At 36.5% G+C, this 133517-nt stretch overlaps 4 protein-coding genes, 1 long non-coding RNA gene and 1 pseudogene across 11 annotated transcripts in view; 4 read left to right on the top strand and 2 right to left on the bottom strand.

Annotated features, from left to right (window-relative positions):
• Positions 1-15196: 15196 nt before the first annotated feature.
• lmo2 (LIM domain only 2 (rhombotin-like 1)) lies at positions 15197-19664 on the bottom strand. The gene is made up of 4 exons (XM_083552750.1): positions 19532-19664; positions 18698-19348; positions 17469-17684; positions 15197-16479 (listed from the first exon to the last, which is right to left on the bottom strand). Exons 2-4 carry the CDS (start codon positions 18736-18738, stop codon positions 16257-16259), a joined length of 480 nt encoding a protein of 159 aa, XP_083408876.1. The 5' UTR covers positions 18739-19348; positions 19532-19664; the 3' UTR covers positions 15197-16256.
• A 323-nt stretch (positions 19665-19987) lies between these two features.
• LOC310732350 lies at positions 19988-22752 on the top strand. The gene is made up of 3 exons (XR_014535449.1): positions 19988-20268; positions 20334-21073; positions 22438-22752. It is a non-coding gene; the product is annotated as an uncharacterized lncRNA (long non-coding RNA).
• Positions 22753-29165: 6413 nt separating this feature from the next.
• pik3c2a (phosphatidylinositol-4-phosphate 3-kinase, catalytic subunit type 2 alpha) lies at positions 29166-67918 on the top strand. Of its 5 annotated transcripts, none has more exons than XM_083552590.1 (33): positions 29166-29284; positions 34470-35559; positions 39547-39647; positions 39866-40026; positions 42680-42800; positions 43467-43578; positions 45334-45413; positions 45529-45592; positions 45673-45819; positions 45917-45947; positions 46153-46372; positions 47051-47173; positions 47280-47447; positions 50333-50441; positions 50564-50706; positions 51902-52090; positions 53982-54075; positions 54232-54326; positions 54411-54591; positions 55133-55237; positions 57152-57244; positions 57959-58088; positions 58484-58620; positions 59062-59231; positions 59341-59497; positions 59695-59804; positions 59895-60102; positions 60389-60513; positions 60620-60737; positions 60980-61061; positions 62000-62109; positions 63855-63980; positions 66749-67918. In XM_083552590.1, exons 2-33 carry the CDS (start codon positions 34543-34545, stop codon positions 66926-66928), a joined length of 5007 nt encoding a protein of 1668 aa, XP_083408716.1. In that variant the 5' UTR covers positions 29166-29284; positions 34470-34542; the 3' UTR covers positions 66929-67918. The 5 variants fall into 5 exon arrangements, with proteins under 5 accessions (XP_083408716.1, XP_083408714.1, XP_083408713.1 ...); XM_083552588.1 differs by lacking the exon at positions 29166-29284 and adding an exon at positions 31338-31592; XM_083552587.1 differs by lacking the exon at positions 29166-29284 and adding an exon at positions 31371-31651.
• A 7781-nt stretch (positions 67919-75699) lies between these two features.
• Positions 75700-79910, bottom strand: LOC310732725 (ATP-sensitive inward rectifier potassium channel 1 pseudogene; annotated as a pseudogene). The gene is made up of 2 exons (XR_014538158.1): positions 79715-79910; positions 75700-77510 (listed from the first exon to the last, which is right to left on the bottom strand). The product of XR_014538158.1 is annotated as an ATP-sensitive inward rectifier potassium channel 1 pseudogene (transcript).
• A 15291-nt stretch (positions 79911-95201) lies between these two features.
• rasef2 (RAS and EF-hand domain containing 2) lies at positions 95202-110952 on the top strand. Its single transcript, XM_083552671.1, has 17 exons — positions 95202-95792; positions 100332-100484; positions 101463-101553; positions 103181-103276; positions 105711-105782; positions 106166-106281; positions 106827-106895; positions 106999-107080; positions 108532-108602; positions 108695-108896; positions 108976-109077; positions 109438-109582; positions 109698-109779; positions 110180-110294; positions 110387-110500; positions 110592-110668; positions 110830-110952. Exons 1-17 carry the CDS (start codon positions 95482-95484, stop codon positions 110930-110932), a joined length of 2001 nt encoding a protein of 666 aa, XP_083408797.1. The 5' UTR covers positions 95202-95481; the 3' UTR covers positions 110933-110952.
• A 7378-nt stretch (positions 110953-118330) lies between these two features.
• The window catches only part of LOC310732281 (structural maintenance of chromosomes protein 6), a 51277-nt gene continuing 36090 nt past the window's right edge, over positions 118331-133517 (top strand). The window contains exons 1-9 of one of the 2 annotated variants that reach the window (XM_083552642.1): positions 118331-118434; positions 120439-120550; positions 121537-121671; positions 124987-125104; positions 125432-125537; positions 125643-125779; positions 126284-126345; positions 126475-126555; positions 129452-129553. In XM_083552642.1, the coding sequence (XP_083408768.1) occupies positions 121537-121671; positions 124987-125104; positions 125432-125537; positions 125643-125779; positions 126284-126345; positions 126475-126555; positions 129452-129553 (741 nt within the window). In that variant the 5' untranslated portion in view covers positions 118331-118434; positions 120439-120550. The remainder of the gene's footprint in view (positions 118435-120438; positions 120551-121536; positions 121672-124986; positions 125105-125431; positions 125538-125642; positions 125780-126283; positions 126346-126474; positions 126556-129451; positions 129554-133517) is intronic. The other variant, XM_083552643.1, reaches the window with a different exon arrangement.

The raw sequence follows: 133517 nt of genomic DNA, 5'->3' as shown, positions 1-133517 counted from the left end.
TTAACAACCAATTCATTAATTAATTTAATGGAAGTGTCTTCTTTATTGTTGTTATCACCTATTTATATTTTTGCTGGGAACAACCAGCTTCAAATGAATTCAATGAAATTTTATTTGTATAGCACTTTTAACAATGGGCATTGTCCTAAAGCATCTTTACAAAAGGTAATCGATTACAGAGATACTTTCAAAATAACTTAAAATGTATAAATTTGTCTATACACGTTTATCCTTTTGGAATTGACCTATGACTCATTTACATTTAATCCAATATTAAATCAAATTTTATTTGTCACATACATACAGAGTATGACATGCAGTCATATGCTTTGTGCGACTGTCCAGCATTTAAGCATAAAAAGGAATAGAATTAAGGATAATAAAAAAAGGTAGATTTTAAAAAAAGGATAAAACCATATAAAATATATGAAAATATATGTATATACATTGTTGCGTTTGGCAGATATTGACAGTACAAATTAGTGATTTAGTGATTGTCCTAAAAGTGTCCATGTGCAGTATGGTGTGATATAAAGTGGCACTGTGCTGTCCAGAGTTAAAGTGTCATAGTGCAAAAAACGTTGTGCAGAAATTAGTGACCATGGAGAGGGAGGTCCGGTACTAGATCCTGGGTGTTTCCTGGTTTAAGCTCCGAATGGCCTGCGGGAAGAAGTCCCTCCTCATTCTCTATGTGTTTGCTTTCAAGGAGCGGAAGCGCCTTCCCTGAATGCAACAAAGAAAATAGTCCATTGTTGGGATGGCTGAGGTCCTTTACAATCTTCCTGGCCTTGGTTCGGCACTGCGTGCTGTAGATGTTCTGCAGGTCAGGAAGCTCGGTGTGGATGGTATGTTCAGCTGAACGCACCACCCTCTGGAGGGCTTGCCTGTCCTGCATGGTGCTGTTCCCGAACCAGGAAGTAATGCTACCCGTCAGGACGCTCTCAATGGTGCAAGTGTAAAAGGTCTAAACGACCTGAGAGTGTAGTTTAAAGTTAAGCATCTCAGATGGTACACACGCTGCCGGGGCTTCTTCACCAGGGTGTTCATGTGGCAGGACCAATACAGGTCTTGTGTGATGTGAACACCTAGGTACCCGAAATTGTCCACTCTCTCCACTGGGGAGAGTGTTTTTTGTCCACTCTCTCCAGTTGATGTTTAGTGGTTGGTATGACCGCTCCTGCTTCATGCTGAAGTCCACTATCGAATCCTTAGTCTTGCTGATGTTCAGGAGAAGATTGTTCTGGCACTATCTCTCCAGTTTTTTAAACTTGTGTAGGTAGGCCGCCTCGTCATTTTTAAAGATCCAGCCAACCACAACAGTGTCGTCAGCAAACTTGGTGGTGGAGTTGTAAGTGGCCACACAGTCATATGTGTACAGTGAGTACAGCAGGAGGCTCAGAACACAACCCTGGGGAGCTCCAGTGCTGAGGGTGGATGAGGTGTGTTTGCCCACCTGTCAGGAAGTTGGAGATCCATTGACACAGCGTCCTAGGACCTCCAACTTAGGGGTGAGCATGGAGGGAATTATGGTGTTGAATGCTGAACTGTAGTCCACAAACAGCATTTATATTTTTGTATAATTCCCTTTTCTGTAGTCCAGGTGGCTCATCGTTGTGTAAAGAAGATAAACAATAGCGTCCTCAGTAGAGCGGTTCTGGGGGTACGCGAACTGTAGAGGATCCAGTGTGTCTGGTAGTGATGCAGTGATGAAGTCTCTGACCAGTCTCTCAAAGCACTTTATCACTACTGAGGTCAGGGCTACAGGGCGGTAGTTGTTGAGGCAGGCAGGCTGGGGTTTCTTTGGGACAGGAACAATGGTGGACTGTTTGATGCATGAGGACAGAAGACACTGTTACATTGAGAGGTTGAATATCTCAGCGAACACTGGTGCTAGTTGGTCAGCGCAGGCTTTCAGAACCCGACCTGTGGTGCCATCTGGTCCTGCTGCCTTCCTGGTCCAATATCTGGACAAAGTGTAAATTATTTTCCTCGTATTTCTTGGCAACTGCTGAATACATCTAGACCTCACCCACTTATTATCATGATAGACTTTTTCTCATTTGCATAAAATGCAAAACCTTCATTTGCTAACTACCACTGGGTTTTTTGACTGAGCGTCACAAACCAAATTATTAACAAAAACCTGTTGACATGCTGCTGTTCATGTTTTTGCTTTCAAAAGCAAGTATACATTTTTGGAAATAAAAGGCACAGTGAAAATTTTCCTTAGAGTTTATTTAATTATGATTATGATGGCCAACCCAATATCTATTGAGGTGATATGCATGTCTGCATTAAACTTAAAATTCATGTAGGGCAAAGTATTTTAAGGTTATATGCAAAGTTTGACGCAAAACCTTTGAAACCAGGTAAAGATAAGTTGACATTGGTTAGGCTCCGATTTCTAAGAAATCAAAAGTTTGTGTGCTAATCTGTAGCTTTATAATTAATACTGAATTCCTTTTTGAAAAAAGTTTGAAAGCGGCTTTCCCACTTTATATATTTAAAAGGGGAATCCTGATTGGAAGGATATTGGAAGGTAATGCAATCAGATGAGTGTGTTATACACAGTGAGCTTCAAGACCTGCAGTCTGTCTATAGCCAGCAGTGTTGGACTAAGGTCAGCAAGATGTTTACAGACCTTAGCCTTCCAAACAATGAAATCTTCTCTCTGTTGCAGTCACAAAAGCACATTACAGTATATTACATTACAGGAATTTACATTTTCTAAGACATTTCTAAGATAATCTTAGCTTGGACTTATTAAGTCTTCACTTATGACTTTAGTTATTATTTTTTGCCACAAAACATATAATGCAGATGAACCTGTAAGTCATAGACACAAGACAACACAAGACAAGACAACTCCCTCCTGGTTCTCAAAAATCTTAAAATCTCACAATTTGTGAGTCCTACAAGCATGATTTATTTTTTTTACTGATTCAATAGAATCTTCTAAGCAACAACAAAAAAAGCCCCAAGGACAATTTAGCTCTACACACAATTTACTTAATATGCAAAACTTATGTTTGCAAAGTATCCAAGGATTTTGGGCTATCTTCACAAAGGTGATGTCAATCTACTTCGGAGAGTGTCAACTGCATTAATGTTAACTGCAAATCTTGTTGACATTTCCAAAAAATTTGGCAATCAAACATCAGCAAGTTCTAAAGAGGTGGAGTTGGTTTACTCAAATAACTGAAATATGGTTTTGAAATAAACTAAATTCTTTGAAGCTTTTGATAATGTGTACAAAGGTTTGGTGTGATCATGTACAGTATAGGGGTGGGGTTTAGGGTCAAAGAACTGTTCCATGAAACATCAATGTAGATTCACAGGGGGACATACTAAAAGCTGATTCAGTCTCTGTCATATTCATATAATTGGTGTGTTAATTGAATTAAGTTCAAATTGCTGTTTTACAGAAATTTTTTTTTTGCATGGATCTGCTAATCTGTAACCACATTTATTTTAAATCACTGTTCAATTACATGTCAATCAGTTTTAAGTAGGCAAAAATGTATACAAAGTAGTCTATGCTAAAACATTATAGGCAACAAAGTCCTTAATTTTATTCCTCTACAGCTGCAAAGTAAGCCACAGAGACAAAATTATTGATTGTATAGAGTCCTTGGCTAAACAAAAAGGCCTCAATATCCACTAAGCACCACCAACTTTATTTTGGTGTCAATATTCATAATTGTGTTAATTTGCACAAACCTACATTGAGAGCTTGTCTTTTACATGTCATTGACAGCTGGCGGTGTTTATAGATCAAACTAATGATCACTAATGATTAAACTAAAAAATACCATTGTTATTCCCAACCAATTCCATATTTTAAGAGTTGATCTTACAGTGACATTCTGAGAATACAGAGTATTTGTTATTTTTAGAGCAGTGTACCTCAGTGCTGTTAAAGATTCTGGTCTGGAGTAAAATTATTCTGACGTTTCCATCATCAGCATTTTAGGATTTATTTATGGCAAAACAGAATACATTTTTATGCATCTAAGCTCACACATTACACAGAGTTTATGACAATTTGCTGTGCAACCACAGACTGATCAGATGCCCTGGCTGACCACTTGTCCACCACCAAAAGCCTTGTACAATAGTTATGTGAGCACAAGAACTGGACCATGGAGCAATGGAATCATTTACCTGTGGTAGAGACTGCAACATGATGCATTGTGGGAAGAAGTCAAGCCTGCAAAAGCAGTATTATGTTCAGAAATGGTTTAAGGCAGGTGACTAAAAGTTTAAGGTGTTGATATGGCCTCCAAATTTCCCAGGCCTCAATCTAATCAAGCATCTGTGGAACAAACCAAACAAGCTAAACTCATGAAGCCCCCAAAACATAAAGGATCTGCTGCTTACATATTGGTGCCAGATACCACACCACACCTTTAGAGGTCTTGTTGAGTCCACTGCTCAGTGGGTCAGAGCTGGTCTACTTACATTATATAATTCATGTGGATTTACTATTGTGGCTGAACAGTGTATGCAGCTGCCTGTTGCATTTCTAATCATGTGTAGTTGATGGAGATGCATTAATACACTCTGGTCTTGTTATTCTATGTGAAGTTTAGCAAGTGATCATGTGAGCAGTGTACATTATATACATTTGAACTCTACAGTAAAAGCTAAATCCCAAAAAGTCCCATAGCCGCTGGAAATGCTTGTACATTGCATGTTAAAAGACTGTTGCAGTACTTATGGAAATTAATAACAGAGGACATCATGAAAAAATGTTAATATTTTTCCAAAGCAAACAGCAAGCAGAACATCACTAAAGCAGGTTTAGATTCTTTTATCAGACCTTTAAAATATTTGGGGTTTACGATATTTTGTATGTTCAAATTAGTTTAAATAAGGCTCTATAAGTAGTGCAGATTGAGACTGTTTCTTATTGTCTCCGTCTTTCGGCTGCTCCCATTAAGGGTCTCCACAGCGGATCATCCGTCTCCATACCCCCCTGTCCTCTACATCTGCCTCTTTCAAACCAACTACCTGCATGTCTTCCTTCACCACATCCATAAACCTCCTCCTTGGTATTCCTCTTTTCCTACTTCCTGGTGGCTCCATCCACAGCATTTCTCCTACTGATGTACCCCATGTCCCTCGACCCAACCGGTATTACTGTTTTCGTGATCCGCATTTTTAATTTGGCACGTTTTACGCTGGATGCCCTTCCTAATGCAACCCTCCCAATTTATCTGGGCCTGGGACCAGCACTAAGAGTGCACTGGTTTGTGCAACCCTTATGGCTGGGACAAACCTCTGCTTTTGAAACAGTGCAAGTACATTAGATGCATAATTATTCTGTTTATGATTGATGTGAACCTCATATTTCTATGATTTACACCTTGACAATATTGTATCGCGATGTATCAGATCGGATTAGATAAGATTCTATTAGAAAAAATTAGATTAGATTAGATTTATTGTCGTTGTGCAAAGTACATATACAGAGCCAGTGAAATGCAGTTAGCACCTAACCAGAAGTATATAAGTGACATATTTACAATAAATAGTAATATGTTAAATGAAGGTATGGTTCAATATGTACAGTGGTGAAAGTAATTAATATACAGAAGGTAAAGTAGGCTAATATCAATAAAAAGTTGATTTACTTTAGTAATGCAATACAAAAACTGAAACTCGTATATTATATAAATTTATCACACACAGACTGATATATTTCAAGTGTTTATTTCTTTTAATTTTGATGATTTTGGCTCACATTTAACAAAACATCTAAAAAAAAATGTGAATACTTCATAAGATTAATCAAAAACATTTTTAGTGAATTGTTGGCCTTCTGGAAACTATGTTCATTTACTGTGTATGTACTCAATACTTGGTAGAGGTTCATTTTGCTTTAATTACTGCCTCAATTCACCGTGGCATGGAGGTGATCAGTCTGTGGCACTGCTGAGGTGGTATGAAAGCCCAGGTTTCTTTGACAGTGGCCTTCAGCTCATCTGCATTTTTTGGACTCTTGTTTCTCATTTTCCTCTTGACAAAGATTCTCAATGGGGTTCAGGTCTGGTGAGGTTGCTGGCCAATCAAGCACACCAACACCATGGTCATCATACAACTTTTGGTGCTTTTGGCTGTGTGGGCAGGTGCCAAATCCTTCTGGAAAATGAAATAAGCATCTCCATAAAGCTGGTCAGCAGAGGGAAGCATGAAGTGCTGTAAAACTTCCTGCTAGACAGCTGTGCTGATCCTGGATTTGATAAAACACAGTGGACCAACACCAGCAGATGTCATGACTCCCCAAACCACCACTGACTGTGCAAACTTTACACTTGACCTCAAGCAACTTGGATTTAGTGCCTTTCCTCTTTTGTTCCAGTCTCTGGGACCTTGATTTACAAATTTAATGCAAAATATTCCTTCCTTTCATCTGAAAAGATGACTTTGGCCCACTGAGCAACAGTCCAACAGTTTTGTCCTTTGTCCAGGTAAGACACCTCTGACGTTGTCTCTGGTTCAGGAGCAGCTTGACACAAGGAATGCTCAATTTTGCATTTTTATTAACTTTAAGCCATATCGTTAAAATTAAAAGAAATGAACACTTTAAATATATCAGTGTTTGTGATGAATCTATATAATATAATCTATAAAATATAAGAACTTTTTTTATTGAGTTATTAAACTAAATAAACTTTTTAATGATATTCTAATTTATTTATATGCACATATATATAAATATAAATAAATATATATATATATTGGTGCATATAAATAAATTAGAATATCATTAAAAAGTTGATTTAGTTTAATCCCCAGGATTTAGCTCAGTTTCATTGTTGAGCAGCTCCTTCAGTGACAGACTGTTACATCCTGAGTGTCTGAAGGAGTGATACAGATGGTCTTTTCTCCCTGCTGCTATTAGACTTTAAAACCAGAGCTGCTCCCAGTGAACCAGTCACCAAAGTATACACTGTTATTACTGTTTAACTGTGCAATAATAACTTTAAGAAATAATGTGCAATAACAATAATTTAAAACCGTGCAATATTACCTGTGTGCAATATGTCTGTTAGTGTAACTACTTACTCGTGGTCTCTTTTTTCTTCTTTTTGTATGTATACATTGTGTTGTGTATATACTGTATACTGTATTATGTCTCTATTCTTTTATATATTTGCACATTTCTTTTTCTTTGCTGCTGTAACAGAGAAATTTCCCCACTGTGGGATGAAAAAAGGTATATCTTACCTTATCTGATCTGATCTGATCTGATAGATAGATAGATAGATAGATAGATAGATAGATAGATAGATAGATAGATAGATAGATAGATAGATAGATAGATAGATAGATAGAGTAATACACAGAATAACTGTGCAAAGATTGTGCAAAGGCATGTCAAGAAGATAACATGCTCAAATAACGCATATATAGATATATGAAAGTTTGTATGATACAGTATTTACAGAATAAATATGGGTGGAATATACAGTAGTGCAATGATGAGCATAAGTTATGGATGGTGCAAAGATACAGTGCAATATAGACAGAAAGTGACAGTGCAGAACTGTATTTGTTGACATTATATGATCAGCTGTCCAGTGCATTAACAGCCACAGGCGAAACAGGTATTTTTCAGTCTGTTTGTGTGGGCTCTGAGGCACCTGTAGTGTCTGACCAACGGTAGAAGGGTAAATATTCCATGATTGTGGTCGGAGGTATCTTTGACAATGTCCCTCACTTTTGCAGACAGTGATGTATTGTGTCATTGTAATAGAATTCTGACATAGCTCTTCTCCATAATGTACAATGTCACATTTTTGCATCATGCCATGATGTATTGTTACACCCTATACATTTATTATACTAATAAATGTACTTTAAATATACTAATAAGTCTACTTTGTACAAACAAAGATCACTTAAAAACAACTCTGGAGAATTGTTAATTGTTTAATTGTTTTAATTCAGTGTATCAGAATATCAGTGGTTCAAAAGTTTACATACACCCAGCTGACTATCTTTTTTAAAAATATGATTTCTTTGAATTAATGTCATGACTAGTATAAACCTTTTTACAACTGCCATAATTAATGGGTAAGGAGGCCTACCAACCAGACTGAGTTACATCAGTTCTGACTGGAGGTATGAGAAAAATCTCGTATATTGAGAAGCCAGTAAAAAGTAAATGACTGCCAATTTCAAGCAATTAAGCGTGTGTAAAACCTTTGACCAACTAAAAACCTTCTATAGTAGATAAAAGTTGAGTCAAATGCTCTCTTGGTTATTATTTTGAAATAATCTCATATGAAAATAAATTTGGAACCCTATTTAACTTATTATCAGAAATACACTCAACCTTCACTTTATTAAAACCACATGTACACTTGTACTTTCATGCAGTTATCTAATCAAACAAGCATGTGTTAGCAGCACAGTGCAAAACAATCGTGCAAACGGAGGCCAAGTGCTTTAGGAAATGTTCACATCAAACATAATGAAAACAGAGTTTGATTTTTGTCAATTTCAATATGACATGGATTTTGGGCTACATAAGCTGGTCTGAGTATTTCACAAACTGCTGATCTGGGTTTTTCACACACGGTAGCATCTACAGTACAAGTGGCAAACAGCGCAAACATAGAACTGAAAGAGCTTCAGTTCTCTGGCTGGAAACACCTTGTTGATAAGGGGGGGGGGTCAGAGGAAAATTACCAGTTTGGTTCTAGCTGGCAAAAAGGATATAGTGACTTAAATGATTCTTTATAACTGGTACAAGAATGTGAGGCTATCATAGGCACAAGATCACCAAAATTAGACAGCTGAAGACTGGAAAATTGTGACCAGTCTGGGCATTGCGGTACCTCTGAAGAAATCTCTAGTTCCTGAAATGCTCAAACCAGCCAATCTGGTAGCAACAACCTTGGAATAGTCACAAATCACATTTTTCCCTGATGTTTGATGGTAACATTAACTAAAGCTCTTGGATTATATTCACTATATCTTGGACTATATCTTGAATTTTAATGCATTGTGTTGTTGTCACATGATTGGACAAATGCATGAATAAGCATGTGTGCAGGTGTTCCAGGCAAATAAGCAAATAAGCAAACTATGCAAATAAGCAAAAAATCATAGGAAAGAAATTAGGCCTATCTAAATGTATAAATACAGTAGAAGAAGAAAAACATCAATAAGTAGTTACACTTTTAAACAATAGGTAATATTGCACGGTTTTAAATGAATGTTATTGCACATTATTGCATAAAAAACGTTGTTGTTGTTATTATTGCACAGTTACCATCATCACTTGGAGGATTACAAGGTAAATGTAGAGGCTTCAAATACACATAACCTGCTTCCAGACAGCAAACTGTGAAGACACTGAGTTAGAATTGCCAGGGTGCACTTTATAAGACAGAGGGCGCTGCTGAGATGACACTTTAACTCCACAGTAGGATTGGGAAAGGAGGAGAGAATTACTGGAAAGCAGGGCCGATTCTAGGCACTTATAATAGGGTGGGCCGGTACATATAATAGGTGGGCAATCAGTGATTGTGGCCCCAACACCTAATCCAGTTCTCCCAATAAGAATAACTTCTTCTTCTTCTTCTTCTTCTTCTGCTTCTTCTTCTTCTTCTGCTTCTTCTTCTGCTTCTGCTTCTTCTGCTTCTTTCGACTTCTCCCAGTAGGGGTCGCCACAGCGGATCATCCGTGTCCATTCCCCCTGTCCTTTACATCTGCCTCTTTGAAAACCAACTACCTGCATGTCCTCCCTCACCACATCCATAAACCAGTTCTCCCAATAACTGATGTTTACAAACTTACAAACTTTTAAATATAACTGGACAGTGATAATGAAAACAACTTCAATAACTTAAAACCTTAACTGTATTTTAAAGTTAAACTCCATAAATCTTGTTTTTATTGAATCAGATTAGGTCTCAATTAAAATTATATCCTAAATCAAGCCTATTTTCAAACTTCAGAAAAAAATCAGAACATTGTATAATGTCATTGTCTTTTTATAACATTGTCTTTTTTCTTTTATAGAATTTAGTTTTTCTCTATTCATTACTTAACCCAAGACAGTATCAGAACACTATATAACCACTTTTATTTTTGCCAAAAAAACCCTAAATTAATCTTTTACAATTTTTTTCCTCACTTTATTACTTTTTAACCTAAGGTCATCTGAAACTTTATTTGTATTATTTATCTTTTTTTTTTTTTTTTTTTTTTTTCTTCAGTCTAGCTATTGTCCTGTCCATCTATCCATTTACAGCATTAGTCTCCTGTTTCCTTTGGCAAAAATCCTTACAAAAAAAACCAAAAAGTATTTGTCATGCATTTTTCATAGGCCAAGATCTCTAAATTCCTCTTTCTTTAATGCAGCATGGTGCAATGATAGAGGGTTAGGATTCTTGACAGTGTGGAGAAGGAACTCTCACGTGATGCTGAAGACACCAATTCCAAGGTGTTCCATGGTTATGAGTAGGGATGCACCGAAATGAAAATTCTTGGCCGAAACCGAAAACCGAAAAAGAGGAAAGCAAGGCTGAAAACCGAAACACCGAAAGAAATTATGCCAATTATTATTACCATTGCATTTATGGCTATGACTGTGTACTAACCTTACTAAAATCAAGGTATTTCATTTTTTGTTTCAAAGAATAAATCAATTACAAATTATGGAAATATTTATTTATAGCACATTGCAACAATGCACAGGATAAAATAAATTAAAATTCAAACCTAAATGTTTACCTTAAATGCACTCGTGTACATTAGATAATAATGTACAGGCCCTCTGGCCTGCTGAAAGGTTGTAAAATTAAATATGTTCTTTCATAAAAACAAAGTGCATTCAGAACAAGTGCAACTGCTTAAAGATACAACAATACAACAATATCACTGGGAAACTTCCTTGCCTTTTTAAAAACGTCCACCACAGACGGAGTGCGCGTGCTCAGAGGGGTTTTGCTTTTCTGTGGTGCCTTCCTCTCATATTCAGCATAGCGATCGGATGTTTGGATTTCAGGTGATAAATTAAACCCGACGTGGAGAAAGTCTTTGCAGACGCACCCCCTCTTGAAATTTCGGCATTACATGTTTTGCAAATCGCTATCCGTGGGTCTTTCTCAGATATACTGAAATACGTCCACACCGCAGACATGCACGTGCAGGCAGCGGTTTCTGTTTGCGTCATCACAACAAACTGTTTTGTTTGCCGTGTTTTTTCGGTGATCAAAGTCTTTCGGCTGAAAACCGAAAATGCACTTTTGGGCCATTTTCGGCCCAAAATGTTCGGTGGCCGAATATTCGGTGCATCCCTAGTTATGAGCGCTACAAGAACGGATAAAATGAGCGGTATACATTACTGATAGAACGCTTTGGGTAATTAGCTAATATTGGGGTGTGCTTTGGGATACTTTGTTGAGGACTGAGGAGGAGCAGTGCTTGTGGAGGTTAAACTGAAATTAGCAGCAGCATCGACACATACACATGCAGCACTAGTCTTGCTTATAGGCTTAAAAAAACATACATTAGACACGTCAAGTTGTATCGGAGGTTGGATACATTATAATATAATTAAATGTCTGGTAAACAAGCATTGGCTAGCTGGTGCACAACAATCACAAACTGTGAAAAGTAGACAAACTTAAAAAAAAAAAAAAAAAAAAAAAAAAAAACCCAGTATGGAGCTAAGGCTTTTAAGCAAGCTTTGGGTTTAGCAAGCTTTGGGTTTGGCTGTAGGCTGCCTCCCAAATCAGAAGTAAGTAATTGTGCTGGTATTTTCTGGGTAATTATGTAATGTATACATTGGTTTAAATAATAAAATCAATCTCAGGTGGGCAAGATGCAAAATTGGGTATGCTAAGCCCACCCCTGCCCACTCCTGCTGCTAGTATGCAGCCAGGGATGCTCTATCATGGATAAGCAGATAAGAGAATCATCAACTACATACAGCCATAAGGAATATAAGACGCAGAAAAAAAAAGAACTTGTGCTTGATAGTCCCTTAGAATGTAAACCTAATGCTAAAAAGATTTAAATTACTATGAAACCTCTAAGTTTGCAGATGATAAACAGGATAGTGTCTCTGCCTGTCATAAGATCTATTCACAATGAACCTCCAGTTAGTTCTTACCAGAAAGCAAACATGCCCCAAATAGTTCAAGTTCTTGAAGCAACCTCAACTTTTGCCATGACTCATACACACACAGGAGACAGCCCAAAAGGCTACTACACTTATACCCCACACCAGCCACAGCTGCCTCGTTGTTCCCCAGGTTCGGAGAACTACCAGATACAAGGTTGCGTTACCAACACTGGTACTCAAATGCAGATATCTAAAACCACATGTAAGGTTACTAGATATGGGAAGTAATGAAGTAGAAAAACTTTGTTACTTTACTTAAGTAGGTTTTTCTGGTATCAGTACTTTTTTACTATTAGTACTACAGTACTATTTTTTTAGACAACTTTTTACTTTTGCTCATTTCATTTATTACACAAATATCTGTAGTTTCTACCGCTTACATTTTCCAAACAGGCTCATTACTATAGTTTTAATCTACTTGGTGACATCATAAATATTTTTCTTCTCATTGCGCACTGTTTTCAGTCCATTAACTTTTTCTTATCATTACACAGTTTTTTCAACCTGCCACTGGTGTATCATTCTCTGGCTATCACACCCCACAGACATAGGCTAGCCTACAAAGCTACAAAGCCTACAAACATTGTGCAAGGCAGAAGGCAACAAGAGGTATGGGACTGATGTGGAGGAGACCGAGGGAGTCAGGGATGTAAACATGACTGAGAACAGACATTCCTAATCATCTCCTTTGTTTTGCTTGTGTTCTATATGGTGGATGTTCAGCCTGGATACATTCATTAGGTTACAATTTTTTTATTTCTTTGTATTAATATATTATGACATAAGGTCCAGTTACCAGCATGAGACTAAATCATAAAGAACATATTTACTTTTAATCACCACATTATCTGTGTAAAGCTGCTTTAAGACAATGTTCATTGTTAAAAGCGCTATACAAATAAAAAAACAATTGAATTAAATGAGGTAGTAGTAATGACTTTTTACTAAACTTTTTACTTAAGTACATTTCAGAGCCCATATTTCTTTACTTTAACTTGACTGAAAAAGTATAGTCAGTACTTTAACTTTTACAAGAGTCTTTTAAAAACATTAGTATCTGTTCTTCTACTTTAGTGAAAGATGTGTGTACTTTTGCAATCTCTAATGGTTGCAAGCCAAAGCATAGTCCTGTATGGCAATAGCAGGATCGACCATTAATACTTGATTGACCAGTAGGTGGCAGTCACTTCCTTTGAAAAATCAACAAAAACACATCCTTAAGACATATTTTGGATAATTGTTCTGAAAGTACGATGGTACTTCTTTGTGGTGGTATCTAAACGTTCATGGGCAGCAAGTTATAAAGAACAAACATGAAATTCTGCATGAAACTGGGCAAATCTGCCACAGAGACGTTTGACACGAAATATGTTTGGCATACAGCGATGCTGCAATGAGTCATTCGAGGTGTTTTGAGTGGCACGCATGCTTCAAGGGCGGAAGAACATTACTGAAAGACAACGAGAGATCAGGAAGACCTTCAACGAGCTCAACCCCCCGTAAATGTCGAAACCATTCGCCAACTAGTGCATGATGATCGTCGGAGAACAATCCGCATATCACTTCCGCACCCACCCTACTCACCAGATTTTGTTCACCCTCTTGCCGAAGATGAAGATCCATCTTCAGGGGAAATGAAGGAATAAAGAGCAAAAAGAATTTCACAATCGGAGTTATTCGACATAAGTTATTCAGGATATGAGGCAAAATGTAAACTGCTTTGCTATAGCACCAGCATTAGGCTAATCAGTGTTTTTTCTCTTGACTAAATAGCAGGGGAGGAAGATGAAGATGAAACCTATCAAAAACAATAGAGTTGCAAAACACTTCACAAAAACAAAGAAATCATAAATGAAAACGTATGTCTATCAACAGATCAATGAGTAAATATCAGCTCATTTGGACTTTTGGTTTCTGAGAAACAGCTATTTAAACTTAAATCTGCACCTACAGTATTGTATTAAACAACGGTTGTTGACATCTGGTGTACATCCATATGACCGATCATGAATTACCACACAAAATTAGCTCTGCCTTTTTATAACTGTTGCTGTGTTGTAGCCTAATATAGAAATCTCACTGGTTGAGTTTCTCTCTCTTTAGAGTAGTTGGACATCACTATTGTGATAAATGCGATATGCGTTTATAAATGCACCCCGCAGCGGCTAATTTGAGTGACACGGCTACTAGTCGTTCCCTAGATCAAATTAGCTCAATGTTAATCCCGTCAAATGCCCACTTTAACCCAACTGCCCATTCATTAGCAAAAAAACTCAACAGGTTATTACTTAATGCTGTTTACAAATTTCAGCTTGACCTAACATATGGTTTGTACATTTTTTAAATATTTAACTCTAGGATTCCCATGAACAAATTTTGCAAGCTCCGCACAACTTGGATTTATTCGCCTGTTCTGACCAAGTTACTTTCAACATCATTTAGAAGCAAATGTTTCAATAAAAAGGGGGAGTGGTGGCTCCAGCGGTTAAGGCGCTGGGTTGCCGATCGGAAGGTCTGGGGTTCGAGCCCCGGTATCGCCAGGCTGCCACTCTTGGGCCCTTGAGCAAGGCCCTTAACCCTCTATGCTCCGGGGGTCCCTTACGAGGAAAATATCAAGGTCCGTGACGTGGGGCCGCCTTCCCGTGGGCTCACCACCTGCAGGAGGGACTGTAAGGGACAGTGCTGTGAGGATTGGGCAGCAGTCGAAGGCGGGGTATGCCTGCTTAGACTGCTGCCCCCGCGACCCGAATTACGGATAAGCGGGAGAGAATGAATGTTTCAATAAAAATGTGTCCAAACACTCAGCATCATTATGTAAGAATAATGAATTTTAATCAATAAAGAATGAAAGGTTTTGATAAAGCTGAAGAATTTTGTTAATTATAATAATAATCAATAATCAAAATTTCCTGTTACAATTGAACAAGAAATGCATTAGGACACCTTCTTATGCAAGTTTATCACAAGCACATTATAGCAGTTAACTTAAATTATGCATGTTTTTTTTCTGTTCCTTGTACAAATCTAAAAATTGACCCCAAAACTGAGTTTGGTTATGCCAGCAAATGTTCTTTTATTTAATATACACAATACACTTGTAAACACAATAACACAGAACATTTTGTGTGTTAAATCAGGTACAACTATTCATTTCAATTGCTTTACCTAGTAGTTTTAAAAATAGCACACTGACTACACACATGTTTACCATCTTTTGTAAAATAAGCAATAAAATATTTTTCTGCAATTTGTTCACTGCATTAAAGGGAAGTAAAAATATTTAGACAGAACAGTTCTTTGTAACCGGTATACAGAAATAAGATTTAATGAAAAAACAAAAGCACACAGAGCTAGAGCATGCACAAAAGAAATGTTTTTTATGGCTTAATGATGACCTGGTTCTAAATTCTAATGATCCATGTAAAAAAAAAGGACCTGAGAATAAAACAATATAAATAAAAATAAAAAAAAGTATTACTAAAACACATTCTGCTAGAGAAATGATATCCTAGTATATTCCATAGAAAATTCAACTCAGTCACACACAACTTAATGCAACAATTCCTGTGTTAAACTCCATATCTACTTTACATCAATGCAAATGAAATTTTACAGCAGATATAAACATTATAATGTGGGCAAACACATATGATGCTTATTAGGATGCATACTGTAGAGCAGCAAGAGTCAGCTGTTCAGAAGATATGATTGGCCTATGCTGGTGACTATGAAAGGTTCATAGAAAAGAGTGCATTTGAAACCATTGCAGAATGTGCATTAGAACTGTCCAAAAGGCACCTAAAGGGTCTGTTAGAGGCCACTGACCACCTGTTTAGTGCCATATGACCTACCAATGTTGAAAACAAAGCCTTTTTAAAATATTGCTCTGTATCCATATACAAATGTGGCCATTTAGCAATCTGAAGAAAAAAAAACATTTCTCAAGGAAAATGTAATCTTAGCTATGTGCTGGTGAGCTGAAAATATAAAAAATATATATATTTTTTTTTATTCATTGCTACCTAACTGTCTAACTGTTATGTAGCTCTTGTGTAAATTATAAATTGGAGATTTTGGCAACACCAGCTTTTCAGTCTCTAAAGTAAATTTACCGCAAGTTGCTGTTGAGTTTAGTCCACTCGAAAATGTCTTGCTCACATACAATGTCCGTGTTGATCAGCAGGTAACGATCACCAACACAGAAGTGCTTCTGGCAGGCTGCGCATTTGAAACACTCAAGGTGGTACACTTTGTCACGGACCCGCATTGTCATTTCAAACGCCCGGATCCTTTTCTCACAGGAAGCGCAGAGCCCATCCTGACCAAACAGTCTGTAAAGGAGAGAAGGGACCTCTGACTGAGTTAATACTGCCCACACGTATAAATGTTTTTTGTACATTTGTAGAATTTTACACATTGGGTTTGGATTTCAAAATCATAAAGGCTGATGTTTTTTCATACTCGAGAACATACACAGTGCGAATTCCTCACGTAGTCATGTGGTGACACAAACAAATCTCCCAAAAAGTTTGATTGCACAGGTTAAAAGCTGACAGGCAGAAAAGTTAATTTGACTCGCATTTTTACCAATAAAAATGAGTAAAGAAGCATTTTTAAATCTTATGGCTGTATACAGAGAGATTAGCACATTATCAATTTATAAAATTTTATGTAAACATATTTTCATATGTTTTAATTAATGGCAATAATATAGCCCGACTGCGTTTCAGAAATGTGCTAGTGTACTAGCATGAGAATGTGTTTTTGTTTGAGATTTCAAAGCTTTTCTCCATGTCTGTCTGGATAAAGGCAACGGCTAAACACTGTAAACATCATAAAAAATCTAAAACAAAAAAGCTCTTAAAAGTCACCCTGAAGGTAGGGTAAAAAAGCAGCAGTAAAAAAAGTCACCCAAAAGCCACCCTGCTTGATGTTTGGGGCTCTGTGTATAAACAGAAATGCGCAAATTCACAATGGGGGAGTGGTGGCTCCAGTGGTTAAGGCGCTGGATTACTGATCGGAAGGTCGGGGGTTCAAGCCCCGGTATTGCCAAGCTGCCACTCTTGGGCCCTTGAGCAAGGCCCTTTACCCTCTGTGTGCTCCAGGGGCGCCGTATCATGGCCGACCCTGCGCTCTGACCCCAGCTTCCAAGCAAGCTGGGATATGCGAAGAACAACATTTCACTGTGCTGTAATGTATATGTGACAAATAAAGGCTATTCTATTCTGGCTATTCCATTATAATAAAAGAAGTACCAAGTATTCGAACATAAAGTAAATTTACAATCATGGTCCCCAGAAATAACAAGCTTAACACTCACCTTAGGTAGTCTCTACGACACAGCTTCCTACCGAGCTTGTAGTACAACCTTCGGCCAACCTCACCCAGCCGACAACCGCAAAGGTCACAGCTCAGGCAGTCCTCATGCCAGTACTGTTCTATGGCCTTCAGGAAAAAACGGTCTCCAATGGTTTGCTGACAACCACCACACATTAGCATTGACGGAGGCACCTGGAGGACCTCATCCACTAGCTCTCTGTGGAGAAGGGCAAAACAAATAATTAGCCTATGGCATTTATCACCCAAATTGCTGGGTCATTGCTTAACTAGATTTTGATTGTTAAGATTCTTGATGAGGTAATATATGTGTGTGTAATATAACAATTTCTTCTAATGCACACAGATGGTAGAGTCAAAATGGTGGAGGTGGTGTAATGGTCTGAGGAGTGTTTTGGGGCCCATTTATACCAATCAATTAAAGTATCTGACCATCCATCGTCAATATTTGCCATGTTGACAATATTTGTAAGGAGCACCAATAGGTTGGATTCAGATAATCTGCTCTAGCAAACATGCAATAGACAGAACTTTGAACTGGATTACTATTCGAGAATTGTCAGGCCGATTTATTGATTTTAGGAATATAATTTATGATTATTCAAATATTATTTGTAGGCATTTACATTTTTTCAATGGAATTTGTTTCAGTTTCATTTGTCTAGAGCATTTAACAATAGTCATTGTGGCAAAGCAGCGTTACAGAGATAAAAAAAGGTTATTGATGTACACGTTTATCGCCTACAAGTTCGTTCCTTATAAGTTTATCCCCAAATGAGCAAACCAGTAGCGACTGTGGCAAGAGATGGGATGAGGAAGAAACCTTGAAATGAACTAAAAGGAACCAGGTCTTCATCTAAGTGGCACCGAATGTCCATTTATTACAGGTCAGTTATATTATTACAGAATAATTCATGCTATCAGCAGTCCTGTCCAAATCCATCCTCATTGTTCTTGAGCATGTTATTGTTGTATTGTCAATAATATTATATACACAACACCCATGGAGGATACATTTGCTTTATTTCTCCCACTTTTAGATGGAAAGCCTCCTTCCAAACTCCTACAACTGCACAAAAGTATGCGCTTTCGTAAATCTTCAATTCGACACTGACAGTTTCCTATGTGACTGTTATATCTGCAATTTATCATACAAATACATTACTTAGCGTTAAAGAGAAGAAGGATCTGTACAACCAAAAAGCAACTTACTCATTGACCTCCAGGCTCTTCCTCTCAACTGTAGATGCCATGTTAGAGTATTAATCCGAATCACAGCTGTGGCTTTATGGTGACGGTTCAGAGAGGAAATGCTTTTACTTGTCCGCTGTACTTTTTACACGTCAAACTCTCACGCACTAAGCACGGAAACTGTGCAATATAAACATATATAAATAAAGAAAAATAATACTGCGCCCCAGTATCATTCAGCCTACAGACAGCGTGGTGTAAAATGCGTCCATTTTCCATGCGACACTTTTCAACGTCCTTAAGATGATGATGATGATTACAATAGAGTCACTCCACTGACTGTAGACGTCCTGTATATCATATCAGATATCTCACGCTATCCGGAAAATAAAAACCTAGTGATTATTGCGGTGAAATTGCAACCTTATTAACGGCGACAGGGTGAAGGACAATTCTCACGTCGCGCTCGCCAACTCCAAGCGGAACTCGCGCCCTCCGCGTTTTGTACTGCAGGTATTTTTGAGAAGCCACGCCCACCCGGGCTGTTCCGCTTTCGTTTCCCACTTCCTTCTCACGACGTCTCGGACCAGGAGTAAACACAATCGTGATTTCGCGAGGAAGTCATGAGCGAGTCGTGACACGGTTGGTCAGGGCGGTTGCACGAGCTCCAGCCTATAAAAAAAGGGTCACGTGTAAGATTAGATGATTAAAATGTACCAGATTGCAATGCATTCTAGAGCTGCTTCTGTTAAACGTGGTGTTGTTTGGGTAATGGAGGTGCAGTCATACATTGCAGTATGCTACTGATAATATTTCCAGGCCACACAGATCACGCATTACTTTATGACCACCTACCTACTATTTTGCTGGTCCACACTTTTGCTGCCAAAACAGCCCTGATCCATCGAGCATTAACTGCAGAAATCTGAGCCACAGTAGCTCATCTGTTGTGGCCTTCGCTCCCCATGTGCATCATCGCTGGTTCACCACTGTTCCTTCCTTGGACCTGTTTTGATAGATTCTGAGTACTGCAGACTATGAACACCCCACAAGAGCTGCAGTTTTGGAGATGCTCTCAACCAGTCGTCTCGTCATTACAGTTTCCCCCTTGTCAGACTCACTCAAATACTTACGCTTGCTTATTTTCCTGCTTTTAACACATCAACTTTGAGGAAAAATGTTCACTTACTCACTGCAAAATATATCCCACTGCTAATAGATGCCATGATGAAGAGATAATAAGTGTTATTCGTAATTAGTGCTTGGTTGGTGCATTATAAATATCCTTATAAAAATGACTATGGATCAATCAGCTTCCAAGCACATATAGTGAACACGTGTCGTGCAGATTGATTTGCATTAATTTATTCATTCATTCATTTTCTTAATACTAACAACTGCTGGTAACATTAATGCCCCATAAAACCAAAATAACATTTAGTTAAAATGCTTATTGTGGAAAAGTAGTAAGTCAGTGTTTAATGCCATAAATGTAAATGCTTTAGGCACTTTGCTACTTGGGTTGGGTTGGGTTGGGTTTTCAAGCCCCGTTGGGCCCTTGAGCAAGGCCCCTAAACCCCTCTGCTCCAGAGGTGGTGTATAATCTCTGACCCCAGTGTCCTAACAAGCTGGGACATGCAAAGAAAGAATTTTACAGCTTCTTCCTATATTTATTTATTAATGTAATGTTTGTGTTTTTTCTTATTCTATCATCAAAACGTTAATTTACTTAAAGACTACTTTTGTGGACTGTTTGTCTTAACATGCATTTCTGTGTGATATTGTTGAGGAGAACTGTTATCTGCTGCCAGAGCCAGGTTCACTGAAGGAGAAAGGCAACTGGACCTTGAGATAAAACAGCGAATTCAGTGTGCTGTGACCACTCCCATTTCCCCAGGAGGCATTACTTGGCCTGTAGTGGCACATAGATAACAGAAATTCCATATTGATTTTGTATAAAATGAAGCAAGCCAGCTAAATTGGAACTGCACTGAAAAAAAAACATATTGGTATGAAATTTTCCACGACAAAATAGTTTGGTAACAATTTCCATGCAAAAAAACATACATTTAAAAAAAAAAAGGTTTACATTGTTTTATAATGATTATTCTTTAAGTATGTTATGTTAACTAAAGTTTTTTTCATTATTTTCCCCTAGTTTGAGTTAAATTACCTATATAAACCTTCACACAATCTAAACATTATCATTACGATTTAATGGTCCTAACATCTTTAACACTACCAACCAGATAAAGTGAGTAAATGCTCTTCAGCTTTCATTAAGACTAAACACAAGTTTTCCTAGTTTTGTGAGGAAAACAATGCTCAGTATTACCCAGTGAAGTAATTTAACTCTATTTATTATATAATATTAACATTTTTATGTGACTTAAATTTGTACAGAATTTTTTTGTTTGTAAAACAGATCACAGATTTGTTTTTCTCATATTTATTAACCACTGAATAACTATTTTCAGTATGGTACTAAGTAGTTTATGGTCAATACATTCTTTGAAGGCAGGCAGAAGCCAGCCACTTGGGTGTAGCTAAATCGAGCTAATTTTATATAATAAATAAACAAACAAACAAAAAAAAAAAAAAAATATATATATATATATATATATATATATATATATATATATATATATATATATATATATATATATACAGTAAGGAAAATAAGTATTTAAACACCCTGCTATTTTGCAAGTTCTCCCACTTAGAAATCATGGAGGGGTCTGAAATTGTCATCGTAGGTGCATGTCCACTGTGAGAGACATAATCTAAAAAAAAAATCCAGAAATCACAATGTATGATTTTTTAACTATTTATTTGTATGATACAGCTGCAAATAAGTATTTGAACACCTGAGAAAGTCAATGTTAATATTTGGTACAGTAGCCTTTGTTTGCAATTACAGAGGTCAAACGTTTCCTGTAGTTTTTCACCAGGTTTGCACACACTGCAGGAAGGATTTTGGCCCACTCCTCCACACAGATCTTCTCTAGATCAGTCAGGTTTCTGGCCTTAAGCTGAGAAACACGGAGTTTGAGCTCCCTCCAAAGATTCTCTATTGGGTTTAGGTCTGGAGACTGGCTAGGCCATGCCAGAACCTTGATATGCTTCTTACAGAGCCACTCCTTGGTTATCCTGGCTGTGTGCTTCGGGTCATTGTCATGTTGGAAGACCCAGCCTCGACCCATCTTCAATGCTCTAAATGAGGGAAGGAGGTTGTTCCCCAAAATCTCGCAATACATGGCCCCGGTCATCCTCTAATTAATACAGTGCAGTCGCCCTGTCCCATGTGCAGAAAAACACCCCCAAAGCATAATGCTACCACCCCCATGCTTCAAAGTAGGGATGGTGTTCTTGGGATTGTTCTCATCATTCTTCTTCCTCCAAACACGTTTAGGGGAATTATGACCCAAAAGTTCTATTTTGGTCTCATCTGACCACATGACTTTCTCCCATGACTCCTCTGGATCATCCAAATGGTCATTGGCAAACTTAAGACGTGCCTGGACATGTGCTGGTTTAAGCAGGGGAACCTTCCGTGCCATGCATGATTTCGAACCATGACGTCTTAGTGTATTACCAACAGTAACCTTGGAAACGGTGGTCCCAGCTCTTTTCAGGTCATTGACCAGCTCCTTCCGTGTAGTTCTGGGCTGATTTCTCACCTTCCTTAGGATCATTGAGACCCCACGAGGTGAGATCTTGCATGGAGCCCCAGTCCGAGGAAGATTGACAGTCATGTTTAGCTTCTTCTATTTTCTAATGATTGCTCCAACAGTGGACCTTTTTTCACCAAGCTGCTTGGCAATTTCCCCGTAGCCCTTTCCAGCCTTGTGGAGGTGTACAATTTTGTCTCTAGTGTCTTTGGACAGCTCTTTGGTCTTGGCCATGTTAGTAGTTGGATTCTTACTGATTGTATGGAGTGGACAGGTGTCTTTATGCAGCTAACGACCTCAAACAGGTGCATCTAATTTAGGATAATAAATGTATTGGACATGGACATTTTAAAGGCAGACTAACAGGTCTTTGAGGGTCAGAATTCTAGCTGATAGACAGGTGTTCAAATACTTATTTGCATCTGTATCATACAAATAAATAGTTTAAAAATCATATATTGTGATTTCTGGATTAAATTTTTTTAGATTATGTCTCTCACAGTGGATATGCACTTCGATGACAATTTCAGACCCCTCCATGATTTCTAAGTGGGAGAACTTGCAAAATAGCAGGGTGTTCAAATACTTATTTTCCTCACTGTATATACAAATATATAAAAACAAATATATCTCTGAAACATTAAAGTGTGACAAACATGCAAATAAATAAGAAATCAGAACCTTTTTTTACACCACTGTATATATATATATATATATATATATATATATATATATATATATATATATATATATATATATATATATATATATATATATATATATATTTACACAAATATATAAACACTGCATCTAACTCAGAGCCAAGAGATTTCAAACTTGACCTTTTCTTTACAAACTTATTTGCAAAAACACCTGCTTAGTGTTGTATGAGGGAAAAAAGATAATCTACAATACTCTATTATTCAATATTGTTAGGTAAATGACTATTCAGTTAAATTTATTATTAGTTATTTCTAAATTGGAGCAGACAAACATGTATCTTCCTCATATCTCCACTTGTGATACAAATGTCTTATAGAATTTATGTCCAGTCTTAGTGTATGATCCATTAGGCATAATATAGTTTTTTTTAAGACCTTGTAAGACACAGTGATCTTTCCAGTACTTGCTAATGGCTGGAAAGAATGTGGTAGATTGCAAAACTCTGTAGCCAGGATTTCCTTATTATTAATAATTTTAGTGCTTTTTTCCCTAACCATTTATGTTAGAACATAATGCTATCAAGAATGCCCACCATTTCCTGTGGCTTGGAGACAGCAAACACAGGGGATGTACAGGAAATAAGCTCAGAGCAACTTTCTGCTTCCCTTGTTTTGCTTTTCTGCTGTATCATCATTAGCTGGATTTTGCCAGATGGCTCTGTTTGATAATACAGTGGCTTTTGATAAACTGCATGGCATTTAAAAACATACAGTATCTGTAGTAGCGTAGGGTGTGATTATTGCCAACCTGAGGGCACAGAGCAGTATCTCACTGTCAGTGAGTGTGGACATTAAAGATAGCAGAAGATTCAATAAATTGTGCATCAGAAATATTGTTTGCTTTTATACACTCCTGCATGTGAAAATATTTGAATTTGGCAAGCTCTGAAGCAATCTCACTTTCTTTCCACTGACTCACCAGGGTCACCACATTGGAAGTACATTGAAGGGCGGAATTCCCAAAACTCTTATATAATTATTTACAGGCCCTTCACTTCAACTCGCACAACTCGCATTTGCAACATTGTTCACCTACAAATCTAATCAAAGGTGGCCTGTCATTAGTTGTTTAAAACACCAAGTTGTAGATTTCAGTATATGAAAACCTGAATTCAGCTCTATTGTTTCATATTTAATATATATCAAATCCAAATGTCAGTGTATCACAAAACAAAAAAATTTGCCTTGCATTTCTAGCAGCCAAAACTTATTAGGACACAAATCTTAGAACACTATTTAGCATACTATAACATGAATTACTATAAACTCCTAAGTGATGCAAAACTAATTACAGTTAAATGATCCTATAAAATGTACATTAAACATGTAAAATTAATAACAAAGAAAAAAATTAACTTGTAATGAAGTCAAAACAATCTAAATATTTTGGCTTTATTACCAAAAATTTACAAAAAAAGGAACAAATGTAAATACAAATGACATTTAAGATACAAAACTGCAGCAGTGTATTGCACTAGAGCAACGTATTCAGCAGGATGGATGACTTTTTTCACTTGACTTCCATGTAACTGGTGTTTTATTCCCCTAATTCTCTCAATTCCTGATCATCGTCAGCATACACGCAATGCGGAATTAGCTTGTTAAAGGATTGTACTCTAGCATGTCTGAGGCAGTAAGTGCACCAGCCTTTTCAATGAAGGGGCTGATTTCTATGGCTTTAGCAGGAATGCTATTATTAGCTATATGCTAATATTATTGGCAGCAGCATCGAACCATGCAAAAAAAGTGGTTGTTTTTTAACCAGGATATGGTCTGTAATCACGATGGCATGGGATCTGCCTCTGTAGTGATAGCGCGTAATCCATAGTAAGACAAATGCTGTAATCTGACCTGTAAACTACAGGGCACTCTTCTAAATGATAGTGGTACGCAGGAATGTATGGCCCAAAACCTCTTAATTCTACAGAATTGTAAATTACTTCTAATGTCTTGTTGTGTACCATTTTGTAATTGGCATATACTGAACCAGTGTTTCCATTGTGAGTAATCTGCCTGCAAACATTTTTACAGGTTGGTAAGAAATTTCTCTTTTTTATTACCTTGCTGATATAAAAAAAAAAGTGTTTCTGACTCCAATGAAGGCAGTAAGGTAAACATCTTAAAACTAGGTGTTCCTGTTTAGGAGAGCAGATAGTTTCTGTTCAGGAGAGCAGTTTTCTCTTTAGCATCACATGAGTTGTTGATGGTCATACAACACACTCTTCTCTTCTGTCCATATGGAAAATGTTCAAAGTACAAAAGTCTATTTTAGAAACCACAAGTGAAACGATATATAATTTTTTTTCATAATGTAAATGTAATGTTTAAAAAACAAACAAAAAAACCCCCCACAAATTAAATATTCAATCCACCAACTCAATGTAATGTGTTCATGGTCACATTAAGAAGAACAATATTAAATGATCATCAGGAAAATCTCTATTCTGATTTATATCCATGCAGAAATCTGTGTCCGGCTAAGAAAACAAACATGAAACAAATATGTCCACTAAGTCTACAACAGCCGAACACTTACGTTCACACTTACCCAATTACTGAGCCCACACACCAGGAGACACCCACTATTACCATCACACTCACAGTATATAGACTGTCTTGTCACATATGCTGTACAAAGTATACACTCTGTGTTATTGTGCCAGTCAATACCAAGCATTGCATAACTGTTTGCTTATCTGGGTCGACCCAGTTCCTTTTATTGATGTTTTGTCTGTCCCTGTCCTAGTTTATTTTGTTTGCACATAACTCGATCCCTGCCTGTTTGTTGACCATGTTTATAGATCATATTTTTTCCTGTTTGCCATGGTTATCAAAGCCACTGAAATACAGTATCATTAAACCATTTGTAATGACAGGGATGATCTGAATGACTTTTTGTGTTTTTGTTTGTTTTTTAATCAACAGAATATAAAATGAACTGAAATTATATTTTAAACCATATGGTAAATATAGTCAACAAAAAAAAAGAAAACAGTACCCTAAACTAGCAAGTGTTTTACACAGTTTGTGCAGCTGACAGGAAGTAGGGTTAACGACATCAGCAGGAAGTAGGGTCAACAGGGTCACAACCACCATCAAGTCAACAGATATTCAGGAAAAGAATAGAGGAGGCTAAATAAGAAGCCATTAATGCAAAATAAGGCATTGCCAATATGTTTTATTTTGAATATTTAAATAAATTAATTAAATCCACAAGCAGGTCCCCTGGTGGTCTAGTGGTTAAGATGCAGCGCTCCCACCGCTGCGACCCGGGTTCGATTCCCGGTCAAGCAGCCACTCTTAGTGCCGGTCCCAAGCCCGGATAAATTGGGGAGGGTTGCGTTAGGAAGGGCATCCAGCGTAAAACATGTGCCAAATCAAACGTGCGGAGGATCCGCTGTGGCGACCCCTAACGGGAGAAGCCGAAAAGAAAGTAATTAAATCCACAAGCAAAATATTGTATATACCGTATATATAAATATGTAGAGTATTCTGATTCATTATTCTTGTTTCTGCAATCTCTCTTGTTTTTAAATTATGGTATATCTTTTGCTAGGGGGGTTTATAGAAAGCATTCATCCTAAATCTACATTAGCTAGTAGTATATAACATGTATTAGAGCACATTTATGGCGCCATCTACAGGAACAAGCCCATAACACCTGGACATTTTATAGTGGAAATTAAAATTCTGTATAAAACACCGGGTTTTCTGAAACTTAGCTAACAAAACCTGTTTAAACTTCTACTTGTTTGTATTAAATCAAGAAAAAGGTTAGAAAGCATTTAGAAACAATTATTTCCATATTGTTATTGTTCAACTTTCCACTGCAACTACAATAAGGGTTCTGCTGCTGAGCACTTGGTTTAATGCTGCAGTTAATATGACAGGCTTTGGGAACATATAGAGCACCTGCCATGTATTCTATTATAGACAACATCCAACATTTAAAAACTAAATCTACTGAAACAATTGATGAGAAAACAGTAACAAATTAACCTTGTTAAATGTAAACATATATCATTATATATACTGTATATACTCATCTTTCACCTGACCAGCATTGGAAGGCTTTGGATCAGCTCACAGGTGAGAACCGTTAACTTTTGACTGTTGCTACTGAGTCCCATGAGCTCTAGAACAACTCATTGTATAATGGTTCTGTTTGCAGTGTGCACCAAGGTCCAAATGTTGGTCCAAATGCTGTTCATTGCATTTATACAGAATTACACAGAGCAGAATTAACATAAAAACAAACAGTTCTTTCAAAGTTATTACAAATGTATTTAATACTAGAAAATCAAGTGGCAATTAAGCAGAGCTCATCAGTTTTGTCGTTTAATGACAAGCACAAAGAGCCTGAATAATTTCAATCCCCTGCATTTACATTTATGCATTTGGCGGATCTACATTCAAAAGCAGAGATGCTTAAGATATGCACAAGACTGACCTTTCAAACTACTCTCTAGGAGTGTATACATTTTTAATTGAATATTAAATATAAATTAAATAGTCCCATGAGCCAATTCTACATTAACATCGAGGTGACACTAGTTTCACATAATAACTAATTCCATAACTCAACATAAGGTATCTCATATATTACTTTAATGTATCATGAATTGTGTTAAAGAATATATGAAAGTATATGTATCCCACATATGTAGAGAAACATTAGATATTAGATATAAAAATTGAGTAAATTGAGTATGCATTATGAGTCTGCATCTCTGGTGAGTATGATGTGTTTTATTTTAATCTTTAAGGTTATTGTCATGTTATTGAACAGATATTGATTCTGAACTGCTCCAGATGATGTACGTGGCACAGCTGCGGTTGTAGTGTAGAGGTTTGGAGTCTTAACTGGGTTTCTTGCTTTATATATATATATATATATATATATATATATATATATATATATATATATATATATATACATATATATATATATATATATATATATATATATATATATATATATATATACACATATATATATATATATATATATATATATAAATAGAAATAGATAGATAGATAGATAGATAGATAGATAGATAGATAGATAGATAGATAGATAGATAGATAGATAGATAGATAGATAGATAGATAGATGTGTGTGTGTGTGTGTGTTCATATCTGGCCATTTCATATTTCTGTATAGGAATTCTAGCATCTGCAGTATTTAGGTGACAGTATATATTATCTTGGCCATAAACCTATAAATCATGCTCCCCTACATCATTTATAACCTAAATACAGATTTACCCGGTCATGTATGTGCAATGAGCACTAATAACCTCTCCGGTTGCCATAGCACCGAACCAAACAGACGACGTTTTTGACAGTGTTTGACTTGCTCCAGTCCTCACTAAACAGAAGATAAACAAATGTATGACCAAATGTGTTCAACTTCTCCGCTAAGGAAGTAATTGTAGGCATCTGGAGTACGGTAAGTTTTTACTGCTTCTCTCGTGTAGACGCACTCAGTCTCAACCAGACAATACACGTCTGGATATAATACTTCAGTTTTGCGTTTAATGTTCTGAGTAAAAAGTTGTCGCCTCACTGTCTGATTTAAGGAGTCCGGTAAATCCACGTTATCATCTATTTGTAGCTTTTATAAATATCTTAACTGTCCTGTTTTAGCTAGACTTAAAAAGTACGTGTTATTAAGTTATAACAGGTGGTGTTTAAAAATGGCGCCACCAGAAACGCTTTAGGGCCAGACATGCGCAATATCATCACAATCATGGTGACAACGAACTTTCCAAAATACTGCCACATCATTTGTATAGAGCTTTTTAGGAAAGTAAACAATAACAAACTCGTTGTGACGACATTGCGCATGCCCACAAACTGGTCATATATATAATTTATTCTTCTCTTCCAGATATATATATACATACATACACACACACACACGCGTTTATCCATATGCGAATGTTTATTTAAAAAGGAGTGCAGGTCTTTTTGATTCATCAAATGATGTCAGAATGTCCTGACTGTGTGTTGAGGTTCAGTAAATGGTTCTTGTTAGGCATGTCAGGCATTAGCTGCACTTCAATTTAATCTGTTCTGTCTACTGCAAGAAAACATGAGGAATATTATATGACATTCGAAATTTTTTGGAATAAATGTAATTTTTAATTCCCTGGTGTTATCAGTCCACAATCGTTGAATATGGCGCACGAGTCTGCTGTGTTTTGTGGCTGGTAAGTAACCATCATTGAGGCCTGTATCAGAGGACAGGGGCAGAAAACTTTTGCAATACATTGCAAGACAGATATAAGTGATATTCATTCATGACCAGGACTATTATAAGGACAATCCCATATTCTACCACAATAATATGCCAGTAGATCGAATGTAAATACGCGTTAGATAGTGTTACATGTTAAATGCACCCAGCCGGAAGGTGCGGGTCCAAGAATGTAGTCTCTGAACTGCACCGGAAATCAGTCTCTAACTGTTTACATAAAGCGATAAACGGCCGGTAGCTGGTGCATCATATCTGGACCTTGCTCGGTCGTGCTTCCGTTATTCCGTGGGGGACAAAGTTAGATGAGATTTTCAGGAAACCTTCTCCAAATGTATGTTTTCGAACTTTCCCCGGAAGTTTATAACTGTCCTAAGAATAGAGTCCTATAGCGAATTGTATTAAAAGCCCAAAATAAACACATTTAACTAGATTTATATCACATTTTTTGTTTAAAAACCCTAACACTGAAATTTCGTAACATTTGACTTTTTTTTTTTTTAAACACCGACCCGTAAAATGCATTCTATTGGCCAATTCTTGTGCTTCCGTAGTTCACATCGGGTGGAAACAACACCCGGGAACGATTGTTCCACCCTTTACTCAAAGCTCAGACGGTATAAAATCTGGTTCCCTTATCATAAATGTATGGATTAAAACACTAACATTTGAAAACTGTTCTAGACTGAGCAAAACATTTTGGATCACTGGATAACTAACAGAATGGTCTATAGTAATACAAATAAGTAGGTTAAAAACTTTTACTTCAACATTGAAAAGCAATAGTTTTGATTTTGGCACTGAATATAATTTTTTTTTTTTTGCTTAGCCAACCTACCCCATATTTCAGAAACTCCTAGGGATGTCAAAAATATATTATATGTATGTAAAATTATAAAATAAGCAAAGCATTGCATTGTATCATGCAAATTATGCAGATATTTCAGGTGCACTTTCATTCTGCAAATTTCCAATTCTACTATGTGCCAGGGGTGCACTAGTCTACTGAATTCAGCCAATGATTTTGTCTGAATTTGTCTTTCTGTCAGCTCAATCCAGTCTGGCTATTCTCTGATGACCTCTCTGAAGGCATTTCTGTCTGCTAACTGGATGGTTTTTCTTTAATTCAGAGAAAATTCTTAAGACCTTTGTGCGTTAAAATCCCTGTAGATTAGCAGGTATAGAAATACTCCATCAAGGCCTTTTGACACCAATAACCATGTCATGAGCAAAACCGCTGAAATCCTATAATATAAATCTGCTGGCCTGTATCTGCATCATTTTATGCATTGCACTGCTGGCACTTGATTGGCTGATTTACATATAAGCATGAACAATGATAGCTGTAAAGGTGTTTCTAATAAAGCGCTTGGTGAGTACATATGGGTAAGGATGTACTTAACATTTCATCACTTGTACTCCGTGCCAAAACCTCTGCAGGCAGTATGTGCAAGTGCATAATGAATGTGTGATTAGAACCAGCACACTTGAAGCAGTAATAAGCACAACATATCTTGTTTTTGACTTCTAAAGAGAAGCTTTGTCATGAGTAAGAAATGTGTCCATTGAACAGATTTGTTCTTTGTTTTGAAGTGGTGCCTGGGACAGAGATCATGAAGTGGCCATATGTGAATCACATGTGATGTGTACCTCACAAAAAGTGATGAATGGGCTCCGCCACCGTTATTTTGATTAGAAAGAACCTGGGCATTCAAAGATAATTGTGGTAGATATAGGAATTATTGGAAAGGAGAAAAAAAACAAAAAACATGGACATTACACAGATGGCAGATGAAGGTTTTTAAAGATTGTGTATAGACACAATGCACAGTGTTTTTTGGGGTGCTTTTATGGAACTGCCTGGCAGTATTACTGCTGAATAAAGACTTTTTGACCCCACAAACCTGGATCCTGGATTTTGGTTCTTTCACTTGGCAATTTAACTTTGGTATTGATGTGGCCACAGCAGCAGAAAACTAAAGCATCAGTGGTGTAGAGCAGAGCAGAGCAGAGCAGCTCTACTGAGTACCAGGTGTAGCTGACAGCTCCAGTAGCAGGCGCAGGCTGATCTTTCTGATTTGTAATGTCTAAACCTAAAAGTAAAAGTGAAAACTCTTTTGCACATGTCGGATGTGCAATTCTTCTCTATAACTAACTCCTAGGGTTTGTCGTTTATACTCCCAGCAGTCATGCTCTATTAAACGAGTCGCTGTTGCGCCATTTTAGGCAGCTTGTTGAACAGGAACTGACGTGTCTCAGACTAGGTGAGTACATTTTCCGGCCTTAAGGAAATATCCAGCTTGAAATATCGGAAAGTTGGAAGGTAGGAGCCTTTATTTCGTAATAATATTTTAGTAAACTAAAGACGGCTTGGCACCGCTTTTCGCTTTGGCTTCGTGGGAAGGGGGATACAAAAAAAAAAAAAACAATGTGAAAACATTGCACAAACCGAATGGAAAGTATGTCTGCAAGTTTTGTTTTGTTTGCTTTTTAGGTCCGAATGTTTTCAAACTCGGATTAGATCCCCGTGTTCAGATGAAAATTGAAACTACTTTGTTGTATTGTGTTACGCTTAGATAAGCGTTTAGATGTTCGTTGGCCGGCGGAGGCGCATTCACAAGAACTTTCTCACTATTACAATTGTTTTTTTCTTCTTCAATTGTTAGTTCGTTTAATGATATTTATAATGTGTGTTTGTCTGTCTGTGTGTGTGTATAATATATATACCCGATCATAGAAGTGTCAAATATTTCTCTCATAAATGGAGGAAAATAAAATAATTGGACTTTGAGTCACAGGTGGGGAAACAACCGGTGTATTAGGAACTAACAGTAGAGTTTAGTTATAGCGCAACTTTATTTGCCTGTTGCACTGTTACAGTAAACTGTTGTCATGACAGGAGGCCTTCCGCTTAATAATGCCAAGGATCAGAGCTCAAAAGAACAAAGACACATTCCTTCTTATGGTTGTGTGTGTGTGTGTGTGTGTGTGTGTGTGTGTGTGTGTGTGTGTGTGTGTGTGTGTGTGTTGGGGGGTATGACAAAGTTTTGCATTCTAAACTTCTCTGTACAGTCTGTATATCGAGAATTAACTCTATAGAAGGTATTAAGTGCTGATGCTGCAAGTGTGATCAGTTCTTTAAAAATATACTCCTGGAGAATCAGGATCCTTTAATCCAAATGTATAAGTATTACAGTTATCACAACAAGCATCAACATCATATATTACAATTCAATTTGCCATGGTTCCTCTCATTTATGTTCAATCTTGAAAAGCAAATCTATATAAATAGAAAACATAAATGAAATCTGCTTAAATAATGCTGTTTTATTTTCAACTTCGAGTACAATGAGAAACAATCTAATTTATTTTACATTAGAACTCATTCAGCTAATCAGTAACTGATGCTGGTCCTTATTTTTCCAAGATTTCTCCCCAAACAAATTTGGTGGGCCAAATAAAAGGTCACCACTTTGGGCTTCTAGGCTCTGTCGTTCAGGTAACACTGACATAAAATAATAATAAAATATTTGTTTGTTCTTTTAAATGAATGTCAAGACAAACAACCATGCCATTTTTAGACATGCATCTCATCATGTACAACAAACTACAGGCTATGCCTGAAACTGTGCTAAATATGTCAGTATATTGAGGGTCATAACATGTAAAGACCTTTATGTAAAGCTTTAGTTAGCAATAACACGATTACACAAATCCCATATTTGATTAGAGGAACTAACTTGTACTGCAGAAGTTCCATGACATTTAATGTAGCAATCAATAGATAATCTAAATTGCCCTCATAGTTTTGTGTGGGTACACAGTACATGGTGCCCTGTAATAGACTGTTATACCATCCAGGGTGAATTTCCACCTTGAGCCCAGTCTTATGGAGGTGCTTTGATGTGGGAACAAAGCACCTTATATTTGTTAGTGTCTACTTCCTTCTTTTGTTTGCTACAGTGATTTAAATTGTAGCAGTTGCCTTGTGTTACTCAGAAGGTTTTATTAAACAATTGACAGACTAAATCCTATTACAGACTAAATCCTCTTTTTACAATTGATGTCCAGTTTCCTCTCCCCACTCACATGTTTAGATACTGATGTGCCTAAGATGGTTATTACTGTGTTAGAAGAAAGAGCTGCTGACTTTTTCAATCACTGCTGGGTAAATCATTGGGTAAATAATGAAACCTGTTTAACCATTTCATAGCATTGTTTTAATGTAATCAAGCACTCATGCTGCCAAATGGTCCAGGTGTTTTTCTTTGCAAGCTGTTGCCCCTATCTATAAAGTTTTTAATTGTACTAATTCCTGTTTTTTTGCTACTCTTGGTGCATTTTCGGCAAGCTCTGACTCGCTTTCTGTAAGTCTGTTGATCTGTACTGTGGAAATCTTGAGTGGCAAAACCTGCTTGCTTTTCTTATCTTCTGGTCTGCTTTGCTCCTGGTTGGTTAGTGAGTGATAAGGAGGGGGATGCCCATTCTGTTGTACTTTCTTAAATAATACAGCACATGCCCTCACAATCTGGCAGACCTTTTCCACTTTGATAGGCTATAGCAGTCTTTGAAATGAAGCAGTCTCCCACCTGTTGGATCTAGACAGCACCATCACTCATTAAGCCGGCGATGATTCAAAGCGATGGTTTAAATGAAATTATGACCTGGTGCCTTTTTAGTAACAGATGCCTTAATTTACTCTGATTACATTTGGGAAACCAGATCTTGCTGCATTTTGTCGTTCACCTTTTTACTCACTGTGTAAGGAACACTGATATACAGGCTTGTTAATTATACCTTCCAATATAGCAGACATTATGGTGGTTAATAATGACTAGGGTATCTCCGATCATCTAAGAGTTGTTCAAACCTGTCGACAGGCGCTGCATATTGGTATCTTTAAATCTCAAAAATAACTTTTATTGGCTTTTTAACCAGTTGCCATGGTAATTAAATAATTGTGGTTTGTAAAAATGTTTTTGCATTTTTCTGTATTTTCTTGTTGTGTTCTACAAAGAGACTGCGAAATAATAATTATGTATGTCATATCATTGCTAAAACAACATATCTATTAATCCTTCCACAGACTTTTCACATGGTCCACTAATATATCACTTGTTTCTGTGTTTATCTTCTTGTAGGCATTATCTCCAGTAGGAATCTGCTTTTTTTTTTAAAATTGACTATCCTTGTTCATGGCAAGGCGAAGTTACAATGGACCAGATGTCCAGTGGCAATGGCTATGAGCTGGACAATTTGGCCACTTTTACAGTGGCTCGCCCAAAGGGACCAGTGGGGAAGGACGAGGCTTTGCGCATGGAGGTAGACGCGTTGGATAAAATGCAACATGGACGGAGAAACAAAATCCAAGCCAATGCATTACATATGAAAGCCCGTCCTAATGCACAAGTATCTGTAACATCGCTCAACCAGCGGGAGAAAGACCTCATTGTCTTCGCAGACTCTGAACCCAAGAAGGAGACAGAGAAAGACTCATTTTCAGACATTAATTTAGAAACATTGACTGATAAGGAGCTGGAGAAGCTGCTTTTGGATGATAACTTTGGCAAGCCCTCATCTCTGTTGCGACGCAACTTTAGTGCATCGAACATGGGTGGCCAAGCTTTAAATCAAAATCCTTTACACTGGACATCCACTTCAAAATCCACTATGCCCACCCTGACTCACCTGCAGGGCTCAGTTTTTCCTTTTCAGTCTCTTCACCTCTCTGCCCAACAGAGCCCTTTTCTTCCTTTTGGGTCAGTCCAGCCAGTCACCCCTCAGGTTTTTCATCAGCCAGTCATCAGCCCAGAAATGGCTAAGCTCTTTGACAAGATTGCTAGCACTTCGGAGTACGTGAAGAATGGCCGGTCTTCCATTGTGGCTGAAAGTTCTGTTAGCGTCAAGTCTCTGGAACCCGTACTCCACTCTACCGATTCTCCTAACATTAGCCGCTTCGACTGGCTCGATCTGGACCCTCTCAACAAGCGCAGAGTGGAGGTAGAGGAGATTCCTGGGGCACTATGTGGACCTTTGATAGTGGAGTCTGTGCCTGCTAGTGACCCCTGGGATGCAGTGTTGCAAGAGGAGACAGAGGTCACAAAGAGCAACAGTTCTGATTCACAGAAACAAGACAAGTGCACTGTAACTTCTCCAACCAGAAGGGCCTCTACAGGAATGGCAATTACCAAGAACCACTTGCCTGCATCCTTCCTACGCAGCCAGAGTAAAGTATGAGAACCAGTCTAACTAATAAGTTCTATGTAGCATCAATATATAAATGATAAGGATAAACATTGGACATATGGTTTTAAAAGTGCTACAGATATAATTGTCAAATTCAGATAAATATATTACTATAACTCCTGAGAAGGAGTGAGCGTTCCAAAAGAAAGCTTGTAGAACAAAGCATACGAATGCTAAGCTTTTGCATGGCACATCTGGTATAAATTGTGATTACATTTATAGTCATTCTATGTCAGTTTAGATTAGACTGCAGCTGCAATTCAATTTGAATTGAACTGCAGTTTAACCATATTTTTGGCATTTATTTGTTGATTAAGACAAAGAAAAGATGCTACTTGACCCTACTCATTTAATACACACAAGTTTTTGTTTTAATTATTGTATTTAATTGGCCGTGTAAATGTCTGCAGTGTGAACAACTGATAGAATTCAAGACAAAATTCAAGAGAATTTACACTATTTGCACTAAAGTTTGACACATTAACATTGGCTCACTATTAGAATCAAGAAATATATTACAAGTTTTCAACGCCAATAAATTGTCATATTTAATCTGCCCTTTTTAAGGACTCATCCAAGGATTCATAAAAGGTTCATCAAGCATAGTTTACATCTCTTTTGAAATTCTCTCCTCATTCTGCTTTTTGTCTATAGTCATGACTGAACGACCTTCTACATATTAAATATTTTGCACTTATAGCAAGAGAAGAATAGCACTTGCATTTTAGCTAACACTTTTAACTTACTGGTGAGTGATTTATTATAAAAGCATAAGATAAGACCTAAAAGAGAAGCCCTTGGCCAGTTAACATCTGTTAATGGGCCACGTTTGTCCCTGGAGCCAGACATTTAGCTGTGCATCATTAGAATAGCAGAGGAAGCTAAGTCAACAGTTAGGAATAGAGAGCATATGTAGTATACTGAAGCTAAAAACATTTAAACTCAATTATCTAAAAATACATGAATACATGCACATTGCTAGTATTCGTTGGTTTTATAGCTGCAACTAATGATTATTTTGATAATCGATTAATTAAAAATAAATTAATTTAGCCGTTTTGCCTATAATAGCTGTATAGAACCCTAATTCAGGGTATTTATGTATAAAAGTGTACTTAAAAAATGCAAATGCAAAAATTCATTTTGACATTTCAAAGCTTATAGTGGCTGCTGGTGGAGGAGTTTATGGGAAATTTCTCCTTCGAACAAATGCAATCATGCTGGGTTGTTTCTTTGTTTAAACATAATAATAAATACGCATTTAAGTCAGCAAGATGTAAATTGTGTAAATCGAAATTGTACTGTTTTTAATTATAATTGCAGGTGGCAAAATACACAGACATTTTGCTCATTTGTGATATAAGCATCTACAATATAATTTAATTACATTTTGTATAATATTTAAATTGATCTATGAATAAATTAAATATACAAACATGCATTTGAACATGGTAAAGCCACAGCCAACTAGTTTAAAAACAGAGAAGTTAACTGTTCTAGTAGACAAATGCTATAAATGTAGAATGGAACGGAGAAACGCAGCAAGCTAACAGGCTTTGAAAAAAAGGAAAAAAATGTTAATTGGTGTACAAATCATTCGCTGAAAAACACAGCAGTAAATAAAAAGATAATCGTTTACTGCTACTGTTATTTTTCAGGTCCCGAACAGTGGGACTGTCCCGAAGTTACAAACAGTTTACACAATAGCACTTCATTGAACTCTACAATTTTTACAGGATGAGGATTATACAGTTTTTTGCTTACCGTGCTGATGTTTTGCCTTCATCCTGTTTTTTTTCCCCCTGCCAGTGCTTGACCCTGTACTCTCCCCCGTTTTTAAGCGGCTGTGTTATCTTGCCGTCACACTAACCCATAACTCGAGCAGCCCAACTAAATTATAAAGGCATTCATTTACAACTAAATTCATTATCGATTTTAGCGATTAGTTGTTGCATCCCTAGATGATCTTGCCTTTCTTTCCCCATTTTTTCTTTTTAAATTTGGCTGGCGAAATCCCACCCATCATACGACAGCTACCAACTGAGATGTGGAACAATGATGCTTGCTTCCTCTGAGAATGTAGAACTTTTAACTACTACTGAAAAAACGTTTGCTCATGCTGTGTCATAGAGCAGTTCAACACACAGAGAAGAGTGTGTAAATTCACAATCACAAGATCAGAAAGCACTTTACTTTTACTTTTAAAGAGAACTCGTCGAATTCAGTCAGATTTGTGGGTGCCCTTGCTCAGATATAGTTTTAGTTCAGTCCACATTTTTAAGGGGTTCAGGCCAGGACTGTGTGATTGCAACAAAACCTTACAATTGTTTTCTTAAAGCCATATTGTTAACTTTAGAGATATGATTACTGCCCTAGACTTTTCAATGTTCAGGCTCCTGTCTTCAATAGGACATGCTCAGGTCAGTCATAATGTCCTTTAATATCATGACTCAAGATATTATAGAAGATGGCTTTTGGGTATCACATTGGATTTTCCACTAAAACTTGCAAAAAGTGATGCCCTTGCACACTTCATTCCAATGGCTCGAGGAGGTCAATAGTTTATCAACATTTCTTTTATTAATGAAGGACAACGCGGTCAGGTTGTTTTAAGAATTAGTTGATTGTTGAGGCAAGAATTGCCACCTCTACTTTATTCTTGACCCTGAAATATAATAATGATTGTAAACAGTGAATACTGATGAACATACCAGTGTGCACACTTCACCTTTACTGACCATGTTTCCCCTGTGGCCCACTATGATGGATGGCTACTTGGTGCCACCCTCAAGTCCACCAAGGCTTGATGTGACATGGTATGTTTATGCTGAGTCGAGTGTTTTATGAGTGAACACTGTTTTTGAAAATGCATGAAAGTTTACACTTGTGTAGAGACAGAAGATGCTATGGCAAAATCAGAGAAGAAGAAGAAGGAATATATTGAATATATTTGTAAGTCCCAGCTTGTTAGGAAGTTTGGGTCAAAACGCAGGGGTCTTGTTTAAGGACCCAACAGTGGCAACTTGTTGGTATTGGGGCTGTTACCCCCAGCCTACAGGAAGATGGCTTCCGGGGCATTTGTATTGGATGTTTAGGGGAAATGAGACTGGGCAGGGGGTATGGGGGGGGAGAGAGAGGGGGACTGACATCTTGACTTGGGATTGCTGTCAAATGATTCTAGGGACACAGGGATAAAGGCAGCTGACACTGAACTCAGTCAATCATTACTGTCCTGATTTTCTGCCACTACTTTTTTAGAATGTGAGCTCTACAGCTACTGTGCATACATGATGGTGCCGCCAGCCTCACAGAGTTCCAGGGGGGGCACTTGAAAAAACACAAACAGATAGTCAGTGGAGATCATCTTGGTGAGCATTAACTGTAGGGTTGTGCTAGAGGACACTTGTTCCACAGCTGGACAGCTTCTTGAGTGGCCAGCTTTAGGCCTACATTTGTGTCAGGGCTTTAAACCACTGCTTCTCTTTAACGTTTGAAAAATGCTTGGTGTTGATCTTTGTCAATCAGAAATAAAAGTGCCGAACAAATAAGTGTTGAATAGTGATATACAGCTGTATTTTGTCAATTGTAGTGCTTTATTTACAGTTGTGTGAAATTGAAGCGAAAGATTGACAACTTCAAGTCAAGTAGCTTTTATTGTCATTTCAACCATATATAGCTGACGCATTACACAGTGAAATGAAACCACGTTCCTCCTGAACCCTGGTGCTACATACAACAATCACAGAAAATAATGCTTTTTTACCACTTTTTAAATTTTCTTTATTTTAATACTTTTTATTGTTGTTCCAATAAAAACTTGGAACAACAGGGGAAAATGTGCAACATATGTCAAGAATATCTTGGTTGAGAATATCTTAAATCAAATTTTGTTGTATCTCATTTTACGAAATGTTGAAGAAAGCTTCCAGAGCTACCCTTTCCCCTAACCCTCTTCACGTGTGTGTTTTATAGATCACTAATGAAAGTGGGAATGTGCTTCCGAAGAGTGTTATTTTGCAAGAAAACTGGGGCCAGAATTTAGAAGTCTTAGCATTCTGTGAAGACATTGCAAAGTAAGTCATTCAAAGTGGAAGTTCTGTGTGAAGATCTGTGTTTATGGTGTCTGTGAACTTTATACCCATTTCTTTTTTGAAAGCCAAATGTGTATGGTTTGGCTTTCAAGGTGTCATGAGTTTTACCAGGTCACTAAAATTATTCGTTTGTTAAATCAAAGCATTTGAATGCAGATTTTGTATGCCAATGACTATGCATTTTTCTGTTCTCTTTACAGACTAAAATCAAAATTTGCATATGATGATCATTCTACCAATCCTGGGTATGTTTTGAGCCCAGTGATCTCTCACAAGGAGGTAGGGGGAGACAATAATAGCAGTGTGAAAGTTTCCATTGAAATTTTGGACTCCCAACAGCCTTTGACCTTTACCTGTGATGGTAAAAATATATTCTATTTGTGTTTAAACTTTGATCTCTATTTCCTTTGATTACATATTATGAATTTTTTAGCAATACTGTATTAACATGTTGGTTTACAGTGTCAGCAATACCATGTTTTCATTCAATTAGATATGGTAATATCACTTGTGGGTTCCTAAAACTGTGAGTGAATGGAGAGAATTTCTTTCCTCTGATAAATTTCTATATGAATGAGTTACTATTGAGAACTATGCTGCCATCAAGTACTCCTTGCATGTGGGTCTTAGTTTGGTTGCGATCTACATGACATGGTGTGTGTTTTGGAATATCTTGTACAGAGAATAATGGTTTTCCTGGTCTTGGGGCTGCTGTACACATACCTACAAATCAGTTTTTTAAAGCTAATTATAATTTGAGCAGACCATCCATCTGCACGTGGTTAACCTCTAACAGATCATAAAGGTTTATGTAGTGACCAGTTTATTTTGCTGATGTATTTTTCACTGTACTCCATAAGTTTCTTACATTTATGATTTGCTTAATTGCCCAAAGTCCAAAATTGGCAGCTACCAACCAGCACTGTTGCTGTTCAGAAAACTTTCCCTGGTGATTCTACAGTTCCCAGCACCTCAAATGCACCCCAAGGCACAAAACTGGTTTTAGCTTAGCAGGTTTTTAAGGGCCAGGGGAGAACTAGATTTTCAGAGAACTGAGAACAAGCCAGGAAGCTGAACAGGAACTGTGATAGAAATGCAGCAACTGAGAGCAAGAATGTGGGAAACTCTCCCTCCCTCCTTCTCTCACTTGACTGGAGCCACCCTTAATCCCTTGATCAGTAGCCGTTTGGATTGGAGATGTAAGGAAAAATAAAATGCAAGTAAAAAAACAGCATCTGAATTGGGAAACGCAATCTAGAAATTATGTAAATCTGACGTATTTAAATATTTCTACATTGATGGACATGCCTAGTGCCTTTGGACCATTAAGTGAAATAAATGCTTTGAGTCAAATAATTGGAAATGTGTACTCCAATGATTGTTGCAGTTCCTCGTTATTTATGTAAATCAATGTGTGTGTGTGTGTGTGTGTGTGTGTGTGTGTGTGATTTTCTTTGTCTGTCAGAATTTAAGTTCCTTGTTAGGGTTTTTTTGCCATTGAGAGCCAGCTTGTCCATTTGGTGCTGCACCTAATCCTTGTATGACCTTCGATTGTCATTGATGATAATGACAACCGCTGTCTTACTGCATACTTGATTATAGTGATGAAATCATAATTATTAATGGCTCTACAAAGAGTGGAGGAGGGCTGAGCACACAGCACTGTGGAACACCAGTGATCCAAGCTTCACAAAGTGTGTTCTGTCTGGAAATTCTATTATCTGATTGCAGAGCGAGGTTTTGGTGCTAAGGTGTGTGAGCTTATTTATCAATATGTGGGATCTCAGTGGGTCAGGGCGGAGTGGTGAGCAGTGGTGTTCTCTGTTGACCTGTTAGGTTAATAGACAGACTGGTAGGGCTAGCATCGAGGGCAGGCAGGTTTTTGATAATGCAGGAAACTGCCTTTAGCCCATAACTGCCAAATGTTTTGAGAGGTTGCTCTTCAACCACTCAAAATGGCATACCTGGTAATATGGTCCAGTTCAGAACTTCTATATTACTAAGAAACAGGCTACTGCATTAGTATTTTAGATTGTGATAAATTCAGGTAGTTGATCTTCCAATGTGGGTAGAGTACAATACCATAGACGAATATGAAAGCAGAACAACATGCAGAACATTCAAACTCAAAGAGGTCTGCTCTAAATTTTGTTCCGCAATACATAACCAATGAAGAGCACATGATAGGAGTAAACAATTAAGGATGTTTAAAAAATAAAATAAAAAATCAGGATTAACAATCCTGCTGAACAAAGTGCTCAAGATGGGGGTCAGTCGACCAGGAGGCATCCATATGTTTTCAATTACATGGAGTTAACAGTGGCTCTTTCAGATTGTTGTTGTTCAAACCTTCATAATCTTGAAGTGTAAGCCATGTACTTCTGACCTTTATTCTTCGACTGTGTGAAGCACATGACCATATGTAAGAATATTGGCAAAGATTAACTAGTAACTAGACATCTTATATTTGCAAGCTAAGCTCCTACTTCACCACCACAGATCAATACTGATGATAGTACAGTAAGATATTTAACATGGTGTCAGCCAAGCGATATCAGGCTAATAACGGATAACAGTTAGTTAAGAGTAAAGTAACAGTTAGCTAAACATTCATGTTGGGATTTGTGGTACCATAGGAGATGCTGGTATAAGTCTGGTGGTTTTTGGCAAATTTTGCAAATCACCTCCTCTTGTAGGGTGTTACAGCAAATTTATTTAATTAAAAAATGCTAATTACTGCGTCCTCAGCCTTCTGTTCTGCTAACTAATACTTGCTTTCTTTACATAATAGCAGCAATTCAGTCTTTTTATAGGTCAGCGAGGCAATTGCCAGTCTACTTTTATCTGTTGAGTGCTCTAGAATAAATGACCAAATGTGCTTCATGTTTAGTTTTTTGTATTAGTGAATTGTTTTAGATGTTGTATTTTGGTTTTTATTAATTATTTCTAAGTTAAACAGCGTTTATATGACCATCAAGTCCTATTTCCCTCTGTATAATTTTCTACCTTTGTAGTGAGTTCACCAGTGGAGCTGTTGATAATTCAGGCGCTGTGCTGGGCCCATGATGACTTAAGCCAAGTGGACATCAGCAGCTATGTTCTGAAGGTTTGTGGCCAGGAACAGGTCCTACAAAAGTAAGTCATTGTTCCTTTGCTAATGGCTTTTGGTGAATTTGAAAGCGCCTGCTTTTGGCAGCCCTGGGAAAAAAATATAAGAATTAGCACATCTCTAGTTATTTATGTTGAGAATCATGTGACCTTTTGAATAATCTGCTCCCATGTTACTAGGGGAGATTGGGGAAAAAGGAGGTGGTTAGTTGGGGCATGGGGTGGTCTAAGGAACATTCTGTCCAAATTTAGACCAAGTGCTTCCACTGTTTTAGTGCCATTTTTGGGTCCAAGTTGGACCTAATATGGAAGTTTGTTGGTCATTTGAACTTTTTTTAGACTGTGTGTTGAAACGTAAAATGTATGTTATCTGGATTCCCTGGGTTGATATGAGAACACAATCTAGATTACATTTTCTGGTATTTTGGATTTGAAAAACAAACAAAAACAAAAAAAAAACCCCACTAAAATCATGTGTTAAAGAAGGGCTGTAGAACTTTCATAATGCCTTGGCCACCTCTGCATTTTTGTGAGAATTAAGGGGATTCATTAACATCTACGCTGTTTGTAACATCCTATTTGAATCATTATAAGAGAAATAAAAAATAAATAAATAAACACAAAATGGTTATGGATGCTATAGGTTTATTTTGCCATTGATTTAAGACTCATGCTCTTTTTTTTCCCCCTTAGTAAACACAGTCTGGGCAGCCACGAGTATGTGCAGAATTGCAGGAAATGGGAGACTGAAATAAAGCTGCAACTCCTTACTCACAGCACCATGAAGAGAGACCTCGCCCGAACGGTAATATCACTTTATGGTAACACTTTATGGTTGTATTCTCATGGTGAACCACAGCAAGTGAGCAGACCTGATCACCTCTAATGCTTTTCTTCATTAACTAGTGAGAAAATCAAATTGACTTAAGTTTTTGAGCTGTATACCACATTTAGTTGTGTATTTGACACTTTGAAATCAAGTCCGGTAATTGCGCTTTAAACATCAACCAATTATGCCTTTTGCCCATTGATGGGACATGTGTTGGCTGTGTAAATGATATCAGATTTATTCTGTATTTATTCACTTCCGTATTAATCCACTAGCTGTCTAGGTAGTGTCAGCCAACTTGCATGTCTCGGGGTTTTGATACAATTAATAATTGTTATTTAAAAAGAATGAACCTTAAACCATTGTTCTAAATTAATTTACTAACATGAATTTCTCTATGTAAACCACACATTATGCTAGATACATTGTCACTTCCTATATGCCCATACTTTTAATGAGTTTACATTTTCTTACTGCAAAACATTGTGCTTTCTCTGTTTTTCAAACAATAACCTCCATTCTTATAATTTTACAATATGTTGCATTATGCAGTGAATTCAACTAAAATATACACTCTTGCAGCTTGCAAAATTCCCCATGAGTGTGTGAGGGTGCATTTTGCACAGGGCTGTGCACTCTTGGTTTGCCCCATCTATCTAGATGGCAAGTTGACAAGCATGCTTAAAATATTATATAAAATATAATACATTGTTTTGACAATTTTTGTTAAAAGAAATAGACATTTTCTTTAGTTGTAAAGCTATAAGCATCTAGAATATACAATTTATAAAATGTTGTATAATAATTAAATGATCTATGCATAAATTAAATTGACAAATCATTGAAAACAAGCATTTGAATGTATAGGAAAGCTGCAGTAAATCATATTCGGAACGGAGAAATGCAGCAAGCGAACAGGCTTGATTTAAAAAAAAAAAAAAAAGAAAAGAAAAAAATATGCATTGATATACAAGTGCATAACCATTTGCTGAAAATCACAACAGTGACTAAGGAACTTTATAGATCTTTTACAGCTGTGGTTATTTGCTGCTTAGAGATTTTGTGTCCGTTCACACCGTTTTTTTTTTTTTAATCCATCGCTCTCCATTTCGTTCTCCATAATACATTATTATTATTATGCAGCCTTGAGAGAAACCGTTATCTTATGTTGGCCTGATATAAGAGGCCAACATAAGATAACTTTGTTTCTCTCAAGGCAGCATAATAATAATAATGTATTATGGAGAACGATATGATGTCAAACCCATTTAATTAATAAGATCTGAGTGAATGACTGGAGAAACCTCAGTATAGATAAGAGAGCCCTCTACCATGCTCTCTTACATGTATAAAATAAATACTGACTAGACCGAGTTGACACTGATTTGGAAATAAAGATGTAACTGTAATGGGGTCCTCAAGTCTCCACCATGGAAGAACCAATTGGCCTGTAGTTGGATATTCTGGCATATAATTAACAAATCTCAAAATATATATTAAATTCATTCTTGATCATACATGACATCATAATGCATTCTAAACCATTTTTGATGAATGGTGTACAGTGAAAGATTGTAGATATTCAATTATGCTTACTTTATTGTTAGTAATAAGTAATGTAACATATCATTTGCAATGTACATAATCAACTAGATTGTCAAACACATTTTCAGACTGAGAAGTGATGTTGTAAAATCTTGGTTTGATCTTTAAATTTCTTTTTGATTTCAGAAAGATGACGATACCTCACCGATAGACTTGGAGAAATACCTTGGTGATATCGAGATGCCGTTTAAGAAAACAGTCACAAGGTAGGAATGTGTGTTTCCTTATCTTTAGTGCTGATCAGTGCTACAGTCACAGAACATGTTGGAATTTGCTTAACGTGTCATGCATTCTTTTTTTTAACATCATTTTCTTATCTAGAGAGAACATCGCTGAACGTTTAGAGGAATATGACAAGCAAGTCAACATCTGCCTTCAGAATGAGGTGCAAGAGAAAGTAGTGCATCATAGTAAATTTTAACAAGATGATGAATTTCAGGAGACTAAATGTATCTGTCTCATTAGAGCACACGGTACAAAGCAGTGGACCGAGTAATCCAAGTGGTTAAAACTTTGTGTTATTTGCTGGATGAGGTGGAAACACCAGCCATAACTGATGCGGTGCGAAAACTGAAGCATTCGGTCAACCTTTCTAAAACCTGCTCATCAGAGGTCAGAGCATCTAAATTTCATTTACTTTGCATATGGTGTTGACGCACACGTTTATGTTTGAATAATAATTTTATTTATTTCAACGTCTCGTTAATAGGGTAATGGCAGGTCAGGAATTTCAACTAACGGTAAGCACAGCTCTGTTTTGATTAATGTATTTGCATTGCATTAATATTGAGTGTAGAAATATATATATTGTCTTCTTGGTGTAGTACACCATTAAGTGGCCCATATCTACTGCTTTTGTTCTGCAGTCCCTTATATACCAGTGGGTGTGTCAGATCTTGTCTTGTCTCCTGCACAAATCACCATTCAGTATATCATTGTTTGTAGGTCATGCAAGTGCAGTGGAGGAGCACCTAACGGCCCTTACAAATGCAGTGTATGATTTGGTAAAGATCTACCTCAGCTCATTCTGCCTGGCCTTGCCTGTTCATGCGGACCAAGATCATCCAGAAAAGCAGAGGGACAGCATAGAGGCGTCAGGCATCACTGACTATGTACACGTCATGCTTTTTGCCCTACATGGAATTTCTACCGCATGGGTTAGCAGGTAACTGTGCAAATCAGCTTAATATTATTTTCATTTTATTTTTAAAAGAAAGTATGATTCATCAGATGATCTAATGCTCTATAGTCCACTTCTGATTCTCATGTGCCCATCGTAGGCACTTTCTTTGGTAGACAGGGGCCAGCATGGCCATCCTAATTTGGTCGTTATTACTGTAACGCCAATCCTTTTGCTTGTGCATTTTTGCTGCTTCCAATTGTTCATTTGCTGGCCATTATGTCCCACCCCTTAATCTTCCATTTCTCCCTGATGCCAAGCTGATAACAATGGCCAAGTATTTGCCTTGCCACTACAGAGACCATTTATATCCACATCCTGAAAATTGAGCTATTAATTCAAAAGAATTACTGGATGGGCTACGCAAGCACTATACCGCCAAACTGTATTTTAGGCCCGCAGTTGCGGATACTTATACATAGACTCATGCAAAAAACTAACAATTAACTATACTACTAGTGCATTCCCCATTTCCAGTCCACCTGACATGCGATTAATATGTGTAGTTACTGATACACAAGTACATTCCTGTTTTAATTGGGAGAAGCCTGCATAGTGTCACGTAGTTTAATAATTTTCCTTTATTTTATATTTCTTGTATCTTGCTGCTCTGTCTTTTGTACATATTTAGAAATGTCATTTTTCCATTTACTCTTTCTGTAGTTATGAGAAGTTCTACATAATGTGTTCTCTGATGCACAATGGTGGGAATCTTTTGAAGCCCATCAAGTCCAAGAAAGTTGGGATATACAAGAGCTTCTTCTATCACATCAAATGGGATGAAATGTGAGTGGTGATTTTCTTTTCTTTCTTTTTTCCTGTTCTAAAAGCAGGATTGCAACAATTTATAAGTTCAGTACTCATATTGGATCTTGTTGCTTTTGTTGTTTAGGATAAACTTTCCCATCTCGGTCTCCTCGTTACCTCTGGAGACTGTTTTGAGCTTGTCTCTCTATGGAGTTCTCAACCCGAATTCTAGCAACTCTCCTGATTCCAACAAACAACACAAGGGTCCAGAACTGTTAGGAAAAGTCACCATACCTCTCTTTGATTTTAGGCGGTAAGGCATCATTTGTTAGAACTGCTTTATTTTGTGTGAATTGTCTAAAATGTTATACAGTTGTGAGTTCTCAGTAAGATAAGAGCTTAAAGATGATAACCTCCGGTATAATCAAGAACGAGAGATTTTTAATATATAGTAATTTTTCCAAATATAAAAAAAAACAGGTGGGAGAAAATAAATCTTTCAGCAGCAAGGTGTTACAGATACATTTTGCAAGATTGTAATTTTATATATATATATATATATATATATATACACACACACACTATGTTGGGCAGTAACGCTTTCTACAGTAACTAATACTGTAACGCGTTACTTTTAAAAATAAAGTAACTTCGTTACCATATGGTGCGTTACCCGTTACTTTTATAAATGAATTAATTTCGGCTGAAGTGTAGACTACAGTCTAACTTGCTTACAGCAGCGTTGCATTGTAGGATTGGTGGATGAACCACTGTAAACACGAAGAAGACGCACTGTCGGCGTGTCTCCGTTTATTCAGGTCTGTGTGGCAGTAATGGCGAGTCGAGGCGAGAGCAAGACGAGTTTCTCAAAGTGGAAATATGCTCATTATTTCACTTTAGTTGAGTATAAAGACAAAAACTTTTAAGTCAAATGTAAGTTGTGTCTTTCTGGTTCGAAGCTCGTATCTACTGCGATAAACAGCAACTCCAATATGTTGAAGCTCCTCCAGGAACTCCATGCCTGTGGAGCTAGTAGCTAGAAGCTAACCCGGTGTTCTGTTCTACATTGTTGATAGTTTTCATACTTCAGCTGTGAAAGGAACATTTTTAAGAGCTCAACACAACAGCAGAAGCCACTTTAGTTTTTGATTGTGAATATATTATTCAGCTTGTTTTGTTATTTATTTCAGAAATCCTTGTGATATATTCAGTTTGTGTTGGTCTGACTTCAATAAAATAGTGTTTAAAAATGACTGTGTTTAAGTCAGTTTTGTGTTTGTATAGATCATAACGCATAAAAGGGCATTAATGGGAACATTAAAGAACGTTCTTTAAAAAAGTAACTAAAAAGTTACTTTTAACAGTAACGCGTTACTTTTTGGTGTAAGTAATCAACAAAGTAACGGAGTTACTTTTTGAATGAAGTAACGAGTAACTGTAACTAGTTACTATTTTTTAGTAACGAGCACAACACTGTATGTGTGTATGTGTGTGTTTGTGTGTATATATATATATATATATATATATATATATATATATATATATATATATATATATATATATATATATATATATATATATATATATATATATATAATGTGTGTGTGTGTATATATGTATGTATGTATATGTACAGTACAGACCAAAAGTTTGGACACACCTTCTCATTCAAAGAGTTTTCTTTATTTTCATGACTATGAAAATTGTAGATTCACACTGAAGGCATCAAAACTATGAATTAACACGTGGAATTATATACATAACAAAAAAGTGTGAAACAACTGAAAAATGTCATATTCTAGGTTCTTCAAAGTAGCCACCTTTTGCTTTGATTACTGCTTTGCACACTCTTGGCATTCTCTTGATGAGCTTCAAGAGGTAGTCACCTGAAATGGTCTTCCAACAGTCTTGAAGGAGTTCCCCGAGAGATGCATGGCACTTGTTGGCCCTTTTGCCTTCACTCTGCGGTCCAGCTCACCCCAAACCATCTCGATTGGGTTCAGGTCCGGTGACTGTGGAGGCCAGGTCATCTGGTGCAGCACCCCATCACTCTCCTTCTTGGTCAAATAGCCCTTGATGCCTTCAGTGTGAATCTACAATTTTCATAGTCATGAAAATAAAGAAAACTCTTTGAATGAGAAGGTGTGTCCAAACTTTTGGTCTGTACTGTATGTCAGTCAAGAAATTTTACTAATTGGATAAAAGCAGAACTTTGGGCCGTTTTTAATATTCTGGAGCTTTTAGGTCTTGGTAATTAAAAAGGACACTAGTCATGACCTCAGCGAAACAATTACTACAACAATTTGGAAAGCTTTATAATGTCGTTTCCAGACAATTTTTAGAATTTGCTGTTTTGCAGTAATATTGACTGTTTTACATATCGAGAGCCTTTTAGCATTTTCACAGAAGTGGGCACCCCATCAAATTGAATCCAACTCAGGTCATATAATGCTCAGAGATGTAAAGGAAAAACTAAAAGACTACATCATGTGAGATATAGGCATAAAGGCCCTTTCTCACCAAAATGGCTATGACCGCACAATTTAGGTTTTCAAAATTGCATCTAAATCAACCACAAAAGTTCTGGAAAAATATTCTTAAGACATATGAGACCAGGGTGGATATAGTCATCATGCACAGTGCCAGATTTAGAGAAAACACTTTTTGGTACTGGTGGTGGAGGTGTGATAAAGACGTTTAGCAGACTAAGGCAATCGTTGGGACAGCAATAAACTTCTTGAGGTTAATGTAAGACCATCTTTGTAGCAGCTTGCCAAAATGGGTTCATGCAACGGATCTTTATTTATATTTTAGGGCATTTGCAAAGCCCGATGATGGAAGGTCAATAAAGTGAATCAGTGTTGTACAGGAAAGTGGGACAAAATTTCTTCAAAAAATGTGAAACTGACAAACTCGTATAGAAATGTTTTTTTCTCCAGATTATTGCTATTGCATTTTACTGAATTAAAGTGTGTGTCCGTTTGATTGTTTTCTGAATATTAAATTAAATTTAAGTTAAAATTTTGGTCAACGGAGGTTTTTTAATTTATAGAAGTTAGTGAGGATGTATGTGTATGTTTGCTTGATTTGTAAATATTTTTGTCCATTCTTTGTGCAACATATACGTGACCATGAAAGATTACAGCCAGAGATAGATGTTGAATGAATTGTTCAAATGCAGATATTGGCATATTGCAGGGTGTATGCTCAAGGGACTAAGCTGCTGAGTTTGTGGACTGCTCCTACCTTTTCCTTGCCTGGATCTGTAGGAAAGAATAAGAACTTGGAAGAGAGAATCATACTGCAGGTACTTCCCTGTCAATGTTCTTTATAGCATGCTAAAGAAATTAGTGATTTTAAATAGTATTTAAGTACAGAAAAGCACAAACATTGAAATAATCGATTAGATTTATTTTTTTGGTTCTATAGATAGATTTACCTAGTCTACAAGAGGATGTGCTATACGTAATTCCCCCAGAGACGCCTTTCCCTGACCTTCAGTCTCTAGAAACGCCTGATCCAGACATCCGAAGGAGGATTGAAAAGCTTTGTGCATTAGCATCATCTTCCAGGTATATACAGTTAGTTAGGATGTTGGTACTTTGTGTTTTATTTGACATAATAATATATTATGTAGAATTACGCCCCAAGGGCCAGGGGTGTAAAGAGCCTTATTGTTTCTGTTATTATTATTACTAATATTTGTGGTATTAATAGTAGTAGTAGTTATCGTAATAATTTATTTAGGTGTTTGCCATGCTTGGAAACTCATTAAAGTAAGCACATGCATAATAAATACTGGCAAGCGCCAGTACTAATTCTTTTCATCCACATGCACCATTTGACAGGCTTTTTTTTTTTTTTTTTTTTTAAACAACCACATTTTATTTCAACACTAACCAACAGGAAGTTTAAACATTTTCTATTTTGTTTGCATGAATGCATTGTGAATGAATGCATTGAGCAGCATTGTAATATAATTGTTGATATATTGCTGGTATAATGATATAGTGCTGTTTCTATGATGCATATTTATGTCTTTAGAACCAAATGTATGTCTGCAAATGTATCTGCTCACTGTTCTACCATTTAGATGCTTTCAGTATGTGGATGTCTTAATAACCATTTTATATATCTGAGTTAAGAGAAAACCAAGATGCTTATTTTTGAAAGAGAAGGACTAAGGAAGTGAAGCACAAAACAAGGCCTCCCAAATAGTGCATCAAATATAGAAGTGTTTCCGATACTGAGTTTAGTTTTAAGATTTATATTAACACAACATGCAAAACATCATACCTTCATAGTCTAGAACGTTCTGTCCCCTGCTGGCAGTGAGCATACATGCATGCCTTTTTATTTGTTAGTTGAGATTAGGCTATTGTAATGCTTTAGCTGCATTTTCAAAGAGCTGTATTACATACCTGCAGCATGTTCAATATGTATGTCTAAATTTGATGAGATTTGATTAATTTTAAAGCATGTTCATGATATTGTTTCTCTCTAACTTCATGAAATGATTGTTGGATACATTCCAATTAGGACATTTAGGGCCTCCCATAACAAAATGCAGCTGGCCCCTAAAACTAATTACCTATTAAATGAGTGCCACTCAGCACATTCTCTTCAAATCAACAGTTTTTAATTATACAAACATTTGTTTTTTTCTTTTTCATTATGTAATTTGGAGTGTATTTGTTTATCCTATATAAAGTCTACTTCCTTTTCTTCTTCCTCTTCTTTTTTTGTCTTCTTATTACTCTCTTGCAGACTGACAAGGGCAGACATGCAGTTTCTTTGGGAAAAGCGGTACCACTGCCACAAATATGAACACAGTCTTCCTAAGATTTTAGCTAGCGCACCAAGCTGGAACTGCATCAACATAGCCGAGATCTACAAACTCCTACACCACTGGTCCCCACTATCTCCTGTCTGTGCCTTAGAGTTGCTAGATTCAAAGTATGTACCTTTATAGGAATGTAACAATGTTCTTTTCATCTTTTTTGTCTGTTTTAGTGTTCTGAATATTAATCTAAGGGTTTTCGGATTTGGTTAAAAATGGCACTGGACATGGTCAGTATTTTTCCAAGTACTATGCCCTGGAAATATCTGGAAAAATCACACATCATAACGATATTCTTATAATCTTAGCATGACGGAGAAAGCAGGTTGACTCCAAAACTGTGATTTCTGAATCAAGAAATTTATTTAGGTTCAGTTTAGTTTTTGGAAATGTTTTTTGACATGCCTCTATGATACTCTAAGACAGTGGTTCTTAACCTGGCTTCGATCGAACCCCAGGGGTTCGGTGAGTCAGTCTCAGGGGTTCGGCGGAGGTCAAGACACACACCCGACTCATATGATTCGTGATGACACGCACCGCTTAAGAAGGGTTCGGTGGATGCGCATATGAAACTGGTGGGGGTTAGTACCTCCAACAAGGTTAAGAACCACTGCTCTAAGATGATTGTTTTAAAAGTGATTAGAATGATGATTTGAGAGAGAGAAAAAAGTGTTTGCAGTATGTGTACAAATTCTGCCCTGTGACGAGTGTTTTGGTCTGTGTGAGAGGTGTGGTGCAGGCAAAAATCACCCCCCTTTTGCTAATACAGAAATTTGGTTTTATTTTGGCACTTAGTAAGGCAGCCTTAGTTTGGAATACAACTGAAAAATCCGTCTCCATGTTTTACTATGAAAGATAATGTTAAGGCATCCACACCTATTTATTATACTTTATGCTCTGACGGATGTGTTAATATTTGATTACCCATTTTTAAGATGAAGGGCCACATTGGCCTTAAATTACTATTTTATCATTTGTGTAATATTGATTTTAGCATTTTTTTTTGTGAACGCATGTACAAAGAATCATTAATTTTATATTAAAACCTATTATAATTCCAGATTAAATTAAATTGCAGTATAAATTAAAATATAATATGTATTATAAATAATAAATAAGAAAATAAATGAATATTTAACTGGGAAGTCTTGCACATATTACAATACGCATAGTTTGCACATGTATTAAACTGTTAATACGGAGGGCATCTATCAGTCTACACCGGTGATGTAACCTAGTAAAAAAAACAGCCTACTGGTGAATAAATCCATCTACCAACATACAATAGACATGGAAAAAACAAAACACCCCTGCTAAAATAGCAGCTTTGGGATTTCCTGTGTACAACTCTCTTCAAGTCAAGTTTTTTGTTAGGATTTTGTTTGATCTTTTTCATTTAAACCCATTTATAGCCTGGACTTCCATGGTAGAAGCTGGATTTTGAACAGTGGTCTGCAGGATTTTTGCCATAATATAGCCTGTAATTTGTGTGATCAGTGGTTTCTTGTATCATTAGAAGTACTCTGTACCAGCTATAGAGAAGCAGCTCCATAGAATAATTCTAACACATTCATGCTTCATCATGGTAATTGTGTTTATGCATTTTGGAACTATTCCAAGAAAACACATTTTTCTGTATAGTCTGGGATAAGATCTTTGCCCGTCGAACCCCACAGTCCAGACATGAAAATATCGTCACAGGAAGAGAGTGAGCAGCACTTGCCATGGGCCTCCAAGCAGATTCTCTGCTACCATTTCATTTTGTATACTTTTTTTTTTTAATTATTCCTTTAACATTTTATTTAGGCTGATCTAGAATTTATGCTTTTGTTTTGTAATTCATTGTTATCATCTAGCATTTGTCTTGTCCATCTGACAGGGTCACCATGTAGTTGTTAAACAATGTATTTACACAAACCTATTCACACAAACTATTCAGCTGTTCTGATATTCCTTTTGCTGTAATATCGCAATTAGTGGTAACGTAACTTTTTTATTTTATTTTAGATTTGCAGATACAGAAGTTCGGCACATGGCTGTAAGCTGGATTGAGATGTGTAGTGATGATGAGCTAACTGACTACTTGCCTCAGCTTGTACAGGTTCCCAATATCACCATGCAATATGTTACCATTGTTTTCCAATTTCAGCATCTTTTTTCATCTGCAACAGAATATCTACAGTACACTGTTTAGTGGTGCTGATAATCTTTGTTTTTCTTTTTTTTGTTGTTTTTTTTTTTACTTTGTACCATCAAGGCTCTAAAGTATGAAAGACATTTAAAAAACTCCTTGGTTATGTTCCTGTTGTCCAGGGCACAAGGAAATGTCAATGTTGCACATCAACTTTACTGGTTAGTACTGAACTGCTGAATTTCTTTTATTTTAGACACATTTGCTTTTGAGAGAATGTTTGACTTTTTAAATGTTTAATATAGGCTGCTGAGGGATGCCATACAGGAGGCTGTGTTTGGTGAGCGCTATAGCCATGTGCTTGGAGCTCTGCTTTGCATGTGTGGTGCTGGATTAAGGGTTGAATTTGAGAAGCAGACGTGCCTAGTGCAATTACTGGGAGCACTGGCAGAAAATGTGCGCCAATCCAGCAGCTCGAATCGACAGGTAAGGGGGAAAGGGGGCTCATGTTATGTGTATGGTTCAAATATACTGTAAAAAGTGTAATTACTGTACATCTAACATCCATTTGGTCAATAACTGGGACCTCTTTCACTGTCGGAAGAAAATATTTTCCTCTCGTGGTTACTGCATAGATTATCCACAAAAACAGAAGGCTTATCGTTGTTATAACTACCTTCTGGTCATTGATGACCCTTATATTACTTCAGGTCAAAGTGGACATTTAAATGTATTTATTCAAGCTTATTGATTTTCAGAGGTCAGAATACCACACAAATTAGTTTATTCAATTGCATTCTCTTAATTCAATAGATGCTCAAGTGCATCATTCATTTTTCAGGTTAGGAGTTTTCTTGTAGTGCTTATACATATGAAAGTAACTTCTTGTTTTTAACACTGGCTCTTCTAGCCAGCTCTGTTTGCTTACCGTACATATGATCCATGTCTGTCCAGATAGACAGGAATTTAAATTAACCAAAATATTAAATGGTACTAACATATGCTTATTTAAATTTTTTTGCCAAAGATGGTGCTCCAAGAGGGTCTAGAAGGAGTCCAGTTATTTTTTCAGAAGGACACCTGCAGACTTCCCCTGAGTCCCAGTCTAGTGGCCAAGGAACTTAATATAAAGGTAAGTGCTCACAATATCCATAGTACTGCAAGTAACCCAACCCACAGCAAGGAGTTTAAGGTGTCAAGTCAAGTTTATTTCTATAGCGCTTTTTACAACAGACATTGTCTCAAAGCAGCTTTACAGAATTGAACAGTTATGGTGAATGATGTGTGTTTATCCCTGATGAGCAGCCATGGAGATGTGTTCGCTAGTTTAATAAGGCAGTATCGCATTATTAAAACTCAGGGTGATTTTTATATTTTGTTTTTATACCCACAAACTATTTATTTTCAGTCCCATAAGAACATTATGTATAGTCATTTGTAGGTCAGTCATAAAATTGTAATATCTAACAGGCAACGTGAATAACATTTGATTATCTCGTACAATGGCACCTGTCAAGGAGTGGGATGAAATAAGCTGCCTGTGCACTGATATTTTAGAATCAGGAAAAATGGACAACATAAGAATCTGAGTGACTTTGACCATTTGCAATTGCTAGACGAATCAATCAAAATGTCTCCCTAATAGCAGGGCTTGTGAAGTGTTCCCAGGGAACAATATCAATATTAACCAGTTTAAGCTCTGGTTTTACTTGTGAAGACTGCATTTGTTTTAAAAAAGATACACCATCATGAAAGCCAAGAGAAATCGATATGGGAAGAAAGCAAGCCAATAATAATGGAAAATTATTTAGAACCACTTGCCAAGCATTGGCATAGACAACACAACAATTTGAAAAGTCCTGAACCAGACATTGAACAGGTTGACCAAGAAAAACATCAGTTGCTAAAAAAAAATAAGAGAGTGAATGTGACATCGACAATTTCCACATGGCAAACTATCACCATCTGCCTTTTTTTAAAATGCTTCAAGACAACAAATATAGAGGTGTAGCTCTGTGTGTGTGTGTGTGTGTGTGTGTGTGTGTGTGTGTGTGTGTGTGTGTGTGTGTGTGTGTGTGTGTGTGTGTGTGTGTGTGTGTGTGTGTATTTGTAACAGTACACAAAAATTCACTGTTCTGTCCATACCTCGGTTTTTAAGTCTCGGTTCGGTTCTATTTTGTTACAGTTAGGGGGAAGAAACACAAAAACTAAAATAACTTTTTTTTATTATTATTATTATTATTATTATTATTTTTTTTTAATTAATTTATTTTTTATTAACGCAGTTTTTTATTATTACCATTTGTGAATATTGACAGTTTACATCTTTTAAACAATTAAAAATAAAATGCCTGCTTGGTTAAATAATATATAAAATAGTATTTTATAAAAATGTAAAATATAAAAATAAAATCTAATTAATGCAATGCACTTCTTTATTATATTGATTAAATTAAATAATCAAATAAATGGCACAAATAAAATTGATTAAATAAAATGTAATAAATGGAAAGATTTTGTTTACATTTGTTAGACCCTATTTTTGTAATACGTTTGTGTGTGCGTGTATTTCTGGTACGGTGTAAGTAGCCACAGTGGCAACTAATTGTAATTTATTTATTTATTTTTTGCTTTTATTTATTTTATATATATATATATATATATATATATATATATATATATATATATATATATATATATATATATATATATATATATATATAATTATTTTTATTTTTTTTAGTAAACCCCTGGCATTGTTGTATGTTTTCAAGTTTAATAATAATTATAAAAAAAATAAATAAATAAAAAAAAACAGTGACACTGCGTTTAAAGTGTGAGACTCTGACTAAATAATCTTGTGGTTCTTCACTTAATACGGTCCTAAGGAAACTCAGATTTTAACCATGTTTCGCACGTAAATAAGAAATTGCATTTGGTACACGTGCACAGAACTGAATGCCCTACATACATGTATATCGAAGAAAGATGTTGTGTCTCTGATCAATGCAGTATATTTGTCTCTATTTTCATTGTTTTCTTCTAGGCCTGCTCCTTTTTCAACTCCAATGCTGTGCCACTAAAGCTTGCGCTGGTCAATGCAGATCAGCTGGGAGAAGAAATTAATGTCATGTTTAAGGTGGGGACCAGTAGGCGTGCATGGATACATACTTTATGTAATCAAGAATGCATTTTGCATACAAGCTTCAAAAGCCATTTTGTTTATTACACATTCTGCCTACTTTGTAGTAGAAAAAAAGTATTTACTATATACAGTGTCCTCCAATACAATTTGCAAGCCGTTTTATCTGTATTCATTTAATGTCTGTTGATTTAGTCCCTGTATTCCAATAAAGAGCCTCTATCATATTTTAACTGTAGGAGGTACATTTCCATGTGTGTGCCAAAATTCACCTCTGGTGGAAATGGGCATTTTCATTGCTGATGCTCTTCCCGTTTTGTGAAACGTTTTCTATACACTGGTACATTTCCTCAGTTTAAACATTCATTGTTTTCTGTGTTTAATTGCGAAAAAAATATGGGTCAATGCATTTTGCTATATCACATTTTGTTTTTATTTTTAACTTTTTTTTATTGCAAAAATAAGTGATTTTGTAACGTAGAAACAATCAAAAGTTGAACAATAAATATATTTTTTACAGCCTTCTATCCTCATATTTAACAAGGGTGCCAATATTAGTGGAGGACACTGTATAGAATGCTTTTAATTGTTTACATGCTCTTTAACTCTTGTGCCACTAGTTGTCGATCCAATCTTGCATGAATTTTTAAATAAATTGTGTATAATATTTAAAGTAAGATTGTTAAATCTTAAATTGTGTATTCAATATAGGTGGGAGAGGACTTGAGACAGGACATGCTGGCACTACAGATGATTCGGATCATGGATCGAATATGGTTACAGGAAGGGCTGGACCTACGTATAGTCAACTTCAAATGCATCTCAACTGGAAAAGACAAAGGTATATAAAGGACCAGCAACTGTTAGGTTAGGTAGTATGTAGCTTTACTACTTATTGGACAAGTTCCCTGTTTATTTTAGCATGCAAACACATTTTTGAAAACATGTAAATATATCTCTTTTTGTTTGCTTTTAATTTATATTGCTCTTTAGATTTTTTGTAATGAGAATAAGGAAAAGATTCAATTATACTAGTCTTTGACAGTACAGGTACAGAACAGGTCCGTCAGTTTCAGGTCTTCGTGCATAATTATGATATTAACTCCTTGCTAAAAACACTTGCCTGTAAATGTGTAGGTCCCTATTGTGCCACCAAAACAACTCCGGCCTATTGAGGCATGGACAAAGCCATTTAACATTGAATTACCTGCATGGCTTTTATTTTTGCTTCTTCAGGCATGGTAGAATTGGTCCCATCCGCCGAGACATTAAGAAAGATTCAAGTGGAATATGGCGTAACAGGATCCTTTAAGGACAAACCTCTGGCTGAGTGGCTACGGAAGTACAACCCTGCTGAGGATGAGTATGAGAGGGTAAATTAACGTTAATTATTTTAATCTTAATAATGTGTAGAGCAGGGTAAAGCAGCTTTGATTTTGTATGAGAGATTTTGAGCTGGTTGTAAGACTAGATTCACAATAGATCCTAAACTCATCCAGGGGCTAATGGGCAGGAGCCAAGAACAGATCCTAATCTGGATGCCAGTGCAATTTTAAATAGGGTATCTGCATGTGTGTATATAATGTGTCTATATATTTATGTATACATTAATATACTATATTAATGTATGCATAATGTATAAATAGACATGCATTAGTATATTATATTTGTGTTAATATATAATGTGTATATACAGTGAACTCTAAGGATCTACTGTATATGTACCAGATTGTCTACTTGCTTTCACTATGTCAATTAATTGAATTAACTTTTTCCATTTTCTACCACACTCACCCTTCATATTGTTATTGCAGGCATCAGAAAACTTCATCTATTCATGTGCAGGCTGCTGCGTGGCTACCTATCTGCTTGGCATTTGTGACCGGCACAATGACAATATCATGCTTCGTACCACGGGGCACATGTTTCATATTGACTTTGGAAAGTTTCTTGGCCATGCACAGATGATTGGGAGTTTTAAAAGGTAAAAGCATTATTTCAAAGCATTTTACTCTTCGGTATTTAGACATTAATTTGATTTATACAAGATGGGCCCGTTAGCTCGGTTCTTTGATCTAAATTTTCACTTTCAGAGACCGAGCACCGTTTGTCCTGACCTCCGATATGGCCTATGTCATCAATGGCGGTGAAAGACCCACAAGCCGCTTCCAGCATTTTGTGGACCTGTGCTGTCAAGCATACAATCTTATCCGCAAACACTCCAGCCTCTTCCTTAACTTGCTGTCCTTGGTAATGCTCTAAAACACTGCAGCAATAAACTAAAACGGAGAATAGACTTTAAAAAATTAACAATTTTGGCAGAGTGCAATTTTTCATGTATTTTAATTCCATGTATATATATATCCATAGTGTATATTTTCTACAATAGTTACGAGACGTACAAATTATTTGCATTTTGGACATTTACTTTAATGTGACTTTGATAGATGATGCAGTCAGGCTTACCTGAGTTGACTGGAGCCCAGGACCTGAAATATGTGTATGATGCTCTGCAGCCTCAAAGTACAGATACGGAAGCAACCATTTTTTTTACCAGGTATATTTTTAGTACCAAATTTTTATTCCAAAAAAAATCTTTATGCTTTAGTTATAATATATTAACCTTCTTGCCTTATCTCTTACTCAGGTTGATTGAATCCAGTCTTGGCAGTGTAGCCACAAAGTTTAATTTTTTTATCCACAACTTGGCCCAGCTGCGTTTTTCTGGAATGCCATCTAATGATGAACCCATCCTGTCTTTCTCTCCACGCACATACACGATAAAGCAGGACGGTGGTATTAGAGATGCTTCCATCTTCTCTTTCCAGAAAAGATACAACCCTGATAAACATTATGTAAGCTTTTTTTTAGCAATTTATTTTTTTTTTTTATGTTGAAAAATGAAATTATATTTTCATTGAATTGTAATAATAAAACATTGCCAATCTGAGTCTTTATGTTTTAAAAAGATGCAGTGCAGAGCTAATAGCAGTAGCTAGTGCAGCGCTAATAGCAGTAAATTTGCCCACTCCTAACAGCTAGCAGGCTATAAGAACAGAAAACATGTAAACCAGACAGGGTAACACATCAAAAATGATTTCTTGACTAATGATTCTCTTTATACCACGTCTTTTGTCCCAGACATATGTAGTGCGCATTTTAAGGGAGGGCCAGAGTGAACCTCAATTTGTCTTCCGTACCTTTGATGAGTTCCAAGAGCTGCACAACAAGCTCACCATAATATTTCCTCTATGGAAGATCCCAGGGTATGTTGCTCCTTACTGCCCACCACAAGCTTTGAATCACGGCATCAATTTCAGTGTTATATAAGTATTACTGAATTACTTATTAAAGAACATTTCTTGTAAGTAGGTTCCCCAACAAGCTGGTTCTGGGGCGGCAACACATCAAGGAAGTGGCCTCCAAAAGAAAGGTGGAGCTGAATATTTATGTACATAACCTCATGACGAGTTCAGCAGAAGTTGCACAGGTCAGTAACCACTTGTTGTTTTTTCAGTCTTTCTGGCTTTAGAAAGTTTTCAGACTTTACTTTGTTTAGTGTTGACATTACGGCAGTATAGCAATAAAAAAAAGAACCACCTAGATATTAAAAGATTATCTGCTTGTAAAGCTTTCATATTATAAAGTAGTATTATAATATTATTTTTTTAAAAACAACTGTTGCACTGGAATCAATGTAATGAACTAGTATACATGTATATTCTTCCGTAGTGCGATCTTATCTACACATTCTTCCATCCACTCGCTAAAGATGACAAAACAGAGGGACTGGATGGACTTCTTAAAATACCAGGTGTGTCCAATTGACTTTAAATCTTAAGTATGAAAGCAGTACCTTGAGTTTTGTGCCTTTTTTGTTCTAAATTAATCTGTAATTCATATTCACCTTCATTTCTTAATCACTTCTCCATCCGTCTAATCTGTAAGTAATGATTTTCTATTATAGAGACTTTTGAACCACTATGGAATGTACAGTATGTTGAACCACTACTTTATGTATGCTGAACCATCCAAGTTGAAAAAAATATTTAGTGGTCTAGATATATTTAATGTTTAATTAAGCTTTCTTATAGTGGGATGTTATGGGTCCCATGTGATTATTCCTCTTGTTACTTGTTTTGGCTTGTCTAGGCCTCTACCAAGCACAAAACTCAAGAAACATTCAGCCATGCGCACATCAATTTTGAGTACATTTTCCTAACATGTGGAACTGCTTTTGCAAATCACTCCTACGATTTTTAAGATTGGAATGGAAAAATTCAGTGCTATCTAATCTGCTCTTATTATCAAAAACATTTCAGATTTAGAAACAATATGGTTATGACATGCTAATCAATTCAAGCTAGACAGAGCTTATTTTACTCAAGCAGTTGTATAACATGACATAATTATACATCACCCAAACGAACAAAAAAGGGGACCATATATTACTTTTTTTAATATGTCAAAAATGTACAAATATAGTGCATAATTTTCAATCACAATAGGTAAATCATAAAAGTTAAAATCATAATTAAGAATGTTTTATGGAATGTTATAAATAAATGTTTGTTTATTTATTTATTTATTTTCTCTCTCTGGCGATATCTCCTGTGATAAGCCTGCATACTGCAGTACCTATGCATCATGCTGTGAACAAAAGTGTTGTACTTTTAGCAATGGACATATCCGCGAAGAAGATTTCGGGAAATATATAAATATTAAATAGTTTTCACTGTACGTGTTTTACAGAGGAGATGCCACCAAGTCCTGCTGCTGGGCGCGTTGGTGGAGAAGTGAAGTTATCACTGTCTTACCGAAATGGAACTCTGTTCATTATGGTTATGCACATCAGAGACCTTGTAAGTTTTGACCACTTTTATGTTATAACAAACGCATACACTGACCAACCATAACATTAACACCACCTGCCTAAGAAGGTTCCTTTTGTAATGCTAAAACACATCTGATCCTTCGAGGCATGGCCATCACAAATACCTCTGAAGGTATGCGGTGGTATCTGGCATGAAAGGTTAGCAGCAGATCCTTAAAATTGTTATCATTTGCATGGTGGCGCCTCCAAGGATTGAACTTGTTTGCAGTGTGGCAGGGTGTATGACCCTGCTGGAAGAGACCCATGTTATTAGGGAATACTGTTTCCATGAAGGTGTGTACTTAGGGTACCTCAGTGTTTAGGTAGGTGGTACATCTCGGTAACATCCATATGAAAGCCAGAACTCAAGGTTTCCCAGTCGAACATTGCATAGCGCATCACGCTGCTTCCAAAGTGCATCCTGGTGCCATCTCTTCCACAGATAAGCACCAGTCATCCATATGATATAACAGAATATGTTCTGCATCAGACCAGGTCAGCCTTTTATCTATTTCTCTATGGTTCTGATCATTGTAGGCACGTTTTGCAGAGGGCAGGAGTTCTGATATCTCTATATTGTAGCCCTGGTTTACTTTTTTCAGCATTTTGCGCAATAGTAGCTCTTATGTGGAATTTTACCAGACAGGTTTGTCAGTTACTTTTTCTTGGACCATTTTCGGTGGGTAGTAACCACTGCCTACCGAAAACACCCCACAATAATAGGTACTTTGGAGTTGCTCTGAGCCAGTTGTATTTGAATCAAAATCGGACCCTTGTTCAAGTTACTTTTTCTTGCTTTCAGTGCATCAGTATTAAGAACCATTTCCTTGCTGTTTGTGATCTGTCAGTTTTAATGTTGTGGCTGATCGATATACGGTCACGTCTCAGGTCTACTAGTATTTGGTTGTGACATACCAATGAGTTCTGGCAAGACAGAGCCTAAATTAGTCAAGCAGATTTATGTCATGATTGGTTGCATGGATTCGCAGTGTAGATTCTGGTAAATGGTAAACTTGGTTTCAGATGGTCTGAATCTAGTTCTGGAACCAGGCTTTTTTTTTTATTTGAATTTTTTTATTTATTAGTATTCTAAAGGTCTTCCTGTTCTTAAATGTTACGATAAACCAGTTGGCTTACATCTTGAGGTGAATCTTTTTCAATATCTATTGTTTTTGACTATGATGCGCATAACTTCTCAAGAATGTTCTTAACTTGGCTTGATGATGTGAAGTGGTTTTTCTTCTGTGATCATACAAGTTAGTTGGCATCATTGGCCTTCTGTACCATTTGTTGTTGCTGGTTTATTTTATTTATTTTTTTCTACTCCTAAAGCTTCTATTATCTCTCAGATAAGCATTTTTATCTTTCAACCTTTATCTTTAATCTTTTATCTTTAGCATTTTGTACTTTCAACCTAAGGATGCCTCGTTTACTTAAATTAAAATTGCACATTAACCCTTCCCTTGAACAGTTACTAAGTGTGAAAATATAGATTATATGTGATAGATGGCTGTAATTCCTCAATCTGTAAGCATAAAATCTTCCATTTAATTACATCTTGACTGTTTAATTCCAAATCAATTTTGTGATATTTATAGGCAAAATTATTATAATAATTACTGTCTAAAAATAAATAGCGAACTAATTGTGTTTTTGTATGTGTGCATGTGTGGGTAAAACACTCATAGAGACACCGGAAATGTTATTTCCATGCTTTCAAATTTTTTTACACAGGTGTCTGATGATGGAGCAGACCCCAATCCATATGTTAAAATGTACCTGCTTCCAGACTCCCACAAAACCTCAAAGCGAAAAACGAAGGTCTCCAGGAAAACCAGAAACCCCACGTATAATGAAATGGTAACACCTACTAATAAAAATGAAAAACAAAATTATTATTATGTTCTGATTAATTGTATAAGAAGAGACTAGTTTATCCATAATTTAGAATGATTCCCATTATACACCCCCATTGCACCCACTCATTCATGCAAATATCTTTTCACCCAATCATGTGCCAGATGAGCAATGCATTAAGTAATGAGTATGCGGGGTAGAAGCTTTTTTTTTTTATTTCACATCAACCAGGAGAATGATTTTAATAATAGCATTATTGGTGGGATCGTTGCAGGAAGACGTTGACTATTAACATAAAATGCGGAGTGTACCAGGTTTTTTAAAAATTTTTATGTAATTGACAGTTTGCAGTTTATTCTTGCAATTCAATTCGTTAAGGAATCACTATTTAGGAATTGCTACAAATCACACGAGAACTAAAGCACCATGACTTAGAGCTTTATTTATAATTGACTTCACACCAGGGACAATAGTGAAACAAATTTCACATACATGCATTTTTTTTTTTTGACTAACTGGATTTTGAATGATTAACCCCTTGTGAACCCCTCCATCCATGTGCTTTTTGCAAGTAAAGTTAACACGGTCTGTTAACCAGTAAATTATGCAAGAAGAGACTCCCAATTGCGATTGTTAATTCTTTTTTTTTTCCATAAATCAATATAAATTAATGTATTAATAAAATGTGAATTTTATTATAGAATTTACAGCAGTTGTTTGAAGCGCATTCATATTTGTATAGCTTTTACAGTGAGGAAAATAAGTATTTGAACACCCTGCTATTTTGCAAGTTCTCCCACTTAGAAATCATGGAGGGGTCTGAAATTGTCATCGTAGGTGCATGTCCACTGTGAGAGACATAATCTAAAAAAAAAAATCCAGAAATCACAATGTATGATTTTTAAACTATTTATTTGTATGATACAGCTGCAAATAAGTATTTGAACACCTGAGAAAGTCAATGTTAATATTTGGTACAGGAGCCTTTGTTTGCAATTACAGAGGTCAAACGTTTCCTGTAGTTTTTCACCAGGTTTGCACACACTGCAGGAGGGATTTTGGCCCACTCCTCCACACAGATCTTCTCTAGATCAGTCAGGTTTCTGGCCTGTCGCTGAGAAACACGGAGTTTGAGCTCCCTCCAAAGATTCTCTATTGGGTTTAGGTCTGGAGACTGGCTAGGCCACGGCAGAACCTTGATATGCTTCTTACAGAGCCACTCCTTGGTTATCCTGGCTGTGTGCTTCGGGTCATTGTCATGTTGGAAGACCCAGCCTCGACCCATCTTCAATGCTCTAACTGAGGGAAGGAGGTTGTTCCTCAAAATCTCCCAATACATGGCCCCGGTCATCCTCTCCTTAATACAGTGCAGTCGCCCTGTCCCATGTGCAGAAAAACACCCCCAAAGCATGATGCCACCACCCCCATGCTTCACAGTAGGGATGGTGTTCTTGGGATGGTACTCATCAATCTTCTTCCTCCAAACACGTTTAGTGGAATTATGACCCAAAAGTTCTATTTTGGTCTCATCTGACCACATGACTTTCTCCCATGTCTCCTCTGGATCATCCAAATGGTCATTGGCAAACTTAAGACGTGCCTGGACATGTGCTGGTTTAAGCAGGGGAACCTTCCATGCCATGCATGATTTCAGACCATGACGTCTTAGTGTATTACCAACAGTAACCTTGGAAACGGTGGTCCCAGCTCTTTTCAGGTCATTGACCAGCTCCTCCCGTGTAGTTCTGGGCTGATTTCTCACCTTCCTTAGGATCATTGAGACCCCACGAGGTAAGATCTTGCATGGAGCCCCAGTCTGAGGGCAATTGACAGTCATGTTTAGCTTCTTCCATTTTCTAATGATTGCTCCAACAGTGGACCTTTTTTTCACCAAGCTGCTTGGCAATTTCCCCGTAGCCTTTCCAGCCTTGTGGAGGTGTACAATTTTGTCTCTAGTGTCTTTGGACAGCTCTTTGGTCTTGGCCATGTTAGTAGTTGGATTCTTACTGATTGTATGGGGGGGACAGGTGTCTTTATGCAGCTAATGACCTCAAACAGGTGCATCTAATTTAGGATAATAAATGTAGTGGAGGTGGACATTTTAAAGGCAGACTAACAGGTCTTTGAGGGTCAGAATTCTAGCTGATAGACAGGTGTTCAAATACTTATTTGCAGCTGTATCATACAAATAAATAGTTTAAAAATCATACATAGTGATTTCTGGATTTATTTTTTTAGATTATGTCTCTCACAGTGGACATGCACCTACGATGACAATTTCAGACCCTCCATGATTTCTAAGTGGGAGAACTTGCAAAATAGCAGAGTGTTCAAATACTTATTTTCCTCACTGTATATACAGTAATCCCCCGCTTTACCGCGGTTCGAATCTCGCGCCCCCGGTTTATTGCGGAATTGCGTTTGCCACTAATTTGTTTAGCTGATTTTCTTATAGGGAATGGTTTTTATGGAGTTTTATGTTGAAGTAATGAAATTTATAAAAAAATATATAATTTATTATTATAAAATGAAGTAAGATTTTAATACAGTACTATATACATAAAATAGCATATTTGGGGTGGCATCCGTTTATCTCGGTTTATCGTTTCTCGGCGGTTTTGGAGCGTAACTACCGCAATAAATGGAAAATTACTGTAAAACTTAAAAAGCATTGTTAGTGCTAATGACTGCTTTACAGTAAAACTGTAGTACTTTTACTCTTTCTTCAAAGTCATTTTGTTTGTAACTTTGCTGTGTTTTTTCACCAACAGTTAGTGTACAGTGGCTACAGTAAGGAGACGCTGAAGCAAAGGGAGCTCCAACTGCACGTGCTAAGTGCCGAGTATTTGCGTGAGAACTGCTTCTTAGGCGGAATCACCCTCAGCCTCAAAGACATTGACCTGAGCCAGGAAACAGTGAAGTGGTACAGGCTTACAGAAGTCCCCTTCTAATCTAATAGGACCAGAGAATGACATCAATGACTTGACAAAGGACAATGATATTTAATAGAAATATTCTATCTAAATAATAAATCTAGAAGACAACTCCATACAGATTTTGCATGTTGTCCTCTAAATCCTGTCACATGACATCTGCAGTATATTTGCATTTCACTTTAAAAACTGATATTTTTGTACATTTTGTCATTAGAGGACCAAAATCAGTTATAGTATATGTGTATATGGACATGTATATTTAAAAAAAAAAAAGGGATTTTTACACATTCTACTTTACTATATAAAAAAAGCATTAATATCCTTTTTAATGGATTGAAAATTAATTGTGAGTAGACAGGTACAGGAAAATCATAAATGGTAGTGGTCATGTGCCAAATGAACTGAAACGACTACTCAAAATACAGAAGGTTTTTCTTCCCCAAAAGTATTAGGTTTTCTATATTACACTTTTCACTGACTTTTCTAATGGTTTTCCATCTATGGTGCACATTATTGAATGCTAAACTGATTCTTTTGATCTCATTCCAGTTGGAAAATCCTCTCATGAAATGTCTATTCCAGTACTTCTTTTTTTGTTTGTTTTCTTTTTTTTTTTTTTTTTAATACTTAGGAGTGTTATGGCAAGAACATTTGATTGTAATCTAATCAACTTTCTTGTGCTACTAAGTAAACTAAAATGAACCACGAGTTAGAAATCTTTTTTTGTATAATGGTTTTTAAACTTCACTCGGTTTTTTGAGTATTTTAATTGGCTAGTCGTTGATCTAAACAAAGTAGTGTATAATGTATTCTTTTTCCTCCACATGGCGAATTAAATGTATTTAAAGAAGGTCTTGAATTCATTATTTTGAATTGGATAGTTCACTTATAATAGTATTTGTTGTTTATAGTTAGTCAGGTCTATGATCAATTTGAAGATCAGCAGATAAAATTTCATTATTAATGTTTGGTGAAAAGATTTTTCATGGGGATTTTACATAAAAATTTCATGAAAATAAAGGACCAGTAGACTTCAATGATCCACCATCATATTTTACAGTGTTGTTTCTTCCATGTAGTTTACTTTGATTTACCAGATATTCAGATAGTCACTGTATGGATTTTGAACACCTGACTATAAGATTTCTTTGCTGTTCTTAAAATCTCTATTCTTGAGATGATGTTTTACTGTTTTGTGGTGTAGTGACATATTTGTGCTCAATCAGCAATAATGGCAATAAAGTCGGGTACTGATGTAGGATGAGAAGCCCAATGCAGTCGTCATTCTAATTAATCCCAAAGGTGTTCAGGAGGGTTCTAGAGTAGGCCACTCAAGATCTTCTACTGGAAAAGTTCTGTTCAAGTGAATTGCAAGTGAAGGGAAGATGTAATGCTATTGCATTCAAAGACATCCTGCAATATTGTGTGCCTCCAATTATGTGGTATGATTTTGGGGAAGAACCAGATATTGTTGGAAGGTCAGTTGTGCAAAAAGGTTCGTCTATATAGTGTGTAAATGACCATTACACATTGCATATAAGTCCAGTGATGCTGGGCAATCTCATGCACTGCATTTTGTATCCTCCAAAAAATTCTACAATTCTCGGGCAAGAACCTTTGGTGTTCGCCTCTCCCATTATCCTCTCGAAAGTGGGATGGCATTATGTGTTTATGTAAAATGTTTAGCCTTTCTGTATTCTTAAAACCCATGACCAAAATTGTGCTTAGAGATATTTTAACTGCTTATGTATTTTTAAATACATTGTGACTAACTCTAAACCATTTATGCTCTCTCTTGTTAAAAGTTATTTTATTTCCTCATTATAATGAATGACAAAGGAATGGAACATGTCTGCAAACACCCATGAACAGAGTGGGAGCAATAAATATATATTTTTCAAGAAATGTAATTGTTTATTTATATGAAATATATGTAGGGGTGTTTCTACTTTGTACCATTGTGTGTTTAGTTGATGTTTCTTTCTATAGAGAACTATATTTAATATGTAGTTAAAATATGATCTCATAACGCCCTGCCAGGTCAAATCTTATAACACAAACAGCTCTGAAACTGTTTCACCATGTCTTACCATAAACAAATATCCCCCTTACTTACACATGATACCTTCACCGCTTTTTGTTGGGACATGGGCACATGTGCTCTGGGTGACAGGGATGTATGGTTTATTTAATAAATAACTTCACACCATGCCATTTATCTTCTCCGACTCTGCTCTTCAATCACACTCGTCAGAAAATGTACATATTGGCACTATCCTGTTCAGCTTATGAATAGATTTTCTTTCTTTTCTGGATGTGACAAACTACTCATGTTCTCCTCTTTTCAAGATTCTATAGTCCAGGAAACATTGTTACACCATTTATTGAACTTCTTACTCTGAATTCTTCAAGCAGCTGAAGCTTTACATGTCCTTAACGTGTATTAAGAAGACAAAAAAGACAAGACATAAAATTCAAATACGCATAGTTATGATGCAGTTATGCAAGAAACTGATGAATGTGTATGTGTGCAATATAAAAATCATAAAAAGGTGTATGTGGTCTCCACCATGATGAGTGTATCTATTCCTTTTTGTTGGAGCATTGTATGATTAGCTATCTTAGAGGTTTTCTGGTTGCAATCTTAGCCTGTAACTGTAGCCCACCTCAACATCCCTGTTGATATGTCAGGTGTTAGCCCCTCAGAGAATTGATTGACTGAGAGGGAAAAATGTAGAGACATCATAGATAACCACTTTTACTTTAGGTTGTGGCCACGCATTATGAGAGTATAATTTTCTTTATCACAGCATACCAAGTCCTACCCTTTTGCATCAAACTCTGTCGATGGGCTGGATGATCTGGCTTTTTGGCCCGTGCATCAAGGAGATATTTAGTAAAGCTAAGTCAAGTGGACTCCCTCATAATTCCTGGTATGACTGTGTCATCAGGCTGCTTCCTTAAGTCATGCCCCCTAGCTCTCGAGTTCTCCCTTTTAACAATGTTGTAACAAGGAGTGATGACAACAAAGTGGTACAACTTCCCAACATCAGCTAGATTTGTGTTTGGTGGGGGCACTCTGACCACATATTGATGCGGCCTAATCCAGTGTTCTATGAAGTACCAAATTGGGCCACTAAGAATATTTTATGCCATGTGGACCCTCTAGGACTCTTCTCAGTCTTCCCATATTTAATGATTGATATGCCCAGGGAAATGTTTTTTTCACTGTGTACATTAATGGCATTTTCCTCTATTCCTCTTCTCTTTTTGATCACAATAATTATGTTTTGAAATGCCTCCTCAAAGAAGTGAGAATGAATCCAACAACAGATTTATTTCTTCGGTTATGTGATCACAACCACATAATGGACCAAACCAAAGTGGCCATTGTGTTAGACTGTCCCACAACACAAAACCTATAAGGACCTGTAGTTCCTGAGGTCTGCATTTTTCTATCAACGCTTGATCCAGAGTTTCAGCTCAGTAGTCCAGCTGTATCTGAAAACCTTTATGGAAAATCCGACAAGCTAAGGCTGGAGTTGAAGTACTGCTGTCACAGATGGGAGTGGCTCATACTGGTATTGGCCTTTATCTCTTGCTAAATTTTCCAAGCTTAAAAAAAATTGTCCGCATTGGCTTGAGGGCGACAAACACCCATTCCCTATTTTTACGGCCCACAAGATCCATTTGTCCACCGGCAAGCAATTAAGACAATCTTATTTAATCATCTCATATCTACTTAAATACTTAAATCTATTTATTTATATATCTACTTAAATACTAAATACTCATATCTTTATTTCTCTCTCTCTCTCTCTCTCTCTCTCTCTCTCTCTCTCTCGCTCTCTCGCTCTCTTTCTCTCTCTTTCTGTCAAGTTAATCATGCTCCTTAGGTAGTAGTGACTAGTATTGCTGTCCCTTTCTTCTCTTTGGATCTGTTCAATTCACCCCTACTTCTAAATGGCGTTCTCTTCAATTAGAGGCGACTCTGTGCAGCTGGTGATGGATCAACATGAACAGCTTAAAGATCTATCTATAAGGATGGATTTGGACTTTAATTATTATAAACACTATTCTACAATGGCTTAGTTCTGCATTTAAGCACTTATCACTGAACAGTACACCTCAACAAGGATGGAACTGTAATGAATAGACATTTGGTGCTATCCAGATGCGGATGGGTTTCTCCTATGAGTCTGGGTCATCTCAAGGTTTCTTTCTCATGCCATCTCAGGGAGTTTTTCCTTACCACAGTTGCCACTAGTTTGCTCATTAGGGATAAACTTATAAGGAACATATAGACACTAAACTTAAACATTTTTTTACATTATTAAAAGCTATATACAAATTAAAACGAATAAATTAAAATTGAGCAGATGCTCTCTCCCAACCACTTGCACCATGGAAAGCTCCAATGAGTCAATTCTGCATCCATCTTGCACGAGTGATAGAATAGGAACTGTATTAGGCTATTTCCCAAACACCTCATGAGTAGATTCTTCTATCTTGCACAGCATGTAAGCTCTTTGTACTTGTGAACCCCTGCACCAGTCTTACATGCGCCCACATTGCAGAGCCCACAGAGCACCCAGGTACCTGGCGCACATAACATTTAATAAGGCAGTATTACTGGTGGCCCAATAATTTAAATAGGGGTGACCGTAAAACCTGTTTTTTTTGGGTAATACCTGCAAACAAACAGCCAAGTGGAGCAAGCTAATAAAAGGTAAAATAACCAAATTCAAAACAAATTAACCAGATTTAATTTAAGCAAATTCATCTTTTTGACTCATCATTAAACATATGTATTTTTTATAATATATATATATATATATATATATATATATATATATATATATATATATATATATATAACAAACAGCAAAGACAAACAGAGAAATGGAATCACTAGTTCTCTGAAATGAGACCAAATCTGCCTTTCCCTGAATAATATCTGTTTACAGTAAATTCGAACAGCTGAGGATGAAAGGTGAACACAACCTTTTGTAACAGCAACTGCCCAATGAATGGAACAATGAAACAAGAATGCTGACAAAAATGTCTAAAACGTTAAGCTATTACAATAATTATATATGAATCAATTAAATTACATTACATCACATTGATTTCTATTAATAGTTCTTAGTTCCTAATAAACTTTATAAAAAATATACTTGCATAAAGACAGTATGTTTTTGAAAACTTCTAGGGAGTTCTATGCTCCTAATTATTGATATTTACAATGCGTATCCTGAAGATCGGATAGATAGGGTAGATGTGTCAATTGAAATTAATTTAGAGAACACTCATAAATCAATTATACAATATAATGAACTTATATAAATTTTTTGTTGTTGAATGTAAGTATAATCAATTATATTTAAAATTACAGGCAATAAATTCTTTAAACTACAATGTTAACAATAGGCTAAATAGGCTTAATACTACAATCTCTACATTATCATCACATTCTGAATAAAGTTGGTCACATGTCCATTTAAGGCTAAATCAGGCTCATCATATCACTGTCAAATATAGTCATTTCTATACTAGGAATGGAGATTGTATCTATATTGTATACTGTATTGTGCAGAAGCCTGAGGTTTACACCACTAATGTTTGGTGCAATATATTTAAGCATAATTATATTTTGCTTAATGTGCCTAAAAGGTTTTATGTTCTGGAAGCATTGAGAAAGAATCTTGACAAATTGTACAATCAAAGTAGGAAGAAAATAAATACTACATGTCTTGGATTTTTGTCCTTCATTTTTGTATTATAAAGTAAAGATTCCTAAAATAGCTGTGGAAAAATTAACTTGTGTACTCTGGTCGAAATTTCCACAGTGTTTTAATAAACATTCTAGAACATCACAGACATTTTCATGATATAATCTGCTGTTTGCAGCCAAAACATGCCAGCATGTTTGTGTAGTTTTGTGTTTGTGTATTTCCGAGAGGCAAAAAGACTTGAAGAGATTAAGAAAGCTTTCTAGATACAGATTTTGAGTGTTTTGCTTTATGGTTTCGAGGCAGGAAAACATTTCTTTAAGATTCTACTTTGGTGGATGGTTACTATAATCTTAAGGAATTATCTCATCATGCTCTCATACACACTTTAACACCTCATTGACACAAACATACCTGTGGCTTTTCATATTCTGTGAGAGTTTGAGTGTACATGAGAGAGATTTTAAATGATTGTCATTAAGTTTAATTATAAATTTACATTTATATTCCTAATTGATTACTTTCTTTAAAGCTTCTTTGTGACTGAATTTATTCAGTGTTATTTGCTGTTGAAAGCTAAAACTTTATAGGTCAAAAAAGAAGCCATATCTAAACATGATCCAGAAGCTGATTGACTGTGGCAAAGTGGAAAACTGATCTATGGTCAGACGAATCAAATTTGAAGTTCTTTTTGGAAAATTGGGACACCATGTCATCCGGACTAAAGAGAATAAGGACAACCCAAGTTGTTATCAGTGCTCAGTTCAGAAGCCTGCATCGCTGATGGTATGGGGTTGCATAAGTGCGTGTGGAATGGGCAGCTTACACATCTGGAAAGGCAGCATTAATGCTGAAAGGTATATCCAAGTTCTAGAACAACATATGCTCCCATCCAGACATCGTCTCTTTCAAGGAAGACCTTGCATTTTCCAATATGACAATGTCAGACCACATACTGCATCAATTACAACATCATGGCTGCGTAGAAGAAGGATCCGAGTACTGAAATGGCCAGCCTGCAGTCCAGATCTTTTACCCATAGAAAACATTTGGTGCACCATAAAGAGGAAGATGTGACAAAGAAGACCTAAGACAGTTGAGTAACTAGAAGCCTGTATTAGACAAGAATGGGGCAACATTCCTATTCCTAAACTTTAACAACTTGTCTCCTCAGTCCCCAGACGTTTGCAGACTGTTATATAAAGAAGAGGGGATGCTACACAGTGGTAAACATGGCTAACTTTTTTGAGATTTGTTTTTTTTTTCTCCATGCACATGCATCCACAGTTTCATGCACATTATCAAATGTTTCATGTTTTTGATGATTTGGTAAATACTTTGTCTGTATTATACTATACTGTTTACATGCTGTCTCTTGACTGCTGCTGTTTTTTGCACTGCATTGTGTCTGTTTATATTTACTCCCAGTTATAGTTTTTACAGTTCTCCTCGCACAGTACTGTATAATCAAAGTATACAGTAGGTTTACTGGTCGGTGCTATCTTGGGTTTTGTGTCTTGTCTTGTGTTGTCTGTCTGTACTGTTTTTTGTCTGCACTGTTTGCACCAGGTTGCACTCGATGCACTTTACGTAGCTTGTGTTGTAGCTCTATGCTGTTGTTTAGTGTGGCACCAGGGTTCTGGAGGAACGTTGTCTCGTTTTTACTGTGTACTGTGTACTGTGTAAAGTAGAAATGACAATAAAAGCCTCTTGACTTGATTTGTGTAAAAGTATGACTAGGTATTAAGAAGTTTGACAGTGTGTGAGTGAAAGGATTAACAGTGTACATAGGTATTTAGATGATACATGTGAAAGTATGTGTAAGAGATGTGTATGAGAAATACAATGGATTTGTAAGAGAATATGATAGTGTACGATTGTGTTTAAAGTCTTATTATGATTTTGTCTTTAAGGGCCTCTAATATGTGTCTTTGTGTCAGTCTGATATATATGTCAAGATGTCACATAAAATGCAGCCCCAAAACATTAGAACTTTTTTTATGGCAAACCAAATTAATTTGGAGTGACTGAATCAACTGTTCAAAACTGTTGTTTTTTGGTAGTTAGAATCTATTTAGTGTGGTTGAAAATTTAAAAAAGACTAGCAAGCAGTGTATTGGTGGAGTTTCAGAATTTGTATCTTTATTATTATAAATAATTTAATCAGTTAAAAAATGAAATATACATTAATATTTTATATATTAAAAAAATATTATTGTTATTATGCTAGATACAACGATACTAATTGTGTTGAGGGTAAGGGCTGGCACAGGTTTCATGGTATGGGTAGGTTTAAGGGGTGTGGGTTTGCAGTGTAATTTTAGATGTAATTACATGCAGGTAAATTTAAGTACAGTGTAAAAATGTTTTACACAATGCACAGTGCATTGTATAAATTGATTAATTTAAATGTTAGTACATAGTGCTTAAACACACTTTTTTATTATTTAAAGCAGGTCCCCATCATCATCATCTTTTTTTTACTTTATTTACTGACCTTCCACAGTATTGCAGCTGCGTGACTACATGAGCACGCTGGACCCATCCCGTGATACATGAGCACCCTGCCGTCTGCATGACACATGACTTTGTCACTAAAACCCAAGCTTTATGGTGTGACTCATTTAGGCATTGACATGGTTCTACAAAAACGTATAAGTGTCTGCAAGGTGTTTAAATCAGCAGGAGATATATATTAAAGTGGCTCGTGAGGGTACACGATCATGGTGAAGGAAATATTTGAGTTTTTTTTTTTCTATTTCATGACAACTTGCACAAATTTCATGTTACTCTATGTTAAATAATGCTGAATGCCATTTGTACTTCTTTCTGCTTCAATATGGTCTCAGAACTTACTAGGCCATGTCTGCATCTTTTCTACCACCAGAGTTTACATTTTTAACCCTATTTTAAACAGTTCTATTTTACAGAAATTACACTTTGAAATTAAAGAAATGGGCAATATAATGTGCTCATTACAAGTTTGTCAATTTTTGTTAGGTAAACACATTTATTTAATTATAATTTTTTTGAGAATATAAGAATATTGCAGGTTTAACAGGTAACATTTACATTCTTTGTATACATATATACATATATATATATACACAATTGTTTTGAAATCACATTAACAGATCAAACAAGCCAAAAAAACAACTACAACATGGAAATTATGTTTTAAGACATTGACCATATTTCTTTAATATATACAAATAATAGATAAAAAAAATAATTTCTTAGACTTGACAGAAGCACAATACAAACAATCAATACAACAAAAATACCAAATAAATATGTGGGAACAAATATCTACACCCGGGATAAAACCTGAATGAAATAAAAATACAGACGAAACAAATATAAACACAGGAAGAATATGTGAGGCTCCATACAGACAGTTATCCAAACTGACGTGCATTTCTTAGCACTAAAAGGAAAAAATATATTAAAAACACATCTGTTACAAAGAGATACGTAACTCTGACAGATCCCAAGCCATGTATTTGTATTTTTTATAACAATCAATATTTGAATAAGTTAAAAATAGAAACCTGGAGCATATATTCAGTCAATACTTCTAAAGCTTAAAAATTGCCTATATGTGCCTTAAGTTTCCATTTTCAATTGACATATAATTTGTGATATAGAGCACTGATCCAGACTACATAGCTTGTGGTCTGATAAACAAGCAAATACACTGTGGTGAATGCAGAGGGCTTACATCTCTGTATCTCTGATTTGATCATCAACTTCAATCACCTCAAACCCCTGGTTGTCAATGCCAATTCTGGAGCTATGATGATGATAGTTTGGGCCATTGTAGAAACAATGAGCACAGTGTGCGGTTGGTATTGGCTCCAGTTTGTCAAAATTGGAGAAGTCCACATGATATTTCCCCTCTTTACTCCGGGAGATGATGGGGAGGAACTTGTTACCCCATTTAATTTCCTGAGGGATGTAGGAAGTTCTGACCTGGCAGGAAGAACTGGTGGATTCATCTATACCATCCAAAAATACCACCAGCTCAAACTCCTGCTGAAGAAGTGTGTCCACAGCAAATTTAAAAAATGGACTTGTCTTGTCAATTACATGATACAGTGTCAAAGGACAAACAAAGAAGAGATTGTCTTTTCCAGCATCAACCATAAAATCAACATTGACCTGGTCCAAAATAATGGTCTCGCCTTCTGGAGTGACAGTCGTTCTAAGCAGTTTGCCATACAGCTGGGATCCAATCATTAATGTTTTGCGCAAATTGGCCACTCTTATCTGCAAACAGAGGGCAGCATTTTTGGGGGAAATAACTGCCATTTTGCTGAAAGTAATGGTCTTGGATCTTCTCTTTGGTAAGGTGATTTTGGCCATAACCAGTCCACACCAGAAGATGTTTATAAATAAACCAATGATGGACTGGATTATTATTAAAGTGACAGCACCAGGGCAGTATGGACTAAGTACTCGCAGACCGTAACCAATAGTCATCTGTGTTTCAAGCGAGTAAAGAAAGGCAGTTGTGAGGCCAAATACATTATATATACATGGTTTGTGGTCTGAAGGCGGATTTTGCCACCAAAGGTCACCATTATTATGAGCAATCCAGTACCAAATAAGTCCAAAAATGAACCAGCTGAGAGTGAAGGAGGCCACAAAATATAAAATAATGAACCGCCAACGCATCTCCACAAAGGTGGTCCAAAAGTCCTGCATGTACGCAAAGCGATTGCTGTACCTCACGTTGCCATACTCAATGTTGCAGTGTCCATTTTTGGTTACTAAACGTTTTTTGTAGATGCGCTTCTTTGCAAAGTAGTCTTGGAGCAGCTGCTGCAATGAGCGTGTCATTTCCCACGTACAAATACTGCAGTCTGGGTAAAAAAAACAAAAACATTTTTTAATTGCTTTTAGAAGTGTTCACATGTGAAAAGTTGCTTTTTTTGCTTTCAATAGAACACAATTACCACCAGTATTTAATCAAATTCCTGATATCTAGGAAGACTACAACAAGTAAGATTACTTTAATTTTAAAGATAAATAAACATTTCAGGTTCTGAACAATGTGGACTTATATAATAACAGTGTTAAATATATTTCACACCATAGTCAATGATCATATTCAGAGTATATGCTGCATAAGAAGTTAAAAGGAAATTGTTTTAATATTGGTCATTTGCTGTTCCAATTTTAATCTGCTTCATTTGCATCTTTTATTACAAATACATTTCAATATTTATTCTGAAAATAATTTTCGGCAGCATACACAGAAAACAAAATTTTACAGTATTTGAGGGTAATAAGATGTCTGGCAGCCTGAGAAAACCATTAATAATAATAAATAATAATGTATAAATAAATAGTAATAATAACTGTTGTAAAAAAACACTTTCAATTCAAAGTTAAAAATTCCACTTTGACTTCATTGAGGCATACTAATGCATTATTAGCTTATATATATATTTTTTTTATTTGGATGGATACCCTGTGCTGCCACAAATTAAATAAAAAATATATGTTTAGTATTTTTGGAGACAGTATTTCTCTTTATAACAAGAAACATATGTAATTATGTAAAACTGTCATTGGGTGAACATATCACAAACCAAGAAAAATATTACATTATTTAAACCTACCACATTATTAAAATAAATAGTTAAGTTTTAATAAGTTATTATAAGAAATAAATGACATCCTATTAGTATAAGGAAAAAAATACTAAAGAAATAAATTGCTGCTAGCATGATGTATAAGTGATGGTTATACAGTGACACCTCGGGTCCTGTAAACCCTGCAGAACAATTTCTGCAGCTTAGCTCCACCGGGATCTAAAATAAAAGTACATCAAAATAAAATCTAAATAAAAATCATCTAAAAGTAAAGCAAAGACAGAGCTCTGACTTATTGTTGGGTCTGTAAAAATCCTGTGAATTATAAATTCTTTGTAATGTCTGTATACTAATTACAAAAATGTTAACACTGCTACGTGACATGTTCAAGCTAAGGTTGATCCTAACCAGTAAACAAGCTGTACTATAAAAACAATGTCAGTTAAGTTACTTTTATAATATTTATCTTGTACACAATATTGTCTGTAATTGTGTGACATTTTGTGACGCAATATAAATAATATGTTTTCTCTTTTTATACATGATATGTTTCTCATAATAATGTGGTCAGTAAGTTCTGTTTTGTTAGCACAATTTTCTATAATTTTGAATGAGATCATTCTTATTGTTTCTGCTGTGTTCTGTGTATAGTGTATATACGCACTTATCTGTCTTATCAATGTGATAATGAAAGTGTATCACAGAATAAAATAAGTGGTTTCTGATCAGGCTTTTTTTTTTTATCAGAAGGCAAGATTCTAAAGCAAATAAAAGTATTTTTACATAATTTATTTAATTGAGACAGGAAGAAAACCCCTCATCTGACATTCCAGGTTTCCATACTCATATAACATTAGCATTTATATAATCAGATATGTAGTGTAACAAATATACATAATGAATTGAGCCTCTTTTCTGAATAGAATTGTGAAAGAGGTTTTACTTCATATATCCGGTTTCAAAAAATTAAACATAATGAACAATTCTGAAAAGATGAAGCGACATGCTACGCAGGTATATATTCAAAGTAATTATCATTATTAGTATTATTATTATTATCATTATTTAAGGACCTCAGTTTATTTACATGACAACAGATACTCTCATTTTTGGTTAGACATACTTTGCTATCATTCTTAAAACTTTGATAGTCTCTTTCATACCTTTAGTCTCTTTCTAGAGTGAACAGTTCATAGTTTTTAACTTTAAAATCACAAATAAAGTAAGCTACCATCTATATAACAAAACAAAAAGAAACTTTTTTAGTACTTGAAAAGGTCACTCAGTTGAACAATTAATAAATCACTGCACTTGTCACTAGCACAAAAAGTGGTACAGAATAAAAATAGAGAAATATGGTAAATGTGTTCATGTATACCAAATTATTTTGTTTAAAAGGCACTAAAGACAGTAAAGCAATGCAAAATTACATTTCATTAAATGCTGTATAATTTGTCTGCTAGACTCACCTGCTATATCAGTTCCAACTATGAAGAAATATAAGAAAGTGCTCCTTCCCCTTCTCTCTTTCTCTCTCTCCCCTTCTCTCTGTCTTAATTCAAACAATTATTAATAAATCAATATTTAAAAAAGAATAGAATAACTGAAATGTTTAAATAAATAATAGCGATATCATCTCTCTTGGTCTCCCTTTTCAAGTGTGGCTTTTGGCACCTTCCAGTTAGTAAGGCAATACTGACTGTGTTTACTGTTTACCTGTACACAAAATCCAGTGCTGCTCACTGCAGGCTTGGGTATATTGTAAACAATGACACAACAACACACAGTGAAAATATAGGTACAATGCCTCCAGAAAATATCCACTTCTTCCATTACACAGTCAAAACAACTGGAGAATGTTGGTGGATGTCAGACAACACATTTTCATAAAGATTTTCCCACTTTAAGGGCTTTGACTAGGGCATTCCAAAACACTGCTTTTTCCAAGAAATTCATTTTAAGTTTTTTGCCCTGTACATTGGCTCACTGTTCAGTTGCAACATAAACTACATGACCAAATGTTTGACACCCTATTGTCCAAATGTGTAGAATGTCATTAAAGTGTTGAGAATGTTTTTGCATGATTAATTTTCCTTCACTGGAAATAAGGGGCCTAATCCAAACTGTCTGGCATGACAATGCTCCTATGCACAACGCAAGGCCCACATTGGCATGATTAAGCAAGATTGGTATGAAAGTGCTTATGCAGACTGCTTAGAACCTTGTATTGTAGCTGTCAAGGCAGCAAATATGAATCTGGATTGTGATGTAAAAAGCATAAAACAAAAGCATTAAAAAAAAAAACATTTGGCATATTGTGTATATATATATATATATATACTGTATATATCTCCATTATTTTTTATCAGTGATGGCAACTTTACAGATCCTCCAGGGCAACTCGAGAGCATGAGACTACCAACACCCTGCTCTATGGTAGGAACAGTGTTACCTTGGTGTTTCTTCTATGAACCAAAAGCTCTTAAAATGTCTAACAATCTTAAAATGTCTAAAAATGTCTAACTTTCTCTTAAAGCTGGATCTGTGAAATCTCTGGATCTTGTTGTGGTCTGCACAGGGGCGTAGCCATCGTTTCAAAAGTGGGGGGACGAAATGTGTAGTGTTACCTTTTTTTTTCTTTTTCAGTTAACCCTTGAGTAATTGACAGGTTTTATTTTTAATCATATTATTTTTTCTTTATATGCTTTATGATTATATACGATTATAAAACAGGAAGAAAGAAAGAAATACAACAGCTTGCCACTGGGACAGTACCCTTAAACGGACATCTTTGTACCTTATTTACCCCAAAAATGTATAGTTGTACATTAAGGTACACATTGGTAATCTAAGGTAGTAATGTGTACCTTTTTGAGTATAAAGTACAAAGATGTCCTTATAATGGTACTAAGAGTATATTGTTTACATGTTTCAAATTGTAATTTGTGTATGCACAGTACATGGCACACAGTAATGGAGACTTGCACATTCAAATAATACTTCATTTTGTTCTATTCTACAGTCCATGTTTCAGAAATAAAACAAGTCATTCAAAACAAACTATTGAAAGTAAATATGTATTGAACTCAACCGACAAACATGTCAGGACCCTATATAACTGGCAAAAATGACGTTCCTTCCCATCTATAAAAGAGTTTAAGGAAAAGACACAGAAAAAAATTGAACACAATTCGGATACCATATTCCAACTTACACTGCTTGACTAGTTTGTAAACAAGGAGTGAAGCGGTTTTTGCCGCATTGAGCTCATCGCAACCGAATGTTCGATCGCGCGCGGGACCGCGGATGCGACTCGAGCTAGAGTACTAGGGCGTGTGATGATGACGTGACAAGTGAGTGACTGATTGCCATGGATACGTGAACGTCATGTATAGACTATCTTGTCTCTTTGAATTTTAAATCACTCTGCATTTATATACATTGCTCCATTGTGTCGTGAACACAACTCTCCACTAAAAAAGTGAGGGGGACGAATTAACTTTTTATAAAAAGTGCGTGGGACATATCCCCCGTGTCCCCCGTGTAATCTAGCCCCTGTGTCTGCACAATTCTATAGTCTTAATGACAGCAGGACCGATCTAGTCTGCCATTTTAGCTGCATTTTAAAGTTTTCAGTTGTACACACAGTGGGTTTAAAATGATCATGTGTGTAATAAATATTGAGTAAACCAAACACATTTAAACTTATGTTTATGAATTCTGATTCTAATTGTCCCAAAATAAAATGCTTATCCACCTTTAGGACATTTTAGACATCTTTAAATTTCATCTGACTCCTGGAACCATGGTCTACAAAGAGCTAAGAAAAATGAGGAAAACAGCATTTCCAAAACATTAGATATTACATAGAAAACTCTGTTGGTGTTTTTCTCAAAAAGTAAAGAAAATGCAGCACCAATTACACTAAAAGACTGTTTAAATTTAAATACTGCATTACAGGAAATGTAGTGTTTAATAGAGAGGTACACTTCATTTGTAACCTGTAGGATTTTTTATTTGCTTTAAGAATGTTGATAGAGAAGCATAGAGAAGGTCAGAAGAAGTTGCATTGTGTGTTTGTGGATTTGGAGAAAGCGTACGACAGGGTGGAGAGAGGAGTTGTGGTAGTGTATGAGGAAGTCAAGTGTGGTAGAAAAGTATGTGAGGGTGGTGCAGGACATGTATGAGGACAGTGTGACAGCAGTGAAGTGTGCAGTAGGAATGACAGACTGGTTCAAGGTGGAGGTGGGACTGCATCAAGGGCGGGTGGAGTGGATGGAGAAGAGTAGCTGCAAGTGTAAAAGAGAAGGTTTGTAGGACTGTGGTAAAACCTTCGTTGTTGTATTTTTTAGAGACAGTGGCATTGAGTAAAAGACAGGAGGTGGAGCTGGAGGTAGCAGAGCTGAAGATGTTGAGGTTTCTCGTTGGGAGTGACGAGGATTGACAGGATTAAAAATTAGTTTATTAGAGAGACAGCACATGTAGAACGTTTTGGAGACAAGTGAGGGAAGCGCGAATGAGATGGTTTGGACATGTGCAGAGGAGGGACATGGTGTATATCGGTAGGAGAATGCTGAGGATGGAGCCACCAGGAAGGAGGAAAAGAGGAAGATCAAGGAGGAGGTTCATGGATGTGGTGAGGGAAGACATGCAGGTAGTTGGTGTGAAAGAGGCAGATGTAGAGGACAGGGGGGTATGAAGACAGATGATCCACTGTGGCGACCCCTAATGGGAGCAGCCGCAAGAAGAAGAAGAAGAAGGATTATTTTTTTTTACTCTAAAATAATTGAGTAATTACTCAATACTTTTTTGTAATTACAAAAAAGAGCATCACTCTACTGCCCTCCCTCTCATTCACACACATGTACTCTGTCTTACTCCTACTGACTCTCATTCCCCTTCTCTCCAACGCATATCTCCACCTCTCCAGGCTCTTCTCAACCTGCTCCCTACTCTCACCACAAATAACAATATCATCCGCAAACATCATAGTCCAGGGAGACTCCTGTCTGACCTCGTCCGTCAACCTGTCCATCACCACTGCAAACAGGAAAGGGCTCAGGGCCGATCCTTGATGCAGTCCAACCTTCACCCTGAACCAATCTGTCGTACCTACTGCACACTTCACTTCACTTCACTTCACCCTCACATACTTCTCTGACACACCTGACTTCCTCATACAATACCACAACTCCTCTCTTGGCACTCTGTCGTACGCTTTCTCTAAATCCACAAATACACAATGCAATTCCTTCTGTCCTTCTCTATGCTTCTCCATCAACATTCTCAAAGCAAATAAGGCATCTGTGGTGCTCTTCCTCGGCATGAAACCATACTGTTGCTCACAGATTGTCACCTCTTCTCTCAGCCTGGCTTCCACTACTCTTTCCCATAACTTCATGGTGTGACTGATCAACTTAATTCCCCTGTAGTTACTGCAAGACTGCAAATCTCCTTTATGCTTGAAGATCGGTACCAGCACACTTCTTCTCCATTCCTCAGGCATCTTCTCACCTTCCAAAATCCTGTTAAACAACCTGGTCAAAAACTCCACTGCCATCTCTCCTAAACATCTCCACGCTTCTACCGGTATGTCATCTGGTCCAACCGACTTTCCACTCTTCATCCTCTTAATCGCTGCTCTCACTTCCTCCTTACTAATCCTATCTACATCCTGCTTCACCAACTCCACATCGTCCAACCTTCTCTCTCTCTGATTTTCCTCATTCATTAGCTGCTCAAAATACTCCCTTTCGCCACATCCCTCTTTACCTGCTGCCGCATCTCCTTGTACTCCTGCCTACTTTTCTCATCACTCTGTCTATCCCACTTCTGTTTTGCCAACCTCTTTCTCCTTATGCTCTCCTGCACTTTCTCATTCCACCACCACGTCTCCTTGTCTTGCTTTCTATTTCCAGATGTCACATCAAGTACTTTTCTAGCTATGATCCTCCTTCTTCTTAAAATACGTGTTCACCACTGCCATTTCCATCCTTTTAGCAAAATCTACCACCATTTGCCCTTCCACATTCCTCTCCTTTAAACCATACCTATCCATCACCTCCTCATCACCTCTGTTCCCTTCACCTACATGTCCATTAAAGTCTGCCCCAATCACCAATCGTTCTTTCCTAGGTATACCATCTACCACTTCATCTAATTCACTCCAGAATTTTTCCTTCTCCTCCATCTCACAGCCAACTTGGGGAGCATAGGCACTGATGACATTTATCATCATCCCTTCAACTTCCACCTTCACGATCATCACCCTATCAGAAACTCTCTTTACCTCCACTACACTCTTACTGTACTCTTCCTCCATAATCACCCTACACCATTTCTCTCTCCATCCACACCATGATAAAACAGTTTAAACCCACCTCCAATGTTCCTGGCCTTACTCCCTTTCCACTTGGTCTCCTGAACACACAACAGATCTACCTTTCTCCTCTCCATCATATCAGCTACCTCTCTCTCTTTACCCGTCATAGTACCAACATTTAAAGTACCAACCCGAACCTCTACTCTCCTACACTGCTCCTTTCCCTGCCGTCTCCGTAGACATGTTCCTCCTCTCCTCCTCCTCCTTCGGCCAACAGTAGCCCAATTTCCACTGGTACCCTGTCGGCTAACGATACCTGTGGCGGTCGTTGTTAACCCAGGCCTCGACCGATCCGGTATGAAATTCTCATTTGTGATCCGCATATTTGATTTGGCACATGTTTTACGCTGGATGCCCTTCCTAACGCAACCCTCCCCATTTACCCGGGCTTGGGACCGGCACTAAGAGTGCACTGGCTTGTGCATCCATAATGGCTGGGTTAAAATAAGCAACACATTTAACATTAATTATTCAGTGTGCAGTCTGCACCTCTAGAAGAAATCAATGACTTTGTAGGTCCTAGGAAAATCTTCTTGCTTTCTTGAATTAAATTAATACTTTAATTCTTTTTTTATGAGTTTAAAGAAATGTAATGAAAGCAACACTGTTGTAGCGAATTTGGCTTATCTATGAGTGATTATCTTTCTTTCTTTCGGCTTCTCCAATCAGGGGTCACCACAGCAGATCATCCGCATGTTTGATTGGTTATAACGGGTTATAATTAATTATAAATATTTAGATAAAATTTTACAATTAATGGTAATAGAATCAATGTTACAATTATTTAAGCTGTTTCTCCACCGAGCAGACAGTATAATCTTTTATGAATTCTAAAAAAGGTTATCTTCCCGGCCAAGAAAGAAACAACTCCCTACATTACTAGTTGTAATTTAGCATGTAGCAGAATCAGTATTTAGTAACTTTGAATTGTGAGCAGCATTTAGACAATCACTTGTGAACATAAGGCGCCTAATGAATGGGACCACATGTAACACAGAACTAAACACAACCATACATATAAGGAAAGAGAGGGAGAGAGAGAGAGAGAGAGAGAGAGAGAGAGAGAGAGAGAGAGAGAGAGAGAGAGAGAGAGAGAGAGAAGAAAGTAAGAAGAAAGGAAAGAGAAACCTCGATTGACCACCACCTAATGAGAATCATCAACGAATCAAAATTCACCATAATAATGGGGCTTGGACTTAAATGCACATCTAGATAATTGGTAAATGGTTACTTGAATTGGCTTTGTTGCTGAACAAGAGTCCTGATGTGGTAGACAAATAAGATTCTTGATGGGTCCGTTAGGAGGAAGTTGAATGTTTTGCCAGGTTCTCCTGAAAATCAGAGTTGTAGACGAAGTTCATGAAGGTAAACTGCTGGAAGATCTGTCTCAAAGGAGGGTTTGAGTAAGATTGGTGTGTGTTCAGGACATTTAATGGTCCCCTAGTCACACCCATCTTTGGTGAAATGTCCAATACAAGGCATGATCTTTTGAAAAGGGAAAAACTTTCTCTGTTTCCATTTATGTCCCATTTGCATGGTTGTGGCTGGTCTGGAGAACTGATAAAGTTTTACCCAGAGTGTATTAAAAGCAGTACGGTACACTTCACAACCATATACCATACACCATTCTTTAAAAAATAGAGAGCAGATCATTTTGATACCATGGGTGAAAGGAAAGGACAACATTAACACAGAGATACATTGATACACCTTAATATAAGCCTTTAAAGTCTAACTAATGCCAATAATTATCGCCTAAATAAAGAAAATGTCCTTATGTGTGTGTGCTGGCAGTGTTTGAGCATGGGATATATGCTAACACCCCAACAGTGGTTTCTGGTGCTGGATGTGAATTGCCTTCCCATTGGAATGTCTTTGAAGTTAGGTGACCAGAGAACTGTCTGTTTATTGCCTTTGTAACGTGGGAGAAGATACTTAGACATGAAACCCCCCAATATAACTGTAGATGTTGAGTTCCAGTCTGTAATATATATACACAGATGTTAAGGGTTAAAAGAGGTGTCTAGGATATGAGATCCAACAAATTAACAAATGATCCAAGGCAGACGCTACACTGTATTCAGTATAACCTACTTATTAAACTAATTTGAACAATATAACTTACTTATTAAAAATTAGTCAACTGTATGAGTCTTGCACTGCAAATACACTTTATTTGTTTTATTTTAAAACATACTATGCAAAAACTCTCCAACATAGAAGCAGTCAAACCATGTCAGGTTATTTAACACTTTAGACAAATGACTGGGAAAGCCTTTTTTCTCCAATACACATCTGTGTATTGGTATCATTTCAGTGGTTGCTTTTCTTTGTTTGGCATGTATCTTCTTCTTCTTTCGGCTTCTCCCATTAGTGGATGCTAGATCATCTGTCTCCATACCCTCCTGTCCTCTACTTCTGTCTCTTTCAAACCAACCACCTGCATTTATTTTTCTCACCACATCCACGAACCTCCTCTGTGGCCTTTCTCTTTTCCTCCTTCCTGGTGGCTCCATACTCAGCATTCTTCTACCGATATACCCCATGCCCCTCCCTCACCTTGTTCCCAAAATGTCCTACATGCACTGTCCCTCTAATAAACTTGTTTTTAATCCTGTCCATTCTCGTTACTCCCAATCTTATCATCTTTAGCTCTGCTACCTCCATAATTAACAAAACTGTTTATACTTCTGGTTTATAAAAAAATGAGTTATTAAATATATTAAATAAAAAAAATATTAAAAAAATATTAAATTAAAAAAACATTGAATTTATTTGTAGTTTATGTAAGTTTAGCAATGTTTTGAAGTAATTCTTTATTACATTTTTCAAATTATCTTTATAATTTATACAGGATTACTGTTTTAAAAAATGCACACTTAACATGGTTTATATACTCTGTTGCACTCTCTCTCTCTCTCTCTCTCTCTCTCTCTCTCTCTCTCTTTCTCTCTCTCTCTCTCTCTCTCTCGTCAAGATCATCCTCAACAGAATTGAAATGGAGCTCATCAAGCTATTAGACAGATCAGCAGAGTGATATGACTTTATATTAGTTCGGCTGAACCAGGTAATAAATCCATGTGGGAACATCAATTTCCATGAAAAGCATAGCAGATGCACTGTTCTGAGTAATTTCCAAAGTCAGGATCCTTAAAGAGACCATGACTGACCAAGGTGCATAATCTATGTCACACACACACACACACACACACACACACACACACACACACACACACACACACACACACACACACACACACACACACACACACACACACACACTGTCTAAACTTAATAAATTATTGAGTAATAAGGTGACAAATCAAACAGATGTGTTTGTGAAGTATATTAATTTAATACTAAAGGAAATGTTATGTGTTAATTCATGTGCAAAAAATAGCTAAATTTGGGACCACAAATAACAATTTTGTCATTTCCTCATGCCCACCATATAAAAATAATGGGGCTTCCAACTGTTTATCCCAAATTTAGCTATTTTTTGCACATGAATTAACACATAACATTTCCTTTAGTATTAAATTAATTCTTTACCATCCTAGATTTCTTTCTTTCATTCTCTCAGTAAGAGTGGCCATGTGGGTTTGTGGGTGATTTTAACATAAATACTTTCCAGACATATAATACTATAAATGCATAGTGCCGCACCCTTTGATTCCATCCATTTTAGCTTCATAAATTTAGCTTCCATTTAGAATGGACTTGAACCTTTTAAGAAAAGATTTTAAAGCAAAACCATATAGTTAAATACTACCTTAAAAAACATCATTTAGAAGCCTAAATCTCATTCCTTCAACACTATAAATAAAAGAGAATTTCAAATAATTTTCCTTGTAAAAGAATGTGTTTGTGTATGTGTGTGTGTGTGTGGTGTGTGTGTATATACACAATATTGCATATATGTGAGTGGTAACAGGCTTTTGAATGTTAAAGTCCAAAGACACACTTTATTAATTAAACATGTATTAATTGAAGCTTTTGGCATATACCTCCTTTATTTTAGGTCATTGCTTGGTAAGAATATAAAAGAGGTAGGAGGACATAATCATGTAAAATCGTAAAAGAAATAAGGCTAAAAGAGTATACAGTGGTGTGAAAAAGTGTTTGCCCACTTCCTGATTTCTTATTTTTTTGCATGTTTGTCACACTTTAATGTTTTAGATAATCAAACTAATTTAAATATTAGTAAAAGATAACACAAGTGAACACAACATGCAGTTTTTAAATGAAGGTTTTTATTATTGAGGGAAAATAAAAATCCAAAACTACATGGCCCCATGTGAAAAAGTGTTTGCCCCCCCTGTTAAAACTGTGGTTTATTACACCTGAGTTGAATTTCTCTTGCCACACCCAGGCCTGATTACTGCCACACCTGTTCACAATCAAGAAATCTCTTAAATAGGACCTGCCTGACAACGTGCAGTAGACCAAAAGATCCTCAAAAGCTAGACATCATGCCGAGGTACAAAGAAATTCAGAAACAAATGAGAGAGAAAGTAATTAAGATCTATCAGTGTGTAAAAGGTTATAAAGCCATTTCTAAAGCTTTGGGACTCCAGAGAACCACAGCGAGAGCCATTGTTCACAAATATTAAAAACATGGAACAGTGGAGAACCTTCCCAGGAGTGTCCGGCCGACCAAAATTACCCCAAGAGCACAGCAACGACTCATCCAAGAGGTCACAAAAGACCCCATAACAACATCCAAAGAACTGCAGGCCCAATTTGCCTCAATTAAGGTCAAGCGTTTCAGAAAAAGAACATCATACCAACAGTAAAATATGGTGGTGGTAGTGTGATGATCTGGGGCTGTTTTTTTGCTTCAGGACCTGGAAGACTTGCTGTGATAAATGGAACCATAAATTCTGCTGTTTACCAAAAAATCCTGAAGAAGAATGTCCGGCCATTTGTTTGTGACCTCAAGCTAAAGCAAACTTGGGTTCTGCAGCAGGACAATAATCCAAAACAGCTGTAACAGACTCATTGCAAGTTATCACAAATGCTTGATTGCAGTTGTTTCTGCTTAGGGCGGCCCAACCAGTTATTAGGTTTAGGGGCAAACACTTTTTCACACTTTTATTAGTTTTCCCTCAATAATAAAAACCCTAATTTAAAAACTGTATGTTGTGTTCACTTGTGTTATATTTGACTAATATTTAAATTAGTTTGATGATCTGAAACATTAAAATGTGACAAACATGCAAATAAATTAGAAATCAGGAAGGGGCAAACACTAAAAGATGTATGTAAATTGTATGTTGCATTGGGTTTTTTTTGCAAATAGGCATCAAAATATCTTATCATTTTCTACCTAATGTTAATTTTGTTCAATGGAAGCAAGCAAATTCAATTATATGTTTAACTTTTCATTTGACTTAATTTTGTACATACACTACCCAGGCATGACATAATGACATCATAACATTATGACCAGTGAGTGAATAACACTGATTATCTCTTCATCATGGCACCTGTTAGTGGGTGGGATATATTTGGCAGCAAGTGAACATTTTGTGTGGTCAGATCCAACAGACGAGCTATTGTAAGTCAAATTGCTGAAGCAGTTAATGCTGTTAATGCTCGACAGGTCAGGACTGTTTTGGCAGCAAAAGGGTACCAACACAATATTATTTAGGTGGTCATAATGTTATGCCTGTTCAGTGGCCATAAAGTTATGCCTGGTCAGTGTAAATGATTTTATAAGTAATTTTACTTAGTATGTATGGTTCATATACTTAAACAATAAACAATATTTGGGGAATACATTTTCAAATTGTATTTATTTTGGTCACATGAGGTTATTTGTTTTGTTTTTCTCGATGTCGTATACTTGTTCAGAAGAAGAGTTACTTTATTTTCCCGGAGTGTTTACTTAAGATTCAGAGAAAACTGTTACTTAGTAAACTCCAGTTTCCTCAATATGAACTAGCGTTTCTTCTGTACCAGATTTGTGTTAAATTATTTGCTTTTGGGTAAATTATTTAGCAATAGGCAGCTACAGCTCGTTAGCTACAGAGGGAGCTAGAGCAGACATAAGGGAAAGCTTTTTTATGGACACTTTCTTATATGAGTAGTTAGTGGAGTAGAGTCAAAAACTAGGTAGAAATTAGTGTGTTATATGATTACTGTGAATATATAATTATTTTGTTAGAATATATTGGGGCAGTTATAATAATAATAATAATAATAATAATAATAATAATAATAATAATAATAATAACTTTAACCACTCTTTAACTTGTCATATGTATATATTAACTAATTTAATGGTTAAGCTTTAGGTCATTCATGCCTTTTGCTTATCTGGGTGTTTGCATATAAGGGATTGTACTTGTATGTGGCTGAAACTTCAAATGAAATGTAGTAAATCTCAACTAGGGCTAAATCTGGCATTGGTTTCATATAGATTCAGGTGGGGCCCCCTATATAACCAATTGCCAGTGACTTAAACTTGAAGGAATCCAATGATATCAAAAGGTGGAGCAGAACAAACTATAGCAGTAGAAAGGTAAATAGAGTTGAAGATAAGAAGGAGTACACGCCTGAAAGCAAAATAAGCAGAATACTGTTATGACAGTTTTTTTTTTCTTTCACAGATCTCCCTTGTACAGATTGTGCGCAAGGGACACATACGCTATATGGAAAAAAGTATTGTGACACCTGACCATTTCAACAACAAGGAACGTAATGACATTGCATTTAAATACATAGACATTAATATGGAGTTGTTTCCAAATGTTGTAGCTATAACAGCTTTCAGTTTTCTGGAAAGGCTTTTTTTAATAGTTTGTGTAGGAATTTAATTCAATAATTCAGCATTTGTAAGGTCAACACTGTCGTTGGACTCAAAATCTCCCTTCCACTTCATCTCAATGGTTTTTCATGGGGTTGATTTCTAGGCTCTGTGCAGGCCAGTCAAGTTACTCGACATAAAACTCATCTAACCATGTCCTAATGGACCTTGTTTTGTATAGTAGGGCACAGTCATGCTGGAATATAAAAGGGCATTCACCATACTGTTCCCACTAAAATGAAAGCATAGCCAATCACATCTTGGTATGCTAAATCATTTTGATTCTCCTTCACTGGAAATAAGTGGCTTCACCCAATCCCTGAAAAACAGCCCATCCTCCACCAAACTTTACAGAGAGCACAATACATACTGGGAGGTAACTTTATACTGGCATCCACCAAACCCAAACTTGCTCATTTAGACTGCCATACAGAGAAGTTTTGTGACAGTTATTGTGCTAATATAAATGTCAATGAACGTTTTTTTGTTTTCAGTTATGTAATTAGCAGCTGTGTGACTTTTCATGATCTTCCACGGTATGGCTAAGTTGCTGCCTAAATTCCTAAATGCTTCCAAGTTCCAATAATACTGCTTATATTTGCACATTGATTGAACATTGAGCAAAGATGACATTTTTTTATGAAAATATTTATTGCAAATGAGGCATCCTACCATGCTTTAATTCACTGAGCACTTCAGAATTATTATTTTATTTTTTTGTAAATGCATATTACATGGCTAGATGTTTGGATTTTTATACTTGTGACAATGAGTCTGAGTGAAACACCAGAATGTAATAATTAAAAGGTTTTTTTCCATTACTTTTGTCCACATAATGTATATTATTATATTTAGTGTCAAAAGTGCCTGTCTAATATGTGGTGTTCTAGTTGTTCTTCTGTTCGAAAAAATGCATGAATGGTGTATTGAACACACACAAACACACACATACACACAGACATACACACAGACAGACACACAGACATACACACAGACATGAACAATTTGTTGGTAAGCTGCCACATATAGGAAAGAAGAATCCACATTTTTCTCTGAAATAACATGAAACTGACTAAAGTAATTATTTTGCTTATTCTATTTTTTTATATACAAATTTGACTTTCCTTTATATTGCATTGGTTTGTTTAGTTTAGATTTAACTGAATATTTAAAATAATAAACAAAATGGCCAAAAAAAAGATCTCCTGGCTCCTAAAAAAGAAATATAAACACATTAATTGTAGTGATGTTTCAGACTAATTGTTTAATTTAATTAGGTATGGTTTAATTTAATAGGTCTACAATCATTCAGTCATTCAAGGTCCATTGGATTTTAGCCAACCTATCTGAAGTTTTGAACAAATTATTGCCCAAAAACTGGCAAAACCTAAATAATTAGTGATCACACTACAGTACATTTTTCCGGGTTCAATTTTATGAGCTTGTTATAAGGCCATTGAACCCAGCCATTAGGGAGGCACAAGCCAGTGCACTCTTAGTGCCGGTCCCAAGCCCGGATAAATGGGGGATTGCGTTAGGAAGGGCATCCAGCGTAAAACATGTGCCAAATCGAATATGCAGGTCACGATTAAGAATTTCATACTGGATCGGTCGAGGCCCGGGTTACCAATGACCGCCACAGGTATCGTTGGCCAACAGGGTACTGGTGGAAATTGGGCTACTGTTGGCTAAAGGAGGAGAAGGAAGGTGGAAGACGTCTACAGAGGCAACAGGGTAAGGAGAAGTGTATGAGAGTAGAGGGTAAGGTTGGTACTTTAAATGTTGGTGGAGAAGAGTGACAGGAGTGATTCGTGATAGTAGGGTATCTGCAAGAATGAAAGGGAGAGTTTATAGGTCTGTGGTGAGACCTGCGATGTTGTATGGATTAGAGACAGTGGCATTGAGTAAAAGGCAGGAGGCGGAGCTGGAGGTAGCAGAGCTGAAGATGTTAAGGTTTTGGTTGGAAGTGACGAGGATGGACAAGATTAGAAATGAGTTTATTAGAGGGACAGCGCATGTTGGACGTTTTGGTGACAAGGAGAGTGAGGCGAGATTGAGATGGTTTGGACATGTGCAGAGGAGAGACATGAGTTATATTGGTAGGAGAATGCTGAGGATGGAGCCACCAGGAAGGAGGAAAAGAGGAAGACCAAAGAGGAGGTTCATGGATGTGGTGAGGGAAGACATGCAGGTAGTTGGTGTGAAAGAGGCAGATGTAAAGGACAGGGGGGTATGGAGACAGATGATCCGCTGTGGCGACTCCTTATGGAAGCAGCCGAAAGAAGAAGAAGAAGAAGAAGTTATAAGGCCATTGATGGGCTCCATCAGGTTTCAATAACCAAAAAATTTATATTTAAAAAAAAACTTTCTTAAAAGCAAAATAACTGAGGCACATGAGGGCTCAGGAGTGCATTGGTTTAATCTGACCAATGATTTTATGTTAAGGCCATTGAAAGCTTTGCAAATGCATTCAGGTCCCAACCAATTCTCTCACTAAAATTTTATTCTGGTAAAAAATTGTATATATGTATATATGTATAATAAAAAAAAGTCGATCTTAAAATTAATTATTGTAATGTGACTTTTTGTGTTGGGAAATAATTTTCTCAACACCAAAAAACTAAAATATCTCGCTTACATAAATATTAAACCCTTATGATGTGGATGCTGCCAGGTTACAAAGATTAAAGAAATTGCCTTAATGAGAACACGTACTTTACTAATGTAATCTATCTTTACATCATTAAAGTTATCGATCACATTTTCTAGATGAAAACCCAATTGTTAAAAGGTCAGGCTATGTATCTGAAGGAAAATGAAGACCAAAGAACACTCCACAGAAGTTAGAGATAGGGCAATAAAAATGCATAAATTAAATATAGGGAATATATTTATAAAGAATAAAATATATCTAAATGTTTGGATATCCCAGTGTGCAGCGTTGCAACAAAACTCAAAGCTCTAACAAGAAGGAAACTGGTAAGAGAAGCCACCGAGAGGCCAACAATCGCAGACACTACAGAGATCAGATCACTGCGTAATAAATGCACCAGTCAGCCATATTAACTGCACTGCATAAAAAAATTGCTCAAAAAGTGTCTTTAAAAGCATGTCTGGAGCTGGTCAGTAAGGCCAGCTGCAGTAAGAAGAAGGTTTTGTGGTCAGATGATAAAGATTTTTGACCACAACTTAAACTGGTGTTTGTTGCACAAACCTAACATTTCCCATATCGTAAAACACACCATCTTTATAGTGATTAATGGTGATGGCAGCCTCATGTTGAAGAGATTCTTCTTAGCTAATCTGGCAATTCCCACCTTCAATGTTTCTGGTGCACATTAATCATATTTTCCATACTAATATATAATATAAAAAAACAAATAAGAACATCACATTTTTGGGAGATGCAAAAAAATGTCAATGTGCTGTAAATTTTCACTGTGATTTTTTTTATTTATTATTAAATCATCAATAAATAATTGTGGTCACCTTTGGTTGAACTGAATGCGTTTTTAAACTTAGTATTGAACATATCCCACGTCCAGGAAAGCATTCTTAATTTGCTGACCAAGCTCTTTTTTTTTCTCTTTTTTCTCGATTTGGCACTGAGTAAATCTGTGCTCCCCACTTTTCCGATTAAACAATCTTCTTCAATCTGGAAAAGTTGAGCCTCTCATCTATAGAGGTGATGGAATCCTAATGTGGTAGTCAGGTGTAACTCATGGGCGGAGATTACGCCAATTGTTGAACAAGCGTGAACCTTATTTATAAAGGATTCGTAACTAACAAATCTAAAGTTTGCGTAGCCTTTATGAATCTAGAGGAGAGTTTTACACGCAGTATTACGCTGAATTCGCTTATATATCCAGACATTTCATGAATGAGGCCAAATAGGCTTTTGCTGTAGAAGTCTTTCTCCACGCCCTCAGTCACAGTTCACCAGTGCGTGTCAGAAAGTTCTGCTGGGTTCATCCTGAAAAGAAAAAAATCTGGAAGAGTTTTGATATCTGGCATGTACGTTTTATAACTCTTACTGTAGATACATGGATATGGCAGACCTTCGTAAGTTGTTTTCCGCCTGCGATGTTAACAAATCGGGAAGAATCGAGTACGAGGATTTCAGTGAGGTTTGCCGAGAGCTCAGTGTTCCTGACGGGGAGATAAGGACTTTATTCCGAAGGTTTGATGTGGATGGAGACGGCTGTATTAATTACACCGATTTCTGTTCGAGTTTCCACGAAGCGTCTGGAAGCATGAATCTGGCCGCGTTGGAACACATTGGAGAAAGTCGAGCGAGTGCTTGGGATGAGTTTGAAAATACTTTGGATGGAGATGTGGCCTACTATTTGGGCAGGTGAGTTTCCCTGAATTTGAGTTTGAGTTTCTTACAAATATTATATACGTTTTTATAACGTCAATGGTCTCGAGCTGCAGAAATTTTAAATTTATTTATATTATGTATAATATTTCAAAATTTTTTTTTACTTTCCTGTTATCAATAATGTTGGTGTGTTCAATTCGGTAAACTCACGCTTTTTAAGTGTTAAATAACATAAATCATAGTATTACACAACACTGATTTAATGCTTTGTTTGGTTTTAGTATGCATGTATATTTTATTACTATAATTTTTTTAAATACTTTTATTTATTTTTTTATATATTGTCAAACAACTCAATTGAATAATAATTAAAAAAAAAGGCAAATTGCTCCATAAAACATGGTATGAAATTAAATGGCAAAATACCTTCATAAAAAAGGCCAAAGTGCTACACAACGCACACACATTCTCAATCAGTGGAGTTTTGTTGTCTAAATGGTGGTATAAAAACACATTTTTTTGCTATGAAGGTTCTCAACATTTATACTCTACTTTGTGTCCGGAGATGTGAATCAGACTGAAACCAGTGCAGTAAATGTCTTTTTTTTTTTTTTTTTTTTTTTCTGTGTTTTTGAAATTAGTTTCAGTGCTTGACACAAAATAAAGCATTGCCTTTTCTACCAAAAAGTGTTTACGTTATGTCCTGTAGCCTCACCGTAAAATGTGTTTATAGGATGGTAATGACCTGTCTGGAAGGCCTGTGGGAAAAACTTTTGGAAATGCTTTTGATTCTATGATGGGACCTTCCTGGAAACTTATTTGGACTATTCACTATATGTAAAAATGCAGTCCTAGGGGACGATTTAGAAATATTTATAGAATATTAACCTGCTTTAAGAGTATTTATGGCATAAGAATATTCAATTTAATTCATTTTTATTTGTATAGCGATTTTAACAATGAACATTGTCTCAAAGCAGCTTTACACGGACAATGTGGTGATTGGAATAAGCACATAAGTGATGAGCTAGAAACTATTAATGTTTAAGGATGATATTTAAGGTTTTATTCCAGCCTGTGTTCCCGAAAACAATAAACCAGAGGAAACCCCCCCCCCCTTTTTTTATTGCCACTTTTTTATTACAAGATAACACAAAATAGGATGATCATCGCAAGTGGTTTTCTGTAATTGTCAAGAGGATAAAATATTCCAAGGGTGCTTTCTGTACAAGGAGGGGGTCCACCAGCTCCAGCAAACCAAATGAATGTGGTCAAGGAGTTCACAGTTAAGATTATTATCTCCTTAATACATTGGCTTTAATGAAATCAGACTATTTAAGTGCTTGTTAAACTGTTCATCTATTTACAACCCAATACTTTTTCTAAATATAAGAAAAGGCAGTATCAAATAAGAAAATATAATTCTTTGTTTTGGGGTGTGTGTGTGTGTGTGTGTGTGTGTGTGTTAATGACCTCTATAGGGTAGTCCCTCTCAGTAGATAACCGAGCCTGTTGTAGAAGTTGGTCTTTATTATTTTTATTTCAGCAAAACACTACTTGCAGTTGTCACTGTTGATGTATGTGTATGAGAAGCTTTTTCAGGATGGGAAAATCTGTGTAAATGTCACTGACTTTAAGGGCTATAAGTATATCTTACACATGTTATTCTGGTTTAGAATTGAAAACCCTGTTGGCTTTCATTCTTGTTTGCAGCTCTATCATAGCCTTAACCGTTGCTATTTAAAGTGCTTTTCACTTTGAATCTGTTGTTTTTATGGACTGCTGTTACAAGTCTTTAAAAATAGTGTTTCTTAATGTTTATTTTATAGATGTAACAAGCAGTAAAGTATACATGTAAAGTGTTCTATCTAGGAGAATCATACATTTCTAATCTTTATCTTATTATAAAGTAAATTACTTTCCTGACATTTTCCCCACATTTTTCTGTTTTTATGTACTATTCCTCTCTTTAAAAAAGAGATTCTGCAAATAAAACAAAACATTTTCACAGAATATTGTACCAAGGTGACTTCAGCTCCATTGTTTCTGCCAGGCGCTCTGATATTTCCATCAAAGTTGGAATAAATAGTGAAAACTATTTTACAAAAGAGTAACTTTGTCTGAACTCATGCAGGTATGTGGTGTGTATATATAAATATTTAGATGGGAAAACGAGTTTTTAAGTAAATGAAAATGCAGCAGAAGGAAAAATTATTGATGCAAAAAAAAAAAATGAAAATGGTCAAAAGGTAAACTACATCACAGAAGTTTATACTGATGGGAGCAATTTTCTGATGAAGCCAATGCAGCCATTCAACTTCCATAAATAGATACCAGTTTAAGAACAACAAACCAAGGTCAATTCACATCATAAAAGTTAAAAAGCAAGTAGGGGCTGCTTAGCCCAATTGGAATGCACCATTCCAATAGCATGAGGAAGAATTATTTTCCCCAAGGGTAAAGATTCAGCAGAAATTGTTTTGAAAAATAGATTGGGGGAAAACATGAAATTCCATTGCCAAATTACAATTTTCTTCCTCTATTTTAAATTCACTTACCTGTATCAGATGAGAATTCCAAAGACATTAACCAGATCACACCAGAAGGCCAATCAGTGGTTTAAGAAGCAACGTAAAAAAGACCTTTTAATAAAAATCTGCAAACCTAACTAGTCCTAGAACTTGTATGGCACATAGAATTATCAATGAAGCAAAGAAACAATCCTGAAGATGATTTTGTATTTAGCCTAATATGCTACACTTCTATGAATAGGCTCTAGAACATGGTTTGCAGGATGAAGAGCATGGGAAGTGGATCCTATGCACGTACAACATATCAGGAAAAATAAAGGCGCTATTCAGACCAAGAAAATGCATAAGAAACGCAATAGCAGAAGCCTTTGAAATGGACTCGTCAGAAGGAAACTACCACCCTGAATTCTGATCAATACGAGAACAGGAAAGTGTACCACTAATGTCTGCTCTAATAACAAGGATTTAAGCCTTCAAGATGGATCATTAAAAGCTATAAAATGTTCATTATATTGCCTTTGGCTCATATAAAAATCATCAATTCCTAAAGAAATCATCTTGGGTATTTTTAACTTTTGGACTTCTGGAAAATGAACATTATCATTCAGTAATTCTCATGATATCATTTGATTAGGTTAGAATCATATGTCTGTCTCTCTTTTTTTTTTTTTTTTTAAATAGGATAAAGCTTTTGTTACAAATTGAAGGTATAGTATCTAGGAATATCCTTGATCAAATCTGCTTTAGAGGATGATAACCCATTTTTATTTCCAAATTCTTGGCAAGTAGCTATTTCAGTACAATTGGAAGGCAACTACTGTTTATTTACAGGATAAACCGGTGGTCAGCTGAAAATGGTTTCAGATTTTCTAAAACAAACTTTTTATTAATGAAACCCCCCTAAAAGTCAATAAGGAACCCATGTTCTTAGGCCTTCAATTTGATGATTAAATTTTTTTTTCCCATACTGGACAAAACGAAATGGGGAGCATTTTGAATTATTGTTTAGCCAACAAACCATAAAGTATACCCAGATGCTTGACGCAGGGATTAGAGCTCACATTGGGAACTTTCAGAACTTTACCAATGTAGAGTTTATATATCAAGCCAATGAACTATCACTTCAAAATGGACCACAAACAAAACAAAACCCCAGCTTACTTTAGTCTTCTATCCCCAAAACTCATTTGTATGAGAGTAAACCTAAAAGCATCAGACCTTTCAGCATTTGCATTAAACCACATTTCTGCTGGCTTCTGGATCATATTGGAGTATATGCTGATGGTTCTGCAAAGGTGGCAATAAACCTGGAGGTAGAAAAAATGTCATTTCTCTCTTACCCTCTTTTCTGTAACACTGTTTTATCTGTGTCTGTTGTTGAACGTTGAACGCTGGTGGTGGTCAAATCAAATGTAATTAATTGTGTGAAGTTTATCTTCACTGTGCCCCTTTGGTCACTGAAGAGTCTGTCTAAATTCTCTGTAGATTATAACTCACTCTTTCATTAGTATTTTTGTGCCCATTTTATGATTCACGTTTTTGAGTATCTTTCCTATTGGCTGGGTTTTTATTGCATGTTAGATCCATATAAGTACTGAAGCTCTGTGGCCTTAGTTTCTTCCTACTGAGCTTTATTTGACTGACTCGCCCTTTTAGTCAAGAAATGTTAGTCACTTTAAAAGTTCAAGTCTTGGGTCTTTCAAGCATTTGAGCTGGAGCTTACTTTAGATCTGCAGTGATTCCTGCTTGAACCACTTCTATTTCCCATTGTCAATCATACCATGGTCTAATGCCAGAGTATTAACTCTTGAGTCAACTTGCTCTTAAATCCATCCATAAGATGCATCTTAAAATCTACAGTTCTCTTAGCTTTCAATGTGACATGCTAAGTAAGGGTCCTCACTTTTTTTTTTCTTTTTTTTTTTAAAACCCTAAATATTGAGGAGGAAAAAATACAGTAGTCCATATATACTGTGAATTTTGCAATTGCATTTCCAGGTCTGCATTAAGGGACGTTTATTTTTCTTTTGTTTGTTGCTAGGTTATGGGATCCGTTGAGTGAGTTTTATGAGCAGATCCATGAAACCTCTGACAAGCTTCTGCTGCAGCAGTATGAGGATCTGATTAAAGTTCTAGTGACAGAGAGCAAAGAACATCGGGTGGAGACTGATCAGTTGGAGTCTAGTCTGAGAAGGTGAGTGGTGCAATTGGTCTTTGCATTCTCCAATAAGGGTACGTCGACAAGAAATGTAGAATAATGTTGATCTCGTTCTGCATTTGCACAGAACAAAAAAAAAATCATGAGACAGGGGGAAAAAGTTACTTGAAAGACAACCTCTGCAATTAGCTATTAATGTTTTTTGTCGTGTGGGTGTTTTCATATCTTAAAAATAATAAATTATTATTTTTTTTTATAATGAACTCCATATTGAACAAATTTTCTAGGCGAAAATAATAATAATTATGATGAGTTTGTGTGTGCATTTGTGTGGATGTGTGTTTGTGTATGTCTGTGTATGTGAGTCATGTTAATTCATTTGTTATTTTATAGTCAGTGCAGGGCTCCAGACAAAAAATAAATAAAAGAAAATCAATTAAGGCGCCATTGGCTGCTATAAGAAAAACAACAGGCGCTAAATTAAGTGCCACCCAAGAATGAACTTTGAAAAATTTGAAACACTTACTTCCAGTCATCCTGTCTGCCTGTCACACCAATTTCTGTGCAACGATTTTTGTGATTGTGATAACGAGCATTTTTATGCTTTTGACTATCGCAGTGTTTTCTTACTGTTTTTTTTTTTTTTTTTTTTTTTTTTAAATTGTTTCCCTGCAAATTTTCTCTGCCTGCTTTAGAGCAAAAGTTGCAAAACATCTCAAGATTATACCTCATCCATGAAAACTCCTATATCTACAAAGTTTTTTAAATGTCTTCTGGCACTTTTATTTATGTTTTCACTGACTGACATAGAAAGATGGGGTGTCTGTCATTCTCCCTCTCATTCCAGTCATGCCATATCTCCAAAGTTTGCTTCTACTATAGCAACCTTGTGACTTTTAATCAGTTATGATAGAAATACAGTAATAAAGTGCTTAAGAATATTGTATGTATACTGGAGCGGCGTTAAAGGTTGCTTTATAACCAGCTATTATGTCTACTCTTTTCTAATAACAGGACAGAGGAGATGGTGAGCACTCAATTATCAGAGATCGAGGAGGATTTACAGCAGCAGCTAAATTACAAAGAGTTGACTGTCCGAGAGGAGGTGATTTAAAGTGGAGTTTTATATGCCTTTGTTAATTATTTCTTTATTTACACTGACATAAAGAAAAAAAAAAACTTAAAAAATAAAGATAATTGGGTGCATCCAAAGTTTGCAGATTTTGGTGTGTGTGTGTGTGTGTGTGTGTGTGTGTGTGTGTGTGTGTGTGTGTGTGTGTGTGTGTGTGTGTGTGTGTGTGTGTGTGTGTGTGTGTGTGTGTGTGTGTGTGTGTGTGTGTGTGTGTGTGTGTGTGTGTGTGTGTGTGTGTGTGTGTGTGTGTGTGTAATATATTATATATATATATATATATATATATATATAGTGTGTGTGTGATAATATAACATAATGGTGGCTAAAAGGGATGAAATAGGATGCAATAGCAATCACCTATAAGGTAACATTGCAAGGCTTCCAATGGAAGAATTGATTCGCAACTTGTTTTTCCTACAATGTTTCTGTACAGTCTGCACTATTTCTGTTTATAGTTTTACAGTATATCACAAAAATAATTTAAGTACATCTTAAGGAACAGTAGTATAGAAATGATCCATGGGCATAGTTTAGAATAGTCAGTGTGCAGTTTGTATAGCAGTACAGATTTACTGTCCTCTGAAAATAACTAACATACAGTTATTATTAGGTAAATAGCCTGCAACAAAAGTGAGTACACCCTAAATGATAACAGCTGTATGTCGTGTAACCATGCAAAGCCACATGTCCTATCAATCATGTTTGTTTTCATTTGCTTCACAAGATCATACAAATGTGTGTATCCTGTAATAGAGCAGTTAACAGTTGCTTTGTGTACAATTCTCTCATACTGACCACTGGATGTTCAACATGGCACCTCGTGGCAAAGAACTCTGAGGATTTAGAGATTTGAGAATTAGAATTGTTGATCTCCACAAAGATGCTCTTGGACAGGTTGTCTTTAGCAAAATTTATGAGTCACTGGAACCATGTCCTGTGGAATGATGAGACAAAGATAAATTGTTTAGCTCAGATGGGGCTGTATGAGTGCTGCTGGTACTAGGGAGCTGCAGTTCATTGAGGGGAAACATGGATTCCAGTATGCACTGTGACCTTCTGAAGAAGAACTTGATGCCCTCCCTTCCAACATAATAGCAACTGCCTTGCTGAGAAAGGTGAAGGTGATTAAGTGGTCAATTATGTCTCCAGACCTCCAACCCTATTGGATACCTGTGGGGCATCCTCAAGTGAAAGATGGAGAAGTGTGCAATGTGTCTAACATCCAGCAGCTCCATGATGTCATTATGGAGGAGTGGAAGAGGATCCCAACAACAACCTGTGCAGCTCTGGTGAATTCCATGCCCAGGAGGATTAAGGCAGTGCTGGATAACAATGGTGCTCACGCAGAATATTGACACTTTGGACACAGTTTTGACATGTTCACTCAGCGTGTACTCACTTTTGTTTCCAGTTATTTTGACAATGTATGTTAATTTATTTTCAGGGCAGTAAATCTGTACTGCTATACAAGCTGCACATTAAATGTGGTGTACTCACTTTTGTGATTACTGTTTGTGTATTCTGTATATATGTATTTTGGTTTAAGAGAGAAATGTCTGAACAGATGACCTAAATAATTTCATTTAATGAATCCATCCAGGAGCAAAAGAAAACGGAAGGGGCCATTGCAATGCTCCAGCTAAAGCATGAAACTGAATTGCTAGACTTACAATCAGCAATAGAGAAGCTTGCACAGGTAAGAATAATTAAATGCTCAGTTGTTTGCCAGAAAATGCTTTGCTCTGTTTAAATGACATCTGTTTGAACTGGTGCTGAAACTAACAATTATTTTGATAATCGAATAAATGGAAGATTTTCTCTCTCTCTCTCGAATTTGTAATGAGATGTTTTGCTTATTTTACCTACATGAAACCCTAATTCAGGGTATTTATGTATAAAAGTGTACTTAAAAAAAAAAAAAAAATGCAAAAGCCACATTGAGTTTAACTATCTTTAATTTTGCTTTGATCTCTAATGAAGCTTATAGTGGCTGCTTGTTGAGTAAATAGGGGATTTCTCCTTTCAACATATTCACTAGTTTCTTTCTGTAAAAAAATTAAACAAAAACCGATTTGAGTATGCAAGGTGAACCAATTTGCTATAAATCAACGTTTGTATTGTTTTAAATGAGATGGCAAGTTGACAACCATGCTAATTTGCTGCTTTTAGATTTAGTGTTTGTTTTAATTAAATCCAACAATATCATAAACGAGCTGACTGCACAACCTGATGCTCGCGAATCAGGACTGAACAGATCCAGATTACAAACAGTTTACACAATAGCTCTTCATTACACTAACATTTTTACAAGTTGAGGATTATACAGTATTTGCTTACCAAGTGATGTTTTACCTTCATCCGTGACTTGGGAGGCATCTCTATTTCGCAAGCGGCTGTGTTCTATTATCGTCACGCTAACCTGTAACTTGAGTAGCCCAACTGATTGATAGGGATTAATAATAATATTTGAAAAAATTATAAATAAATCAAGTAAATTGCCCTTCACTATTATTGGTGCCTTTGGGAAATCTAACCGTGGCCTTTTGTAAAAAAAAATAACAATATATATTACAATAATAATTTTTGCCAAAATGCATACAGCCACTACCTCAGAACAGCAATTGTGGCTGCTTTTCAGGTTGGAAAGGGTTATAAGGCCATCTCCAAACAACTTAAAATTTGCTATTTTACAATTGGAGAACCATTAAGACATTTGCTAATCTTTCCAGGATTGGACAGCCCAGCAAATTCAGTTCAAAGTTAGACTATTAAACAATCAAAGATGAAGAAAAACCCAAGAACTATATCGTGCACATTACAAAAGTATCCAGATCTGAATTCATAGCTGTTTTCTTGCAATGTACTTAGGTCTAGTAGATAAAGGTCTGTGCATTTAGTTTCCCAGTTCCCAAATACAAGTAGTGATCTCTGGGTCTCCATTATTTTTTACAATTAGTTTTACAAGAGATTTTAGTTGTAGGCCTGTTCAAGGTCAAAATTATTGTATCTTTTCTTTAATTTAAAAATATTCCTCATAATAATGGTAAACAAATGCTAGATACAATCGTCCCTCAATTCATCACAGTTCGAATCTCTGTCACCATTTTCAGTTTGGCACATAACTACCTTTTCACGAGTGGTCCATATCTCAGTTTATAAGAAATTAGTAGCATTACAAAAAACTTTAGGTTTCAGCTTATTTTTATATAATTTTAAGTAATTATTATTGATTGTAGTATCCTCTGACATTTAAAAAAGGGCAGAGTTGACTCTGTCACCAGATTTAGCCAATAAAAATTAAAATAGAATATAAAGAACTCAGCCCCCTTTTTGGACGTCATAGGACACTTCAACCAATAAACAAGCAGAAAAACGACGCATAGGCTACGCTACTGTACTGTACTATGCTACAGTACTCACTATAAATGTGATATTTCTATGAATTTACACATCTTGCTATATTTTGCTAATGTTTTCTGTGGGTGTTTTAAAAGTGTAAGAGGATGGTGTATGGCTTAAACAATAAAAAAAAAAATATTAATAATAATTTTGTGGTGGCGTCCATTTATCGCGGAAATCTGTTTCTCACGGTCGGTTTTGGCACGTAACTACCGCGCTTAACGGAGGACGACTGTATTTACTTTTCAAATGTTAGCTGATTGTAAATGTAATGTTAGCCTCACATCTGGATGTACACTGCACATAGAAATATACTGTATTTAAAATAACTTTCTTAATTCAAAGGCAAATATGTGACACATTCGCAGCAAAGGGGAAGTAATAGGGATAAAGTTTCTCAGCCTATTAATAGTCAAACGTTCTGTCCAAGTAACAGAATGTTACTTGTTTGAATATCTTTACGCAGTTTGTGACGCCCATTTGAAAGTAAAGCTCAAACTCGTAGCTGTAGTCTTGCCAGTTGTGGCAAACGGTAATAATGGTGAAATAAAATATTGTGGTGTGATTCATATTCAGTTAAGTCTAACTATGGATTTGGTAAACATGAGAAGATTTTGCTTTTGTTTTCACTGTTTTAAGAGGAACAGTTTATTAATTGCATTTCATGTTTTTGTTTATTTTTATTTTGCACAGTTCTGTTTTGAGCTTTTCAATTTTTTTTTTATTACCAGGAGGAGGCAGAGTTGACCAACCCCAAAGAAGAGGTCATCAAATTAAGAACGAAAATCCAAGAGGTTACTCAGGTATGAGGAAGTTGGAAATGTATGTAATGTTTGGGAAATGATTTATACATTCAGCATGTTAGAGTAATACTAGATAAATACTTGTACATACTAGGTGGGCTTTAAATTGAACGATTGTAGATGCACCAATCAGTAAATTATTCGTGTTTTATTCAAACGTGTGTGTCTGTGTTTCTCCGAATGGTCATTGTAAAATCATTCATGTTACTTGGAATACTAGCAGTGTTTAAACTTTATGCTATATTCTGAGAATTATTATTTTTTTCGGTGAATGAGCTAGCGAATAATTTTTTTGCTTACCAGGGGTATGTTTATATTATAGAGGCAATTTTCCAACTCACTGTCTTAAATTTCTACATTCTTACTGGTCATTCTCATTCTAGGAAAACGAGGACTTCAGAAAATCTCTTTTGAAAGCCCAAATGAACGTCTCTGTCCTGCAGGTAGAGTTGGACAAACTTAAAAATGCGTATGCTGATGAAAAACTTCAGCATGAAAGGTAAGATTTTAAGACTAATTAAGCCTAAACTATGGTTTTAACAAACACACTGTTAGTCACATTAGAAATGTGTGGGTTTAAGCAAAAGATGTGGGTTTTTTTTTTTTAATTGTTTAATACATCTAGTGTGTAAATATCCGCAATGATGGCCAGAATCCTGACTGCTCCTTTTATTTTAATCTTTTGATGCCCTGTTTGTTTAAAAAATTAGGCAACTTCGATTTGCGTTTCACTGCCTCACCATTTGTGCAGAATTGAATTTTAATCATTTCAGTTCATTGCTCCGTTTCTTAAATTCATAGTGCCAGTACATAAGCAAAAGTGGGAATTGATTGTCACCCTTTTCCCTGTCAGTCAACTTATTAGCATTCACTTTGTCTATCTGAGAGAATTTCAGTAAAATTCAGTGTTTCACTCAGTTATGACCTTATTTTAGATTCTGTGAATACATCCAAGTATTTCATGTTTTAGTTTTTCATTGATAAATAAGTGGTTTATTTGATTTATTTTATCTTGTGCAGAACTTCTCCATTTTCTCCTTACAGTGAAAGTAATGAACTGAAAAAGATGGTGATCCAGTACCAGTCTTACGCTGAACATTTTGAACTCCTCCAGTGAGAAATATGATTTTGTTCTATAATTTGCAGATAAATGTGTCATGATTTGTTCTTGAAATACTTCTGTTTATAATCTTATTGCCAATGCCTCTTCTATCAGGGAAATGAACAAAAACTTGTTTGATAGCAATGATGGGTTACGATCTGCTCTTGCCAAGGACAGTCTTTCTTCCAAAGAGCAGGTAGGTGTGACTATGCAGCTTTCTTTTTAGTTTTTTAGATTGTTAAAATGCTACTTTACGGTGCATATGAGCCAAAACATTTGGGAGATGATTGATTCTGATCATATACATAATTTGGCCAAAAGTATGTTGACACCTGACCAATATAATTTTTTTATTATAATTATTATTTAAATATCATATTTAATTTATAATAGATTGGTCAAGTGTCATTATTTGAAGTAATGGAGAGTGTTAGAGAAGTGAAGAAAAGAGTGCAGGCAGGGTGGAGTGGGTGGAGAAGAGTGGTAAGAGTGATTTGTGTTCGAATATCTGTGGGAGTGAAAGGGAAAGTTTATAGGACTGTGGTGAGATCCGCGATGTTGTATGGTTTAGAGCAGGGGTCACCAACATGGTACACCAACACCAGGTAGCCCGCAAGGACCACATGAGTAGCCCGCAGGCTTTTTCTAAAAATAGATGTTTTCTACTTTGTTGTATGATTTAGAGACAGTGGCATTGAGTAAAAGACAGGAGGTGGAGCTGGAGGTAGCAGAGCTGAAGATGTTGAGGTTTTCTTTGGGAGTGACGAGTGTGGACAGGATTAGAAACTAGTTTATTAGAGGGACAGCGCATGTAGGACGTTTTGGAGACAAAATGAGGGAGGCCCGATTGAGATGGTTTGGACATGTGCAGAAAAGGTATATAAAAAAAAAAAAAAGGGGGGATGGGGTATATCAGTAGGAGAATGTTGAGGATGGAGCCACCAGGAAAGAGGAAGAGGAAGACCAAGGCGGAGGTTTATGGATATGGTATGGGAAGACATGCATGTAGTTGGGTTGAAAGAGGCAGATGTAGAGGAGAGTAGTATGGCGGCGGATGATCTGCTGTGGTGACCCCTAATGGTAGCAGCCGAAAGAAGAGATTTCACATTTAAGTAAAGCTGAAGGACAAATCACAAAGGATATAGCATTAAATAAAATACTTAAAAAGAACAGGAGCATTTTAAATATACAGTAAATATCTAATTTTTAAAAGGAAAAGAGTGAAGGACGGGGGAGAAGAGGTGAATCCTTACAAGCTAGATTTCAATCCGAGTCTTAGCATCAGTTCAAGCTTAACACTAATGTTTATTTAGATGGGCTGCTTCACCTAAGTTTCTGTAGATACGGGCATCTCTGAAATGTTACAAATGCAATAATTAACTCTCCAAAATAGAAAGGTGTACAGTAAAATATTTAGGAACATGCATAGCAAACTGAATGAAGAACCTATGAAGCAACCTATGGCAAATAAGAGAATTACAGTATTCTAATCTAGTTCTGACAATAGCATACACAAGTGTCCTAGTGTCTACAGGGGACTAAATGTCTTGGATCATATTCACAATATCTCAAAGGTCCATGTTTTGCCTGTAGCATTAATACAATTCTTGAAACTGCGTTCATTTATTGAGAATGACACTCTTTCAGCTTTCCTCAAAAAGCAAAATGCCACCCAGGAGATTGAAGCCACTGTGGCAGAGTACAATAAATCAGAGCAGGTATTTTCTTTTATATTTATATATTTATATTGCATTTCAGAATACATTTTCCGTAAGAGTGCCAAAACTGTCATTGTATTCTACTAATCAAGCTTTGCTAACGAGGAGGACGGCATGCCATCCAAGGAGAAACTCTCACTTGTGGAGCATTGGGCAGAGAAGTATCTAGACAGCGGCATTTCCTTACAGACAGACACAGACAGGATGTCGGGCTGCAATTATGATAGTGATGAGAGCAACGATTCTGATGATACTACTCATCACAGCTCTTCAATTATTCCATCTGAAATCGAGGTAAACCCATCTTTCAGGTATTCAGAAGCATGTTGAGCTTTTAAAGAGTGATTGATATAATGTCCTCATTTAATTTCAGATGTCAGATTTTAAGTCTGAGATGAATTTGTCCGTGACGTCCAGCAGAGTCAGCTTGTTAACCTCATCCCTGAGACGTCGACTGTCAGCTTTTCCTACAAAGGTATTTTGAGCACCCTTGGATTTTGGAGTAAATTACAATAGCATGTTTGTCACACTTGAATGTTTCAGATCATCAAACTAATTTAAATATTAGTAAAAGAGAATACAAGTGAACACAACATGCAGTTTTTATTATTGAGGGAAAACAAAATCCAAAACTACATGTCCCTGTGTTAGTGTTTGCCCCCCTGTTAAAATTGTCATCACACCTGAGTTCGATCTGAGTTCAATTAAAGTGCAAAAAAAAAAAGAAATCCGCTTTTTCACACCACTGTATATGCAATTTCTTATGAAATTTCAAATAGAATTTGGATCTTTTCTTAATATGTACAGTTATCTCATAAAATTCTATGACTTGCAGCAAACTGAAGTGGAAGCGTTTGATTCTGGTGAATCTGTTCCAATGTACCGCTTGGTGCTGGCAGGGGATGCAGGGTCTGGAAAATCCAGCTTCTTGCTGCGTCTCAGTCTAAACGAGTTCAGAGGAGACATGCAGACCACACTGGGTAAGAGCGTACCCAAGCAAGCTTTATTTCAGTATGCAATTATAATTTTTTTTTCAATAATCTACATTTATAATGCAATATTAAATAAGAACAAGGCTAATTCTTCTTGATGTAGGCGTTGACTTTCAAATGAAGAAAATGCTTGTGGATGGAGAAAAGACAAACCTTCAGATATGGGACACTGCTGGGCAGGAAAGGTAATGTACAGAATAGGGGATAGCAGCTGCAGCATTTGTAAGTGAACATTCGCTATACATTTTTGAACATCATACTTCATTTCTTGCAAGGATGAGGACAATACACCTTTGTCAGTACCATAAAGCACAAACCAAAAAAATAAATAACCTGAACAAACATCACATGGTCTCATCACAAGTTTATTTTACTTCACATCAACAAATAATGTGACTTTTCTTCTTTTATTAAGTTTTGTTGATACATTTTATTAAAAGTGGTGAATCTTACATTAATTCAGCTTGGCCTGATTTTTATTTATTTATTTATTTTTATTACAATACCTGCAGTTTTTAAAAGAATTTGGAGACCATTTTTTATCCACTGTTTAAATGTAGATTTTTCCATTTCCTATTTGAGCAGGTTTCGCAGTATTGCCAGATCGTACTTCCGCAAAGCTAATGGGGTACTACTTCTTTATGACGTTACTTCAGAGAGCAGCTTCTTGAATGTTCGCGAGTGGATTGAGCAGATTCAGGTACTCCCTCTGACTTTGAATCTAGTGAAACCGTTATTTCATTTCCCTGTTAATTCCTTGTTTTTGTTCTGATGTTGTGGTGAATATCTCAGGAATCCACAAATGGCAGCATCCCCTTGTGTCTAATTGGAAATAAAGTGGACTTGAGAGTGACTAGGGAAGTGAAGAACTGTGTGAGTCCCATCCATGGCGAAAAGCTTGCTAGGGTGAGATTTCTTTTTTCTGTACTAAAAGATGGTTCTTGTTTTATTTTTATTATTTTTTATTTATTGTAATAACCAATTTGTGTGACATCAGACTTACAACGCCTTGTTCTGTGAGACGAGTGCCAAAGAGGGCACCAATGTAGTGGAGGCGGTTCTGCATTTAGCAAGGTAAGCAGATGTTTCAAGGGACCCGTTTAAGACTATTTAAGGCTTTATACAAATTTTTTAATATTTTATAATAAATGGAAGGAAATAAGGTGCAGTTTGCTTTTAAATAATTAAGTAAAAAACTGAAATTTTAAACTTTTTTTTTTTTTTTCCTCCTCCAGAGAGATAAAAAAACATACCAAACTGAGGAGGGAGTCAGTGTCACAAGTTGAGTTGACCCTAAACAGTGGGAAAAAGGCACTGAGTAACTGCTGTGGACTTTAACCATGACTGCTCATCACACAGCAGATCCACATGAAGGACAGGGCTTAATATGCACTTAATTCCCGCATATAGATCCACTATCTGACCGATTTAATATCCACACACTCCCTAATAAGGTCACCTGTACGCCGCCTCATTCATGCAGGTATCGATTCAGCCTTTAACTGTGGTATCGGTGTTTGTATCAAATGGGCTGGTTTCCGGGGAAATTCAAACAATGTGTCTAGAGTTTACACAGAACTCTTAATAACCAAGAAGAGCAGAAAATAATCTAAAAAGACGGCTAAAACAAGCAGGTGTTGTCATCAACTTTGTCCTTCCTTCCTAATATTTGTGAGCGTTATTATAACCTCACATTCCTTGTTTTGGCTACCAGGCAGTTGCTTTTGTCCATCCATCTGACATTTCAAAGTTTTCTGCATGTTGAAATGTGATTTTTATTTTTATTTATTTATTTTTTTAAACCAAGCTTGAAGAGGAATTGCATTACTTCCTAAAATTCTGATTTTGGTGAACTTTACCTGAAGCTCTTGACTTCTGCATGATTTTAAGCGAGGGTTGCTGCCAGATTATTGTCTACTTGGTTAACAGCATCTATTACCAGCTGTTCGTATATAAATGTATGGGTATAACATATATATTTTTTAAATTATTGCCATTCAGTGGTGGAAGGGATTGTGGTGTTCGGTTTAAAATTGGATCTTAGCATGATGGTCTAATGCACACTTTTCTCTCGTCATATGTATACCTGCTGTAGTAATTTTTAGTTGTTGTTTTTTTATTTTTTTTTAGATTATATAAATGTTTATTGTAAATTTGTTCCCTTTTTATATACCAAATGTACATTTTGTATAAATGTTTTTGATTATTTTAAATAAAATATATTTTAATCATTTATTGGGTGATCTGACACTACAGGGTTGTGACTCTAAAATTGGTCAGAATGCGGATTGTCAATGTCTTGTACACATTTACAAGTGTAACATTTTTTTATTTTATTTTTTTTATTTAATGTGGAATTGGAGTGCTATTGTAAGTTGGCAAGATGGAAGTCAGTGGAACTGGTGCTACTGGATGGGACTAGTATGGTAGGTGATGGTGAGAGTTGTAAGAATGAATCGCACAACCCAAGATTAGCAGCATCAAGTTGTTGCTATGATTTTCTGGGCTGATTTGACTAAAGCAGCTAAAAAAAAGTTCTGCCATAAGTTTATAGGCAAAAGGGTCACTGTAGTCTATTAGTAAGTCATTTGGATTCCCATACAGCTAAACAGCAGAATAAGCTTTCTTGCTATTTTACTTAAATCAAACTATAGTGCTTGTAATACCTTGCCCCAAAAACACGTCAGTCAGTCAGTCATTTTTCTGTTCACACATGCACTCTGTGGCAGCTTGGTGATGCATAGAGATGAGAGTTAGCAGTATTTTTGGACTCTCTCTCTGCTGCTGTTTTCCTATCTTTTGCAAAATACATTGGGTTAGAACAAAACAGACATTTGAAATGTTCTTCTGGGCATTTGGCAGAGAAAAGATGGTGGTTCTTCACACAACTTATTGCTAATGTACAATTCCAATTCCAAAAAAAGTTATGAAAAAAAAAATACAAAATGATTTGCATATTTCAGAATCAGAAATAGCGTTATAACAAAGTATGCTTACACACACACACACACACACACACACACACAGAAATTTGACTTGGCATCAGAAGCTTCCAGTGCAGGAGAAGTACAGACATAATGTAACAGAATAGTAAACCAGTTAAACAGATAAATAATGCAATATATACAGAGTAAATGTTGTTAAATAAAGGTACAGATGTTATTTAAAAGTGTGCAGTTTCCAAATGGACCACTGGATTTTATGTACAAATGTCAGTTATGAATATTTTCATTGTTCATGCTAGTACAGCCTGCAGGAATATATCTGTTTTTGTGCCTCGCTGTTCTGGTGGGCAGTGCTTTGTAGCGCCGACCAGAAGGCAACAGTTCGAAGAGAGAGTGGGTGTGTGGGGTCCAGAGTGATTTTCTTAGCCCTTTTCTCCACTCTGGATGAGTAAAGATCTTGGAGATTGGGCAGTGGGCCACCAATAATCCTCTCAGCAGTCCTGACCGTCTGCTGTAGCCTCTTAATTTCTGATTTGGTAGCTGAACCAAACCAGGCAATTACAGATGTACACAGGACAGACTCAATGATGGCCGAGTAGAATTGTTTCAGCAGCTCCTGTGGCAGGTTAAATTTCCTCAGTTGGCGAAGGAAGTACAACCTCTGCTGGGCCTTTTTAGCAATTGAAAATTTTATTCACAATAGAACATAGAAAATAAAGTTTAAACTGAGGAAATGTTCCATTTTAAGGAAAAGTATTCATATAATAATTTATAGATTTTATCATTTAGATTCATATCATAATCATTTTTAATTTGATGACTGTCTCAAAGGTTAAGGCATGGCAAAAAAAGGCTGGAAAAGTAAGTCTTACTGGAGAGTTAATTAGCAACAGGTCAGTAACATACTGTATAGGTTATCTAGGAGTGGCAGAGTAAAGATGGGCAGAGGTTCACCAGTGTGTAAAATCAAAAATTCTGAAGATTCATAAAAACAACTTCAGAATAATGTCTTTCAACATAAAGTTGCAAAGACTTTGAATATCTATTTATATACAGTACATAATATTAGGTAAAGTTTTGGAGAATCAGGAGAAATCTCAAAGCAGGCATGATTCTGTAATGGAAATCAATGCATGTGCTCACCTCTAGAAATCAGTCAGTGAATACAGTTTGCAGTGTTATCCACAAATGCAGGTTAAGTCTCTATCATGCAAATAATAAGCGATATATAAACATGATCAAGGAATGTCTGCTCTGGGCCGAGTCAAGTCAAAAGCTGAATTGAAATTTAGTCTCCGGACTAAAGAGGAGGGGGACCATCCGGTTTGCTATCACCATTCAGTTTAAAAGCTTATCTGGAAATGCACTATCAATGCTGAAAGGTTCCCCAAGTTTTGGGGAATTTTGGTTTTATGAATGGTACGGATGAGGCATGAGGCAGTAAATGCAGGCAAAGCTAACTTACCTAGGATTTCCTGTTGCCCTGGATTTCATCATCTTGGTGACTCATGATATCCTATAAGAAGCTGGCAGTGATTTGGAGCTGCTTTGGCAACTTTTATTTTGGGTAAGTAAAACCGGTTGATAAGTAACAAATGGTGTCATTAAATACATTTTGTGTTTTTAAAATATTGTATTCATTGAGTATCCTTCAAGTTATGTATATTATTTATTTCCAGCTACTTCATTTGTAATTTGAGAAACTTAGTCATCTATGCTCTCTGCAAACCCTGTGCTTTGTGGGGGCAGAAGGCTTAGCTAGAGGAGAGATGCTTCAGATGGACTGGCTCTAAAATTACCCACATTATTCATGTGCAGAAAATATTAAATCATGTAAACTTATTTAGTCCAAAGTATTGAAATGGTAGCTCAGTGGTTAAGATGTTGAACTTCAAACAACCCTCACCTGCTCAGCTGTATAAATGAGAGAACCATGAGTCGCTCTAGATAAAGGGGTCTGTCAAATGCCATAAGGTCCATATATCAAAGTAACAAATGCCTATTATTATAAATAAAAGGCAAATGCAGTATTTTTTTATACAATAATTGTAACCCCTTAGTTTGAGCAGTGCAAGGTTTGGGCATTTGGTCTGCCAAAAATAGACGGATTAGCCATTCCCAGTATCTCCTCCTATCTCAGACAGATGATAACATGGAGTGCCTCCCCCTATTTAATGAAGAATTTTGACCCTGCTGTTAACCACGTGGAAACAATCATATGTATATATACAGTCATAAAATATAAAAAAGGTTGATGAGGCTAAAAAGAAACCTTTGGCTCACGTGCTTTCTTTGTATGCTGTAATTTTCTAAAACATTGAACCATCTTTTCTTACAATCTACTGAATGTCTTGTCCAAACAAAGAAGTATTTAAAGCGATTGCAGTGTTTTACTATGCATTTTTAGTCATATATTTTAAAACTCGAGCTGGTTTTCTTTGGGAATCCATCTTTTTTTAGGATGGGCAACTTGGGTCTTTTCTTTATATTCTATACCTTATCTGTGAGTACAATTTGGAGTAATGCCATTTGTCATCTTAATTACAAAAAATAGCATCACATTCTTCAAATGCATGTACATATTCATAATATTTTGGCAAATACATTTAAATAAATTATTTCAGTCTTAATTAATCATTAATGAATCATGTTAAGCTGCTCTCACCTTTACCCTTACTCAATACTTATTACTATCATTGTAGTCCTCAGATTAAAACACTTAAATGCCACCTCAATCAACACTTGCTTAAAGTTGCTTTTAGCTTCTTTATAAAAATAAATAAATACAAAAACTCCTACTTTTATTTACTAAGAATACTGGACAGTTAATTTAAAGTTTGATCTTATTTTTCAGAGGAGATGTAGAGTGTAAAAGGATGATCCACTACGGTGACCTGTGGGAGCAGTCAAAAGATAAAGATTTCTTGTGGTTTTCCACTAAATCTGAGCTTAAATTTATATTACATTTTGACAGCTTAGCTTTTTTCTTGAATTAGTTTGAAAAAACTGCATAACCCAGCCATTATGGATGCACAAGCCAGTGCACTCTTAGTGCCGGTCCCAAGCCCGGGTAAATGGGGAGGGTTGCGTTAGGAAGGGCATCCAGCGTAAAACATGTGCCAAATCAAATATGCGGATCACAAATGAGAATTACATCCTGGATCGGTCGAGGCCCGGGTTAACAACGACCGCCACAGGCATCGTTAGCCGACAGGGTACCGATGGAAATTGGGCTACTGTTGGCCGAAGGAGGAGAAGGAGAGGAGGAAGACGTCTACAGAGACGGCAGGGAAAGGAGCAGTGTATGAGAGTGGAGGTTCGGGTTGGTACTTTAAATGTTGGTACTATGACGGGTAAAGGGAGAGAGATTGCTAATATGATGGAGAGGAGAAAGGTAGATATGTTGTGTGTTCAGGAGACCAAGTGGAAAGGGAGTAAGACCAGGAGCATTGGAGGTGGGTTTACCACAATTTATTTATTTATATATTTTATTTTTTTTACACACGCACAACTGTAATGTAGCATTGAATTTAATAAAACGAAAGAATGAGAAAAGGAAAGAGTGGGGGAAAAAGGCCCCTTATTCCAACACCTAAATTGTCTCTCCCTCCCTAAACACACCCCCATATACAGTGATTTAAATGCCCTTAACAAAATATCAATTGACCATACACAGCATTTTTTTTTTTTAAACAAAAAAGGCTGGTCAACAGATACCTAATACAGGGTTACCATATCGTCTCACATTTTTTTTACAGGCACCAGTCTGGCAAACTTGAATTCCTTGAAACTTCAGCCAGCCATTTTTAAACCTTAGTGTGAGGTGGACTTCCATTCCATCGCAGTCACCTTACCAAACCTAACATCATACCAATCATAAGAGACAACTGCTAAGAGACGATTTTCTATTAATAGAATAAGAATATTGGACAGTTAATTTAAAGTGTGATCTTATATTTAAAAGTATTTCATAGATTTTTTCATATGGCCTCTGATGTCAATGGCAATGGACATACATTTTTTTTTGTAGTGTTCCACAACCCAGAAAGCACTTAATAGTATCAGGTGATAATCAGTTATTTTAAGACTACAGGTGCAAGTTGATAAGGTTAACATGAGAATAAATTATAACAGTTAGAATGGCACTTAGTGCTGTTTCTACTCAGTGAGCCATGCCTGTCTAATGTGAGGCCTGAAACATGCTCAAATTAAGTCTTGGGTCATGTCTTTACTGTGATTAGTTAATTAGGGACCCAGATAATGTTCATGTTATAAAAGCTCACAATTTTATTGGTTCAAACTGAAAGACATGTGATGTTCATTCCAATAAAAACAGGGTCTGAAGGGGTTAAATGTTGCATTAGGATTCATCCCAATGACTAGAATCTTTTAGTCTAAAATGTCATTGATCATTTTTACACAATGATATATCGAGAATTATACTATGAATAGAACATTACATAGCCTTGTAGCCTTCTGTAAGTCTTGTTTTAGGCTTTAGGAAAAAATAGCTTCTTTGCCGTGGCTGTTTCTGCACTGAACAACTGATATGGTGTTAATAATCACCACTGCACTGTCACTTTTCTTCTGTGTTTTGCACTATTTTGCACCACTTTAAAATCATGCATCCTTGCACCACCCAAAATCATTACACTTCTGTATGTCCATCCATATTTATTCTGTTTATTCTGTGTATATGTATATAGATGTATATATTCATAATGACATTCCTTTTGTACAGCTATATCTGTCATACCACTTCATACTGTATCATACTTATATAAAAACCACACTATATATCCCCTTATTCAGTTATATGTACATGTTACTACACCTTCTGTATAACCTCATACCCTTATTTATTACACTGCCGTTGTAAATGCCATCTATGCACTTATGGTTAGATGCTAACTGCATTTCATTGGCTCTGTACATGTATCCTGCACAATGACAAAGTTGAATCTAATCGAATCGAATCTGATCTAATCTTTATCTTTTGCACTGGTCCTCCATCTTTCTCTTATTAAAACGTTTGAGAATTTATCGAAAAACATGCCTCTATTTACAAAGCTGACGTCCTTCAGTCAGCAGATCTTTAATTTCATTCAAGAACATAAATTGTGATTTTTTTTCCCCCTATACCGACCGAAAGTAATCCCTTATTGTGGATGCATTGAACATTGGGTAGTATTTTAAGAAACACACATACAGCATGCACTCTTGTGATGGAAGTGAATCTGCGAAAGTGAAAGTTTAGGTGAGACCTGCTATGTTGTGTGGTTTAGATTAGATTAACAAAAGATCGATTGAGATGGTTTGGTCATGTGCAGATAAGAGAAATGGGTTATATTGGTAGAAGTATGCTGAGGGTGGATTGATGGATGGATGGAACCACTAGGCAGGAGGAAAAGAGGTAGGCCAAAGAGGAGGTTTATGGATGTGGTGAGGGAAGACATGCTTCGACATGTGAGGGAAGTTGATTCGAAAGAGATGTACAGGACACAGTGATATGGAGACTGATGATCCGCTGTGGCGACCCCTAGCGGGAGCAGTCGAAAGAAAACATCCCAGCATGCACTCTGATGTCACGAATGAATTATTTATTTATTTATTTATTTATTTATTTATTTATTTATTTATTTATTTATTTATTTATTTTAAAATAATTACAGTAATTCTACCTCTTCTCGGTTAATTATTTTTGTTTGGGCACTGAAAGAGCAGCATAAATAGCCGTTTAGTTATTTGAAATGGCGTTCGCTCATTGGCTGTTACTTTCAGGGGGCGTGTACAACTTCAGCGTCTCCTATTGGTTTCACTTTAAAGTTTTTCCTGTTCTAAAGCGCGAATACATCTGATCTGAGCTGCAGTGCTGGTGAAGCTTAGCTGCTGGGGGTATGACTATTTACTCTTTTCCAGATATTGATCACATTTTATGTAACTCCAGTGTGATTTAATGTGTACAAATGGTTGTTTTCGGTTGCTGTGCGGCTTGTCCTCACGGCAGCAGCAGCAGCAGCGAAACACGTGGGATTATACAAATTCTTGATGATTAAAATATTTATAATATAGACATTCATATAGTTTTCTTGTTATTAATACGTTTTCAAACGTGCACGATTTTTAAGCGTATTTCGAGCGGTTTTCCATCCCAGCCGTTATCGTTGCACATGCCGGTCCCAAACCCGGATAAATAGAAAGGGTTGTGTTAGGAAGGACATCCAGAGTAAACATGTGCCAGATTAAATATGCGGATCACAAACCTAAATTTCATACCGGATCGGTCGAGGTTGGACGAAGGAAGAGAAGAGAGGAGGAAGACGATTACAGAGACAGCAGGGAAAGGAGAAGTGTAGGAGAGTGGGCACTTTACATGTTGGTACTATGGCTGGTAAAGGGAGAGAGGTAGCTGATATGATGGGGAGGAGAAAGGTAGATATGTTGTGTGTTCAGGAGACCAAGTGGAAAGGGAGTAAGGCCAGAAACACGTTTAAACTGTTTTTATCATAGTGTGGATGGAAAGAGAAATGGCGTAGGGGTGATTCTGAAGGAAGAGTGTAGTGGAGGTGAAGAGAGTTTCTGATAGGGTGATGATCGTGAAGCTGGAAGTTGAAGGGATGATGATAAATGTCATCAGTGCCTATGCTCCACAAGTGGGCTGTGAGATGGAGGAGAAGGAAAGATTCTGGAGTGAATTAGATGAAGTGGTAGAAGGTGTACTTAGGAAATTGGTGATTGGTGATTGGGGCAGACTTTAATAGGCATGTTGCTAAAGGAAACAGGTAATGAGATGATGATAGGTATGGCCTTAAGGAGAGGAATGTGGAAGGGCAAATGGTGGTAGATTTTGCTAAAAGGATGGAAATGGCAGTGGTGAACACGTATTTTAAGAAGAAGGATGATCATAGGGTGACCTATAAGAGTGGAGGAAGGTGCACACAGGTGGACTTTGTTCTATGTAGGAGATGCAACCTGAAGGAGATTGGAGACTGTAAGGTGTTGGTGGGGGACAGTGTAGCTAGACAGCATCGAATGGTGGTCTGTAGGATGCTTTTGGAGGTGAAGAGGAGGAGAGTGAGGACTGAAATAAGAATAAGATGGTGGAAACTGAAGGAGGAAGACTTTAGTGTGAGGTTCAGGGAAGAGGTCAGACAGGGGCTCAGTGATGGTGAAGAGGTTCTGGATGGTTGGGTAACTACTGCAGAAGTGATAAGGGAGACAGCTAGAAAGGTACTTGGTGTGACATCTGGAAATAGAAAGGAAGACAAAAAGATGTGGTGGTGGAATGAGCAGGTGCAGGAGAGCATAAGGAGAAAGAGTTTGGGAAAACAGAATTGGGATTGACAGAGAGATGAGAAAAGTAGACAGGAGTACAAGGAGAGAGCAGGTCTTTAATTTCCCAATAAAAAATTCTCACAAATTCTCATAGAATTGTAAATGTTGTCTATTGGTCAGAGATAAAGGACAAGTAATTGTTTACACTTATATTATTATGAATTTGAATTTCCTTTTCCTCCCAAAAAATTAAAAGGCTCAGGAATGGGGGATTAAACTATACATTTCCATCATTGTCAGCATTCTTAAGGGTTCAGCATCCAAACAACAGTAAAATTTTGCACATTATAAACTACAATTTAATACAGTTAATAATAAATTGTGTATTATTTTTATAATATTCTTTCTAAATAATCATTATTTAAAAAGTATGGCGTTTGGAGGTAAAAGGTTACATACGTGTGTGTGTGTGTGTGTGTGTGTGTGTGTGTGTGTGTGTGGTGTGTGAGAGAGAGAGAGAGTGTGTGTGAGTGTGTTCTCGAGTTACACTGGTTCGATTTACGATTCGATCTTATGATAGTGATACGACAAAATTGTAAAAATAATACAAAATTCTCACAACAGGCAGCAGCATACGAAGTACTATACTTTGGATGCGCAGCTGGGATAAGCGAATCTCTCACTCTGTCAGATGCCCCACTCTCACTAGCAGCCGACAGAGTAAAGTTGTCTCAGTGTGAGTGTGTTTCTTTCTGTTTCAAACGGATTCAAACAGCAATTTTAGTGATAAAAGCATTTCTTCCAAGCGCCCAAGTATGTCTCCTGCTGCTAGTGGAAAAAAAAGAAGAGGAAAGCCATCAGTTTAGAGCAGAAAATGAAAATTATAAATCAGCATGAAGCATGAAAGACTGTTAGTCATATTACCATCTTCGACGTACGATATTTTTGACTTACGATGGGGTCGTCGTAACGTATCTGGTAATTAGAGGACCACCTGTATATATATTATATCAATAAGTTTTAAGCATTGTATCAGCAATATAGAGATAATAAAATATTTAGCTTGGAACATTAATAAATGACTTGTAAATATCTTTCTATTTTCAATTTAGTTCTTTACTTTGTGTGTACGACATGGACATCCACTAGCTTGTTGAAATGTGTGCTGCTAAAACTCTCACAAGACTCTTCTGTTAAACAGCATTGAGATGAATCTAGTGAAAGGTTAAAAATGCACTGTCTAAGTTGGAGAAAAGTTCAGTTGTGGCCCTGAAAAGGCAGTTGTGACTGAGATGTTTATTGTTTCTGGCCATGGCAACCCTGCATATATTTCAGAGGATAAGAACGATACAGTTGTGGAATTACTTGGAATTACCAGAAAAAAGTATAAGCAGTCATTAAAATTAAGCCAACAAAAAAGTTATAGAAAACTAAACTTCTACAAGACATCTAACATTCCCCCATTTTGAAAACAGTTACACTGGAGTATGAATACCTGACCTGTTTTATTTGTACTTGCTGTTTAAAATATCAGTCTTATCCTAAAGAAAATTCAAAATACTTTGAAGACCTTAGCACAACCAATTGCTGAACTGATGAACTCCATGTATTTACCTGGTAGACAAAAAGAGAAACATTTAACTATATTGTTTGCATGAAAACACTCTACATAACCTCTTGATAAGCGTTTTTATATTTATATCACGTTTGCATTGTGTGCAGATGTCAAAGAGGAAGAACACTGAACTGGTGGATGGACCTCCAAAAAGAGGACGATTATCTCAGGCACAGCCACCAGAAGATAAAGACAGTGTCTCGTCCTTTCAAGACAGTACTGCTCAATGGACACCAAGCAATGTAATACCATTGTTTATGAAATTATGTGTTTAAAAAATGTATGCAAAATATCAGTAAGTAGTTTTTTTAAGCCGCTACTTTTTTCCTATGTTTTGAACCCCGCGGCTTAAACAACGAAGCGGCTAATTTATGAAGTTTTCCTGGGTTTTTTCCCGTTCCACAAACTTCAAGCCAAAAAACTGAACCCCATAACATTAGACCAATGAAATTTCCGAACAGAAAGAAAAAAAACGCACCTCACCTGTGTTCAGAGCTGCACGGCATCGTGAGCGGGAAAAACTTCCATCGGGTGATTTTTAAACGCACGACGATGCCAAAAGATAAACTCTCGAGAGAAATAGTTGTGAGAGGAAGGAGGAAGACAGTGAACAATGATTTTCTTGGTAGGCTACTGTTTAGATACAAGCCGTTGTAACGCGTTGAATCTGGGTTAAGGGAGAGCTCGCTAACTCCAGTTGCAACAGAAATCATAGAAGCACAGACAGGTTTCCAAAACTCGTGCTTTTTTATTTTTCTTGGCAACAGCGTTACGGGTTAGTCAAAGAAACTTAGAAATGAGCATCAGAAAATAATATGGACATATTCCCCGGTCTCCACACATGCAGTAATACCGTAAAATGCAGTGCCATGCTATTCCCAAAATACCGCTATGCTCCTAAAGGAAGCGCAACATATTTCACCCGTTACACCGTGTGTAACGTGTCTTTCGTTAAAGCCTGTGTAAACTACATTAGTGTAGACTAATTAGTGCGGCTTATAGACTTATTTGTGTTAAAAATAAAAATATTTGTAAAATTCATTGGGTGTGGCTTATATATGGGTGTGCTTTATAGTCCGGAAATTACGGTAACCATCATAAATGTCGGAGGAAGCAAAAGCATCATTTCTAATCTTCTGCAAGTGAACTGCAAAATAATGAATTATTAGTATTACATTAAAAGTGCAAACCTCCAGGTAAACAAAGCCATCTATAAAAATATCCCTTCTAAATTATTCAAAAACTAGCTAATAAATTGGAAGAACGCTTCTCGTTTATTAACGAGTGGTCAAGAGGCTCTGTTTTTACATATACAGTATTATATAATATTGTGTTGCAGTAGTTTAAAATGAAACAGATCAACAAATGTGTTTATGGCGGCAGGCAGCCAATTAAAACTGATTTCTGGAAAAATAAAATTCAGTTAACTAAATATGTTTGATGTTTTGGTCGACCCACCAATGCTGGCAAAAAGTAACACCTGAGAAAGTCAATGTTAATATTTGGTACAGTAGCCTTTGTTTGCAATTACAGAGGTCAAACGTTTTCTGTAGTTTTTCACCGGGTTTGCACACACTGCAGGAGGGATTTTGGCCCACTCCTCCACACAGATCTTCTCTAGATCAGTCAGGTTTCTGGCCTGTCACTGAGAAACACGGACTTTGAGCTTCCTCCAAAGATTCTCTATTGGGTTTAGGTCTGGAGACTGGCTAGGCCATGCCAGAACCTTGATATGCTTCTTACAGAGCCACTCCTTGGTTATCCTGGCTGTGTGCTTTGGGTCGTTGTCATGTTGGAAGACCCAGCCTCGACCCATCTTCAATGCTCTAACTGAGGAAAGGAGGTTGTTCCCTAAAATCTCGCAATACATGGCCCCTGTCATCCCTTCCTTAATACAGTGCAGTCGCCCTATCCCATGTGCAGAAAAACACCCCCAAAGCATGATGCTACCACCCCCATGCTTCACTGTAGGGATTGTGTTCTTGGGATGGTACTCATCATTCTTCTTCCTTCAAACATGTTTAGTGGAATTATGACCCAAAAGTTTATTTTAGAGTCTATTTTGGTTTCATCTGACCACAGGACTTTCTCCCATGACTCCTCTGGATCATCCAAATGGTCATTGGCAAACTTAAGACGTGCCTGGACATGTGCTGGTTTAAGCAGGGGAACCTTCCGTGCCATGCATGACTTCAAACCATGACGTCTTGGTGTATTACCAACAGTAACTTTGGAAATGGTGGTCCCAGCTCTTTTCAGGCCGTTGACCAGCTCCTCCCGTGTAGTTCTGGGCTGATTTCTCACCTTCCTTAGGATCATTGAGACCCCACGAGGTGAGATCTTGCATGGAGTCCGAGGGAGATTGACAATCATGTTTAGCTTCTTCCATTTTCTAATGATTGCTCCAACAGTGGACCTTTTTTCACTAAACTGCTTGGCAATTTCCCTGTAGCCCTTTCCAGCCTTGTGGAGGTGTACAATTTTGTCTCTAGTGTCTTTGGACAGCTCTTTGGTCTTGGCCATGTTAGTAGTTGGATTCTTACTGATTGTATGGGGTGGACAGGTGTCTTTATGCAGCTAACGACATCAAACAGGTGCATCTAATTTAGGATAATAAATGTAGTGGAGGTGGACATTTTAAAGGCAGACTAACAGGTCTTTGAGGGTCAGAATTCTAGCTGATAGACAGGTGTTCAAATACTTATTTGCAGCTGTATCATACAAATAAATAGTTTAAAAATCATATATTGTGATTTTTTTTTTTTTTAGATTATGTCTCTCACAGTGGAAATGCACCTACGATGACATTTTCTGACCCCTCCATTATTTGAAGTGGGAGAACTTGCAAAATAGCAGGGTGTTCAAATACTTATTTTCCTCACTGTATGTGTGTGTATGTATGTGTGTATATATATATATATATATATATATATATATATATATATAATATATATATATTACACAGTACAGACCAAAAGTTTGGACACACCTTCTCATTCAAAGAGTTTTCTTTATTTTCATGACTATGAAAATTGTAGATTCACACTGAAGGCATCAAAACTATGAATTAACAAATGTGGAATTATATATGGAATTATATACATAACAAAAAAGTGTGAAACAACTGAAAAATGTCATATTCTAAGTTCTTTAAAGTAGCCACCTTTTGCTTTGATTACTGCTTTGCACACTCTTGCCATTCTCTTGATGAGCTTCAAGAGGTAGTCACCTGAAATGGTCTTACAACAATCTTGAAGGAGTTCCCCGAGAGAGCCCACCCCTAAACCATCTCGATTGGGTTCAGGTCCGGTGACTGTGGAGGCCAGGTCATCTGGCGCAGCACCCCATCACTCTCCTTCTTGGTCAAATAGCCCTTGATGCCTTCAGTGTGACTCTACAATTTTCATAGTCATGAAAATAAAGAAAACTCTTTGAATGAGAAGGTGTGTCCAAACTTTTGGTCTGTACTGTACTATATATATATATATTGCTTGAGATTTAATTCCATGTTACAATGAGTTGTGCTTAATTGTGCTATATTTCCCTTTTTGTTATAGGTATCAGGGGAGGTTGGCATTATAGAGAATCTGTTTTTGAAGAACTTTATGTGCCATTCTCTGCTTGGTCCGTTTACCTTTGGACCAAATGTCAACTTTGTTATTGGAAAAAATGGAAGTAAGTCCCAGAGTACTGTAGAACCTGTTGCACACTCTGGTCCTGATGGCATTTTATTTAACATCGTTTTAGTACATTTAAAATAATGTGGCAACAAAATATACCATTCTCCAACATATAAGTAATAATTTTCATTAAGCCATTGGGAATTTACTTGCAAAAAATATTCTAGGTCTGTTGGACAGCTAAAACTCATGATTTTATAATAGATAGATGGATAGATATGATATGTGCTTTTGATTAGCCTAATAAAATTGTCAGGTCAAGGGGAAAAAAGTTGAAAATTCAGCAGGACTCTGTATATGCGTTAATTACATTTATTTTTAGGTGGTAAAAGTGCAATATTGACTGCATTGATTGTGGCTCTGGGAGGTAACGCACAGACAACCAATAGAGGTACTTCACTGAAGGGCTTTGTCAAGGAAGGAGAGGGGTATTTTTCTCATTTTTAACATTTTAATAACTTCTTTAAACATTTTCTTTAAACATGTTTTTGATTTTACTTTTTAAATATTTTTTCTGCATTCCTTGTATTTAGCTCGGCAGAAATCTCCATCACCTTGAGAAACAGAGGCCAGGATTCGTATAAGCCACATGTGTTTGGGGAGTCAGTTACAATTGACCTTCGTATATCTAATGAAGGTCTAAGAACCTACAAACTAAAGAGTAAAACAGGTAAACTTAACAAAATAATTCTTAACTATGATTTGTAAAGTGCTTCTGATTTATTTGGCAAAAGTGTGTAATGTTGTAGTTGTAATTGTCAATGAATAGTTTTGGATGGTATAACGTTGTGTAGGTAATATTCTCATCCACATGATAAAACCTGTTAAGTGCATACTTATTTGCTAAAAAATAAGTCATTTAGAGGGGCATACACCTACTTTTGGTCATAGTGTAGCTTATTCATGTGACCATTATTTAGCATAATGCTAATATAAAACTATAGTCTCTTGTTTGCTTATTAATGACCTACATTTCTATTGCATATTCTGTCTTAATATGATTTGGAAAGTATTCAGAAACCATGCCGAATATTTGCACAATTTCCTGTATTCTACTTTTTATTTAAACAATAATTCATAATGACAGTGAAAAGGTTTTAGAAAGAATCGAAGTCTCTTGTTTTTTTTTTTTTTTTAATTCAGACTCTGATATTTGTAATATGTGTTGTTTAAGGTCAACTTGTACCATTCAAACGAGAGGAGCTGGCATCCATTCTCGATCACTTCAATATTCAGGTACTGTTATAAACTTTTATTAGTATTACCAAACATGCTCATTTATGCATATTTTCAGTAAATTTTTTTGAAACACATCCACAGTTGCAATTGTTCACTTTGGAATAAAATCCTTTTTTTCTTGTTTAGGTGAACAACCCCATTTCTGTCCTGACACAGGAAATGAGCAAAAACTTTCTTCACTCCAAAGGAGAGGGAGACAAGTACAAGGCAAGTGTACATCTTTTCTAGCTAGATTTTTAGTTTACATAAGTCAATATCAAAATATTCTCTTAAATTGATATGATGGGAATCTGTGATTTCTGAAAACTTTTTCTCTTTAAAATTTATACCCAAGACTAGAGAGGAAATGTTGGTAAAGCTGCTATACTGCTTTAAAAAATATATAAGTAAATACACTTTTACTTTTTTTTTCTCTTCCCACTAAAACATGCTGCCATGTAAATTGTCTGTATATAAAGTTGTCAGTGTGTGCAATTTCTCTTTGTGTCCAGGGTGCATTTTAGCCCTTTGCCCAGTGTTTTTGACATACGCTCCTGATCGCCTTACCAGAAAAAAGTGGTTAATTAAAAGCTGAATAAATGAATGGTTGCATAGAATTAAACAGTTTTAACAGCTTAAAGGTTTTTTTTTTTTCTTTTTTTCAAGTGGCCACTTGATTTGTTCCTGTATTGGACAGTCATTTCTATGCAAGCTTTAGGATTTAAGATTAGGAATTCTATTCTAAAGGCAATACAATTTCAACTGAGCCTGCTATGATAAAATGTTATTTAGTAGCCTCCAATCAAGATTTTGTTTTATATTCGGCAAAATGTTTTTTTTTCACAAAATACTGTTTTGATGCCGAAACCTACTTAGCTTAACTTGGCATATCTGGCCATGTTTCTTGCACTGACAAAACCTCCCACAAGCCCCCCCAGTGTCAGGGGTGTTCACCTATTGAAAAACCTACTGAAATGTTGAAATGGAAATTAAACAGTGACAAAAATTTATGATGCCGCTAAAAATTCTCAAGAGTGTAATGTAAGGTAATCAAATAGCTTTAAACCTAACCACAAGTGTATAAGTGGTAAAATAACTTGTGTGCACTCATAGCAGACATGCACCGTAAAATACAAATGCAGTTATCACAATATGCACAGTAACATACTATGCAGTATTCACTTAAAACAATATATACAGTACACATGTGGGACACAGTATACACACACATACACTTACATATCCCTCCCTTTCTGTACAGGTGAGCATCAGTGTATGCAGTAGTGCAAATCGTATGTCAAAGGAGTATAAGAATAATTATGTGCAGTTAACTTTGTTAAATGTTGTAGATTAGTCACATTTCAATTAAATGTAACTGATAAAGTGCAGTGCATGAAGCAATCATAAAACAATCACAAGTTGACTCTATAGCACAGTATTTTATGTTTAGGCGTATATCATGTCAAGTCATGATGAAAGAAGTTCGTTTTCACTTTGATGATTTTTGGGGGCCTATGGCAAACAAAAAAAGAGTCTTACATAGAGTCCTATATTTAGCATTTCTTAATAAAACTGGAATCATGGGGTATTTGAAACTCACACCTTGCCAGGAACAGGCCTCGCAAGGTTGGATAACAGTTCAGTCCTCGTGCTGTGTGTCCGGTGCAGAAGCTGACTTTAAAAAACAGACGCTTAAGTTCTGCCAGCATTGCCTTTAGAGGTTGCAGAAGCAGAAGGTCTGCTTGTCAGTGCTCAGAACATACACCGCACACTGCAACAAGTCTGTTTGCATGGCTATTATCCCAGAAGGAAACTTCTTCTGAAGCTGGCTCACAAGAAAGCCTGCAAACAATTTGCTGAAGACAACCAGTCCAAGAGCATGAATTACTAAAACCATGTCCTGTGGTCTGATGAGAATAAGATGAACTTGTTTGGCTCAGATGGTGTCCAGCATGTGTAACGACCTGGTGGGGTGTACCTTGTCTTGCCTTCAGTCAAGCATGGTGGTACCATCATGATCTGGGGCTGCATGAGTGCTGCTGGTGGTGTTGGAGCTGTGGTTCATTTAGGGAAACATGGATTCCAACATGTACTGTGACATTCTGAAGTAGAATCCCCTCCCTTCAGGAACTGGGCTGAAAGTTGGTTTTCCAACATAATAACCAAACACACTGCCAAGAAGACAACTGCCTTGCTGAGGAAGCTGATCGAGTGCCTAAGTATCTCTCCAAAACTTAACCCTATTGAGCACCTGTAGGGTAGCCTCAAGCGGAAGATGGAGAAGCGCCATGTGTCCAACATCCAGTAACCCTGTGATGTCATTATTTAGGAGTGGAAGAGGATCCCAGCAACAACCTGTGCAGCTCTGGTGAATTGCATACCCAGGAGGATTAAGGCAGTGCTAGAAACAAATAGTGCTCACACAAAGTATTGACACTGCACACAGTTTTGACATGTTTATTTAGGTGTAGTCAAATTTGTTTCCAGTTATTTTGACAGTAATTGCTGTATGCTGAATTATTTTCAGAGGACATTAAATACTTGTTTACGGGTTTGTATTCAAATTGGTTAGCTGGTTTCACTCACAATAGCACTGCATCCTGTTTTTTTTTACTGGAATTTAAATAATACTAATAACAATAATGCTTAAAATCATGAACAAAATTATTAAAAAACCCTTAAGAAATCTGATATTATATTGGATGGTTATTGTCTTGAGAAAGTCGTCATTTGTTTATTAGTTCACCCTTCAAAACAGTTGGCTAAGTCAGAATAGAACAAATAAATGTAGCTGACACACTTTAGAAGTTTAGGAGCTTTATGTTGTTTTGCAAATTGTGATTCATTTGTATTTTTTAAATGATAATTTATAACTGTTTTTAAGGGTTTTTTCAATTTTTTCCTAAAACCTAGAGTTAAAAAGCAACACAACTCAACTGTCTAAAACTTCTATAACAGATCTCATGCATTTTCTGTTTAAATTGAGTACAGATGTGCGTATCTGAAGCACTAAACAGATATAGATGATGGCATTGTTAAACACATTTAATCTGTTAAATGGCGAGTCACGGTGCATGAAGTGGCCACTGTGTATGTGTAATCATCTCATTGGTAATTTTTGCAGTTCTTTATGAAAGCAACTCAACTGGAACAGATGAAGGAGGACTACAGCTACATTATGGAAACAAAGGCTGTCACCCAGAATACAGTGGAGAAATATGAGGAGGTAAAAAAAAAATAAAATCTATTGTAAGAAACTGCTGTAGAAATTAATAGTTGTATGGCTCAGTAAATCAAAATCAGATTAAAGAAATAAATCCTGGCAATGTATTAAAAGCATTAAAGAGACAGCGTATTACCTTAAAATGAACTTAACTTAAATCTCAAGTAAGTCATATTTTTTTTTATAATGTGTATTTGAAATTTGAATTTGTAACCATTGACAAACAAATATCCTTCTGTCCCACCAACTGACTCGTTTATACCTGGTCATCCTCTACAATATTAAGACGATCATCTACTTCCACGCACAGAGATTATCTGGACGCTCGTTCAAACACTTTTATGCTCGCCTCAGACCTCTGCAACTGTGTGACATTTCACCCTCTCCAAATTCTCCCTCACAACTCCATTGCTATGCTTCCTGTACTGAATTTCTTTACCTGCTGCAACACTGATGCATGTCCTTATCGCTTACATGACGTAACAGGAAGACGTGCATCAATGCACATCCCTTTCCTGACAAATCATCAGACAAATTAGACCCAAGTCTTCTAAATATTTAAATGAGCACTTTCATTTCTTGTCTTATGTGGATGAATTCTTATGTTGATGGCAGTTACTTCTGCTGTAAAAATATGCATTGGTGTACAAATGCATAAAAATGACCTGAAAACTACAACAGTGACTAATAAATGTAATCGTTTACTGCTGCGGTTATTTGCTGCTGTTAGATTTAGTGTTTGTTCGCACCGGTTTAATTGAACAGATCCAGTGCGACTGTCCCGAAGTTACAAACACACAGTTTACACAATTGCACTTCATTAAACTATACCATTTTTACATGATGAGGATTATACAGTTTTTTTTCTTACCGTACTGATGTTTTACCTTCATCCCTGACACCAATGTGTTTTTTTTTTTTTTTCAAGTCAAGTTTATTTGTATAGCGCTTTTCACAACAGACATTGTCTCAAAGCAGCTTTACACAAATCAACAGTTAAGGTGAATGGTGTGAATTTGTCCCTGATGAGCAGCCGTGGCGATTGTGGCAAGGAAAAACTCCCTTAGATGTTATGAGGAAGAAACCTTGAGAGGAACCAGACTCAAAGGGGAACCCATCCTCATTTGGGTGACATCAAGAGTTTGATCATAAATCTTTCAACAATACAGAACACTGGAGAGAGAGAACTAACATGAGTACTGGAGTATAAGATTATAAGTGAATGTTCTTTCTACAGTCTTTGGTATAAAAAGCTCAACATTTGTGATCATCATAGATCCAGCATCAGCTTCTCCATGCCAGGGCCTTTAAACACTCTGCATCTACTTCTCCATGATCATCCATAGGTCCATAATCTTCACGAGGTGGGAGGTGACTGGAGCTGGCCAAACCTCAGGATGCCTTGGGATGGGGAAAGAGAAAGAGAAGCAGTGGAGAGGAATTAGCATAGCTGCTGTTCATGATATTAACAGCACAAGTTGATAATGTGCATGTGATCATATATTCTGGAGCACAAGGTTGTGATGTGATGTGTGTTATGTGTAGGCTTTGCTAAAAAGATATGTTTTTAATCTACACTTAAACTGGGAGAGTGTATCTGAACCCCGAACACTGTCAGGAAGACTATTCCAGAGTTTAGGAGCTAAATGTGAAAATGCTCTACCACCTTTAGTGGACTTTGCTATTCTAGGAACTACTAGAAGCCCAGAGTTTTGAGATCTCAGGGAGCGTGACGGATTGTAGCGTGTTAAAAGACTGAAGAGATACATGGGAGCCAAACCATTTAGTGCTTTATAAGTGAGTAGCAGTAGTTTGTAGTCTATTCGAAACTTAACAGGAAGCCAATGTAGGGACGATAAGATTGGGGTTATATGATCGTATTTTCTTGACCTAGTAAGAACTCTTGCTGCCGCATTCTGAACTAACTGAAGCTTGTTTATTAATGATGCAGGACATCCACCTAGTAATGCATTACAGTAGTCTATTCTAGAGCGCATGGACGAGCTTCTCTGCATCAGATATAGATAACATATTTCTTAGCTTAGAAATAATAGAAATAAGGTGAAAGAAGGCTGTTTTTGTAACTTGATTGATGTGATTTTTAAAAGATAAGTTGCTGTCTAAAATAACTCCCAGGTCTTTTACCGTTGAACTAGTAGTTACAGAACAACCGTCTAAATGCAGGCTGAGATGCTGGAGCTTCTGTGTACTATTTTTTGGGCCGATGAGCAAAATCTCCGTTTTATCAGAATTTAATAGCAGAAAGTTATGGGTCATCCAATCTCTTATTTCTTCAACACACTCAGTTATGCGAGCTAATTGAGCTGTATCGCCTGGTTTGGATGAACTATATAGCTGGGTTTCATCAGCATAACAATGGAAGCTAATTCCATGCCTTCTAATAATATTTCCTAACGGAAGCATGTATATTGTGAAAAGCAGGGGTCCTAGAACTGACCCTTGTGGCACGCCATAATTTACTAGCATTATCCTGGATAGCTCTCCATTTAAATCTACGAAATGGTAACGATTGGACAGGTAGGATTTAAACCAGCTTAATGCCTGTCCCTGAATACCGATGTAATTCTGTAAGCGATCGAGGAGAAGATCATGATCTATAGTGTCGAAAGCAGCACTAAGATCTAGTAAAACTAATGGGGAAATGTAGCCTTGGTCTGAAGCTAAAAACAGGTCATTAGTGATTTTAACTAGAGCAGTTTCTGTGCTATGATGGGGCCTAAAACCTGACTGAAACTCTTCAAAGATATTGTTCTCCTGCCAGTGGTTACATAACTGGGCAGCGACAATCTTTTCTAAAATCTTAGACATAAATGGGAGATTTGAAATTGGTCTGTAATTCGATAGCGTGTTTGGATCCAGATTAGGTTTTTTAATGAGGGGCTTAATAACTGCTAACTTGAGGGATTTAGGGACATGACCTAACGATAGTGAGGAGTTAATAATATTGAGAAGAGGCTCACCAGCTGTATATAAGACTTCCTTCAGTAGTTTAGTGGGAATTGGATCTAACTGACATGTTGTTGATTTAGCTTTCATAATAGCATTATACAGCTCTTCCTGTCCTATACATGTAAAACAGTGTAGTTGTGGGGTTGTAAGTACGATTGTGTCGGGAGATGCTGTCAGAGGTTGAACTGCCACAATTGTTTTTCTAATGTTATCTATTTTTTCAGTGAAGAAATTCATAAAGTCTTCACTACTAAACTGTGATGGAACACATTTTTCAGATCCCTGATTTGTTGTTAATTTAGCGACTGTACTGAAAAGGAACCTGGGATTGTTTTTGTTATTTTCTATGAGTTTGCTCAGGTGTTCAGCTCTAGCAGCTTTTAGCGCTTGTCTGTAGCTAAGCATACTGTCTTTATACACAATTCTAAATACCTCCAATTTAGTTTTCCTCCATTTTCTATCCAGATTACGTGCTGTTCTCTTTAGGGCATGCGTATGACTATTATACCAAGGTGCAGGTGCTTGTTCTCGAACCTTTTTTAACCGGATGGGGGCAACAGTGTCTAAAGTGCTAGTGAGGATAAGGTCTATGTTGTTCGCCATCTCATCAAGATGATCAGCAGTTATGGGTTTAATGTGAAACTGAGATAAATCAGGCAGGTTATTTATGAATCTGTCCTTAGTGGTTGGAACAATAGTCCTACCAAGTCGATACCGTGGTGAAACACGGTTAATCTGCTCTACCAGTAGTGTGTACAGTATGAGATAATGGTCTGTGATGTCATCACTCTGGGGTAAAATATCTATATCAGTGACGTCTGCTCCGTGGGATATTATTAAGTCTAGTGTGTGGTTAAAACGGTGGGTTGGTCTGGTGACGTTTTGTTTAACTCCAAAAGAGTTTAGTAAATCGACAAATGATAATCCTAAAGCATCGTTTACATCATCTACATGAATATTAAAATCTCCTACAAGCAGCACTTTATCAAAGCTGATC

The sequence above is a fragment of the Silurus aristotelis genome, assembly GCF_946808225.1.
Source record: "Silurus aristotelis genome assembly, chromosome: 10".
NCBI classification, from domain to species: domain Eukaryota; kingdom Metazoa; phylum Chordata; class Actinopteri; order Siluriformes; family Siluridae; genus Silurus; species Silurus aristotelis.
The sequence above is the reverse complement of the archived record's forward strand: the minus strand, read 5'-3'. Positions and strand labels throughout refer to the sequence as shown.

Bases quoted from the DNA above. Each gene is read 5' to 3' on its own strand.
- lmo2 (XM_083552750.1), bottom strand. From the start codon at position 18,738: ATGGCATCTACAGTTGAGAGGAAGAGCCTGGAGGTCAATGA. The intron at 17,685-18,697 runs GTAAGTTGCTTT...CCTTCTCCACAG, and splicing joins AAGAGCCTGGAGGTCAATGA to AGAGCTAGTGGATGAGGTCC. The intron at 16,480-17,468 runs GTGAGTGTTAAG...TCTCCTTTACAG, and splicing joins TGTCGTAGAGACTACCTAAG to ACTGTTTGGTCAGGATGGGC.
- pik3c2a (XM_083552590.1), top strand. From the start codon at position 34,543: ATGGACCAGATGTCCAGTGGCAATGGCTATGAGCTGGACAATTTGGCC. The intron at 40,027-42,679 runs GTAAAAATATAT...CTACCTTTGTAG, and splicing joins TTTGACCTTTACCTGTGATG to TGAGTTCACCAGTGGAGCTG. The intron at 45,948-46,152 runs GTAAGCACAGCT...CATTGTTTGTAG, and splicing joins GTCAGGAATTTCAACTAACG to GTCATGCAAGTGCAGTGGAG.
- rasef2 (XM_083552671.1), top strand. From the start codon at position 95,482: ATGGATATGGCAGACCTTCGTAAGTTGTTTTCCGCCTGCGATGTTAAC. The intron at 103,277-105,710 runs GTAAGAATAATT...TTTTATTACCAG, and splicing joins CAATAGAGAAGCTTGCACAG to GAGGAGGCAGAGTTGACCAA. The intron at 108,897-108,975 runs GTAAACCCATCT...ATTTAATTTCAG, and splicing joins TTATTCCATCTGAAATCGAG to ATGTCAGATTTTAAGTCTGA.